The sequence below is a fragment of the Cnephaeus nilssonii genome (assembly GCF_951640355.1).
Source record: "Cnephaeus nilssonii genome assembly, chromosome: 6".
In the NCBI taxonomy this organism is placed as follows: Eukaryota; Metazoa; Chordata; class Mammalia; order Chiroptera; family Vespertilionidae; genus Cnephaeus; species Cnephaeus nilssonii.
In genome coordinates, this window is record NC_137077.1 from 12,199,013 (window position 1) to 12,343,191 (window position 144,179).

At 43.2% G+C, this 144,179-nt stretch overlaps 3 protein-coding genes and 1 pseudogene across 7 annotated transcripts in view; 1 reads left to right on the top strand and 3 right to left on the bottom strand.

The window, feature by feature from the left end:
* Positions 1 to 2,113: 2,113 nt before the first annotated feature.
* NOPCHAP1 (NOP protein chaperone 1) lies at positions 2,114 to 11,720 on the bottom strand. The gene is made up of 4 exons (XM_079775997.1): positions 11,572 to 11,720; positions 10,076 to 10,162; positions 7,536 to 7,672; positions 2,114 to 5,124 (listed from the first exon to the last, which is right to left on the bottom strand). The coding sequence occupies exons 1-4, from the start codon at positions 11,684 to 11,686 to the stop codon at positions 4,915 to 4,917; spliced, it is 549 nt and encodes a 182-aa protein (XP_079632123.1). The 5' UTR covers positions 11,687 to 11,720; the 3' UTR covers positions 2,114 to 4,914.
* Positions 11,721 to 25,519: 13,799 nt separating this feature from the next.
* SLC41A2 (solute carrier family 41 member 2) lies at positions 25,520 to 100,821 on the top strand. Of its 3 annotated transcripts, none has more exons than XM_079775098.1 (11): positions 25,520 to 25,641; positions 50,015 to 50,740; positions 53,329 to 53,436; positions 59,405 to 59,476; positions 60,626 to 60,770; positions 64,526 to 64,672; positions 77,697 to 77,844; positions 81,952 to 82,031; positions 83,320 to 83,451; positions 84,406 to 84,554; positions 97,406 to 100,821. In XM_079775098.1, the coding sequence occupies exons 2-11, from the start codon at positions 50,186 to 50,188 to the stop codon at positions 97,589 to 97,591; spliced, it is 1,722 nt and encodes a 573-aa protein (XP_079631224.1). In that variant the 5' UTR covers positions 25,520 to 25,641; positions 50,015 to 50,185; the 3' UTR covers positions 97,592 to 100,821. The 3 variants fall into 3 exon arrangements, with proteins under 3 accessions (XP_079631224.1, XP_079631223.1, XP_079631225.1); XM_079775097.1 differs by having other exon boundaries at positions 25,538 to 25,793; XM_079775099.1 differs by lacking the exon at positions 25,520 to 25,641 and adding an exon at positions 48,347 to 48,442.
* On the bottom strand, positions 33,812 to 36,344 carry LOC307101816 (small ribosomal subunit protein uS19-like; annotated as a pseudogene). The gene has a single exon. The product of its transcript is annotated as a small ribosomal subunit protein uS19-like (transcript).
* Positions 100,822 to 134,822: 34,001 nt separating the features above from the next.
* Positions 134,823 to 144,179, bottom strand: part of CHST11 (carbohydrate sulfotransferase 11) — a gene marked incomplete at its 3' end in the record, with an annotated part of 221,259 nt that continues 211,902 nt past the window's right edge. For both annotated transcript variants that reach the window (XM_079774133.1, XM_079774134.1), the window contains exon 3: positions 134,823 to 135,677. In XM_079774133.1, the coding sequence (XP_079630259.1) occupies positions 134,823 to 135,677 (855 nt within the window). The remainder of the gene's footprint in view (positions 135,678 to 144,179) is intronic.

Below are 144,179 nucleotides of genomic sequence, written 5' to 3' on the forward strand. Positions count from 1 at the left end.
GGTAGTGAACAGTAGGCACATTCAAATGTCAAACCAAAAAACTAACCCAGCTGGCATGGCTCAGTGGTTGAGCATCAATCGACCAATGAACCAGAAGGTCACGGTTCAATTCCCGGTCAGGGCATGTGCCCAGGTTGTTGGCTCAATCCCCAGTAGGAGACAGCCAATCAATGATTCTCTCTCATCATTGATGTTTCTATCTCCCTCTCCCTTCCTTTCTGAAATCAATAAAAATATATTTAAAAGAAAAAACTAAACTAAAAAACTAAGCATATTGGACATTATCTGCAAGAGCTTTTGTGGAAGTAGGTAGAGACAGGGTGAGGAACCAAATTTGGTTCCCCCATACCACCCTCCAAGAAAATAATAGCTATTGAGGGGAAACCTGGACCAGAATATCATCAGCCATGAGACATTATGGATAGGGTGGCTTATTATTACTACTTTGCAAATAATACCCAAGTGGATTTTTAAATAATTAAATAATACCAAACTATGTAAAAATATGTAAAACAGGAAGGTAAGACTCACCAGAAACTCTCCACACAGAAATAACCAGATATCATTTGAAATTTCCAGACTTTTTCTAGGCATATACTGTTTTACAGAATCAATATAAGTGTACATGACTTTGTTGCCTGCTTTTTCAATTAACCATCTATAAGCATCTTTCTATGCCAATAAATGTTCCTCTGTATGTTTAGTGGCTTTATCTTACTAATTTGTAAGAGCCTTGTTTAAACTAATGCTCTCTATTGTTGGAATATTTACTAGTAGGTCTGCTTTTTTGCTATTTTAAACATCACAATAAATCTTATATAGAAATTTGTGAACAAAGCCATACTTATTTAATTGGATAAATTCCTAGGAGTGGAATTCCTGTGTCAAAGGATGTAGGAATCTTTAATCTTACCAAGTTTCCCCAAAGTTTTTGCTCCCATTATGTATTACTAGAGGCCCGTTGCACAAAGATTCATGCAAAAATAGGCCTTCCTTCCCCTGGCTTCACTCCCAGCTGCCCGGGAGCCGGCAAGTCCCCGCTCCCGGGCCCCTGGGAGCCTGCAGTCTTTGCTCCCGGCCAAAACACCGCTCCTATAGCTCCCTCCGCCCCCCACTCCCCTCCTCATAGCAGGCATCCCGCCCCTCCCGGCTGCTCCATGCCTGCATATGCAAATTAACCCACCATCTTTGTTGGGTTAATTTGCATACTCACTCCTGGTTGACTGGTGGGTGTCGTGGAGGTATGGTCAATTTGCATATTTCTTTTATTAGTATAGATTTCTATACCATACATTTACTGTTCTCAACATATGATATCTATTAATTCATTAATTTCTTATTAAGACCCCTCGAGGGACACTGTTATTCCCATTGACAGATGGAGAAACTGAGATGTGGCTGGGCTGGGATCTGATCCAGGCGGCTTCAGAGCCTGTGCTCACAGCACAGTGACTAGGCCAATGATGATGGCTAGGTATGTGACTGAACTTAAATGTACCCATTGTGAAGCCTTAGGAAATCTGCTTAGTATCTCCATGCCAGTTTTCTCATCTGTGGAATGGGTATTAGCAGAGTATCTCGTATGGTGGTGACCTTTTTTCAACAATAAGAAAATTTGTCTTGAAACAAGAAATGCAGCAACAGTTCAATCTCGAGTTATGTGATGCAGTGACTCAATGTCCTTGCTTCTTATCTCTGCTGTCCTTGGTGTGCTGACTGTACCTCAAGAGTTGACTCCATTTATGGTTACTAGATGGGAATCCCAGGAATCATACACAGTAATAAGTATCCAGTCCTTTCTCCAGAAAGGACCCAGCTCCTCATGTGCCTCCTTTTTAGGAGTGATAAATACTTGCCCTTCCCAAAGTCTACTAACAAGACTTGGCTCATGCCTTATTGGGAAGGTTCACGTCCCAAACCCATACCCAAACCAATCACTGCCAAGATTTTTCCATGAATGGATGGTGGGGAGTCAACCACCAAGATTCCAACATTAAACTTTTGGGAAAAGTCTACCAATCATATTTATCCTTTCCCCTCCCCCCCAAGCTTGTGAATCACTGATATTTAAGATGAATTACTTTATTAACATAAAGAGAGAAAAATAGTTTAATGAACATTTATTGTACATTCCAACCAAATGAAAGGCACTATATATACTAGGCACTGAGGGAAACACAGATGAAAGTAAGACTTATCATTTGTCCTTGTCTTTCCTACCATAGTAGTGGATACAAGCACAAGAATACAAACCACAAACTACTTTGCAAGGCATTTTTTATAATATTTGATGCATGATTAAAGTGTTATGAGAACAGATGGCAGATTCATTCAGAATGAAATTTTTGTTGCAGAGACCATTACACCAAATTTTGCGATTTCTAACTGTCACAGAGCCATAGACGATACACTACCCCACAAGTCTGAAGAGAACATTTCATCAACCTCAGCAGGAACAGAGCTATTTTCCCAGTGGCTGCCATCATCTCTCACCTCAGCATCCGGCAGAGAGCACAGGGTCAGACCAACCAAAGCACAATAGTGGTTTCCTTTCCAATAGACTGTAAGGCAAACTGTTTACAAACAAAACAGCTTATTAATGAAGGTATAACATACATAAAGTGCATGAATGTTAAATGTACAACTCAAGAAATTCTTATATACATATGAATGATGGTAACTCTTAAAAGTAAAAAAAGAAAAACAGTAGCTGACACACAGAAAGGGCTCAGTAAGTACTGTTGTTTCATCTGCTATCTCATAGGTAAGAATACAATCTTGGTTTCATTGGCATTTCTTTGATAAATGTGGTTGAACACTTTTGTTACTTGTTTACGTCCTGTGGTCTTCTCACTATTGATATATATATCAATATATATATATATATATATATATATTTTTTAATATAAATATATATATATTTTTATACATATAAAAATATACATATTTTTTTTTACTAATTTGTAAGAGCCTTGTTTATACTAATGGCACTCACTCTGTCTTATGTTGCAAATATTTTTCCCAATTGGTCCTTTGCCCTTTAAATGTCTTTGCTAACTAGGTTTTTATATTTATGTGGATAAACTTTCTATTTCTTTTAACTTTGGGCTTTACTGTTCTGCTTTTTAAAAAAGATTTTGCCCAATTACATTATTAAATATTCTCCATTTTAGTATGGAACCCCTATAATTTTATTTCTTTATATTTAAATCTTTAATCCATATAGAATTTTATCTTAGTACGTTGTATGAGGCTAGAATCTAACCTTGTTTAAAATTAGCCAGTCCTAACATTGTACATTAAATAACTATTACATTTTACACTTGCTTAAAACGACATCCATTTCATATAGTAATTAATTTTTTTCTTTTTTCTTCTGTGTCATAAAAATGTACAGAGGACCTGAATTTAGTTAAGTTCCTCAACTGTATAGGAAGCCTAGTTCTATTATATGCAATAGCCATGGCAGGAGAAAAATATTTAAATTATACATACTACTATGTATTTCTAGACTGACCAGTCTTTTACTGATCATTCAGTCTTTTTCTGCTTGGATATGTATTTCCTGTAAAGTTACACCTTTATATCCCCCTGCCTGGAGAAGCCTACCATGGCTTAAAATGTCCTCATACACCTGTTAATTGATTTATTCAGTGCCTACTGTGTACCGTGTACCATGCTAAGTAGTGAACCAGGCAAATGCAACTCTTCCCATAATGTACTAGTAGCATAATAAGTTATCTGGTAGAAGACAATCTTTAAATATTTACACTAATAATTCATCACAGTGTGTTTGGTGCTATGAAGAATAGCACATTACCCTTCCCAGCTTAGAAGTTTTATTTCCAGATCTGTTCGTTTCTTCCTGCATCCATGAGGCACAGTCTGGGAGATCTGGTTCCAGTTTCCAATGGGAAATACCAGAAAGAACTTTGGGGATTATCTTTAGAGTATTTACAAGGCTAGTATGAGGAATAAGAAAAAAAATATTTAAAAGAAAGCTCTACATTAGAGGACAAAATATCCATATCCTCAGCAAAGCCAGCCCCATGGCAGATGAGATCTGAAACAGTTCAACAAGGTCAAGAATGGAGCAGAAAGTCAACTTCAGTGGACCGTTTTTGTCTTTGAATGAGAAAACAGCTGTTATCTTTTTTTAAATTCTGTGCCCTGTTTTTTCCTGTGGTGTCCCTATAGTTTCTACATTTGATAGGTTTCAAACCATGAGCAACTGTGTAGCTGAGAAAAAAAATTTGCTTTATGAAAAAAAGAAAAAAAACAACAAAACATGAATTTTTCCAACCAGTAAGCTTTATAGCCATTGAGTGACTCCAGAGGTACCAACAGTGATTAAACCCACAGAGAACCAGCTTTCCAGCTCAAACTGGAAACAAATATATTTTTTAAATAAGAGGATATATGCCTGAGGGCAGCTAAATCTAGGTAATTCTTTTTATTATAAAAGGATTTCTCGTTGCCAGTTCAATCATGGGTCAGGGCACATATAAGAATCAACCAATGAGTGCATAAATAAGTGGAACAACGAATTAATTTTTCTCTCTCCCTTCTTCTTTCTAAAAATAAAAATCAATAAGAAAATAAAAAATAAGTTTGATAGGTCTGAAGTCTATGCTGAAGAAAAAAGATGCCAAAAAATTCACTCATCACCCAAAATAGTTAAGCTTTCTAAACTGAATCTCTTCAGCATGAGATCAAAGACGGACTTCTCTTAGAAGATCCCCAAATGCTACCAATTCCAACTACTTAAAAGTCGGCTTCTGTTTCTCCAAGAAACAAAACACATCCAATGTGACATAAAAGCACCATCTACCTGAAATGCAAAATAACCAGCAAGCCACATTCTTTTTCACAGAATTAGCAGGCATAGATCACCTGCTTCTTGGATAATTTATTTCACTGTTTCTTTTTTTTACTGGCAGGACTGTCCAAGACTTCTATCTTGCCTTTCCCATCTTCTGAATGAGGAAGCTTGATGTTATCTATGGTGACTTCAGCAGAGTTGCTGTCATCTTCGTCCTCTGATTCGGAACTGTCCTGTGAATTCTCTTCAGAGCTGTCCTCTTCTTTTGAATCGGACTGATTCATCTCAAACAAGGCCACATCCTGCAAAAACACCACATGAGAAATTTATTTCCCTAAAATAAAACATTGGGAACAACCAACATTTAGCACAATATTGAAGCACAAAGGACATGTTGTTTTGTCAATTCTCACCTGAAGATACGTTCTTATTGATTTTTTAAAGAAATAGGAAGTGACAGGGAGAGAGAGGGAGGGAGGAAAAGAGGGGGAGAAGGGGAAGGGGAAAGGGGGGAAGGGAGAGGGAGAGGGAGAGGGAGAGGGAGAGGGAGAGGGAGGGAGGGAGGGAGAGAGAGAGAGAGAGAGAGAGAGAGAGAGAGAGAGAGAGAGAGAGAGAGAGAGAGAGAGATGAGAGAATGAGAATGAATAAATGTGAGAAAGAAACATCTGGTGGTTGCCTCCTCTAAGCACCCTGACGGGGATCAAACCTGCAACCCACGTATGTTCCCTGACCGGAATCGAACCCTCAATTGTTCAGTGCATGGGATGATGCTCCAACCAACTGAGGCACACTGGCCAGGGCATAAAGGACATGTTTTTAATACAATATGGCGCTTTTATTCTTTTAATTGACAGAGTCCACCACAATGATCTACATTTACTCTAAGTCTAAAAAAAGGCGCCCATAACCCAATTCTATATGCCCTGAATACACTCTTTCATTCAACAACTATTCACCTGAGTCAGGCACCACACCAGGTACTGGAGACTCAACAATAACAATAAAATCTTTGCCTTTGTGGAGCTTATGTTTTTGAGCAGGGATTGGCGGCCTACAGGCCAGAGCAGCCTGCCACCTGTCTTGGATTAACTCATGAGCTAAGAATGGTTTTTATATTTTTAAGTGGTAGAGTAAAAAAAATCAAAAGAACAATATTTCATGAAACATGAAAATTATATGCAATTCAACCTTCAGTGTCCATAAGTAAAGTTAGTAGAACTTGCCTATTAAGTCTCACCTACAGCTGCTTCCAGGCTACAACGGCAGAGATGAGTGGTCAGGACAGAGACAGCGTGGCCCACAGAGCCTAGAGTACTCACTATCTGGCCCCTTACAGGAAATGTTTGCTGACCTCTGTTCAAGTAGGGAAAGACAGACAATCAACACTTACATATATAGCATGGTGCAGGATAGAGAAAAGAAAGAAAAGTAAAGCAGAATAAGGTAACAATAGGGTCACTGGAAGAGGTGACGATTGATAAGAGACAGAGAGAGTCAAGATGCAGAAATCTAGGGAAGAGCATTCTACAAAGAGGGAAAAGGCCTGGAGTAAGAGGAATAAATGCAAGTGCCGACAATGAGGGGACTGGGCAGGAGACAGGATCGCACAGGCCTGGAAGGACTTTGAATTGATCAGAAATGAGACAGGATGCCCCTTGGTTCCCAAATGGTGAGCCACACACACTGTGAAGAACTGACTCTAGGGAAGAAAGGGTGAGAGCAAGGAGACCTGTTGGGAAATTATTCCCAGAGTCCAAAGGGGAGACCGTGATTATTAGGACCAGGGGTAGCAGGACTTGGGATATATTCTGGAGGTAGAGCTGACCAGATGTGCTGACTAATTACATATTACCAACAATGGTGTCAGCTCTGTCCAGACACAACTATTATAACAGAATTCCAGGGCAGAAATAAGACCTGAGTCTACACTGAGTGGCCAGATTATTACGATCTCTGAACGCATAATAATCTGGCCACTCAGAGAGAGAGAGAGAGAGAGAGAGAGAGAGAGAGAGAGAGAGAGAGAGAGTGTTTGTGTGTCTGTGTGTGTGTGAGAGAGAGAGACCGGGTGCATGAATTTGTGCATGGGTGAGGTCCGGCCAGCCTGGCCAGGGGAAGGGGACATGGGCAGTTGGCCAGCCTGCCTGCTGGTCAAACTCCTGGTCGAGGGGACAATTTGCATATTAGCCTTTTATTATATAGGATATACACTGAGTGGCCAGATTATTATGTGTTCAGAGATCATAATAATCTGGCCACTCAGTGTAAATTGAGACCCTTTTCACACGTGGCTTATGTAATGTGTTCTGTGAGATAATGTATTCTGTTAAACATATCATTAACTTTTGCATTTTCAATGGATCAGACTATGATTACCTCTTTGGGCCTGGGATGGAAAAAAAAAAAGAAAAACCCAGTTAGGACATTTACTAAATGAATGCTTCAAGATAGCAAATATAATATTTGACTTGGAAAAGCCCTCCTCTCACTCCGTATTATTTAATCCCTAAACTTCACCCAGGGAAGCTTACTAACCCATATATAAGATCCTTAATCATTAAATGACCAAGTACCTAAACAGTACTAGAAACATGAGCCGACTTACCAGGAAGAAAAGTAACTGTGAAATGAAAATGGAGAAGTTCTCGCTCTTTTTACGTGATGAGGCACACTGGTAATTTTACTGTATGAAATGAAAACTAAGTATAGTTACCATTTGTATAATGTTTCCAAGAGTCTCATCAATATTTTCAATATTGAAATGACCAGGTGGTGCAGCTGCCATTTCTTTTCTTAGCTTTTCATTCGCCTGAGCCATCTGTGGGAGAAAGGTCTGTACCTGGTCCAATACTAAAGAGAGAAAACATAGTTTATCAATACTTACATTAGTATTTGCCCAAAGTTCAAATTGTAAAATCCAGAATTTTCTCTAAAACATTTGTGAATTTAATAGTAATAATAAAAATAATTATAATTTAAAAAATGTTCATATTCCTTTCATTTAAAAAATCTCCATCCTCTTCTGAATTCCTTTTTAAAAAAATATATTTTTATTGATTTCAGAGAGGAAAGGTAGAGGGAGAGAGAGGTAGAAACATCAATGCACACCCCCTACTGGGGATCTAGCCCACAATACGGGCATATGCCCTGACCGAAATTGAACTGTGACCTCCTGGTTCATAGGTCAACACTCAATTACGGAACCATACCAGCCAGTCCTGTGAAGAACACAATTCAGTAATTATTTACCAATAATTTGGGTTTTTCATATATCCCCAGCGCTGTAACCTCCTAGAACAGCGGTCACCAACCTTTCGGACCACTGGTTGGCGACCGCTGGCATTCAACAAATAATAAGTAAATAAGGAGGCCCTATGACTTAATAGTTAAGTGCACCAGGTGTGGTGGCAGACCAACAAGGTTATTAATAGAATCCCAGTTCCACCCCTGACTATCTGAATTGCCTTGGGCATGTCAATTAAGTAGCGTTTGTTTTTACCTGTCCAACATCTATTCCCCTTTCTTCTAATAACATGACCCTGACTTTCCCTTTTAGCTGTCACTCTTAGTCACTCCTGGCCCTCACCCTGGATGTGCCTCCATGCTCTGCAACCTTGGCCACCAGGAGTTGGTTCAGTGGCATACACAGTGACACCATGAATTAGTCAGGCCAGTAAGAGATCACCCTGAAACATGGTTTGAACTGTTGAGGGGGGAAAATCCTCCTTCTGAGTGAGTGACTGAGCGAGCTGCTGGATTTAAGCCTGGAGCTGCTGATAAACTGGCCAGCTTGCCAGAGGTGGGAGAAGAGCCTGTTCTAGATTAAGCCAACACCTAGGAGAGAAGAGCTAAGAGATGCAGAGCAGAAGACCCCTGATGACACCGGGCACCTGGATGCAGATGTATCTGAAATGACTGGGTTTTACCCAATAAAATGAGCCAACATCATTTCCTTCCTTCCTCTCCATTTTCCTTCCCTTTCCTCCTCATCCCTTCCCCTCCCCCTTCCTCCCTACTCTTTTCTTTTCCTTTCCCTCCTTCCCTCCCTCGCTATCTATTTCTCTCTCTGCCTCCCTCCTCTTTCTTTTCTCCTTTTCTTCCCTCCCTCCCTCCCTCCCTCCCTCCCTCCCTTCCTTCCTTCCTTCCTTCCTTCCTTCCTTCCTTCCTTCTTTCCTACTTAAGGAAATCTGAGTTGGGTTTTAGTCATTTACAATAACAGGAGTCCTAACTATTATATTTAATTTAATCACTGGAAACCTCCGTTTACTCATCTATACAACAGGGGTGATAACTGCCAGGCATTGTGCTATGAACAGGTGAGTCAACAAACACGGGATAATAGTTTCTTTCTCTTATGAGGCCCAGCATATCACTAGCTCTCAAAACATAGTCACTGACACAGCTACACAACAGGTGACAAAATGTCCAGAGTACGGGAGAAAAGAAAATGGTGGTAAAGGTCAAGAAAGGACAAGCCCGCTGATGTGGCTCAGGAGGTCACGGTTCAATTTCTGGTCAGGGCACATACCCAGGGCTTCGGGCTCCATCCCCAGGAGAGGGTGTACAGGAGGCAGCCGATCAATGGATCTTTCTCATCACTGATGTTTCATCTCTCCCCTCTCCCTTCCTCTCTGAAATCAATAAAAAAAAACACCAACAAACTTTTTAAAGTGAATTATTGATGTTATATGAATAAAGTCTGAGTGTGGTACATACTTATGAATGTGCGGTACAGCAATATTATGGAGCAATTAATGACCATAATTGGCTCTTATGTCATGTTACGAGTAACATTTACCATTTAAATAATTGTGTCCAATTTAATAGAACATGGTGGTGTTTTCTCATACATGTGTATTAAATTTGGGCTCAGTAACCTCTAAAAAAATTTTCCATTAACAATAACTTTTTAAATATATTTTTTCCATCCCACTATACCTCCTCCACCTCACCCATACCCCTCCCTCCTGCAATCACCACACATTAATTTTGATTTCCAAAAATTCATCCCACAAAGCATTTTTCTGGGAAAAGTTATTACTGTCTTAGAGCAGGAGACTATGTAAGGAATTCTATCCTTGTGCACAGACTTCACAATGTAAATCCCCAAGTAAGACTCTTCACTGGACTCTGGCTTAATATCTGACCAGTAGAAAGAGACTGTCCCATCAAATAACTGCTTAATTAGGCAGAATTTAACATCAGAGCGGGTTCTTAAGAGAGAGGACGAGAGGGAGGGGAAAGGATACTTACAGGGACTCCTCTCTATCCGAACTGTTTGAAGACTGGAATTCTTTCTGGAATTAGGCTTGGGGTTGATGAGCAATCTGTCCCATATACCTGAAAACACACAGACACACAACTTATTATGGCATTAAGAAACAGGAGCCAATCAGCAAACTTTCTGTGACCATACTCAAGTCTTGACCATCCCACATTTCCCAAAAACACTTTTAAAAAGAGAAGCACCCCAAGTTCCGTTACAACATGTTAGTTCTTCACATGGATTCAAATCTGTGCAATCTATCTTCCCTTTCGTAAGCCTGTCTCGTACATCTCTGTGTCACGGGTGCTGAGTAATAAGTGCACCCTAAACCGCACCTCTCTGGATCAGAAATCCACCCGTGACAAAAGCTGCTCTGCAATGACAGCATGGAGGAAGCCGTGCAGGGTACAATAATGGTTACGTGAGGCCACTGGCTGTGTTACATCCGGCAAATTCCCAACCTCTTTGAGCATTGGTTTCTTCATTTGTAAAACATGCCGGCCTGGTTAGTTCCCCTTCGTTAAAGATGCCCAACCTAAACAAAACTGCCCTCTGGAGAAGTGTGTACCTCCACTCCATCTATTCCGTCTCATTATTCACCACTCCTCCAGTCGGCCCCGTTTCCAATTCCTGCAAAATCTCCTCACTCTGGTACCCAAATCCTGTCTGCCCACAAAGCAGAGCTCCACCATCATTCCCTGCTTCCTACTTTAGGCCTAGCGATTGGATTATCGCCTAGAGCTTGGATGCTGGAGGCAGACCGATTGGATTCAAATCTGTTTTGTTCTTTTCCAGCCACAGGATCTCTGGCAAGTTATCTGTAAGATATACACCATGACTCTGTTTCCTGGTCTACAAGTGGAGATAACAGAACAGCTTCTGCACGAGGTCTTGTGAGGATTAAATTCTCTCTCAATAATTCTATAGGTACTGCTACAAAATGGGGGGTTGAAAACATAAGCAACTCCCCTAAAGTCCCGCAGCTAATGACTCGTGGGGCTGAGATTCGAGTTCGTGATTTTTAATTCTCTATTATGGTGTCTAAAATCCCGTGTGGATTCCCTGGACCTGACCCTCTCCCTCTACAAGAAAGCGGCACTAAGGCCTGGTTCTCTGAATATGGAGGGGTTGGGGGTGGGGATGGTGGGGTGATCCATAACAATTATCTGCTCCCGACCTGCCAACTGCCTCGGCCCAGAGAGCCGACCCTAAGGCCCTCCCCTTAGGGGAGGTGCATGCTCAGGCGCTCGACAGAATGGGCGCTCAAAACCACGCGGAAAAGAAAAACCACACACCTCCCACCCCACCCCCACCCCCGGCCCCGGAGCCCGGCGCACGCCCTCCACCCGCTATCCCTGCTGTCACCCCGGGCCCCCCTCCGGGACGCCGGGCCTGGACACTGCCCCGCGGTCCTCCCCGCCGCTCCAACAGCGCGCCCCCCGCCGCACGTGCGCGCCCCACGCCGCAGCCACCCGCCCGTCACCTCCGCGGCCGCCGCTCCCCGCCGTCAGCAGCTCCTGGGACACCGAGACCCCGGAGCCATCCTCGGGGGACGAGGAAGAGCTCGGGCTGCACTGGGGTTCGCCGTGGACCTCCATGCCGCTCGCGAAGCTTCAGAGCCAGCCCACCCACGCCCGGATGCAGGAAAGAGGCTCGGGCAGGGGGCGGGGCCAAGGTCGCGATTGGAGGAAACTAGCTGGTGGGCGGGGCGAGGGGCGGGGCCTGGGCCGGTGGCGAGGGCGACACCTGGCGGAACCTGGAGGTCTTTGCTAGTGTGGGAAAAGGAAGGTTGCAATGCAACTCTTGAAGCCCTGTCCTTCCTTGGAGAACTGAGGACAAGGCTTTTTTTATTTTATTTTATTTTATTTATTTATTTTTTTAAGCTAAACAAATTCGGATGTGAAGAGAGCACCACGGGCTGCTCTCCTCTTTGTTCTTAAAACAATTTTGTTAAATTGTGGTAATAAAAACCCATAAATTTTACCATCTTCACCTTTTCTAAGTGTGCAGGTAAAAAGTGTTATATCCACAGTGCTATACAACAGATGTCAAGAATGTTTTCATCTTGAAAAACTGAAACTGTATCTATTGAGCAATGCCTTCATTGTCTCCTGCCTCCAGCCCCTGGCAGCCACCTTTAAATTTCTGTTTCTATTAGTTTAACTACTTCAGATACTTCATATAACTAGAATCATACAGTAATTCTTTTTGTGATTTACGTATTTCGCTTACTATAATGCCCTCAACATTTATCCATGCTGTAGCATGTGACAGGATTCCCTTCATTTTAAGGCTAAATAATATTTCATTCTATGCATGTACTAAATTTTCTTTCTTTTTGAAATATTTTTTTTTCTTGATTTCAGAGAGGAAGGGAGAGGGAGAGAGAGATAGAAACACCAATGATGAGAATCATCACACCCTGCACGCCCCAACCAGGGACTGAGCCCGCAACCCATGGCCTCCTGGCTCATAGGTCAATGCTCAACCACTGAGCCACGCCAGCCAGGCTACTACATTTTCTTTATCCATTCATCCCTTGGTGGACTTTTGGGTTGCTTTCACCTCTGGGCTTTGTAAATAATGCCACCTTAATCTGGAGCTACCCTAATTTTTCTGCCTCATCTGCTAGAATTATTAAAATTGTTTTTACATTTTTTAATTTTTCAATTCTAGTTGACATTATTTTATACTAGAGGCCTGGTGCACAAAATTTGTGCATGGGGAGGGGGCATTCCTCAGTCTGGCCTGCACCCTCTCACGATCCAGGACTGCTGACTCTTAATCTGCCTGCCTGCCTGATCGCCCCTAACCACTCTGCCTGCCTGCCTGATCGCCCCTAACCGCCTCTGCCTCAGCCCCACCGCAGCAGCTTTGTCTGGAAGGACGTCTGGAAGGTCGTTCAGCTGTCCAGTCTAATTAGCATATTATACTTTTATTATTACGGATAAGTTTCAGGTTTATAGCATAGTGGTTAGACATTTATATAATTTATGAAGTGATCTCCCTGATAAGTCTAGTACCCACCTGGCACCGTACATGGTTATTCCAATATTATTGACTATATTCCCCATGCTGTACTATTTTGTAACTACCAATTTGTACTTTAACACCTCATCTTTCTTACCCAACTCCCAACCACCTTCCCATATGGCAATCATCAGTTTGTTCTCTGTATCTATGATTTGTTTCTGTTTTGTTTTTTCATTTATTTTGTTTTTTAGATTCCACATATAAGTGAAATCATATAGTATTTGTTTTTCTCTGTCTGACTTACTTCACTTAGCATAATATCCTCTAGGTCCATCTATGTTGTTGCAAATGGTAAGATTTAATTCTTTTTTATGGTCAAATAATATTCCATGGATAGTCTGTAACCACATCTCTTTGTTCATCCTCACCTGAGGATATTTTTCCATTGCTTTTCAGAGAGAGTGGAAGGAAGAGAGGGAGAAGGGGGTGGAAAGAGAGAGAAAGAGAAATATTAATGTGAGAGAGACACACCGATTGGTTGTCTCCTGCACATGCCCTGATCAGGGCTGGAGATTGAACCTGTAATCCATGTGCTCACCTTTGACTGGGAATCAAACCTGCAACCCTTCAATGTGCAGGCTGATGCTCTAACCACTGAGAATACCAGCCAGGGATGACCACATCTTCTTGATCCAATTGTCTATTAATGGCACTTGTCTTGCTTCCATAGGTTGGCTATCCTATATAATAAAAGGCTAATATGCAAATAGACCAAACGGCAGAACAACCCAACAACCAGTTGCTATGACGTGCACTGACCACCAGGGGACGCATGCAGAACATGATGGGCATCAGCAGCAGGCAGCAGAGCACAGAACATGATGGGCATCGGCTGTGGCGGGATGGTAGAGCAGGTGAGCGGGGGCGCCAAACCAAGGCAAGGTGCCGGTTGCTGTCATCAAGGCGAGCCTCTGGTGGTTACTGAAAATTCTTTGCTCCCATGCTCCATGGTCCTGCCCGGTGCTCACACCTGCTGCCGGCACCAGAGCTGCCGCTTGCACCTGCTGCCGGCGCCCAGCACTGGTCCCAATCACTCGGCGCCATCAGCGGGTGCAAGCGGCAGCTGCTGGCCCCAATCGCCCCTAAGGGCTTCTCCACCTCCCCCTGCTCCTGAGGGGTGATCAAGGCAGTATCAAGGCAGCAGCCACAGCTTGCACCCGCTGCCGGCGTGGGCCCCAATTACTCCGTGCAGTCAGCCCATGGGAGCGGCACGGCGGGAGCGGCACGGGAGAGGACCAGGGGCTGCGATGGGAGGGACTGGGCAGGGGCACAGAGGATGGACCAAGACCTGCCCCTGTGCCCACCGCAGCCTCGTGGCCCACAGTTCCTTTCAAGATGCACGAATTCGTGCACTGGGCCCCTAATTGTAAATAATGCTGCAGTGAACATAGCGGTGCATATATATTTTTTTAAATTAGTGTTTTGGATTTCTACAGATAAACATCCATAAGAAAAATTGCTGGGTCTTACTTTACCACTGTGGTCAGCAAACTCATTAGTCAACAGAGCCAAATATCAACAGTATAACGACTGAAATTTCTTCTGAGAGCCAAATTTTTTAAACTTAAACTATATAGGTAGGTACATTGTTATTAACTTAATTAGGGTACTCCTAAGCTGGCCTTTGCTAAAAATGTCCTCAATCTGATTGAGGTACACTCAAGGGGCCAAAGAGCCACATGTGGCTCCCGAGCCGCAGTTTGCCGACACGGCCCTAGGCGCATCACCTTTACCTTCCTCACTTACAAGCACCACGGGCTCTTCCTTTCCCTTTATAACTTATTTCCTAAGCCCATTTCTTCTATGAGCTACTACTTCTACCTCTGTGATTTTATAAATAAACTAGGGGCCTGGTGCACGAAATTCGTGCACTGGGGGTCGGGGGTCCCTCAGCCCAACCTGCCCCCTCTCACATACTGGGAGCCCTCAGGGGATGTCCTACTGACGCCTTAGGCCTGCGCCCCACAGGGAGCGTACCTAAGCCACAGTCTGGCCTCCCTTTGTGGGAGGCAACCGGGCTGGTCAGGGGAAGGCACCAGCCCCATCACCCCACTGCTGCAGCCACTGTCAGTCACCGCAGCCACCAAGGTGTTTTCATCAACACGGACTCCAGTCCCTTCACCAAGAAAAAATGACAACTTTCTCTAGGCATTTTCAAGATGTGTCTTTCATAGGATATGGGTTTCTTTATTTATTTTTTATCCTCACCTGAGGGTATGTTTCCATTGACTTTTAGAGAATGTGGAAGAGAAAGGGAAAGACAGAGAGAAACACTTTGATTGGTTGCCTCCTGCATGATCCCTGATCTGGGCCCCGGCCAGGGAGAAGCCTGCAACCTAGGCACATGCCTTTGATCAGAATCAAACCCAGACCCTGCTGTCTGCAGGCTGAGGCTCTATCCACTGATCCAAACCAGCTAGGGCAGGATATGACATTTCTTAGCCTTCCAGCAGCGGACCTTCATTTTTTTCTCCAGGAGTGTGGTGGAAAAACCCTAGATCACCTTTTTGATTCTTATTACCCAAGTTACTGAGAATATTACCAGTGGCATACAGGAAGCTTAGCCAATGTGCAGTCAGAAAAGGTGTTTCTTCTATAGTTCACACCAATGGAGGGCTGGGCCCTGCCCAGGCCTAAAGCCTCTGGCCGAAGCTTTAGGCCTGGGCAGGCCTCTCCAGCTCCCTCTGATCACCGGCTCAGCCCCTGCCCAGGCCTGCCCAGACCGAAAGCCTCTTGGGTAGGAGCGGACCCCTAGCTCCCTACAATCAATCGCAGGGGGTCCACTCCTGCCCAGGCCGAAAGCAGACCCCCAGCTCCCTGCCCAGGTGATCAATCGCAGGGGGTCCGCTGGTGTACCAGGCCGAAGCAACGCCCAGCTCCCTGGGATCGATTGCAGGGGGTCCGCTCGTGCACCAGGCCAAAGAAACCCCCAGCTCCCTGGGATCGATTGCAGGGCGTCCGCTCGTGCACCAGGCCAAAAACCCCCGCCGGCAGCTTTTGGCCTGGAGCCGGAGTGGACACCCAGCTCCCGCCTCCGATGGCAGGGTTCAGCTCTGGGCACCTATGTATGCAAATTACCTGCCATCTTGGTCAGGTTTATTTGCATACTCGCTCTGATTGGATGGTGGGTGTGGCTGGGCTGGTGGGCGGGGCTTGGACGTGGCGGAGGTGCAGTCAATTTGCATATTACTGTTTTATTAGGTAGGACTAGAGGCCCAGTGCATGAAATTTGTGCACTCAGGGGAGGGGGTGCACAAATTAGCCCAGCCTGCACCCTCTTGCAGTCCGGGAGCCCTCGGGAGGACATCCTTAGTGCTGCCGCAGAGGCGGGAGAGGCTCCCACCACTGCCACTGCTCTCGCCAGCCGTGAGCCTGGCTGAGGGCTTCTGGCTGGGCGGCGTTCCCCCTGTGGGAGTGCACTGACCACCAGGGGTCAGGTCCTGTGTTGAGCGTTTGCCCCCAGGTGGTCAGTGACGGGTCATTCCACCATTCAGTTGATTTGCATATTAGCCTTTTTTTTTTAAATATATTTTTTATTGATTTTTCACAGAGAGGAAGGGAGAGGGATAGAGAGCTAGAAACATCGATGAGAGAGAAACACCGACCAGCTGCCTCCTGCACACACCCCCCACTGGGGATGTGCCCGCAACCAAGGTACATGCCCTTGACTGGAATCAAACCTGGGACCCTTCAGTCCGCAGGCCGACGCTCTATCCACCAAGCTAAACTGGTTTCGGCAGCATATTAGCCTTTTATTATATAGGATGTTCTCTTATAATTTGAGCTTGGCTCCGAGTTCTTTCCTAGCCAGATCTCAAGTACCCAGGTCACTGAACCCAGATCAGGTTCTACCCCACCAGTCTAACACCTGGTGCCATTCCTGCTGCCACCAACAGTTACAAATAATTGGGTTTACCAGGTCCTTAAACCAAATAATATCAGCAAGGGCACACCCTCGTGTCCCTGAAAAATATTTCAGCCATCAGCATCCCAATGCTGCAGAAAGCTTGTCTCCTAGCAAAAACCCAACAAATGTCAGATTAAAGAAGCCAGAACAATGCAATATGCAATTAAATTTCACCCCAAATAACTTTATAATTCTACTGGGAGTGGAACTAGAACAGAAAATCAAAATGCCAGTGGCAGCACCATTAAAATAAAGGTCAATTAAAATGTGTCTGTTCATTCATTTCAGAGATAAAATTATAGAGTATCCACACAGGGCTAATAACATTAGCTAGCCCGAGATATAAAGACTCTGCTAACAGCCTCATAAGGAGATGGACTGATAAGTAAATATTTTAAGATATGGTATTTTTAAAGAAAAATTATTATAGTATAGTTGGCATACAATATTATATTAGCTTCATGTGTACAACCTAGTGATTTGACATTTTGTACGCTTTACGATGTGATTAGCACACTAAGTCTAGTAACCATCTGTCACCATGCAAAGTTATTACAATACTAGAGGCCCGGTGCATGAAAAATCATACACTCGGGGTGTCCCTCAGCCTGGCCTGAGCCCTCTCACAGTCTGGGACCCCTTGGGGGATGTCCACCTGCTGGCTTCGTACAGCTCCCCGGGGGATTGGGCCTAAGCTGGCAGTCAGACATCCCTCTGGCAGCCCGGGAGCCCTTGGGGGATGTCCAACTGACAGCTTAGACCTGCTCCCTGCAGGGAGCAGGCCTACGCTGCAGTCGGACATCCTTAGCGCTGCCGAGGAGGTGGGAGAGGCTTCCGCCGCCGTCAGCCCAGCTTGTAGCTGAGCAAAGCTCCCCCTGTGGGAGCACATTGACCACCATGGGCAGCTCTTGCATTGAGCATCTGCCCCCTGGTGGTCAGTGCGTGTGATAGTGACCGGTCATTCCGGGTCTTTCCGTTAGGGTCAATTTGCATATTACCCTTTTATTATATAGGATTATTGACTATGTTCCCTGAGCTGTACACTACAACTCATGGCTTATTTATTTTATTTATTAATCTTCATCCAAGGATATTTTCTCATTGATTTTTAGAGAGAGTGGTGGAAGAGAGAGGGAAAGACAGCGAGAAACATTGATTGGTTGCCTCCTGCACTCGCCCTGACCAGGGACTGGGCCCGGGGAGGAGCCTGCAATTGAGGTACAAGTCCTTGACGGGAATCGAACCCGGGGCCCTTTGGTCTGTAGGTGGACGCTCTATCGACTGAGCCAAACCAGCTAGGGCGTGGCTTATTTACTTTGTAACTGGAAGTTTATACCTCTTACTTCACCGTTACCTTTTTACCCATCCCTCCCTCCCTCAATGTGTTATTCTTAAGTGCTGTGATCAAGCCTTTCACTGACTCTTGTGGAAAAAAGAGGAAAGACCACCTGGAGTGGAGGGTGCAGGCCTGGGAAGGTTTATGGGAGAATGGAGTGTCTTAATTAATGAGAACAGCAAGTCCAAAGTCCAGAGGCAGGAACTCATGGTCATGGTTGAGGACCGACAAAAACCTGATGAATAATCAAGAATAGCAAACCTCGGCTTTCTCAAAGACACAGCCTGAAGACTCTAGAAACAGGGAAACCTTGAAACATTGCCAGGTGTTTGTGGAGGAAACCTCTCAATAGGAACCAATCAACATACAAACATACTGAAATTCTTTCAATTCCTCCAAACCCACCGCCCCTTTTTGCACTAGTAGTTCCCTCTACCTGAAACGCTCTTTCCTTCCTTTTCTACATCCCCTCCTAAAATTTCTCTTCGCTTGGCCACTGATCCTTTAGATTTCAGCCTAACATCATTTCCTTTTGGAAGTCTTCCTGAGCCCTGCCTGTCTCCTCTACCCCCAAACTTTAGGAGATGTTTCTACTTTGCATAACTATAGGCCATCAGACTTTCCCCACTAGACTCTAGATATTGTTGTAATTGTTTATTGAGCTGACTGACTTCCCTGAGAGACAATGTAGTAGCAAGCTCAATAGGATTATTACCTCCACATTGCAGTTGGGCTCTGAGGAACATTGTAGAGTCATGCCTCAATTCCTCTTCTGTCAGATAGGAGTAACAACAGTCCTTATCTTAGTGCAGTGGTCGGCAAACTCATTAGTCAACAGAGCCAAATATCAACAGTACGATGGAAATTTCTTTGGAGAGCCAAATTTTTTAAACTTAAACTTCTTCTAACGCCATTTCTTCAAAATAGACTCATCCAGGCTGTGGTATTTTGTGGAAGAGCCACACTCAAGGGGCCAAAGACCCGCATGTGGCTCGCGAGCCGCAGTTTGCTGACCACGACCTTAGTGGGTTGTTGTGAAGACTGAATGAGTTAGTACAGACAGGTGCTTGGAACGGTGAACTCTCACTGGGTGATCTCATACCTGTCTTCTGACTTTCTCATCATAGTGTTTCTCATTTCAGCGAATGGCAATGCCATCCTTCCAATTTCTCTTTTTTTAAAAATATATTTTATTGATTATTTTACAGAAAGGAAGGGAGAGAGAGAGAGTTAGAAATATCAATGAGAGAGAAACATCGATCAACGGCCTCCTGCACAACCCCTACTGGGGATGTGCCCGCAACCAAGGTACATGCCCTTCACCGGAATCGAACCTGGGACCCTTCAGTCTGCAGGTCGACGCTCTATCCACTGAGCCAAACCGGTCAGGGCCCTTCCAATTTCTCGAGGCAAAGCTTTGGAGGCATCCTTAACGCCTCTCTTTCTCTCACATCCCTCTTTCAGTCCGTTAGCACATCCAGCCTATCAGCTCTGCTTTCAAACATAAACATTCAGAGTCCAGCCTCTTCTCACACTTCCTCTGCAAACACCCTGGTCTGGATCACCTTCCCTCTCATCTGGGTTATTGTGAAAGCCTCCTCTCCAGCCTTGCCCATTAAACCCTAAGTCAGAGTGGGCCATTCCTCTGCTCCTCAAATCCTTTCAGTGACTCCTGTCTCACTCAGAGTGAAAGCAAAAGGCCCTCCAGTGGCCTGCAAGTCTCAGGACCTGCGTCCAGCTGCTTCTCTGACTGCACCTGCTACCACCCCCTCTTTGGTCATTTCACTCCAGCCACACCGGACTCTTTGTTGGCTCTTGAACACAATACACACACTTCTGCCTCAGGACCTTTGTGCCTGCTGTGCTCTCCCCAGATAGCAGAGCAGCCCCCTCACTCCTGTTAACAGAAGAAATGTTCAAACCTGTAAAGAATTTTTATAAAAATGTATTTGAGCCAAACAGAGTATACACCTGGAAGCCAGCTCTCAATAGACTGAGATAAATGCTTCAAAGAGTAACAGTTGGCAGTTTCTTTTCTTTTAAATATATTTTTTATTGATTTCAGAGAGGAAGGAAGAGAGAGAGAGAGAGAGAGAGAGAGAGAGAGAGAGAGAGAGAGAGAGAGAGAGAGAAATATCAATGATGAGAAAGAATCATCGATTGGCTGCCTCCTGCATGCCCCACACTGGGGATCGAGCCCACAACCTGGGCATATGCCTGAGCAGGAATGGAACTGTGACCTTCTGGTTCATAGGTCAATGCTCAACCACTGAGTCACACCGGCCGGGCTGGCAGTTTTTTTTGCGCATTTGAGATTAAGGAGGGCATTTAAGGAAGATTACATGAAGGTGGGAGGAAGGTAGGATGGGATTTTAGGATAGTTAAGAGTATGGGCTCTCTTGGGGGTGGTTATATAAAAGGTGTGTTAACTCTTAGATGCACAGAAACAATGGGCAGGGCATGCTTAAGTGGTACGGTAGACAGTCAGTCAAAGAGGCACAGAAAGGCTCTTACACTGAGCATGCCAAAGGCTAGAAAGATGAGTGGATAGGGCGTAAACACACCAAAAGCTAGCAAGATAATTGGGTAGAAAAAAGGCCCTAAAAGCCCTCCCCTCTCTGACCCTATAAGAACCTTGGGCCTGAGCAGGAAGATGAGATGGTCTTTGAGACGGAAGTCCACCATTCTCCCAGGTAGCAGCACCTGAATAAGTCCCTTTCCTTTTCCACTAGCACCTGTTTACAAGTTGGTCATGGTAGCGGCAGGCAGCCCAACCTACTTGTTTGGTTACATAAGGAAAAGATAAAACCTTTGCTAGAAAGTTATATGCCTGGGGCATGATTACTCACCATGACCTGCCCCATTAAAAAATTTATGATCAGATTACCATGTGAGGTTACTTTTAATAGCATCCCTTTTTCAATACACACTTTTTTTTTTTTTTATCTGCTCAAATCAGCAAGACCTCCCTGGATCAATCTATATACATTCGTCTCTCCTCCTCTTTATACCCCCCCCCCTACCCAGTACTGCCCCCAAATTCTCCAACCCTGTTTCATTTTCATAAGTAGTTATCACCATATAGGATATATCACCATATAGGATATATCACCATATAGGATATATCACCATATAGGATATATATTCATTAGAGGCCTGGTGCAAGAAATTCGTGCACGCGGGGGGGGGGGGGGGCTTCTCTCAGCCCGGCCTGCACCCTCTCGCAGTCCAGAACCTCTCGGAGGATGTCCGACCTTGCTCCTTACCACCTGCCTGCTCGCTGCTCCTTACCATTCAGCTCGCTGCTCCTTAGCGCTGCCATGGAGGCAGGAGTGGCTCCCACCACTGCAGCTGCACTCGCCAGCCGTAAGCCCGGCTTCTGGCTGAGCAGCACTCCCTGTGGGAGCACACTGACCACCAGGGGGCAGCTCCTACGTTGAGCGTCTGCCCCCTGGTGGTCAGTGCGCATCATAGTGACCGGTTGTTCTGCCGTTTGGTCAATTTGCATATTAGCCTTTTATTATATAGGGTATTTTTAACCTAAAAATAAAAGGCCAACGTGAGAGGCAACAACATTTATTTCAAATCCAAAGCATAACTATTCCAAAAGTATGGATTCATGCAGAAATCCAAACAGTAGTCCTATTAGGTGGTAACGGCAAGGGGTATTTATGAGAAAGGGAAGGGGAAGGGAGGAATTTCTATAGGTGCAGATAAGCTAACAGTGATATGAATTTCAAAGAATGTATTTAATTTTCAGTCCCAGTCACAATAAACGGTTGTTTGGAATACAACGCTGTTTTAGGCCAACTTCAAAGGTTTATTTGCCCAGTTTTAACATTCCAAAGGTTTGAGGAATAAAACCTGCAAAGTGGTTTCCCTGGGATGGCAGTGACTCCATTTTAAAGTGGCCCCGTTTATATTATTTTGTACAAGCTCGAGCTAAAAAGCTGGGAGTCCTTTTTTTTTTTTTTTTTTTGGCACGTTTTCTCACTCATATGTAGTCAGAGATCAAGTCCTTACAGTTCTAACTCTGATCTATTTCTTCAATCCACCATCTTCTCCTAATCTCCATTGCCCTCAAACTGGTCTGTACACATCCTCTGTTGCTTCCTTCTTATTCATTGCCCACACTGCAGCCAGAAATGTCTTTTGCAAATACAAATCTGATCATGTCCAGATGGACCCTCTCCAGCTCTTTAGCGGCTTCCTTCTGTCTTTAGGTTTAAGTCAAAGTCCTCAGCATGGCCCTCCAGGCTCCTGCCCACCTCTCCTGCAGAACTGGTCATCTCAGTCCAGGCAGTAGGGCTTCCCCACCCGTCCTCCAAGACCTGAAGAGGTAGAACAGCTTCCTAACAAAGAGCCTTCAAACCTGAAATTTCAACGTTGAGTGCCCTCCCCACCCTCACCCCCCTCCCTCTGTGGCCTGGCCTACTCCTTTTCAGTTTTCAGGGCTCAGATTAAATGTCACTTCCTCTTTCTTAGCCTGTAGAGCAGACAGGTCCCTTTGTTACCCACTCTCATAACTCCCAGGCTTTTGTCTAGCCATCATCACCACAGTGACTGATACATACCCTCAATTCTAAGCCACTTGCTTCACATTTTAAATTGCCAGTGGTCAGGCAGAAGATGAAATAATAATGTGGTCATTGCCTGCACACAGTAGGACCTACTTTTTCAGAAGGGGGTATCTCTTCCACCTTGAGCTATTTTCCGGGTAGAAATGTCATTTTTTGTTTGTTTCGTTAATCCTCACTTGAGGATCTTCTTTCCATTGATTTTTAGAGAGAGTGGAAGGGAGAGGGAGGGACACAGAGAGAGCAACATTGATGTGAGAAAGACACATGGATTGATTGCCTCCTGCGCACTCCAGCTGGGGCCTGGGGTGGAGCCTGCAATGGGACTCGAACCTGAGACCCTTCAGTCTGCAGACTGATGCTCTATCCACTGAGCCAAACTGGCTAGGGCTAGAAATGTAATTTAAATTCCAACTTGAAGCTTAAAATACCTAAAAAAATACACACTATGCTGTAGCATTCAGAATGAAGAGCACTGCTTAAGTAGGTTGCCCACCACAAGTCAACTAATGACATTTAGGGCAGTTGAAACCCATCAGCTCTCTCAGAAAAAAATGGTGGTAGGATTTTCTTCCTTTCTTTTTATAAAATTTATTGACTTCAGAGAGGAAGGGAGAGAGAGAGAGAGAGAGAGGGAGAGAGAGAGAGAAAGAGAGAGAGAGAGAGAGAGAGAGAGAGAGAGAGACACATCAATCGTGAGAGAGAATCATTGATCGGCTACTTCTTGCACTCTCCCACACTGGCGATCTAGCCTGCAACCCAGGTATGTGCCCTGACCCGGAATCAAACGGAGACCTCCTGGTTCACAGGTCGATGCTCAGCCACCAACCCACACTGGCCGGGCTTCTCTTTTTTTTTTTTTAATTTTAAGAGAAGGTTTATTTAGAGTTACAAGAAATGAGCCAGCTGGCTGCATAAGCTCAGGAAACAAGTTAGAAGCAAAAGAAAGGCCCGTGGAGCTTAAGAGAGGAAGAGGCAAAGGTAAGGTGCCTGGGAGAAGGTGAGGGGTTGGGAGAGGTGCTGGCATACTCCCAAGAGGAAGAATTTTCAGAACCTGGAAAGGGTGGCCTCTCCTAGATGTACTTAGTGCAGAAACCTTGAAAGACTGCATGACCCAGCGGAGGAACACTTATTTGATTGGAACTTCATTTCCGGCAAAATTTCAAGAGCAGCTGATTACCTTCGAGGGATGTGTAATTAAAAACCAGAAGAACGAAACCACTGGATATACCGTCAAAACAGTGTTTTCCTATTCCTTGCAATTACACTTTCATTCCTCGTTGTGTTTAGGGGTGAGGAACCAGACCTGCATGGCCATTTTACTTTACTTATTTTGCATGGGCCATTAAAAAAAGCAAGACTACAGATGGCCAGGACACACAGAAGCACCGTTTACCCTGAAAGTGAAGGTAAAAACTCAGTTTGAAGCCCAAACCGGTTTGGCTCAGTGGATAGAGCGTCGGCCTGCGGACTGAAAGGTCCCAGGTTTGATTCCAGTCAAGGGCATGTACCTTGGTTGTGGGCACATCCCCAGTGGGGGCTGTGCAGGAGGCAGCTGATCGATGTTTCTCTCTCATCCATGTTTCTAGCTCTCTATCTCTCTCTCTCTTCCTCTCTGTAAAAAATCAATAAAATATATTAAGAAAAAAACTCAGTTTGAAAAGCAGAAGAAAAAAACCAAAAAATCTGGATAAATATATGCTCTGGTGTTCTTTGGCACCTGAAAAACTGCTACTAAATCACTGGTGTGCCTTTGAGTTGATGGGAGCTTTAATTTGAGGAAAAGAGTGTCATTAACTGTGTAATCTTTAAAGTGACAGTCTCTCCGTTAGAATAAGTACCTGAGGACCAACACCTGTTTTGTTCACTGGAATATCCCACGGGGGTGTAGCCCCATTACCTGAACCATATACAAAAGGCGCCCATAAATAGCTGTTAAAAGAGTTCTTGGTTTTACATTGCAAACTTTGGCTCTCTTTTACCTAGAGTTAGAAACAAGTGTGGGCCAACTCAAAAAGTCTGGCATCCACACGCCTGTGCACTTTGCTTGCACACCCCTCTCCCGCTGGGAGGGTGCTAGGAGCTGCCCTGAATCTCGTCCTCCTAGAGGTCCATTCCCTTCTCTCCGACTGGCGCTGCGGAAAGGCATCCAGACTCACGTGTGCCTTGGCTTTTATCTCAGCCTGCGAGAGAGAAAAACGAACCCGCTAACCCTGGGTCTGAGAACGTAGAACATGAGTCATAGATCTGGGGGCTCGGACCCAGGAGCCCTCAGGGATGTGGCTGTGCGTGGGAAGGGGGGGTGCGGGGGGATGGAGCGGCTGCCAAAAGAGGCCACAGCCCTGCCCTCCTGGAAAAGTCCCTCTTTCCTTTGGCGACCCGGACCCCCATCGGCGACTTCCAGGGCGCGGCCGAGGGTCCGGGAGGGGGCGGCGGGAGGGGGCGGCGCTTGGGCTCCAGGTGCCGCCCCCGCGGCCACATCACCAGGCTCGGGCTGGGTCCCCCCCCGCCCCCCCAACCCCGGGCAGAGGTGCGCGTGCGCGTGCGCTGGGCGGCCGCGGCGGCGGGGCGGGGCGGGGCGCGAGCGGCCTCGGGCGCCGGCTCCGGGGCTGTCAGCGCGGGGCCGCGGGTGCGAGGAGGCGCGCGAGCAGGAAGGACCGCGGGCCGGGGCAGCTGCCGCCGTCGCCGCGGGGGGACTAGGTGAATGCCCCTCCACCCCCCGCCCCCGGTGCCTCCCGCGGGTCTGAGAGGCGGGGTCCCCTCCGCTCCGGCCGGCGCCGCGCGCCGTGGCAGGTGGTAATGGAGGGGAAGTCTCGGCTTTGGCCGCGGCGCCGGGTTCGGGCGCATCCCAGGTACCGGAGGGAGGGAGGTGGGGCGGGTCCCGGGCTCGGGACCTGGGGCGGGGGGCGCGGGGAGCCGCCACACGGCGGGGCAGTCCGAGCCGCCGTGCCCCCTCCCGGCCCGCGGGCAGCGCCAGCGCCGGAGCCCGGCCCGCTGTGCCAGCCCAACCCCGGGCGGGAGGGCCGGCTGGCAGCGGACCCGGCCCCCGCGGCGGGTCGTCCGGGCCGGGACCCCGGGGCGGACCGCGGGCGGTGGCTGAGTGATGGGTCGAAGGTGAGCGCGGATGGAGAGGCTGCGAGGCCGGCGCGGGCACACCCCGCACCCACTGCTCCAGGGCTCGGCATTGGCTCTGAGTCACCGCGTTCTTTCCTTCTTTTCTTTGTATGTGGGAAGCATATCTCAGTTTAAAAAACACAATACAAACCCCAGAGTTCACTTAGAGAAAGATTACATATCCGTATGTATGAGCTATATCACATGTACATGTATATTACATATAGATGTCATCTCTTTCCGTAATTGAACGGTTTTTTTTTAAATTGAGATATATTTTACATGCTATAAAATCACATCCTTTTAAAAATGTGGCTTTTAGTATAGTCACCAAGTTCTGCAGTTATTTCCACGATCCAGAACATTGCCATCGTCCCAAAATGAAACCCCATTTCCAGTTGTAGTCGCTCCTCATTTCCCCGTCACCTCCACTCAGTTACTTTCTGTCTCTGTAGATTTCCCAATTCTAGAATTTTCATAGAAATGGAATCATCTGTGTGGTTTTGTGGCAGTGGCTCCTTGGACAAAGCATAATGTTTTCCAGGTTCATCCATGTTGTGTCATGTATCAGTACTTCAGTCTTTTTATGGCCGGGTAATATTCCATCGTAATGGTGTACCACAGTATCACAGTTTGCTTATCCATTCCCCAGTTGGTGGACATTAAAGACGTTCCCACTTTTTGGCCATTGTGAATAATGCTACTCTGAATGTCTGTGGATGTTTTATTGCAGGCGTAGGCTTTCATTTCTCTTGGGTACGTACACATGTGTTTAACTTTTGAGGAACTGCCAACTTTCGCAAAGTAGGGGCAACATTTTACTTTCCCACCAATCAGTGTATGCGGGGTTCCAGTTTCCACACATCCTCACCAACACTTGCTATTGTTTGTTGGCTGATTTTCATTATAGCCATCCTAGTGGGTGTGAAGTGGTATTGATGTGCATTTCCCTGCTGATGAATCGTGTTGAGCATATTTTCCTGTGTTTATTGTCCATTTGTATATCTTCTTTGGAGAAATGGCTATTCATATACAGTATTGGCCCATGTTTTACTTGGGTAATTTGTGTATTGTTGAATTATAATCTTCATTTGTAGAAAAAAATTTGGTTAAGGGGCTAGCACTGACTAATAAAGACATCAACCTGAAATTAAGCAAAGTGGAAGATCCTATTTTCCTAAGTTTATATAGTCTTTATTATAATTACTAGTGGCCTGGTGCACGAAATTCGTGCATGGGGGAGGAGGGTGTCCCTCAGCCCAACCTGCACCCTCTCCAATCTGGGACATCCCTCTCACAATCCGGGACTGCTGGCTCCTAATTGCTCACCTGCCTGCCTGCCTGATCACCCCTAACCACTCTGCCTGCCAGCCTGCTTGCCCCCAACTGCCCCCCCCCCCACTGGCCTTCTCACCCCCAACTGCCTCACCTGCCGGCCTGTTCGCCCCCAACTGGCCCCCCCTGCTGGCCTGCTCACTCCCAACTACCCCCCTACCCCCTCCTGGCCTGATCGCCCCTAACCGCCTTTGCCTCAGCCCCACCACCATGGCTTTGTCTGGAAGGACGTCCGGAAGGTCTCCCAATTTGATTAGCATATTACCCTTTTATTAGTATAGATATTTATATGTGGGTGGCAAATACAATTTTATTTTTTATTTTTAATTCTCACCTAAGGATATTTTTTCCAATGATTTTTAGAGAGAGTGAAAGGGTGGGGGGAGAGAGAAACATCAATGTACACATCGACTGGTTGCCTCCTGCTTGTGCCCCCAGGCAGGATGAAACCTGCAACTGAGGTACATGCCCTTGACCAGGAATTGAACCCAGGACCTTCAACCCGCCAACGCTCTCTTCACTGAGCGAAACCACCTGGGAGTCTAATATTTTTGATGGTGCTGAAGTTAAGAGCCACTTACAGCTGAATGAATGCTGCTATACTTATTTCGTGGTTAATTTCTGAGTACACACAAATTCAACATTAGCTTCAGGTCTTACATAGCAGAAACCACTGAAAAAGACACGGCACTTGGAATGACCAGGAATTCAAGCCCATTTTTCTATTACTCTAATATGACTGCTCAAAAGTATTCCACAAATTTTCAGAAACGTTATAAAAGAATACAGAAGATTTCCCGGTGGAAATAATGGATACATAACTTATTAAAAGTGTGTGAAGAGCAGTCCAATCCTGTGCTTCAACTACCAAATTGTGAAGCAATGGAAACACTTAATCCATTTATGCTTAATTAATTCTGTTAGTAGAATGAAGCTAGTAATTTCAATATATAACCTGAGCGTGTGTGTTTCTTTTGTTTTAGCTAATGAAATGATTATCAAACATTGAAAATGTAACCTGTCCAACCTAATATTGTTATTGACTTACCCAAGCTACGTATAAACATCCTGTAGCTACAAATCTTTTCTCCAGTCGACCTTCTCTTCCTCCTGGAGAGGGCAGTGGGAACGACTTTTGGGACATGATCCCCGAAAATGCTGGTCCGAGCAGATCTACTTCCTTTATGGGAGACTTCTAGGGACTTCTCATCTTGTCTCTGAAATTACTGTAGTTAGATTTCTATAGCTTTAAAATAAAATTAAAATATCTATATCGATCGATCTAATTTGGTAGGGTTCGGAGGCTAGGACTGTCAGTCAGATAGTCTATCTAATGTGAATGGATTTAATCAGATAGCTTTCCTCCTATCTGAGGAACTGAGAGGTTTTTTGTGTTTTTTTTTTTTTTAATGTTGTTTATTGATTTCAGGGATAGGAAGGAAGAGGGAGAGAGAAACATCAAGGATAAGAGAGGATCATTGATCAGCTGCCTCCTGCACACCCCCTACTGGGGAGTGAGCCCCCAACCTGGGCATGTGCCCTGACTGGGAATGGAACCATGACCTCCTGGTTCATAGGTCAATGCTCAACCACTGAGCCACACTGGCTGGGCAGAAATGAGAGTTTTGACTGGAGGGGGGTTAGGAGAGGTGAGTAGTGTGGGATCTTGAAACGGTTTGGAGGTTTGGGCAAAACTTGCTCTATTTCTAAAAGTGTGGGTGTTGAAAATGGAGATCTCTGGACAGCATAAGGAGTCTGGAAGGTGAGAAATGACCAGGAATTCAAGCCCATTTTTCTTTTACTCTAATATGACTGCTCAAAAGTATACTACCAATAGAATGAAACAATTTGGAAGGGACAGTTGTAGGCTGTAAAGACAGATTCAACTTACGCAGACATTTTTGCCCAAGAAAAATTCTAAGTAAGAAAAGTGGAAGAAACCTTCCTGTCCTTCATTCCATTTCTCTTCCCATTTCATTTGCTCCACCTCGCTCCTCCCTGCCTACTCTTCTAGGACCCAGAACCAGACTGGGATTACTGTTGTTCATGTTGAAGGGGTTCAGTGAGCTATAATTACACCCCTTCTCTCTCTCCAGATTCTGGTCAAATTGAGATAAAATTCCAAAAGCCAGATGAGGATTAAAGTATTAAAATATTAAAATTTAGTTTCATTTTCAGTTCTGATAAAGCTGGATGGGAGAATTTAGCTTAGACTCATGCTTACACTCTTCCTTCTTAATTTGCCCACCCAGATAAAACTACAGCACGTAAAAAACTGCAGGTTTCCTGCGGGAGGGAAAGCCCTGTGTCAGCGAGTTTATCTCCTAGGAGTTGGAATAGAAAAGAAAACTTCCTCACCTTGAAGGCACACAAATCTAAGGGCCAGTGAAAGCTCAGGGGTGGGGCTTACCTGGACTATTGACCTTTATCCCTAGTTTAGCCACTATATACATCACTTTCCCGTCGGAGGCACCACTGGTGGAGAGAAAGAAAGGTGTCCCTCAGTCCGGAGTGCTGTGGTAGAGAGGAAAATACGCAGCCATGTCTCATTAGTTGTGTCCTGGATAATGGTGTTTTGTAGGCTAGCTCAATATTTTTTTATTGATTGATTTTTAGAGGGAGAGACAGAGAGTGAGAGGGAGCGGGGAGTGGGGGAAGAGAAATATTGGTTTGGTGTTGCATTTATTTATGCATTCATTGGTTGATTCTTGTATGTGCCCTGACCAAGGGTGTATGGGACAATGCTCTAACGGAGCTACCTGGCCAGGGCTTTAATCACCATTTATAAAATTGGAACTAAGACTGTGTTTTCCACGGAAATAACAGTTTTTAAGTGGGTGATCATTTCATTGTGTGGTTCAAGATAGATTATTGAAGCCCATTTCCTTGTTTTATTCCTCCAATATATGTTGAGTATCTAATAAGTAACAGGCACTAGGCTAGGCCCTTGGAATTCACCTGTGGACCAACTCCTTGCTCTCATGGAATTACAGTCTGGAAAGACAAGTACAGTTACAATAAAGCATAGTGAATGTGAGAAAGCATGGAGTACTTTGGGATCACGGAGGAGGGGGAACTATATCTAAGAGGGTCAGGGAAGTGATGTGTAAGAACTAAGATCATAAAGTGGAATACAAAGGAGCCAGGTAAAAGGGAAGAGTGAAGATGAGCCCAAGTGTTTCAGGCAAAAGGAACACGTGGAAAAGCAAAGACGTGCAAGAGTGTCGTTTACTGAAGTAGTATTTTTCAAACTAGGCACCTACCAGTAGATTGTAAAATCAATTTAGTGGGTTGTGACCTATGTGTTTTGAAAAAGAAATGAAATAGAAAATAAGAGTGTGTCACACACAAATACTTATTAGATTGTGGTATCTAGTTAGAAAATCCCTGCAAAGAGGAAACAGAAGCTCAGCGTGACCACAGCTGAAGGTCTTGGGTTGATGGTGGTGATTATGCAGGATTTAGTTAACCTTATTACAGACTTTGGCTTTATTGTAGAGTGGATGAGAGGGCATTGAAAAGTTTTAATCAGGGCCTGATTAGGTTTATATTTTCTACAGATGCCATTGAATTGCATCTTTCAAATATAAACTTCAAATTTCTTGGCCCGGTGTTACAGGTATTCCAAAACTGGTTTTAATCTATTTTTCTAAAGAATCATTCCACTATTTTTAGTTCTGGACCCTTCCATTTCATAAAGATTCCTTGTTTGCCTTTCACCTTTCAGCCTTTGCACCAAGACTGAAAGATCTATGAGAGCAGACCTTGCCTTTGTCTTGTCCACTTGAATCTCTGGCATTTAGCCAAGTGCCTGGTACCCAGTAGGGACCACACAAATCTTTGTTGATGGAGGGTAAATACCCTTAATATGAGAACTGTTACATAGTAACAAAAATGACCTTGATGTTGCTTTTGAAAAAAGGAAAAGGTTTTATTAGAAATCTTTTTTTTTTTTTAGTTGAAATCATGTGATAGAACCACATTCAGTTATTTAAAAGGTAACTTAACAAAAAGTGTTTTTATGTTAAAACTAATGGCCCAGTGCACAAAATTCGTGCACGGGGGCGGGGGGGGGGGAAGGGAGGGGAGGGGTGGGCCTCAGCCCAGCCTGCACCCTCTCCAGTTGGCCTGAAATCGCCCCTAACTGCCCTCCCCTGCCAGCCTGATCTCACCCCCAACTGCCCTCCCCTGCAGGCCTGATCTCGCCCCCAACTGCCCTCCCTTGCTGGCCTGGTTGCCCCCAACTGCCCTCCCCTGCCAGCCTGATCTTGCCCCCAACTGCCCTTCCCTGCCTACCTGATCTCACCCCCACCTGCCCTCCCCTGCTGGCCTGATCACCCCTAACTGCCTCTGCCTCAGCCCCCACCACCATGGCTTTGTCCGGAAGGAAGTCAGATGTCCGGAAGATGTCCAGTCGACCTGGTCTAATTAGCATATTACCCTTTTATTAGTATAGATAGATTATATAGGATAGGATTGCTTAAATGTGGCGGGGGGAGCCTTTTTCAGCAGGAGGAGATGCTCTTGACAGACAAAAATACATAATCCCTATATCTGGACTGATAGTCAGCCATATGTACTATACTGCCAAACCAGTCATTAAAAAATTGAACTGCTTTTTTACACCTTACACCAAACAGCTGTTGCCCTTAAAACCCCTCATCAGCCCCCACCTTAGGTTCTGCCTTTGCAGTTCACCCAGATTAGGTTCTGATTGGTTGGTTTCTATGCCAGTCAGCGTCCAAAGCTCCGCCTCCTAGACAGCCATTGGCTCCTCGCAAATCACTCAGATTTGGTTCTGATTGGTCAGTTTCTATGCCAGTCAGCGTCAAAAGCTCTGCCTCCTAGGCAGCCATTGGCTCCTCACAGTTGACTAGATTTGGTTCTGATTGGTCGGTTTCTATGCCAGTCAGCATCTCCGGGCCTATCGCTGGGCCTGATCAGAGAGGCGGGGCTGATCAGCAGCCCCCGTGGAGGCCCAGAGAGGAAGAGAGGTGTGGCTGCTGGCAAGGCCTAGAGAAAAAGAGAGAGGCAAGTGCTGATCAACAGCTGCCATGGAGGCTGCGGATCAGACCCTGCCTCTCTCTCTGGGTCTGATCCGCAGCCCCCTCGGCAGTCAGTGCTGGGTCGCTGCGCCTGCAGTGGCAGCAGTCAGTGCTGGGTCGCCACAGCAACCCAGCACTGACTGAAGGACTGACTTCTGGTGTTCGGTCGAGCCTTTGGTCGTTTTGGATGTTATGGACCCTGGGTTTTTATATATTGGATAGTAGTAGAGATAATAAAAATAATATTAAACCTTTTGATTTTGGTGTTTCTCCTCCCCGGAAGTACAAAGCAATAACAGATTGGTTAAAGGAGAAGGCAATCTAACTGTCATTTATATATATTTTAAAAATATATTTTATTGATTTTTTTACAGAGAGGAAGGGAGAGAGATAGAGAGTCAGAAACATCAATGAGAGAGAAACATCGACCAGCTGCCTCCTGCACACCCCCCACTGGGGATGTACCCGCAACCAAGGTACATGCCCTTGACCAGAATTGAACCTGGGACCCCTCAGTCCGCAAGCCGACGCTCTATCCACTGAGCCAAACCGGCCTCTGCTGTCATTTATATTTTGTTTGAACAGAAAGGCATTCTCTGAGCACTTACCAAAAAGTAGTTTTATAAAGATGTCTGGGGACAGAGGGAATAAGTTAGATTAAAATGTATCATTCATATGAGAATGGAGAGGCAACAGAAAATAGATTTTGATCTTTAGAAGAAGTAAAAATAGAACATCTGCACACCCCAAAGAACTTACAAATCAGAATTTAATGATGTCAGTTTGTTGCCAGAGAAGGATTATACTGTCACAGTACTGTGACTTCACAGAACTCGGTTGTGGAACCCATCTGTGAAGGAAAAACTCTTTCAGGGAATGGTTTTGATAAGTGGCAAGGGAAGCTGCGAAACACTCATAAAAGGTAGAATGATTTCAATTTCTGAATCAAATTTCTTTTTAATGTATTTCTGAGATGTGGAAACTTTGCTAATTAGTTTTGTAAATTAGGTTTTATGTATCGTAAACATGGATGCAAGAATCCAAATTTGCTAATATAGGATGGCTTTTAAAACTCATTACGTTTTATATATTTATGTTCCATTGAGTCCTATTTTGAGCTGTGCATCTTAAGAACTTATATTGGAACTAACTTTTATAAATTTACCCTAAGGAAATAATTCTAGATATGGAAAGTATTATGCACAAAGATGTTCATTTTCATTGCGATGTAATTTAGTGAAGAAAATGCCCTGCTATAGGGACATGATTTATTAAAATATAGTAATCCACTTGAAGAAATATAACCATTAAAATGCTTTTTTAGAGTGATGTTTTTTATTTATTACTTTTTTTTTCTTTTTTTTGACTAGCTAAGTCTGTGCTTTCATTGGCTACTTGAGAGGGATGAAGCGGGAGGAGTGGGTGGCTCTGATGCCTGGCCAGCCAGTGGTGATGGAGAACTCACCCAGGTAGTGGCCAATCATCTCAGGCTTGATTTCCACCTGGTTGAAGGCCTTGCCCTTGTCTAGGCCCACCTTGCTGCCCACCATCTCTGGCAGGATCATCATGTCCTGCAGGTGCCTCTTTACCACCTGGGGCTTCTCCAGGCGCGGTGCCCCCTCCTCGCCTTGTGCAGGCGCTTCAGCAGCCAGTGCTGCTTCCTCCACAGGCCCGGGTTCAGCCGCCGCAGCTCTGGGGCACCGTGCAGGTTAGACAGGTCCACCAGCTGCTCATAGGCATGTCCAGCAGCTGGTCAGGACCCACGCCCAGGTGGCGAACTTGCAGAAGGTCCGCTGCTGCTTCTGCTCCACTTCTGCCATCTTGTCGGTTCTTCAAGAGGCTCTTATTTATTACTTTTTAAATTAAAAAAAAACAAAAAGTGCTCAGCATAAACAAAATTTCAAGTAATCCAAAAATATGCAGGAGTGAAAATGGTATTTCAAGCCCTTCTTTACCCTACCCAGCAAGGCCAGCCGACTCTCCTGAGGTCAGTGCTCTGAGCACCTTGGTATCTGTCCTTCCTGACTTTCCTAACTCCGTGCTCCAAGGAGGGGTTTCAGAGTCTTCTCAAGTTAGGTAAGGTGGGAACTGAGTGGGTGAAAGCCAGGGTGCTTCAACCCTTACTGCTTTTACCCGTTTTATAAATTGGGATTCACATAAGATTGAATTTAAGCAGAGAATTTCTCTGCATTAAAAAAAAAAAAAGTGTTGAAGAACAAGTGGCCAGTGTTGCCCAGTGGGTTGAGTGTTGTCCTGTGCTCCCAAAGGTCACTAGTTCAATTCCCCATCACGGCACGTGCCCAGATTGCGGTTTGGTCCTTGGTCGGTGGGGTGCCTACTGGAGACAACCAATTGATGTTTCTCTCTCACATCAGTGTTTCTCTCCCTCGCCCTCTCTCTCTAAAATCGATCTATAATAATAAAAGTGTAATATGCTAATTAGACCAGACGTCCTTCTGGACTCCTTCCGGACGACCTTCTGGACGCAGCTGGGGCTGTGAGGGAAGCCTGGGTCCCAGGTGCCAGAGGGAAGGTGGTGCTGGCAACCACGGGAAGGAAGGTCTACTCTTGCATGAATTTCATGCATCAGGCCTCTAGTAAAAACATATTAAAAAAGAAAATAAAAACAGGAGGTCTAATTTATAAAATGTCCCAAGTCCCCTACTCAGCAATTCCAGATCTTCCCCAGTTTATCATTTTACTGCTTGGTCACAAGCCTTTTGTAAAAATGTATAATTATAATGATGATAATAATTAGCTAACATTTATTGAAGGCTTGATCCACTCCTCTAAGCACTTTACATGTATCAACTCATTTAATCCTCACAATAACTCCATAAAGGAGATTTTTTTTTTTTCATGAAGAAACTGAGTTGTAGAGGCGTAGATCCCACAGCTAGTGAAAATCAGAATTTAAGCCAAAACAGTTTGACTATCAGTATCATTAGCGTGTTGACACTTCTTGACATTTCATTTTTTGGAAGCAAATAATTTCTCTTAATTGAAGTGTGAAGATTTGATGAATAAGTCACTTAAAATTCCCTCATAAAATCACTCCATGCAAGTGATGTTATTTGTTCATCTAATACTGTGATGGCGAACCTATGACACGCGTGTCAGCACTGACACGCGTAGCCATTTCTGATGACACGCGGCCGCTGAGGTTTATTAAATACAATTATATATAACAATTATACATTTATGTTATTTAAACTATAAATATCGCGAAATAATGTTTTTTCCTCAAAGTGACACACTACCCGAGTTATGCTCAGTTTTTTGGCGAAGTTTGACACACCAAGCTCAAAAGGTTGCCCATCACTGATCTAATAGAAGGGTAGCAAATATCCCAGTAAGCTTTGTGCAATTTCAAACATAGCACAGAGCATTTGCCAGTGTTCCACATGAATAATACAACTTTGAACAGGCAGTTAATATTCTCTTTTTCCAAATGTAATTCATTGAAATCTGTACACTCACTCAGGTATGGGATTTTGATTGTGCATAGATGTCATAATCTGAATTTAGACTCGCACTACTCCTTAGAACAAAACAGTCCTGTCACAGTCCCCGGGGACATTGCTTAATGGGCAGTAAGCATGTGTTTGAACATTAGTAAAGGAGCACCAAAAGAGAGAAAAACATAGAAATCATTTAATGTTTTGTAATTTTTGAAGAAACAATGAGGTCATCTTTCTGGAAAAGTCATACCCCTTGTGACCTGCATTTTGTTTGGAGTTATTCTCATTTTGAATTGTGAGTGGTGGATTGTGGGGGAGACACACCATCTATGAGATGGTAACCTGGCCCTGCCTTGGAGCTTGGTGGGGCAGAGACAGTTATTGAGTCACAATCAGCTAACAAATACATGTGCTATGAATGAAATCACGGCTGTGAAAAACGTACAGCAGCATGGTAGTGGTCTGAAAGCATTTGTGATGTGCTAATTGAAGGAAGGCTGTTGCCTTTTATTTATTTACTAGAGGCCTGGTGCACGACATTAGTGAACTGGGGGGCGGGGGTCCCTCAGCCCAGCCTGTGCCCTTTAGCAGTCGGGGAGCCCTCGGGGGATGTTCAACTGACAGCTTATGCTGCAGTAGGACATCCTTAGTGCTGCCATGGAGGCGGGAGCGGCTAGCCAGCCTTCAACCTGGCTTGTGGCTGAGCAGTGCTCCCCCTGTGGGAGCGCACTGACCACGAGGGGGCAGCTCCTGCATTGAGCGTCTGCCCCCTGGTGGTCAGTGCGCATCATAGCAACCAGTCGTTCTGCCGTTCGGTCGATTTGCATATTACCCTTTTATTATATAGGATTTTATCCTCACCCAAGGATATGTTTTTTTTTTAAAAAAATATATTTTATTGATTTTTTTACAGAGAGGAAAGGAGAGGGACAGAGAGCTAGAAACATCGATGAGAGAGAAACATCGACCACCTGCCTCTTGCACACCCCCCACCGGGGATGTGCCCGCAACCAATGTACATGCCCTTGACCGGAATCGAACCTGGGACCTTTCAGTCCGCAGACCGACGCTCTATCCACTGAGCCAAACCGGTTTCGGCAAGGATATGTTTTTTTTAAATTGATTTGAGAGAGAGAGAGAGAGAGAGAGAGAGAGAGAGAGAAAGAAAGAAAGATCAATGTGAGGGAAACATCAATTGGTTGCCTCCTGTACACACCCTGACTGAGGATCAAACCTGTAACCTAGGTATGCGCCCTAACCAGGAACCAAACCTGCAACCTTTTGGTATATGGGATGACATTCCAACCAACCAAGCCTCTGGCCAGGGCAAGGCTGTTGCCTTTTAGCTGTACAGAGGAACCTTGGTTCTCAAAATTTATTCCAGAAGGCTGTTTGAGAAGCGATTTATTTGAAAACTGAATCATTTTTTCCCATTAGAAATAATGTAAATTGAATTAATTTGCCGCAGGCTCCCAAATGATTTGGTTTTAGCCTTTCTTATATATAGTACGTCTGATCTATAAACAAGTACTTCTTTTCTTAAATGTATCTGACCACTCGCTCTCATCCTTAAATGAATCACTTTCAGCACTTGTTCCAGGGGTATCTTCCCGGAAGTCAGTATGCAGCATCTTTGCTTTTACACATGGTCGCTGCACGCTGTCACCGGTGAACTGTTTTTTGTTTACCCCAATCAACAACAGTTTTTCTACCTTTTCAGTTGCCTGTGATCATTGTTTCTTTCACACCCTTAGCAACATTAGCTCTCCTGATGGCCTCTATATGTCTTAAAAATAGTGCTAAAGCTCCATTTCACCAGCAACGAAAGCAAAAGAAAACAAAACACAAAAATATTCACTGTGCGATTTCCTGAGATGTTAATAACGTGCGGTTTAGTGGTAAACTGACTCACATTCTCTCCTTTGTTTGTGGCCTGAGAGGCACTTTTTGTCATGCTGATGTATCAGCAGGAAAGGGGTGTCAGGTCACGAACCGAATTGTTCAAGATGGGAGATAGAACCGAGGGTTGACTGTATTTTTCTCACTGAGGAATGTGTGGAGAGGGAAAAGTAGAAGAGAAAGAAGAAAAAAAAAAGAAGAAGAAATTCTAGGGCTCCTGGGAGTTTTATAAATAGTAAAATTTTAAGTAGCCATTAAAAATAGCTTTGTAGCCCTGGCCAGTGTTGCTCAGTGGTTAGAGTGTTGGCTGGGTGAACCAAAGGGTCTCGAGTTTGATTCCTGGTCAAGGGCACGTATGTGGGTTGCATGTGTGGGAGGCAACCAGTTGATATGTCTCTCACATCAATGTTTATCTCTTCTTCCCTCCCTTTCACTCTCTCTGAAAAAGCAATGGAAAAAAAATCCTCTGGTGAGGATTAACAACACACACACACACACACACACACACACACACACACACACACAACCCTCACCAAAAAAGTTTGTAGAATAATATTATGAGGAAACATTTTTGATCCATTTTGAAATGCAAAAAGTAGGATGCAAAATAGTATGTGCAATATGAGCCTATTTTTGTTTTAAACATATCTATAATAATAAAAGCGTAACATGCGAATCGGCCAAACGACCGAACAGCAGAACGACCGTCTGGACGACCTTCCGGATGACCACATTATGACATGCACTGGCGCCAGGCCAGCCAAGACGGGTTCGATGCAGTTGGTTCAGGGGGGCCCTGCTATTGCCCCATGATCACCCCGCAGAGGGAGGCCCAGGCCACCCTCTATGGGGCAATCAATGGGGGTGCTCTGCCATCGATCGCCCCAAAGAGGGAAGCCTAGGCCACCGGCCGGCGGGGCAATCGATCAGGAGGCGGGGATTGGGGGGGGGGGTCCACAATCGCCCCAAAAAGGGAGGCCCAGGCTACCTCTGGCGGCGCTGTGGCAGGTGGGCAGGGCCTCCCTCTGCGGGGCGGTCAATCTGGGGGCCCCACAATTGATCGCCCCACAGAGGGAGGCCCAGGCCACTGGCCAGTGATGCTGTGGCGGGTATGGGGCTGGCCAGCAATTGCCCCACAGAGGGAGGCCCAGGCCAGCCAAGCGGTCACACCCCACACCTGTCGCCTACAGAGGGAGACGGCCAGTGGCGGGGGAGGGGGGGCAGTGCTGCACAGACGGCAAGCAGTGGCAGCGGCGGGGGTGGGGCCAGCTGCCTGTAGCTGGGGGAAGAAAAGCCCCAATAGGCCCTGATTGCCAGCCAAGCCTAGGGACCCTACCTGAGGAGTCCCAGATTATGAGATGGTATAGGCCAGGCCGAGGGACACCCCCCTCCATGCACAAATTTTGTGCACCCGGCCTCTACTATATATATATATATATATATATATATATATATATATATATATATATATATAAATAACAATATGGTAACGTCATCATATACACCAATATGTGATCAGTGATTATCTTGGATGGTGGGTTTCTAGAATAAACAATTTTTGTTTATCATTGTTTTTTTTTTGTTTTTTTTTAGTGTTTGCATTGAACACATGTTGCTCCTGTGGAAAAAAAGGAGAAACAATCCTATGTAATAAAAGGCTAATATGCAAATTGACCGAACGGCAGAATGACCGGTCACTATGATGCCCACTGACCACCAGGGGGCAGATGCTCAACACAGGAGCTGCCCCCTGGTGGTCAGTGCATTCCCACAGGGGGAACACTGCTCAGCTACAAGCTGGGCTCATAACTGGCGAGCACTGTGGTGGCGGGAGCCTCTCTCTCACCTCCATGGAGGCCAGACATCCCCCAAGGGCTCCCAGATTGCAAGAGGGCACAGGCAGGGCTGACGGGGACCCCTCCCCACAAGTGCACAAATTTCATGCACCCGGGCCTCTAGTAAATGATAAGCTATGCCAGTGGACATTAGAAGCAAAGTTTCAGATGAAGTATGAAAGGGGTATAGTCAGGACATTTTTATGAGCAAAGACCATTAGTGGCAACTATGTTGCTTTGGGGTGGTTTTGAGAGTAGTTTTAGCTTGAACTGCAGGTTGGATTTAGAGCGGTTCAGAAAATGGCTCCTTGTCTTTCCTTTCCTTTCTTTTTTTTTTTTTTCAAACTGGCATTTGAATAAAAGAAAAGTGTGCAGCCCTGACCAAAGGGTAGAGGAGAGAGTTGATTGCAGGGAGTAAAGGTGGTGAGTTAGGCCACTGTTTCAGTTTGATGCCAAGATAATTGAGTAACATAACACTGTGTGCCCGTAGTTTATCTGATCTGCCTGTAGTCTCTGCTAGTGGGTTTGCGCACTTGAGCCCTCTTTGCAGCCCTGTGTACCAGGGAACACTCTCGAGGGAAAGTGCAGTCTGGGGAAGGTAGACCTGGCTTCCTTTCCCTGGGAGAAGATGTGCCAGCGAGGGAAGGAGGTGGGCGAGCTCCTGAGGCAGACGTCAGTGCGGGAGCTGTCCTAGTCCTCACCCCATGGAAGGTAATGCCATGTAGTGCGGCCTGCTCCTCCGGGTCGCCGGCTCCAGGAGGGGGGACAGGAGAGGGCCCTGGGAAATTAGGAGTGCTCTGAGTGAATGGTTGACGGGGTAGCTGAAGACGGCGAGACACGCTTAATCTTAAAATGTAGAAGAGACATTGTAACCTGACAGGTGGCAAATCGGTGTTTTGTTTTTTTTTTAACCTCTCACTTTTCTTACAAAGAAAGCTTTGTTTTTCTTTTAAACTTTGACACATACACTTCCTTTCTTCCTTTCCCTTTTCTTAAAAAGATTTTAAAACTTTGAGCCCTGGCCAGGGTAGCTCAGTTGGTTAGAGCGTTGTTCTGATTCACAGTTTGCTGTTTCGATCCCTGGTCAGGGCACATATAAGAATCAACCAGTGAACACATAAGTAAGTGGAACAACAAATCGATGTTTCTCTTTTTCTCGCAAATGGAAATTAAAAAAAAACAACAAAAAAAAAAACTTTGACACATTGGCATCTTTTCTGCACCTTACATTTCTGGAGGCTTTTATTTTCAGTTTAATTATACAAAGAGTGAAGTGCATTTTTAATAGGTCCCAGAAGTGTGTTTGCATTTTTAGAATTGAATTCTTTCTAGGAGTAGAAGAATGTGTTGGGGGTAAAAGTGTGAGAATATATTTTTGTATAACTTCTGAGTAATAATTTCTACTTATTTGAAACTCTATCTAGTGTCTAAATTTAGGTATTTCAGATTTTTAAATACCAGAGAAAAACAGTAGGGAAATGTTTTATTTGTCTTATGTACACTATCTTTTATACAGTGTGTTGAGTCAGTTTATAAAAACAACGCCTACAAGAAATATTGGTTTCAAAAAAAGAATTACAAAACCAGTACCAAAGAAAATAAGAGTAGTATAATGTTAAGATTAATAAATTGATTATTAAATTTCCTTGCTGCTAAAGTTAAAAAAATGGGGGGGGGCGCTCAATCTTTATTACAGAAAAATAAAAATACCAGTTTTTAGTAGCATGGCTTTCTGTAGCTATAATTTCTAAGTAAGGATTCAAGCAGAGGTGTTGTGTTCTTAGTGGTTGTTTGCAGGAAATGAATGTCAATTACATGTCAATTATAGGAGCAAGTTATTAAATGTTGGGTAGTTTTGTTTTTTAAACAAGATACAATTAAGCAGTGTTTAAGATAGAGTAAGGGAAATCTACTTTTTTGTTGTTTAAAAGCAGTTTCTCAACTTCAAAACAGAGTTCTCTGATGGGACAACTCCTTTGATATCCAGCCATTCATTGAGTCGTTTCAAACAAACTGATCTTTCCGGCAAGTGTTTGCTTCCTGTATTCTTTTTAAAAAATCTATTTTTGTACTGCTATCAATTTAATCAGAATACCCTAGTTAAATGAACATTTTTTTTCACATGTTACAGTTGATTGGTTTGATAGGGGCTAGATATAAATCTAACAGATGGCACTTGGCAGGATAAACTGTACTTTGTTTATAGAATACTCTTAGTTCTAGGACACACACCATATTTACTCTGTCAACAACTTCTCAATAAGTAGAAATGGCTTAACTGTAGGTTGTAGTTTAGTTGATTGATTGTCTTGTTTTTTTCTGTATCTTTCTTCCAAATAAAGCATTCTTTTAAAAATTATTATTATTTTAAAGTGGAGTTGAGCATTGTGATTCTGAAAACAAAATCATTTGTTCTGGGTCTGGCTTCTTTTGAAAAATTATTTGTGCTAATTGAGGATTTATTATACAGAAGGCTTATTAAACCCACAGATGATTTATCTGGTCTTAAATGAATTCTTTACAAATATTAGGCTGTCTTTTAGGTATATAGAAACTTCAGGATTGCTAAATTTCATGGCATTAGCCTTTTGTGTCAGTGGGCAGTCTTAGAAATGAGTGATTGATTTATGGAATCAGCTAGCTTTTGTATGTCAGTAGCCGAATCATGTCCATAACTTTTCAAGCTTTTGTGTTTGTTAGGAAACATTAAGACCACCAATTTTACAGCAATCCAGAGTGACTGAAATGGCAGTTAATTACTTTTTCACTTTTCTCCCATTTTAACTTGTTAAGAAAGTTTTACATCAATAGTAATAGTTTTACATCAATAGTAATAGTTTTACTATTAGCGAAATGAGACCTATGTGAGTGCTTGAATTCAGTGTAAGTAGACAGCTTCCAGTTTAAGCCAAAGAAGTCAAGGTTGCCCTAACTGGTTTGGCTCAGTGGATAGAGCGTCGGCCTGCAGACTGAAAGGTCCCAGGTTTGATTCCGGTCAAGGGCATGTACCTTGGTTGCAGGCACATCCCCAGTGGGGGGTGTGCAGGAGGCAGCTGATCGATGTTTCTCTCTCATTGATATTTCTAACTCTCTCTCCCTCTCCCTTCCTCTCCATAAAAAATCAATTAAAAAATATTTAAAAAAAAAAGAAGTCAAGGTTTTTTAAATAAGCTAACTCTGTCCTGGCTGGGTTGCTCAGTTTAGAGCATTGTGCCAATATCGCCAAGATTTCAGGTTTGGTATCTGGTTAGCGCACATAGAAAAATCAGCCATTGAATTCATGGATAAGTAGAACAACAAATCGATGTCTTCCCCCTCCCCCCACCATTACTCTCTCTCTCTAAAATTAATAATAATAATAAAAAGTAAACTCTATATTTCAGCCAAAAAAAAAGGAATGAAGATACTTCCATTCCACTCTAGAAGTGAGCCTTTTAATTAGGGAGGACAGTATTTGTGAGGTAGGATTTCTTATATTTCAGTTTCCAAGCACTTTTACATGGCTGAACAATGATAAAGATTATAGGATAAGGTATATAAATGACTCTAACTCAGCTGTGCTTGGAGCCATTTGAGACTTAGACCTTACAAGGTTTGTGGGCCAGTCATTGACTGGGCCTACCTTCATTCTTTAGAATTGCTACCGTGGGATAGATAGTTCCATTTTCTTGGGTAGCTAGAGGAAATGGACAGAAGACATCCACACACACACCCCCTTTTTTTTTTTCCTGGTCACACATTCTCATGAATTATATCTCTGCCCAGCAGCAACAGTATAGTTAGAGTTCAGGAGATTTCTTTTACATCACCATATTGATTTTTCGCTTTTGAGGGTCAAGTGATATATTAAATATCACAGGAAAAAATATCTTACCTGTGCTATGTGGGAATTGGCAGTGGGAGACCAAATGGACACCTTTCTTTTTTTTTTTAATCCTCACCTGAAGATATGTTTTATTGATTTTAGAGAGAGGAAGAGGGAGAGAGAGAGAAACACTGATGTGAGAGAGAAACATCGATCTGTTGCCTCCTGTTTGTGGCCAGACCAGGATTGAACCGTCAACCTAGGTATGTCCCCTGACCGGAAATTGAACCCACAACCTTTTTGGTGTATGGGACAATGCTCCAATGAGCCACTCAGCCAGGGCTAGATGCCTTTCTTTAAAAACAAAACAAAACAAAACAAAACAAGACAAAAATCCCTCTTTTTTAAAACTGTGATAGGAAAATTGCTAGCTGTATTTTGAGCATTTAATTTTGACTGTTCTTTCCTCTCTGTACCCTTAATCCTACATTATTTTTTTTCTTTTTAATCCTATATTAATTTGATAGATTTCTTTGAGGTAGTATACTTTTGTGACCTTTTGAACGGGTCAAAGTTCTTGGGTGTTGGGAACCATTTGGTACAAGGTGTAGAAGTAGGAAAGCTGAATAAAGCAAATTTGAAGCTTGGGAAGAGTAAGAGAATAATTTAGCTGGTTTAGGTAATCTAGTAGAAGGCATTGAGTCAGTATGAAATAATTGATAACCAGAAATAAGCAATGCAGGGAGCTCATTGGATGAGAATGATGAAATCAAAGGGCTAACAATGAGACATGATTTTAATAATAGCTGTAGGGCTAGCTCAAATGGAGAAAGAGAGTTCTTTAATATGATTCGATAGTCAAGGGCCGTGACCTCCAGAAATGGGACTAGGCTGTCCCCCTGGGTTCTGATGACTTCTCAAGGGAGAAGGGTGTGGCAATGAGGTCATGGCAGGACAGCAGAAAGCATTGTCAGAGTGAACACGAGAAAACCAAAGGGATGATTACGTAAGAGCTGTTTGGCTTATGTGCTGAGTGTTGATCTGATGGTCAATTCTTCAGGAAAAGGGATAAGAAATGGAAAAGCTGAGGAGTTCAGATGATGAAACTGGTATCTAAAAAGCTTTTAAAATTAGCTTTTGCTTGAATGGAAGGAGTTAATCATTGAGAGAAATTGGTGAGGATTTGCACAGGTTGGGATCTTTAACATGAAAATAGTTGAAGAAAACTGAGCAGCCATAAAGTCAACCTGCTATTTGAGTACTGCAAAAAGCAAGTTAAACAGACATGATCCTTCTTAATGAACCTGTTATACAATTACACGGTTAAGTACTTACTGGCTAGTATTCAAAAGAATGTACCAATGTTGTTGTTGTTCTTTTTTTTATAAAACAAGGAAATAATTTGCATAATGTAAGTTAAGGTCTAGTTTTGTTTGGCATGGTCTCCCTGAAAGCTATTTTAACTGAGCACATATTACAACCCGTTTGGGAACTAGCTACATTTCAGTAATAAACAGAAACATGGAAGATGTGTTCAAAAAGAAAACGGAAGGAACAGAATGCCCACTTGCAGAGGGGGAAAGGTAAGAATACGTAATAATCATAGTTAGACTTCTAGGTTATTTTGTGTGGGTACACATGTATGTGGCAGTACTGTGGTTTTATGTTTATTTATTTAAATATGAAATATCCACCTGATCAACAACTTTTGTGATTTTTTTTCTAAGTGTGATAATTACTAGTAATACATTACATAAAAACCTTTTTATTGTTGTGGGAAGATAGCAAGTATTAAACGCCCATATGCTGCCTTTAGTAATCCGGCGTGATTTAGGCCTGCTAACTCACAGCTCTGCTGGGTTTTTCAGGTTATTTAACCTTTGCAGTGGAACAGAATGCCCACTCCAGCACAATGGGCAGGTTTCCTCCGAGATACCACTTTCGTAAATCAACACACATACCGTACACTTCCTTTTCTTTTCCTTTAAAAATAAGGAATTTTAGTAGTAATGTTTTTTTTGTTTTTGTAACCAAATTGAATTCATAAGAAGTGAAGTATTAGTATTTTCCTTTAAGTCAATGGTTCCCTGACACATCTCTGTAGCCCAGTGCCGGCCCATGACAAAACTTTCATAGGGAATATGGAGGTTTTTTTTTTTTTATAAGTTTAAATGTATTCAATGGAAAGGCTATCTTTTTGTCTGAGATTTTGTCCTATCTACGTTTTTCGTGTTAAAATGTAAACTTATTTTTTAAAGAAAGGTTTTAAAAAGTAGTTTTTTGATTATGTGTATACATTTAATTTTTTTCTAGTGTATCGACACATAATTGACATATATCACTGTATGAGTTTCAAGTGGTCCATGGTGTGCACCTGTAGGAAGGTAACTTCTACTACCAAAGTGCGTTGTTAAAAAAAAATTAGCTATTTTTATAGAAACACCACTCAGGCTAGCTTAATCAATGAAGGAGTTTTATTGGCTCATGTAATTGGGAAGATCAGGGGTAGGATGGGCTTCAACTAATGAAATAGAGGTTCTAATTACATTGTCAGGACCCTGTCATCCTGGCCTTGCTCTGGTTCTGTGGGTCTTCTCAGGTAGATGGCTTTCCTGCAAGTGGCAGTGACGGTGGTGGTGGTAGGGGGAACCTTTGGGGAGGGAGACTTAGTGACTGCTTCGGAGTTATGTTATTCCAAAGCAAAGTGAGAAAACTCCCTGAGGCCTTCCCCTCTCAGCCCTGTAAGTCATTCATTCTTCCTTAAATGAACTCTTTCCTTCCTAGCGGTTATCACCAAGTGTCTCATTTATCTGCTCACCTGATTGTTTTTCCTCAGGAGCAGGAATGGTGCCTGTGTTGTTAATCATGGGATCTAGCAGGCACTCAGCAGAGAGTAATGCAACAAATAGTATATGAAATTCCAGGGAAGGACTCAGATCCTGCTCAAGCCACCTGTCAGTACGTGGTCTAGCGGGTAGGGAACTGTGATTGATAGACCTACCAGGACCTCATGGAATAGGGGAAGAATGGTTTCACACAGGAAATGGAGATACCACTAGCTAAAAAAACTGGGGAAAAACGCTGAGCAAACAACAACAGAAATACATGTCCCTCATTTGTGCTTTATGTTCTTTAAACATGGTTTAGTCTTTTACCCAACTGCCCAGTCTGCTGGCTAAGATTATGCATGCTGTGCAGTATGTGAGGGTGCTTGGCTGAGGGGATGGAGTGGGCTGAAATGCAGCCCAGGACTCCACTCACAAGCTTCCTTTTTCTGGGAGGCACTCTGGTTTTGACTTTACACAAAGGCTCTGTATGGTCTCTGCACAGTGGCCCTGGTAGATATTTATCTCTCCATCTAACCACAATAGCTTATGCTGAAGTGAGAATAATAGGAGCAAAAGTATGAACTGGATGTGTCTCTGCATCTGGATCCCACTGGCCACCTCAGTGTAGACTCTGCGCTTAGCTGGGTCCTGCACGTCTTCTCAGAGAGATGACTTGTCTTGGGAAATTCCTCATTTCCTTCCCTTCCCTCCCCTCCATTTTTCTGTGGATCAAGTTTCCCAAGAACGCATTTTGAGCTTTCTGAATTTTCGGGTGACTGAATGGTGATACAGGGACTGTCATCCTTCTTTCTGGCTTATCTACATGTCTCTGCATTTCCATGTTGATCAACCTGATGATTCTGCCTCCAGAAGAAGAAGGAACTGCCTATATCCATCACTTGCCCTTCAGTGAAAACGGTTTGTCTGAAAGCTCAATCTCTTTGAGGTTTGTTTTGTGTTTTGTCTGATTAAATATGTCTTGGAGGCCGTGAAATGCTCATTTTTAAAAAGGAGGTGAGTAGGCTGAAGGAAAAGAAACTCAATCTGACTCATTTCAGGCTGCCGGGAATCTCCTACGTTCCAGACATACAGCCTAGCCTCTCATTACGGAAGGTTCTCCGGCAGCAGGCCAGCCTTATTTATCTCGCTTTCTGGGACTGCTTGGCTTCTTCTCTGCTTCCCCCGGACATCGTTTCCATTCATCTGATTTTCTCTAACACTGACTTACTGTGTGTACCCGTCAATCTGCAGGTGGCCCAAACTGGCAACTGGTATTTAATCCACTCATGGGATTCTCAGTGCAAGATCACAGGAAGTGTGCACCAACATCTCGTGGGGAACTTAAAAGATTTATAGGGCTCAGATATAGAATTCTCAGTCAGTAGGTATGGGGTCCTAGAATCTGTATTTTAAGAATGTTTCCCAGTAGGACTATCCAGACCCCTCCAAAATCACAAGAGGGAAAGAAGGAAAAGGAGGGGATGATGACATAGATGAGTACACCTCAGCATCCACTTGTCTCCTATCCAAGGAGAAGAGATGGATATTCTAAGGCAGTGGTCGGCAAACTCATTAGTCAACAGAGCCAAATATCGACAGTACAACGATTGAAATTTCTTTTGAGAGCCAAATTTTTTAAACTTAAACTTCTTCTAACGCCACTTCTTCAAAATAGACTCGCCCAGGCCGTGGTATTTTGTGGAAGAGCCACACTCAAGGGGCCAAAGAGCCGCATGTGGCTCGCGAGCCGCAGTTTGCTGACCACGGTTCTGAGGAATTGCAAACAAATATTGACGAATACAATAATTTTCCTTAAAAGCAGCAGTACTGACAACAACAATTCTTAGTCTGAATTGGTGGGCGGGCAGTCCATTCAGGTAGTGGGGCCATCTGTCCCTCACCAAGTCAGTGCCACTTTCCCGGGAAACACCTGAGGCCTTTAGGTCCATTGTGATAGATAGCTGTGAAAGCATTTGCAGCTGTTCAAACAGGCTCTCTACCCGGGCAAGTGGGCATGATCTTGCAGCTTCAGTGCCCACAGTCTCAAACTAGCAATTAGTAAGTATGTGTTTGTGCCTCTTAGTTCAAAGTCTGTGAGAGAATCTGGTCACTGGCCTGCCAGTCAGGGGCCCACTCTGGAATTGTGCGTCAGAGCAGACTTTGAGAAGGATATGAAGTGGTAAGTGTACTACGAGCTTTCTTTTGGTTGGCTTGCAAAGTAGAGGGTTAAGTGAATATTTGTGACCCCTTTCATTTTGGTTATTCCCTAGATAACAGAGGGATTATATTTATACTAGAGGCCCAGTGCACAAAATTTGTGCACTTGGCGGGGGGGGGGCGGGGGTCCCCTCAGCTCAGCCTGCGCCCTCTCACAGTCTGGGAGCCCTCGGGGGATGTCTGACTGACAGCTTAGGGGAGCGGGCCTAAGTCGTCAGTAGGACATCCTTAGCGCTCAGTAGGGCATCCTTAGCACTCAGTAGGAATCCTTAGCGCTGCTGCGGAGGCGGGAGAGGCTGCTGTCCGCTGCACTTGCCAGCCGTGAGCCCGACTTCTAGCTGAGCAGCGCTCCCCCTATGGGAGCCCACTGACCACCAGGGGGCAGCTCCTGCGTTGAGCGTCTGCCCCCTGGTGGTCAGTGCGTGTCATAGCGACCCGTAGTTCTGCCATTCAGTCAATTTGCATATTAGCCTTTTATTATATAGGATAATTTATTTTTTGTATGTCAGAACTACAAATATGACTCCAATCTAATTTTATATGTGAAATAAATGCCCTGTATAGTATGCAGCACATATAACAAGTGTTTTTATGGCAGACATTATCATGGTTTCTGCATAATTTAATAAACAAAATATATATTAAGATATAAAGTGCCCAGCTGGCATGGCTCAGTGGTTTAGTGTCAACCTATGAACCAGGAGGTCATGGTTTGATTCCCAGTCAGGGCACATGCCCCTTGTGGGTTGTCATGCAGGAGGCAGCCGATCAATGATTCTCTGGCATCATTGATGTTTCTATCTCTCCCTCTCCTTTCCTCTCTGAAATCACTAAAAACATATTTTAAAATATATATAAATAAAGCAACATGATTTATTATTTAATGTGCTTAAAATACATTATCATATGCCTTACCTTTCACTGTGTATTGACATATGTAAAGGGTTGTAGCAGTTTGATTCTGAGATCACCCTATAGTAAGGGAAGCTATCACTTTATTTAATACATTTGTCCACCGTAGAACTTCAGGGACAGTTGAAGACATTCCATAGGTATTAGTTACATAGAATATGCAAAGATAAGAAAAACTTATAATCAAGATTGAGCACAGAAAATAGCTCTGTAGTATATTTCTGCATACAAAGCAGTTATATGACAAAAAGCAGTTATGCGTTAAGCCCAAGAAGTATAATGTATCTTAGGGTTAGTTTAAGAACATATGTGTTTTATTTTTTTAAGGCAAAAGGATTTATTGTGAGGGTTTTAAAGCAAACTCAGCACACAAAGTGGTGAGAAATACAGTGTGGTGGTTAAAATGAAACCTTTAACATCGGAACTCGGTTTAAGACTAAAGCTCTGTGCTTGACAGTTTCATGAGCCAGGGATGAAAGATTAAAACTGATTTATAAAATGGAGCTAATCACACCTATCTGATGGCAGTGTTGTGAGGATAGTGTTTTATATCTTTAATTATGAAAATCTTAAGTATCCACATAGTTCATCTGATTTTTAAAAATTACCCTTTCTTTTCCAGATCCCATCCCTGTGTGGAACGTCTAAACATCTTTTATTAGTGGAAACATTATTTTGCTACAAAATGCATTCAGCATCTTAATTGAAACCAGCATCTGTGTGGTTCTGATTCATCTGCTATGGTTTATGGAGCTTCAGATCTAAGGAGTGCAGGGTCTTTTGCGATGACAATATGACTAATAGTAAAGGAAGATCTGTTACTAATAAAACAAGTGGTGGTCCAAGCCGTGGAGGAGGCTTTGTAGACTGGACTTCAAGCTTACATACAGTTCAATCTGATAAGTTTTTAAACTTATTGTTGAGTATGGTTCCAGTCATTTACCAGAAAAACCCGGAAGACAGGCACAAAAAGGCGAACGGCGTTTGGCCAGATGGATTATCAGCTGCGGGACAGACGTTTGGTACCAGGTCTGAGCCACATGTGGAGTATCACAGAGTCTCGGAGCCGCCTTTCCATGGCAATAATGGGCACACGCCACCAAGCTACAGCCCGAAGTACGACGACTACGCCAACTACAATTACTGTGACGGCGGGGAGACTTCCGAAACCACTGCCATGCTACAAGCTGAAGAACGGCCCAGCGACAGCGAGGAAGATGTCATCGTGGAAGCGAACCAGAAGCTCCCGAAGGAATCCAGCGGCATCATGGCCCTGCAGATCCTGGTGCCGTTTTTGCTGGCTGGCTTCGGAACCGTGTCTGCAGGCATGGTTTTGGATATAGTCCAGGTGGGTTTTCATCTTGAACCTAACTGTCTTTGTTGTTCCAAGTGCTCTATGTGGGCTGCTCAGCTCGGACACTTACTTTAGATTTCAGCTGTCCCCTAGTAGAATGAACTGACGCGGGCTCTGGTAGAGAATTTGCTCTTTGCAGGTGTTTTCTTGTTTGTTTTCCTTTAGAAGTTCTAAGATAATTGTCTCATTCTGACCAGAACGTACGTCTTCAATAAAGTTTTACAATAATAATGTTGGTTGTAAACAATATAGAGTGTTAAACAAAAGATAAAAAGTCTTCCCTATTCCTCATCTCCAGCCCCAGCTCTCTTCCCCTCCAGGGGTGACCTCGTTCTGAGTTTGTTGTATATGCTTGCAGTCTTGTTTCTGTGCATATGTATATACATTTGTGCAGAGGTGGTGGTGGTTTTTTTCCAAACATAAAAATGAAATACTGTATATATTTTTCTGGAACTTATTGTCATTGCTTAATATTACATCGTGAACATCTTTCCAAATTAGTAACAAATATATTCTTCTGCATTTTCAAGTGAGTGCTTGATGTTCCATTGTATGTATACACCAGACTTTACTTATTCATTCCCCCACGCTGGTGCTATCATAAATATCCTTATAAATATATCTTTAGACTCTTTATAATAACATTTTCATCAGATAGCTTTTTGTGTTACATTTAGTAAGTTTTTGTTTTATTTTAACCATTATATCCCTAGCAGTGTAGTTATTACTATCTGTTGTTATTGATCATCATCATCATCATCATTACCAACACTGCCACACCATCATCTTCGAAGGATGCATCTCCCCACTAGCACAGCAGAATCCTTAGCCCATCATGAAACATGGACAAGAACATGTTTGTTACCATCTGACAGGGTAAGGAATCCAGGATGCTACTGGAGTCCCAGTGCTGCTTTAGGCCCATCTTTAGCTGCAAGGGAGAGCTTTCCTTGAAAAGCCTTTGAACCAGGGTTTTACCAGAGACTGATCTCATAAACATTTCCTAAACTCTCTTTTGGTCCTAGTTCTGCACCTGTTTAGAACAACCTCTAGGGAAACTTTGGGGACAAAGTGAATTTTTCTTTAATTTAGCTGATGGATTTAAATTTTTTTCTCATCTGTCTTGGTATTAATGATGGCTGTGTTCTTGATTATTTTTTGGCATAAATTAATATGCTTAGTTTATAAAGTCTGTTACTGGGACAGTCACCTCTTTATAGCATTTGTAAAATAGCACATTGTGTTAAGTCATCTGTATAGTCTTTTCAGTTCATAAAGTACTTTAATGTGTGTTACTTTCATTATCATGGTATTTCCCAAAGGTCTAGACAGAGCAGATAGTATCTGCATTTCATGGATGAAGAAATTGAGATCCGAAAGATACATGCCTCACCCAGGATCACACAGTCAGGTTATGTAAGATCCAGGCCTAGAATCACAAATCTAATTTCCAATTTAGTGCCCTTTTATGATCCTAATAGAGGCCCGAAATTCGTGCAAGGGGCTCGGCCTCTGCCGCTACGGCAGCTGCCTCGGCCCCCGCCTGCTGCGGTAGCTGGGGGACTCTGCCTCGGCCCCTGCCGCCATGGTGGCTGCCTCCTCTGCCCTGGCTCCCCCCTCTCTGCTGCGGCGGCCACCTCCTCTGCCTCGGGCCCTGCCTGCCACGGCGCTGCCTCGGCCCTCACAGCCCCGGCTTCATCCGGAAGGATATCCGGTCTAATTAGCATATTATGTTTTTATTATTATAGATGCTCTGCAAACTTTTGTTTCAAAACCTCAAATTGGGACAGAACATGGATGACTCAGAACTCCTGAGGTCAATTCTGAGTCTCATTTTTTGACCTTGGGAAAATCATTTAACCTCTCTGAATCTTTATTTTTTCACTAGAGGCCCGGTGCACGACATTTGTGCACTTCGGGGAGGGGGCATCCCTCAGCCCGGCCTGTACCCTTTTGCAGTCCAGGAGCCCTTGGGGGATGTCCGACTGATGGCTTAGGCCCGCTCCCCGGGACATCCTTAGTGCTGCCACAGAGGCACTAGGGGGCAGCTCCTGCATTGAGCATCTGCCCCCTGGTGGTCAGTGCGCATCATAGTGACCGGTCGTTCCACCTTTTGGTCAGTTTGCATATTACCTTTTTATTATATAGGATTTGTGAAATTAGATAATATTAATGCAGTTTTCCTGTGGGGTTGTTGTAATTAGTGTTGGAACCAAGATTCAAACCTATGTTACTTGGTTCTTGAGTGTGTGCTCTTAACCATGAGTTACACTAACTTTTGCCATCAAAAAGGGATAAAGTAAACTTTAAGGGTAGAATGTGTAGCAAGCTAGATGCATTTTGGGATGTAGTGACTATCAACTACCACTCCCAACTCTAACTGGAGCTTCAAAAGTAACTCAAGGCTTCAGAGCTATCGAGAATGGGGTTAAGCTAAACGTTCACCGATTAAATGACCCGTGTTGTCATTCAAAATGCAAATGCAACATTGGGGAAAAGGCTGAGATTTTTTAGAAATGTCTTTGTTCTAAAATGTTTTTTTTTTTAAGTGTCAGCAAATTCTATTTTTGTTTTCCTTACAGCACTGGGAGGTGTTCAAAAAAGTAACAGAAGTTTTCATTCTAGTTCCTGCACTACTTGGTCTCAAAGGGAACTTGGAAATGACATTGGCATCTAGATTATCCACTGCAGTAAGTTTTTTCCTACCTCAAAGTATGTATGTTACTTATGCTGTTTCCATCTGTTATGGAGAACCTGTATCAGGAAACATGTTTTTCCCCAGTCTATTGGATACATTTCTAGACCTCAGGGCTATGCTAAGTATTTCTGCTTGATAGGATACCCAGAGTGTCCTCAGGGTTTTCTGATCTGAAAATTACAGGCCCTCCTTATCCCGAGAAACAATAGTATACAGCAATATGCGTGCATTATGTTTTAAGAACTGGTGGGTCACCTCGGTAGAACCAAATCCAAGAGGCTTTCTGGCAGGAGAAGGGAGTAAAGAAGTCTTGAAAAACAAAAGTGGCAACCTTTAAGGGAGAAGAAGGTTATTAGGATGAGAGTTGAAAGGTGGCTTTCGTTTCATTGTGTTGGAAAATGAACTTTGTTCTGATAGATACAGTTAAGCATACAAGCATTATGCAACTTGGTTAACTTCGCAGAAAAGTGGAAATTTTGGCTAGCTTACCTCAAAAGAAAATATGTCTAAAAGCAACATTCTCAACATTATCCAGCATTCGTTTAGATTCAAATAATAAATTAAACATTAGTTTTGAAATAGGCCATAGTGTAGGGACTATGGTTAAAGAAGGAATATGCTGCAAATGAAATGTTGTTTAATTTGATCACGTTACCATTAAAATGGAATAAAGGTGAGTTCACTCTTTTTAAAAAAAAGGTTTTTATTGATTTCAGAGCGAGGAAGGGAGAGGGAGAGGTAGAAACCTCAATGATGAGAGAGGGAGAGATAAAAACATCAATGATTGATCAGCTGCCTCCTGCATGAGCCACACCAGTTGAGCTGAATTTACTATTTGTTAATTTGAACTTTAGTCATTTTGGCATCTGTATTTTATATTAGATATTTTCCTCAAACGTCTGGTCATGTCTGTTTGTGTGTTCATATTTAAGAGAGAACGCCAAAGCTGATTAGAAGCTTAGTGTATCCGTCGTAGCCTTCACTGCAGAGTGAGCTAGTTGAGCCTTTCTTTGGGGAGGCAGGGTGACATTGCTGCCTTCCATAGGTCAAGGATTGTGTCACTGATCATAAGATATCTGAGTCATAAACTGAAGGAATTATTCAGTTCTCTAAGCAACTAAGACACCAGAGACTTGATGCACAACCCGTGTTTTCTTAGCTTGTTGCCATGAGCCACTACTTTTTCCTTGTACTCATTTGTTAACGTTTATTTCTTGAGGCTCTTTGAGATAGAGATGTTCCAGGCAGTGCCAAAGGTCAGAGGCAGGACTGTTGTTGATATGTTAGACCAATGGTTCTCAAAGTGTGGTCTCCTGACCAGCAGTGTCAGCTACTTGTTAGAAATGGAAATTCTTGGCCTCACTCCAGAGCTGCTGTATCAGAAACGATGGGTGTTTGGTTCAGCAGTCTGTATTTTAACAGGCTTTCCAGGCGATTCTGATGCACATCCAAAATCTGAGAACCACTGTGTTGGATGAACAGCACAGAGGCCAGTAGGGCTGGGACCCCGAGTGAGCGAGGGGATAAGTCACAGGGGAGGAGATGACCTTACCAAGGACTTTGGTTCTTGTGTGAAATGGGAAGCCACTGTGGAAGGTTTTGAACAGAGGAATGATGTGATCTGATAGGTATTTTTAACAGAATATTTTGACTGTTGTGTTGAGTCAGGACTACAGGGGGCCAAGGACTGAAGCAGGCAGACAAACGGAGATAACGCTGGCTTGGATCAGGGTGGTAACAGCGGGTGTAGCGAGACCTGTTGGAATCCAGAACTCATTTTCAGAGAGAGAGAGATGACAGAATTGGCTGATGAGTTCGCTAAAAGACCAGGAGTAGCCACTTGAAATTTTTTCTGGATTTGAGAGGAGTAAAGTAAACATATTAGTAAATGGAAAACCAGTCACTTGTGGCATCGAGCTTTGTTAACGTGGTATATTCACCTAGTTTATGGTGTTTGACTTGCTTAGAGAATGGTCTCGTTTGCTAGGCAGAGGGCTACGATTCTTATAGAATGCTGGGGAGTCATTGTCAGCTGGAGTCCAGTTTTGATACTCTGTCCACCGTTAGAGCAGCTCCAGGTCAATGACTCCCTGAGACCTTGTTTGGAGGGTCTAGCAGGGGAGGGCAGCTACTCAAATATGCTTGACTAAAGACAAGTCCTCTCCTCTTGAGGGAAGGTTGTTCTCTTTGACTGAGCGTGTAGCTTCCGGAGGCAGCATATGGATTGGTGACGGAGGAGGGGGACACCCGCTTAGCCAGCCGGATAAGCCAAATCAACCCTGGCAATCAATGGGGTGACAGATGTCTCGGCCAGGTCACCCTCACACCCCAGATTAATGACTTCCTAATAGCAGAATCCCCAAAGTCTCACCTCCTATGGACTCTTCACTGGCAATTCTCTACTTGAAAATTTTATTATCCTCAACTTTGAGACCCCCCAACTCTCCTCATTCTCCCACCTCTTTCATTGCTGCTTCTCAGTCTACTTTTTTGGTCTCTCTTTCTTTGCTCATCCTCTTGATTTGAGATTTTCTGAAGGTTTTAGTACTCTGTTCTACGTGTTCTCTGTCAGTAATTTCATGCAATCCAGCACTGCTTACACATGGCTCAGCCCCGTGTCTCCAGTCTCTTTCCTGCCCTCCAGAGCTGACTTTTCAAGTGTCTGCACCACTCACTCCATTCAAAACCAAACTCATGACTTTCTCTTACTCCAGCCATTCCCTTTTACCGATATTTCTTATCAGTTTGCTAACATTGCCAATCACCTCGTGCTCCCCTCTCCAGCTGGACTGTCAGTTCCTACAATGAAACCCCGCTTTCCTTTCTCTTAAGTCCCACCTGCCACCACCTTAACTTGGTTGCCTGTTGTGTAATTGAGACTGCTGTAGCTGATTCCTAATTGTACTCCCTGAGGGAAGAGTAATTATTTGTTAAACTTAAAACAAGCTCTGTTTGGAAATCAGCCTTTTCAACTATGTGCAAAAAAATCTTTAAAAAATTTTACAGTTTTCCAGAGTAGTTTTAATTTTCACTTGTTAAAGGAGTAAAAGTCATTATAGCTTTAGAAGGCCAACCTATGATTATTTTAATCTTTTTGCCCAATTAAAGGGTCTTTTCTCACTTTTACGATTGTCTGCAGGAGAATCAGGATAAGTGAGCTTATAGGATTATAAGGAAGATCTAAGGAAAGTATAAAGATAGCAATCTTAAAACATAAGATATCAGATATAGTCCATTACCTCAATCTGTTGAAGGTTAATTGTCCTTAAAACTTGTTACTCTATAAAGCATACACCAAAAAGGTTGCAGGTTTCATCCTCGGTTAGGGCAAGTACAGGAGGCAACCAATCAATTGATGTTTCTCTCTCTCTCTCTCTCTCTCTCTCTCTCTCTCTCTCTCTCAAAATCAATAAAAACATATTCTCAGGTGAGGCTTAAAAATATTTAACTTGAGTATTTTTCCTGGATTTTAATCTTTTCAACAGTAGATATTTATTATAGTAGATATTGTTATAGATACATAACAGTAGTATATAATTGGAAAATAAGCCAAGTACAGTGGTTCTACAAATTGTTGGGTGCTATTACCTGAGGTCTGAAATTTCCTGCTTCTGAATGCTAGAAATAAATGAGTAAAAATGGTATCCATTGTCCTAAAGATAGTATTTTTAAAAAAGCCTGTGAAACTATTTCCCAGAGGCAAATTGCCTAACACAATTTGATAAGCACTTTTCCTCTATAGGCAAAATTCACTTCTGTTGCCTTGAATCTCTTCTCAGAGAACTCTTGATTTTCTGAAATTATTTTATAGCATTCTGCCTTTTTAATTAATTTAAAAAGATACATTTTTAAAATATATTTTTATTGATTTCAGAGAGGAAGGGAGAGGGAGAGAAAGAAACATCAATGATGAGAGAGAATCATTGATTGGCTGCCTCCTGCACGCTCCCTGCTAGGGATTAAGCCCACAACCTAGGCATGTGACCCTGGGCGGAATCGAACCTGGGACCCTTCAGTCCACAGGCTGATGCTCTGTCCACTGAGCCAAACCAGCCAGGGCTTAAAAATACTTTTGAATCTTTGCTGTATGCCAAGCACTGCTCTGTGTGCTAGGAAATCAGCAGCAAACAAAACAGAAGATGATCCTGCCCTCATTGAACTTACATTTCAGTGGAGGGATGTGAAGAAGTTGGCAGAACCTCTATCCCTAATAATGTTAAGTTAGACTTTCAGTTCAAATTGTAAAACTTATAAAATAAAGAAAAATTAAAGTTCCAAATAATGATATTAATAATTTAGATTTCCAGGCTTAGAAAAGAAGTATACAAATTAAGACAGGATGAATAATTACTCAAAAACACTGAGAAATACTAATATTTGCATTTGCTGGGTACTTTGAGACTACAGACCAGAGTGAAGTTAGACAACAGGGTCTGTTTTCTTGATACAGGAAAGGTTGGTGTAGCACGTAACCGAATGGTCTGAAGCCAGTTTGACCATAGTTAAAGGCTAATATGCAAATAGACCAAACGGTGGAACAACTGAACAACCGGTCACTATGACGTGCGCTGACCACCAGGGGGCATGTGCGGAACATAGCAGGCATTGGCCAGGGCAGGATGGTGGAGCAGGTGAATGGGGGCTCCAGACCAAGGCAGGGTGCTGGTCGCTGTCATAGGGGCAAGCCTCTGGTGGTTACTGAAAATTCTTTGCTCCCATGCACCATGGTCCCGCCCACTGCTTGCACCCGCTACCGGTGCCAGTCCCGGTCCTGATCACTCGGCTCCATCAGCGGGTGCGAGCAGCAGCTGCAGGCCCTGATCGCCCCTGAGGGCTTCTCCACCTCCCCCTGCTCCTGAGGGGTGATCGGGGCAGCAGCAGCCGCTCACACCTGCTGCTGGCGCCAGCCCCAATAGCTCTGCACCACCAGTGGGCGCGAGCAGGGCCGGTGCCATCAGCGCATGGGAGCGGTGGCAGGAGCGAGGCTGCCGGCAGACAGGGGACCAGGGGTCTGCAGCGGGAGGGAGTTAGGGTTAGGGTTAGGGTTAGTGGGGTCGCGGAGGATGGGCCGAGACCCGCCCTGTGCCCACTGCAGCCTCGCGGCCCACAGTTCCTTTCAAGGTGCATGAATTCGTGCACTGGTCCCCTAGTAAGTATATAATACCCTTAAATATTTTCCACTTTACCCTTTCACCTATCTTCTATGACCAAGCAGATGATGAACAATTGAAACCTGGCTCCGTATAGTACTTTTAATAACGATTGCTCATTGTTTTCCAAAACACTGCATTAAAAAAACTTGTCAGATTTGGGTATACATTTTATGAATCCTAAGTGGTTGATAAGTATGATTTGGCTTATAACATAATAAAATAAGTGAATAATAATATTTTTGGAGTGCATTCTTCCATTTAGCAGAAAGAAGTATAAACTTTAATAGTGAGATACATGATTAAAATTCATATTGAACTGAATGAATTTTTTTATTATTAACAGTGTTAGTCATGGCTCAAATATAAATTATGTTCATATGAATGAGTTGTTTATATCTGGGTTTTTTGGTCAATAATTCTTCTAATTACATTAGTTTCATGATGTGAAATTATATGCTAGCAACTGAAAATTATGTATTTATATTGGGCGTACATACATAAAATTTGGCATGTTAGGATGCTCTTGACGGTGTTAGTTGTAAAAAAGCACCACTGGGAAGGTGGGTAGTATTAGCTAGTCCACGTGTGAGCTAGTAATTAAACTAAAAAAAAATTCTGAAACATTTCAGGCAAGCTGAATGTGAGATGTAAGACTGGTAGTGAACTCAGAATTATATTTAAAGTGCAATGTGAGCTCATCAGATTTACTAAAGAATTATCTTTGGTTTTAAGACTTCATATGCTGTTTAAGTAGAATAGAGAGCATATAGTTTATTCAGTGGTATATGAAAATGTCCACCTTAACAGGTAAATATTGGGAAGATGGATTCACCCATTGAAAAGTGGAACCTAATAATTGGCAACTTGGCTTTAAAACAGGTAAGTGATGCACATATTTATTTATAGATCTTGGGTTTACAGATCTTGGTTATTACCTGTAAGAATGAAATAAATTTTAATTAAGTCTACCATTTAATTGTTTCAGGGGACCCCAAGTGATAATTCAGTACTGCGAAAAAGGGATAGAATAAATGAATATCAATGATTTTGAAAGTTTTCTTTCTCTACGAATTGTGTACTTCTAAATATGAAAAATATATAATATAAATATACAAAATATTTTCTGTCATAAGTGTATGAGAGAGCCAGAGTTTGAGTTAATATTTGTGCAAATATAGGATGTCCCCCCAAAAAATACACATCTAAAAAAACGATATTTTTATTGATTTCAGAGAGGAAGGGAGAGGGAGGGGATATTGAAACATCAATGATGAGAGAGAATCATCGATCGGTTGCCTCCTGCATGCCCCCTACTGGGGATTGAGCCCACAACCCAGGCATGTGCCCTGACCGGGAATCATACTGTGAGCTCCTGGTTCGTAGATTGACGCTCAACCACTGAGCCACACCGACCGGGCAGGAACTAAAGTTTGTATAGCATTCATCATGATTGTGATTATATGTAAGGTTATTGTTTAATGACCACCAACCAAAGCTCTTTAAGAGTAGGAATAAACCTGTTTTGACCACTGTTATAGCCCAACACCAAGCATAGTGCCCGGTACATGATAGACGCTAAATTAATAGTTGTTGAATAAATGAATTTGAATAATTTGCCGCAAGATTAAGTAAGTGGTGTAGCCAGTGGTCAAACTCTTATCTTTGGATTGTAAAGTCCAGTTTCTGGCCAACACTGCCTCTGGCGTCGGACTTCCCTTCTGTGGGCTGTGTGCTGTTCAGCACTAAAGTCAGTATTTTCTTAGGTGATCTGTGGATTCCATCATGAAAGTCACTTGAGATACTTGTTAAAAACAGATCCCTGGACCCTATCCCATACCTGGGCAGCTTGAGAACCCACCGCCTTAGAGAATACTAAAACTAAAATATAGTAGCTTCTCTAAAAGGCAGCTCAGTTACTAGTATCAATACTTTCCTCTGGCTCCTCCTATGCGCATTTATGTAATCAGGCTTATAGGTGTGTTTGCGAAATGAATAATCCCATTGAATTTTATGAAAAAAATTTTTTAGGTTCAAGCAACCGTGGTCGGTTTTCTAGCAGCCGTGGCGGCGGTCATATTGGGCTGGATTCCAGAGGGGAAGTACTACCTTGATCACTCCATACTGCTGTGCTCTAGCAGTGTAGCGACTGCCTTCATCGCCTCTCTTCTGCAGGGTAAGAACACTCACACGCGCCTCCTCGGAGTCTTTTACTTTCATTTCCCAATATCATGCCCACTTTTTATTTAAATGGTATGTGTTCATAATAAAAAAAAAATCAAAGAGTTGTCTACAAACTTTAAAAGTATCTTCTTTCAGATGTATTTATATTTATTATCTGTAAACCCGAGTGCAGAACAGGCTTTTGGAGTTGTCTCCTGGCCTCAGGTACCCTGGTACAGTTCCCAAACAAGGTCAGAATAGCTGAGTTACTCCTTTGTTTCTGTTAACTTAATTGAGAAACTCCTTTCTGGAAAAGCATGCTGAGGATTTTACTGGCTTGTCCGTTGAGTAACAAGGATTCCAAGAATCCTGAGTTCCAAAAGCAGTCTCTCTGTTGAAATTTTTTCAAGTTTCAGATTTCAGAGAAAACTCTGCACTGTCTCTGTGGCAATACAAATATAACCGTAAGCTTAACAAAACAGATTGTTGGCTCTTGAATCTGAGAGTGCCAGAAGTTGTAAAAAACTAACTACATTAGAAATTTTCAGTTGGGATATCATTTTTAAAATATTTATTAATTAACATGAACTTCACACCGGATAACTAAATTATTTATGGACTCATAATCATAAAGACTTGGTTCTTTTTATTTTATAATCATCATCTTTTCACCCTTAAATCACCAGCAAAGTTCAAAAGAAGATTCTCTTGCTAGGTGATCATATAATGAAGCTAACTTTTTGGCTAGGTTCTTTCCCAGAACTTAGAGAATTTATTTATAATTAAGACTTGACTTCTTGCCCAGCCGGTGTGGCTCAGTACGTTGAGCATTGTGTCCCATACACCAGGAGGTCACTGATTTGATTCCCAGTCAACGCATGTGCCTGGGTTGTGGGCTCGATGCCTAGTAGGGGGCGTGCAAGAGGCAGTTGTTCAATGTTTCTCTCATTGATGTTTCTATCTCTCTTTCCCCCTCTCTGCCCTCCTCTCTCTGGAATCAATAAAAATATATTTTAAAAAAGACTTCTAAAATATTTTCAAACATTTTGTTTTAGTACTTAATTGTATCAGGAGTAGTTTCTGGTCTATACAGTTATGCACTGCTTACTGATGTTTCAGTCAGTGATGGACCACATATACAGCGGTGGTCCCGTAAAATTATCATAGAGCTGAAAAATTCCTATTGCCAAGTGATGTCATGGTCATTGTAATGTTTTAGCACAACGCATGTCTGTGGTGATGCTGAAGTAAACAAACCTACTGTGCTGCCGATCATATGCAAGTATAGCACAGCCTGGCTGGTGTGGCTCAGTGGTTGAGTGTCAACCTATGAACCAGGAGGTCATGGTTTGATTCCCAGTCAGGGCACATGCCCAGGTTGCAAGTCAATCCCCAGTAGGGGGCATAAAGGAGGCAGCTGATCAATGATTCTCTCTCATTGTTGTTGCTTCTATCTCTCTTTCCCTCTCCCTCTCTGAAATCAATAAAAATATACTTAAAAAAATAAAAGTATAGCATATACAATTATGTCCAGTACATAATACTTGATAATGATAATAGATTATTATGTTACTGGTTTATGTATTTACTGTATTATTTATCATTAGTTTAGAGTCTACTCTTTCTACTTATAAAAAATTACTGTAAAACAGTATGATGTGTTTCTTGGGCAGCAATCTCATACATCTAATGTTTACCATGTTTAAACTGCATCCTTTTCTCTTGTGATTAATTTAATCTCATGTTGTGTTGAACAGTAACATGATATACAGGCTTGTAGCCTAGGAGCAATAGGCTATACCATATAGCCTCGGTGTGCAGTAGGCTATACCATCTAGGTTTGTACACGTACATTCTGTATGATGTTCGCACAATGACGAAATTGCCTAACATTGCATTTCTCAGAATGTATCCCTGTCGTTAAGCGGTGTATGACTATGTATAGAAATACTAGAATTGAGTAGCATCAACACTGACCAAAGGAGAGTGAAGTTAAGCTATTAGAAAATTTATTTCTGGTTAAAGAAATGTTAAAGCATTAGCATTCTATTTAGGCTCATTTGCTTCTGTTTTCTTTCTAATTTTGTTTCATATAGAGAGAATTATTTGAAAAATTCAGTCTAGCACATGTATGTATTGCCTAGAATTTTCAAAGCCATAAAAATTCCAATTTTAAAAATACGTGTTCAATGCTTCTTACTTTAAACAATATATGTTCCAATTTTTTGATAACTTGACCTTATAACCCAATTAATATATGCAGAACAGATACTACTAACCACCGTTTGTAGGTGAGAAAATTGACTCAAGTAAGTTGACTTGTCTAATTTCATCAGCCTGTTCACAGAAAAAGCAGAATTAAAACCTGTTTGATGACTCCCAGCACTTTCCGTTGGTCCAAATGGCAAAAATTTTTTTTTCAGCTGAAATTATATAGATGGCATTCTGTTATAAAACTTTCCATATAGATCTTTAAATGTGCTGATTTTGAAAAAAGAATTCTGCATTATCACATCTTGATTGATTATTGATTGCATAATACATTTAAACATTTTTTCTGCTGTTGCTTTTTTTGTTCTTCATTGGTATTATGGGAAAGGTAGTAAGTCCATAGATTGAAAAAGCCTCCAGAATATAAGATATGAGACATTATTTTGAAGCAAGACAGCAATTCTACTTTTTAAAAATTTTTCTTTATTGATTAAGGTATTACGTATGTGTCCGTATCCCCCCGTTGCCCGCCCCCCACCCTCCCGCCAAGCAATTCTACTTTTAAGAATTTTGGCTTTATGGAATAGTAGAGAAAACAGTGGACTGGAGTTACTTACAACCTCTGTGACCTTAGGCAAGAACGTAAACCCTCTCAGTTGTATTGCCTATAACATGAGTTTGCTAGAAGAAAATAATTTAGAGTCATTTCCAATCTTAAAATGCCATGAGATCCTGTTGTTTTTTTATAGCCATATCAAGGCTTCCATATTGATTTTTATTAGCACGTAAGTAAACTAATCTTAAATTGTCTCCACTGCATCCTTTGAATGAGTGTGTTGGCATGAGAAAATCTATACAATTAGGTGTGGATATAAACGTTATCATTTTTCTCCCATTTCTATGATTCAGGAAGATAAGGACTTAAAAGTGTAAGTACACAGCCACATTTTCAGCTTCTGTTCTCTAGCTATAGGCTCCTAGACACAAACGTTGGATTGCGAGAGCATTCTATACAATGACAGCTTCGTGCCTCATGTTCAGAATTCAATTACTTCCTTCCTCTTAACATTTCAGTACCTTGAAATAATAAAAGGAAGCAAGTATTCCTGGCTACCACTGTGTAAACAAATCTGTTTTTATTGGTTTTCTGCCCCAGTTGCTATGCATACAAATATGACTTAGCTTTCTTTGATATTTTCATGCATTATTTGAGGGTTAAAATAAAATGTGTGCATTTGATACACACAAATACATTACATCTAAGACATACAAGTTACTACATTTGAAACTTTAGCTTTAACTTTATTTGACAGGAGGTTTTCAGGTGTCTAAACGCAACACTGACCTTCTTGAATCTTCCATGATTCCCCACTTGGAATTCCTTGAAAGGCATTTTGCCAGAGCACTGGTGTCAAATGTTTTGTTTGTGTTAGTCACTTGTTTAAGCAGTCTAACTGAAATTCATAGGCTGTTTGTCTAGCCTGTGTATTTCGTATGTAGGGCAATTGATTGTTTTCAAAATCTTAGCAGAAAAGTAATGAATGTTCTTTCTTCTAGGAATAATCATGGTTGGGGTTATCGTTGGTTCAAAGAAGACTGGTATAAATCCTGATAATGTTGCCACACCCATCGCTGCTAGTTTTGGTGACCTTATAACGCTTGCCATATTGGCTTGGATAAGCCAGGGTTTGTACTCCTGTCTTGGTAAGTTGAAACTAAATATAATGTGTTAATCAGAATCTCTTTAAATAAATATTGTTATAGCAATGCCATGAATCTGTGATGGCCTTCATCCATGTTAGAAGTGTGGTTGAGACTGATTAGGACAATAACTGCTATTTGTTGTACACGTACTATGTGTTGTGGGTCTCATATATTTTTTCTTACATACTTGTTTTCTTATAGAATAGTTTAAAACTCTATATTATCATCTCTAATTTCAGATGAGAAAACTGAGGCTCTCATACAGGTTATGTATGTTACCCACTACTGGTAGGAAGATTGAACACAGGTCTGTCATGTTCTATGACCTCTGCCCTTTCCTCTAAATGGGTAGCCAGCGAGGAGTCAACCTACAGTGTTCTGATACGTGCATTGTACTACTGTCCCAGAACATAAGTTTATGGTGGTGCTTGAAACCGAATGATTTTCCCCCCAATCAGAAACCAGCTTGGCAATTAACTAAAAGAAAAAAATCACCATGAAAATTAACCTGAATACTGTGTGAAGTTGGAGTCATCTTATATATGTGATTTCTGATAACAGTGATAGAGTATTTATAGAATCTAAGGACTTGTTTACTGCGATCTATACTCTGGGACTACTACCAATATGAATGAATATGATTGCGAGAATCGATAGTGCTGAAAATTGGTTGTGGTTCATTTTTTTTTTTTTAGATGCCAAATTAAAAAAAATTAAAAGAGAAACCCACAGTAATACAAGAGGGGAAAAAGATAGTTTATAAGCCAAACCAGGAGCATTAATTCACATATGCTCATATATTTTCATGGATACTTCACAGATTTATGCTTTACTTTAGATAAGTCTAAAGTACATTTGGTTTGAAGAAGAGTCTCAGATACATGTTTTTGAACTAAAGGAAGAGCTTGAGCCTAACAAAGGTAGGAGTTACCTACCACTTTCAGAGACATCAAGGGAGGCTTCATTTAGTACATAAAATTACCCAAATTCTGTAGTGAGCAGCATAAAAATAATGCTCAGTAAGAGCTGATGCGTATGTTCAAGGAATAGTCTTCTTATTTAGAAGGGTATATGTTTCTGCCTAGAATAAGGACACCAAACAGTTAATGGCCTAAATGTCAGATCTCGCTCCCATAGGTCTTGGTTGTTTTGTTGTTGTGAAATGCACAAGGAATGATATAAATTCAAGTATACTCAGGGTAATCCTCAATTCCTTTCTCTCCCAGTCAATTAAAAACATAGAAAATGAGGGTTATGTTTTTAAAGGGATAATCTGCTCTAATTTATATTCTTGGGTGACAATTGGTCATACTTTTGTCCTCTAAACTATTTTTTTAAAATATATTTTTAATGATTTCAGAGAAGAAGGGAGAGGAAGAAAGAGATAGAAACATCAATGATGAGAGAGAATCATTGATTGGCTGCCTCCTGCCTGTTGGACCGAGCCTGCAACCCAGGCATGTGCCCTTGACCGGAATCAAACCTTGGACCCTTTGGTCCGCAGGCCAATGCTCTATCCACTGAGCCAAACCGGCTAGGGCTGTCCTCTAAACTATTATACAGTTTAGAAATTGATGCTGAAGTCAGGGATTGAAATATTAGCTTATGGTTAGTATTAGAGAATGTGACTTAATGTTGTCCTCCTACCGTGTTAAAGTTATTCACCCACTCACAGCCAGGCAGCTCGACGGCTTGTAGTCCTCACCTCTACAGGAACAGGTGGTTAATGATCGGTGAAGGGAGACAGTTATCACTGGGCTGGATCCCAAAAGGGAAAGGGATGAGTTAGGCATGCTTGGTTCCCACTTCCCGAGCCTTATTAAATAGATAAGACTCCCCAGTCTGAGGAAGAGGGAAGGGGGAAGAAGGGAGAGGTAGAAAAGGGTGAAGGGTTTCTTTCTAATATTATTAAGAGGACAGAAATTCTATGGGTCTGGCCAGGAACATTGAGGATGGAGTTGGGGATGCAATGGAGGGATGGTAATGGTTTGGGGATGCGTTCCCTTACATACATAAAAAATAAAGGTACATTATTTGCAGACTTGGGTACTTAATTACCATGCAGTCATTTTAACACATTTCTGAGCTGCTTCATTAAAGCCACAGTGGTAAAAAAAAAAAAAAAGAATAAAGAATACCATTGAAAGATGTTATCATAATAAATGATACAGACCTAAGTATGAGATTCCAGAAGATAGATCAACTTTAGAGGAGAAAAATATGTACTGACTTTTCAAATTTTACTTTCTAAAATTACACAAACTCTCCTTATGAACGACTTAATCATAATGTATTGTCATCTGAAGCTTCAGTTTTCGAGTGTTATATATGATACATTAGTAGTTGAACTGGATCAAGAAATAAAGCAAAAAAAAAAGAGATAAAGCAAAGTAGAATGTTATCAGAGACCATAATTTTGAAAAATAATTTTATTATTAAATATTGCTTAGACTTTTTAGGCCTTGTCTTCTGCAAGTTGGCTCAAAACAATTCAAGCTAAACTAATTAAAATCAGATCTTTTACATTTCACCTGTGTCATTTATTTCCCTAAATATATATATATATATTATTATTTTTTAAAATATATTTTATTGATTTTTTACAGAGAGGAAGGGAGAGGGACAGAGAGTTAGAAAAATCGATGAGAGAGAAACATCGATCAGCTGCCTCCTACACACCCCCTACTGGGGACGTGCCCGCAACCAAGGTACATGCCCTTGACCGGAATTGAACCTGGGACCTTTCAGTCCGCAGGCCGACGCTCTATCCACTGAGCCAAACCGGTTTCGGCGAAAAATATATATTATTTTTAATGGGTTACTGCAGTGATGTGATTTATAAGAAATAGATGTTTGGTCATTCAGGTGCTCGGCATATATTTCTTATATATATTTAGCCTTTGTCCAAGGTTCCTTACTCACAGCCTCCCCAAACCCTTGGGATTTTCTGAGTGATAAGAGCTAGTATTTTGTCATAATATCTTGTCCTCAGTGCCTGAAGTTGCTTCAGAGCCAAAAGGTGAAACAGGTGTCTTGTTATTCATAACCAGCCCCTTTTCATCACTACTGGGTTTATGTTAATGAGGTGACTTTTGGAAAGCACCTAAGGATGGGGCCAGTTGGTTGCTGGGGGAACCACCCAGAGTAGAGGGATGGATCTTTCAGTCCCATCGCTGATGTCTGGGGAGGATAGAGAGGCTGGAGGTGGAATCACTCACCAGTCGCCAATGATTTAGTCACTCATGTAATGAGGATATTATGTAATGAGGCCTCCATAAAACCCCAAAAGGATGGGGCTCAGAGAGCTTCGGGGTTGGTGAACACAGAGATTTGGGAAGAGTTTTGTATTCAGAGAGGGCATGGAGCTATGGGCCTTTTCCCCATATGGGGTGGGGCGGGGGGGGGGGGGAGGTTTGTAGGAAGGACTAAACCCTTAACCTGTGGAATCTGATGTTATACTAGTATCTTCCTGTAGATAGTGTCAAAATTGAGTTGAATGGTAGGACACTCAGCTGACTTTTGAGAATTGCTTGGTGGTGTGGGAACCCCCACATCCCAGGGTGGAACTGGTACTAGAATCATAGCTACTGATTGATTCCATAGTTGATTTAATAAAGGTTTTTCTGAAGTGTCAGTGTTTGAACTTCTGAAGTATCTGCATTGTGAGCACTAGGGGGCCTCATAAGATAGCAGTTGTAAGCCTAGAGTGCAATGGTATTCTGAACATTTAAGTTCCAAGACCCCATGCATCCTGCTGAGATGCCCGGTTCTTAGTAACAAAGTTTAATTCCTGAATTCTGTTTAACACTTAGCGGTCTTTAGAGACAAAAAGAGGATTTCATGGCAGCTTTAAGTTTTGGTTATAAATAGAGGCCATATATTATATGGCTCTCAAAGAACCGGGCATTGAGAAAAGTCTCACTTAGAATTTTGGATATTCAGAAATGACTTGGAACAGCTCCCCTCATGTGCTCTTAGCTTTGATACACGGTACTAAGACTCGATGGACATTCATTCAGCGTGCTGCCTTTCTTTTAGTCCTGATACAATTTGCTGATTTCTGATACCTAAAGTGAATATAGGTCCCCCATCCTGCTTCTCACCTTTCCAGTTCTGGAGGGGAGGGGCAGGGGCAAAACAAGCCCAAGAGCTTTGTTTACGTCTATTGACTTTATTCTTTGCAGTCCCCCCCCCCCCCCCCCCCCCCGCGTAAGTCTTCATTGCCCAGTGAACAGATTTCAAGTTGTAGCCTGGCGTTTAGGCCTCCTGGAGCCCGTAGAAACTTAGCTTCTCAAGGTTTGGCTTGCTCCTCCCTTTCTTGTGTCCTTGACTCCAGTCAAACGCAGCCATCTTCTGATTCACATACAAGCTGTGGTTTTTCTCTCTTCTTTCTTATATCATTCCCCTCCCCTCCAGGAAGGCTACACAGAACCTGCATTTTCCAGTCTTTTTCTCCTTTGACTTCCCTTGCACTTTTTTGATACTTCTCTTAAGACATTCTTTACACTTGGGCAGTCATTAGCTTTGTGTGTAAATGTCATTATGAGGGTATAAGCTTGAGGATAAATCTGTTTTTATTTTTGTAGCACCCCATAGTGGTTGTTAAGCAAATTGCACTCCACCAAATGCTTTATTCCTTTTGAAAGCTACCAAATTAATGTGAGGAGAGGTTATTCAGGAAGTGGTAGACGCATGGAAAATAGAAGATAGATATATCCGTCTGATTTTGTCACAGTATATGTTCAGTAACATATTATAACAAAAAATGATCCCTTTGATGAGGACTTAGTATTAGGGGAATATTGGTAGGGTATCTTGCCTTAGCAGGGAGTTTCTAGAGATTAGTATCACTATAGATAAATTAAAATAGCAATATATGGCTAGAAAAGATCTATTTCAAGTGAAAATAGGCACTTATTCATTCACATAGTAATCTTTCAACATGTAGTAATCTGTAGAGAGCACCTGGGAAGGCACATGAGCATTTCTTTAATTATTGTCAGCTGAATCCAGTGGCGTTGGCCGAGCCACATCCTGGAAACACACCTTGCCAGAGGCAGGAGTGTTGTCAGCTTGACCTTCAGCCCAGGCACCAGGGGGTGGGTTTCATTATCTAAATCCAGCCAACCACCAGGAATGAATACGACTTGGGCCCACCCAAGAATGCACATAATCTCCTTTGTCTTGACCTTTAGTAAAACTTCCTGTTTTTTTGCTGTATAAAATAAACACACTGTATTGGCTCTGGGTCTCTGTCTCTCCATCAGAGGACAGTGGTCCCACCCGGTCCCAGCTTTCCCTACGGTATTTGTGTCTGTCTCTTTCATTTTCTCAATCCCCAGCAGCCCCTACTCAGGAACCAGACCGCTCTCTAGACGAGCTGGACTCGGAAAAGAGAGAAATATTTATAGTAATCTTTAAATGCTATTAAAAAGATCTAAAGTTGGGCCAGTAACTTAAATACCTGTACACAATGATTGTTGTCTTTTCTTTCTTCTTGTTTGCATAATTTTAAGATGATTTTAAAAACTCTTTTTCAATTATTTATAACTGCATGGCTATGTCATTCTTTTATGTATGTTATTTTTTTTAAATTTGAAAATTATCCACTTTTTTTGAGCAAGTTCTGAGAAGCAAAATGTTGACTTCTCATTCTTCAAGGTTAACTTTAAAAAGATGGCTTAGTTGAGGCTGTAAGAGCAATAACAACCAGCCTCAGGTTGTTGCTTCAGTCCTATGGACACTAGCAAGGATGCCACCTGGTTAATTACATGACATTTTAGAATGTCACTACCTTGAGGTGGGGTGATGTGAGTAGATTTTAAATTTATTGTGCATGTCACTCTTCTTCAGAGGTTTTTTTAAATATATATTTTTATTGATTTCAGAGAGGAAAGGAGAGTGAGAGAGAGATAGAAACATCAATTACGAGAGAGAATCATTGATCGGCTGCCTCCTGCATGCCCCCTACTGGGGATCGAGCCTGCAACCCGGGCATGTGCCCTTGACTGGAATCGAACCCAGGACCCTTTAGTCCACAGGTTGATGCTCTATCCACTGAGCCAAACCAGGTAGGGCATTCAGAAGTTTTTAGTACTGCACCATCTTAGTTTAGAGTGATTCCTAGAAGGTCAATTTAGTGAGAAAATTCTGATGTTTATTTATAAAGGGCATTTAAAAAATTGTTTGCATCTTACAATGCCCATTGCTTTTTGCTTACACAGAAACAGCTAACATACAAAGGTGTCACTCCTAGCAGTTACATATTTCAAAAGAATTTAGGGTGGGAATAATGAATGCCATTAATGAAATTTTATAACAGTAGTTGCAAAATGCCACCGACAATCTAATAAAAGGTGAAATCAGTGGATCCAAAAGATGGTGGTTATGTTGGGCAGTTAAGTGGAATCAGGAATCTGAACCACGTTAGCTGTATTAATCCTCTTTCATTTACATATATCAGGGAATCAGTACTAAAGTACACATTAAAGTATTAATTAGGCTTAACATTCCACTGAGTTTTACTTTTCCACCTGTATTTGTTTCCTGTTGCTGCTGTAACAAACATCACAAACCTTGTTTCTGGAGGTCAGAGACCAAAATGAGTTCTGCAGGGCTCTAGGCAGAATGTCAGCAGGGCTGGCTCCTCCCGGAGGTTTCAGGGGAAATCTCTCTCTTACTCTTCCGTCTTCCAGGGGCTGCCAGCATTCCTCGGTTTATCATCACATCGCTCAATCCCTGCTTCTGTGGTTACATTGCTTTCTCTTCTGTAGTCAAATCTCCTACTTCTCACCTAGAAGTACACCTGTGATCACATTTATGGTTTACCCAAGTAATTCAGGATAACCTCCCCATTTTAGAAGCCTAGACGTTGGAAGGATTTTGCTGTATAAAGTACATTAAACATTTGGAGTTTATTTTAAGGCGTGGATGTCGTTGAGGGCCCTTATTCAGCCTACCACAGTACCCAGAAATTAGTACCAAATGTTATTTCAGTTAGGGTCATTTAAATAGATATTTTATGTAGGGGGAAGACATTCTTTTAGATTTTTATATTAATGCAGAAGTTCATGGTTAGCTTTTTTAAAAAGTCTTATAGGCATTTATGTGAGCGAAGATTTTTTATTTAATACTAGAGGCCCGGTGCATGAAATTCATGCACGGGGGGGGGTCCCTCAGCCCGACCTGTACCCTCTCCAATCCGAGAGCCCTCAGGGCATGTCCTGCTGATGGCTTAGGCCCGCTCCCTGTGGTTCTCTGCTCTCTGCGGGGCCTGCCTGCTCTACACCATAGCGATGGGCAAGCAGGCCGTGCTGGGTGTTGCTTGCAGCTGGGCTTGTCTGCTCCCGGGTCGCCGCGGCAACAGCCAAGCAGGCCCTGCTGGGTGCTGCCTGCAGGCCCACTTGCCTGTTGTGGGTCGTCGGCAGCTACAGCCAAGCAGGCCCTGCTGCCTGCTGTCAAGCTGCGCCGCTGGACCCACCCCCAGGCCCACCCTGAGGTTGCCTGTCCAGTCCTGCCTGGCTCCCCGGGCCCCACAGCAGCTGCGGCCGCTGGGGTCTGGCCCTGCCTCCCTCTTTGGCCCTTGAAGCAGCCTTGGCGGCTGCTGACCAGGCCCTCCCCCCGTCCAGGTGCATGGAGGCAGGCTTGGGCACCGCCGCCACCCCCCCCCCCCCCCCCCGACCTGCGAAAGCTGATGGGGACGGGTCCGGGCGCCGCTGCCCTGACCCGTGAACACTGAGGGGTCTCCCCTCAGCGGCGACCGATTCGGCCATTGAGAGGCCACCCCGAGTCCCACCCCCCAGCCTCCCGCTGCCCAATCGTGGGCGTAGCGGAGTGATGGTTATTTGCATATTACTCTATTATTAGATAGGATATTTTATTGATTTTTTACAGAGAGGAAGGGAGGGGGATAGAGAGTTAGAAACATCGATCAGCTGCCTCCTGCACACTTCCTACTGGGGATGTGCCTGCAACCAAGGTATATGCCCTTGACTGGAATCGAACTCGGGACCCTTCAGTCTGCAGGCCGACGCTCTATCCACTGAGCTAAACTGGTTAGGGCTAAGCCAAATTTTTGAGGACATGCCCAGAAGCAAGATCTTAAATGATTGAGAAGATGCTCTGGAGGGTGGCATTTTGAGTTCCTTTTATGCATTTAGAATCAAAGGACAGAAATATAAGGAAGGTACATGAAATCCCTTGGTGGTAGATTAAGGAGGCAGGAGAAGGCAAAGTGGAGAAATCTCTAGAATTGGATAATGTTTGGCTTTTTTTTTTTTTTTAAATCCTTACCCGAGGAGTGAGGTTATTTTTTCCCACTGATTTATTTTTAGAGAGAGCAGAAGGGAGGGGTCAGGAGAAGACAGGGAAAGAGAGAAGCATCAATGTGCAGGCTGACACTCTAACCACAGAGCAGCGCTGGCCAGGACAATTGTTGGCTTTTAATTGACCATTTTCTCTTGCTGATTGTGCCATTAGTCATTTTCTAAAAGTAATTCTTCAATTTTGTGAAACCTATAAAACACCAGTATATCCTAAAAAGAGGAATATTTTAGCACTTCCCGTTTTCTATATTTGTAATTTTTCCCTAGCTATCAGAATTGGATTAGAAGTTACCCAAGGAAAAGGAAGGAGAATCCTATACAATTATACATATGATCTAATTTGATGGGCATGGGTGTGTTAGATTTGTTAGGAAATTGAAGTAGAACACATTTACAGTAAATCATTTTAGTTACTTTTATTTTATCAGGTTTTCCCACTCTTTTTTTTAAGGGTTTAAAAATTTTTTATTTGGAGATAATTTCAAATGTATAAAATAGTTGCAAAAATAAAAAGAGTTTAAAAAAAGCACCTGTATATTCTATATCCTGATTCAACTAATGTTAAGATTTTACCCCATTTGCTTTCTCTCTTTTTTCTTTCTTTTTCTCAATATTATGTATGTACAAATGTTAAGGTTTTACCCCATTTGCTTTCTCTTTTTTTCTTTCTTTTTCTCAATATTACATATGTACATTTGTCTTTTATGACATTGACAATTTTGAAGAATATAGTCTCCCCTCCTTTTTTTTTTAACAATTGTTGGAATTAAAAAAAATAGGTGGCAATTTATTTTTTATTGTAAATTGATTTTTAGAGAGAGGGGAAGAGAGAATGAGAGAGAAACACTGATGTGAGAGCAAAACATTGATCCACTGCCTCCTGCATGCCTACTACCTGGGGTCCAGCCCACAACCCAGGCTGTGCCCCTGCTGGGAATTGAACCAGCAACCTTTTGGTGCATGAGACAATGCTCAACCAACTGAGTCACACTGGCCAGGGCTATTGCTGGAGGTTTTTTTTTAAATGAGATAATAATTCAGATACCATACAGTTCACCTTTTAAAAGTGTGCAGTTTGGTGGGGTTTTGTACATTCATCAGATTGTGCAGCCTAACGTCTAATTCCAGGACATTTTTATCACTGCAAAAAGACACCTTTAGCAGTCACTCCCCATTGTTCTATTCCCCCATTCCCTGGCAACCATTAGCAACCTACTTTCTGTCTCTATGGATTTGCCTATTTTCGACATTTCAATAAATGGAATCATACAATATGTGACCTTCAATGTCTGGCTGTTTTTTCAAAGTAGAATGTTTTTAAGGTTCATCTGTGTTGTAGCATGAATCAGTATGAGTAATATCCCATTGTATGGATTAACATCATTCCATTGTATGAATATAGCACATTTTGCTTATCATTCATCATTTGATGGCCATTTGGATTGCTTCTACTTTTTGGCTATTATGAATAATGCTGCTATGAACATTCTTGTACACTTTTGCATGACCATATATTTTCAGTTCTCTTGACACATACTTAGGAGTGGAATTGCTGGGTCATATGATAACTCTGGTTAAGTGTTTGAGGAACTGCACTCATTATTTTTAGTTTCATTCCGAGAAATCTTTTCTTCTCTTTGAAAATTCAGGGCAGTGATTCAGGGATTGGGATGGGTGTTTTTGTGGTTTTTTTCAACTTCAGATGACCTTCCAGAGACTTAATATTGAGAATAACTTAAAAGCCTGGCATGGTGCTCTTCTATTGACCTGAAAATGAAATACTAAGATGATCTGACCTAGCAAAATAGTTCTTTTCAATTGTGTTTAATGGATTTTAATGCTTTTAGTTTCTGTTTAACCCTATAAAGAGATTGTTGGCAACCTTACTAGTTTTAGGAGGTAAGAATGCTTCCTAATTAGGATTTTTAAAATTATCCTTATTCAGTGGTTTAAAAAGGAGAACTGGGAATCCATTCAATACAGGTTTTTTAATTTTTTAAAAATCATTTTAGAAAAATATGAAACTATTTAGTATTAGTCAAAGTCCTTTAAATGGAAGAAAATATTTAAATGAATTTTGTGGGTATAATTATTTTGAAGATGTGATGGAAGATCAGATAAAACCACAAGAATAAAGTTTGTTTGGATATTATTTTAATATCTATAGTAAATTGTTCCTACCCGATAGGAAAGAGTTTGTGTTTTTATCTACTTTAAAATAACTTTAGCCATAGGTGAGAAGTTCTGTAAATATGTTAGGAAGATGAAGAAATTCCAAATTCAATTAACGATAAGAATATGAATAGGGTTGAAGAATTTTGTGAGATGTCAGGAAAATTTAGTAACATTTAACTTAAATCTAAGGCTACTAGGACTATGAGATCAATTGTCTTTAAGTTATGAAGTCTCTCCTATACAAAATAAGTATTAGAGTCACTGAGAAGAATTCAGAATGCCCTGGCTGAAATCTCTGATAATAATAAAACCTCCATCAGTTAAAATGATATAACCAAAATGTCCTGGAATGATGTAACTGCTTCAAGAAGAGACAGGCAATTTTTAACCTTAGGAAGATTTAAATATAAAATATTTGATAATTTGACTCATGGCTTTAATGGTTTTGTGCCAGTGAGGCAGTACATTTTTGTGTGTGTGTGTGTGTGTGTGCACTTGTTACTTAGCCCATTGGAGAACATGTCAGTCTTCTAGTTCCGTTTTTAAATTCATAATTAAGTAATTGACCTATGCTTGTGGTTTTTAAATCAAAATCTTACCAAATTTGTATATGTATGTATGTGAATATTTATGAAAATTTAAGACTCACTGTATTTGTACATTTAATTTATTAGCTTTATAAAGATTAGTATAAGTACTTGGGTACTTTTATGAGACTGGTGAAATGTCTAACGTAAGTAGGATTTCTCAGTGTAGTTAATGAAGCTTGTAAATGCTACTGAATATTATCCTAAACTCTTAACCTTTTGCACTCGGATGTCGAGGGTGACTCGACACGGTTAGCATCGGTAGCAGGAATCGAGAAAAAAGCAAGCAAGTGCAAAGGGTTAAAAGTAATATTTGGTTGGATGCTTGACATTGTGAATGTAATACTGTTACGTGCTAGATTTATTTTTCTTTGCCAAGTATTGGACTTTGTTCTTGTGGGCTGTTATTTGTGGATTAACTTGAGCCTCACAGGGCTTGGTTCTTTAAAAAAAATTTTTTTTTAAAATTTATTGATTTCAGAGAGGAAGAGAGAGGGAGAAACAGATAGAAACATCAATGATGAGAGAGAATCATTGATCGGCTGCCTCCTGCACGCCCCACACTGGGGATTGAGCCCACAACCTGGGCATGTGTCCTTGGCCGGAATCAAACCTGGGTCCCTTTAGTCCGCAGGCCGACGCTCTATCCACTGAGCCAATCCAGCTAGGGCAAGGCTTGGTTCTGTGTTTGACTGGGGAGAATCTACAGCAGACCTGACACTAAGGCTGGCTTTGCTATGAAAACACAACCCTTCTTGGGTCCACTGAATGTTCTCGGTGTTCAAAGAGGCCTCTCCTCTACAGGGCAGTAGGTCTTGAGTGACACATTCCCAATTATTCTTGGCCTAGTCTGGTGGAGTTCACACTAAGGCTTGATAGTCAGTTCTCAAGCTCATTCTCTGATAGTTCCTCTTCTCCAGTTTCCTATCCTATGAACTCTAAAGCCTCAGTTTGTTATTAAATAGAAATGACATACATATCTTATAACATAGAAACCCACACTGAAACCTGTATGTTTATGTTGACCAATGTCACCCCAATACATTTAATAGAAAATAAAAGAATGACAGTGTTCTCATACTTGTGAGGGCAATTAAACGAGTCGATGAATATAAAGCATTTCCCACAATGCTTGGTTAATAGTAGGAGCCAAATAAATGTTGGTTTTTTAATCTTGTTGTTTTGTTATTATTTTATTATTATTATTGCTGTTCCCATCCTATTATTATTATTGCTATTCCCATCCTACTATTGCTAGGTCACAAAGGTATTTCAATAAATGTTTGCCGAATTAATGTATTAGTTTTCAGTTACATTAATATTTTTATCTTATCTACAGTTTTATTTATTTTAAACACTAGAGGCCCGATGCACGAATTCATGCATGGGTAGGGGCCGGCCTGGGGAAGGGGAGGCAGAAGGTAGGCCGGCCCCCCCCCCCAATCGGGGTTAGAGGGGCCAATCGGGGCCGGGGCCTGCTGGGGGGAGGACCCATGGGCAGTAGGCTGGCTGGCCCCACCCCCTGGTAAAACTCCCGGTTGGACTCCCAGGCAAGGGGCCAATTTGCATATTAGCCTTTTAGTATATAGGATATTTTTTTATTGATTTCAGAGAGAAGAAGGTAGAGGGGGAGAGAGAGAGAGAAATATCAACGAAGAGAGAGAACCATTGATCGGCTGCCTCCTGCACGCCCCACACTGGGGATTGAGTCTGCAACCCAGGCATGTGCCCTGACCAGGAATCAAACCATGACCTCCTGGTTCATAGGTGGATGCTCGATCACTGAGCCACTCGGATTGGGCACCTTATCTACAGTTTGAAATTTGTAGAAAATAAATAGCCTGTGAATATGTTCGATAGCATATCTTCTGGTAAATTTTTAATATTCGCTACATGGTTAGAACAGATACTGAAATGCTGTCTCTTTTTCAATTTTAGAGAATTATTACTACATTTCTCCATTAGTTGGTGTCTTTTTCTTGGCTCTCACTCCAATCTGGATTATAGTAGCAGCCAAACATCCAGCCACCAGGACAGTGCTCCACTCGGGCTGGGAGCCTGTCATAACAGCTATGGTTATAAGTAGGTTAGTATTAAATGTGTGTGTGTGTGTGTGTGTGTGTGTGCACGCAATCCATATGCCTGTATCTATGTGTACATGAAAACAAATAATTTGCCTGTTTTTATTTCTTGGGTCAATTATATTATGTATATTGGGTCAATTCTTTATTATCCAAAGTAATAGTGGACATTTGTGATAGGAATTACAGAAATCAATAGACGTAGAGAACCTCATTTGGCTACCAATTTTAAACTTCTCTCCCACCAAATCTTTACCAGATTGCTGAGTGAAATTTAGTGGTGTTTGTCTTTGTATGTGTGGGTGTGTTTTTGTGTGGGTATGTGCTGTAACCTGACAAGAACATCACTTGTTTTTCATAGTAAATTGCTCAGCTAGGTATCAGAAACCCTTAGAAATGTGTATACCATTCAACTATTTCCACTTCTAGGCCTCTGACAGGACTTGAGGATATCATTAAGGATATATGCAACAGATTTAGTTCCAAAGATCCTAATCACCGTGAAATTTTTAATGAAAGAAAGAGAGAATGCCTTAGAGGCCTAGCATTCAGATATTGATCAAATAAAGTGTGATGCAGTCACAAAAAGGAATCTCAGTCAGCCGTTAAAAATAGCATTGTTATAATTCTTTGACAGGGAAAGGTGTTCATTATACCCCTGGTGAAAAGAGTAAGCTAGAAATGAGTATCAATTTCCTGTTAAACATGGTAGATTGACGTGTTTATCTTCCTTCCTGAAACTACCAATATGACAATAAAGAGATAAAAAGCTATAAAACTACAAAGAGAAGGAGAACAGAGAGGACAGCAAGTGAGAAATTCTGTAAGATAGGCATCAAGTGGATAGTTGTGAACAGAACGACAAAAGCTAAAAATCCAACCGCCAGCAGGGGGAGCACTAGTAGAAGTGCACGGATTTGAGCCTCAAGAACCCAGAAAGGTGGAGAATAAGGGCCTTGAGTACTTCTGAAAACTGAAATGAAGATTGGTTGACAGTGTATGTAAGAAGCAATTGGGTCTTAAAAGCCCTTCTCTAGTTTGACCACCCAGGTAACTGCCCCTCCCACCTCAGCAGAAGACAGGAATTCACTTTGGAGAGACTACATGGGAGAGGCTCTAGATTCCGAAGCACCTCCAGGCAAGAAGTTAGATAATGTCTTTCTGGGGGAACATCTTCAGCTCAACAGAAAAACCTGCCGGTATCGACCCTGGCAGGTCTTTTAGTGAAGGAGCTGCATGCCCACGTGGCCATTGTTCAGTGAGGCCTACCTGCTGACCAGCTCTGCCCAGGCACACAGCTCCAAGTGTGCTTTCCCGTGCCCTGTAAGGAGGGGGAGGCTGTAGCCCTTCACCAGACATTTGATGAAGGCTTCTAACAGGAAAGACGGAGACAAAAAAATGGTACTCAAAGAAAGTCCATCTAGAGAGAGTTGAAAAACCTCAAAAAAACTATCTCCAATGTCCTCAGAGAAATAAGCGAAGTGGTGGCATCCACAATTCTGTAAGAACAGAATGATTTCAGAAGAGGATTGAAAAACAAACAAACAGGAAGAGCTCTTGGAATTCAGAAACACACAAATAACAGAAACAAAATCAGTAGGATAGATAGAAGGTAGAACCATCCTGGAAAGTAGAACAGAGGACAAAGAGGTAGACAATTGGAGGCGAACAGTAAGGAGAGGAAATTATCAAAGAAATAACATAAGGAAATGCCCCAGAACTGAAGACCATGGGCTTCCAGAGTGAAAGGGTCCACTGCGGGTCCAGCACAATGAGTTGGAGTAGGAGGGACCCAAACCAAAGCACGTCGTCACAAATCCCCAAAGCTTCCAGAATAAAAACGAGTTGATGTAAAGGACTGGGAATCAGAACGATGCCCACTAGCAACACCAGAAGTGAGTCCTTCAAAATTCCGAGGGATAATTTTGTGAACATAAAATATGGCCTCAGTATCAACCAAACATAAGGACAGACTCAGAAAGTTTTCAGACACACAGGATTTCAATATAGTTGTTTCCCATATGCCCTCTCATATAAAAGTTGACAAAAGACAATTTTATCAAAGTAAGGAAATAAGACAACATAGAAATGAGGATAGGTTCGTTTTTCTGTAATGTAGGTGTTTTTTTCCGGGAGGATTCAGGAAACAGGATCCTGTGCAATGCTGGGAGCTGGTCACAGCCATAGACTAAGCCTCCTCGTGGGGAGCCTGAAGGGTAGGTAGGGATGACAGCCGTGCACCAGCCTGCAGAGCATCTGTCCAGGCTCTCGGGAGAACAGTGGGCTTCAGGAGCAATGCCTCTAAGAAGAAAGAAAGTGGAATCGATTGATCACCTGTCGGATGAGCTTGACTGTAATCAGGGACATGTCATTAACTTTGCTACAAGTTTGAGGCTGAATTAGTAATAAGCAGCTAAAAATTTTAAGAAAAATATGAGACAAAGCAAACAGTACAAGTGAGGAATCTAACAAGATGCTGTGTATTTCAGTTGTGAGTTATGATCCCATTGTTATAATAAAATAAACCCTAAATGTTTCACCAAAAATGATAACCAGACTGTCAGGATAGAGAGAGGAAGAGAATTGTGAAGGGACTGAAGTGAGGAGGGAGGAGTGAGATTAAATCCTCCATCTGCCACAGTGGATGCCGTTAGGGAAATGTTTAAAATTGTAAGTCAAGAAATAGTAGGGAAAATGTGTTATTTAGAAATACAGAATTAAATGCCAGAAAAAACAACTAACGAAGTTGAAAAGAATTGCTAGTGGAAGGCAGGATCTGGGGGGTGGGACCAGGGACTATTTTATAAGCTTTGTGGTGCTTTCACTCTTTAAGTAATGCTCATGTGTTTGTTTGCTAGAAATAATTTTGTTTTATCTTCACCCGAGGATATTTTTCCATTGATTTTTAGGGAGACTGGAAGAGAGAGGGAAAGACAGAGAAACATCGATGTGAGAAAGACTCGTCAATTGGTTGCCTCCTGCATGCGCCCGACCAGGGCCCGGGCCAGAGAGGAACCTGCAACCTGGGCATGTGCCCTTGACCGGAATTGAACCCAGGACCCTTCAGTCCACAGGCCAACACTCTATCCACTGAGTCAAACCGGCTAGGGCATGCTGGAAATAAAATTTAATAAAAGTGAAGGAAAATACTTTTACAATTTTAAGTTTTTATTTTTAAACATATACACGTTTTAAAATGTCTGGGAGGGTATTTACTAACATGCTAACAGTATAACTCTGAATGATTTAACTATGATTGATTTTTTATTTTCTTCTTTTTATTTATATTTTCTATAACAAGTTTTATTACCTGGGCAGCAGAAATATTTTTAAATGTTTTTCTGCAAGTGTTCGTTGTATGTGCACTTAAAGTATATACTTTCCTTTTTACAAGTAACTTACCTTGGAGATAGAGAGCCCTGCAATGTGGGGCTACAGCTTAGATCATGTTTTATTTTCAGCATTTGTGATTGACATTGACTTTCACCTTGAATATATTTTATCTATTTTTTAATGTCTAATTATTTTATTTTTTAAAACAATCTCTTGCCCTAACTGGTTTGGTTCAGTGGATAGAGCGTCAGCCTGAGAACTCAAGGGTCCCAGGTTCAATTCCGGTCAAGGGCATGTACCTCGGTTGCGGGCACATCCCCAGCAGGGAGTGTGCAGGAGGCAGCTGATCCATGTTTCTCTCTCATCGATGTTTCTGACTCTCTATCCCTCTCCCTTCCTCTCTGTAAAAAAATCAATAAAATATATTTAAAAAAAACAAACACAATCTCTTTTTAAAAATATGTTCTTATTGATATTTAGAGAGAAAGAGAGAGCAATAGAGAGATAGAAACATCGATGAGAGAGAAACTGCATCATCGGCTGCCTCCTGCATGTCCCCTACTGGGGATAAAGCCCGAAACCTGGGCATGTGCCCTGACCGGGAATCAAACCAGTGACCTCTTGCTTCCTGGGTTGATACTCAACCACTGAGCGACACCAGGCAGGCTCAGGCTAATCATCTTATTTTTAAAAGTAGAGGTGTTTGTATATAAAGAACAGCTTCAAATTAGTACATTTCCTTTCCTCTTCCCTAAATTATATGATTTCGTATCTTTCAGCATTGGAGGCCTTATTCTGGACACAACTGTATCTGATCCAAACTTGGTTGGAATTGTTGTTTACACACCAGTTATTAATGGTAAGAATTAGATATACCATTTCATAATGATATCAAGTCTTTCTGTGCACTTAAATGCTAATAGGAACCTTAGGGCTCAGATTTAAAGAGGGCGCTCTGTCCCATCCCATTCATTCTCTCTCCAACCCCAGGTTGCTGCTCAGAGTGAAAATGACATTGGCCTTTTTCAACATGCAGAACACATTTGAACTGTTTCTTAATCTTATCACTGACATAAGTGTGAGAGTCAGGCACACCTGATTTTTAAGGGTAGTGAGGCAAAATATGATATTTCAGGTCTGGATATTTGGGTTGTATCTGCTATCTTGTGTTGTTTTACAGCTGCTCCTATCAATTTTCATGGATAAATTAGAGTTAGCTCAGTTTGACTCAGTTGCTTGAGTCACTTGAGTCCATGAAAATCTGTCATCCCCCTCATTAAATTCAATAAAAATTAAAAAGAAAAAGAAAAGAAAGCTATCAGTCCTCTGTTGATCCCTTTAAAATCTGCCTTATGTTTTTTTCTTATCTATAAAATGGGAATTACAGTACTGAAGTTCACAGGGATTTTTCTATGGATTCTGTTTATTTAATAAGATAATTTTAATCCAGTCCTACGGGGTTTTGGTCTGGCTCTCATTAAATTGGATTTGAGTATAGCCCAAGTGATTATACTAGTAATTTAAAAAGTAATTCTGCCTGGGGAAAACATGTCACAGGATATACTACACATCTAGTATAAATTATTTTTATTTATTTATGTATAAGAAAACATTTTATATGAAGGTAAGTTCTCCAAGATCCAATTTTATATCTAAAATTTCACTCTACATTGAAATTTTTATATAGCTTTAGAATGTGCAGAGCATATAAGAAGATAATCTAGATTAAAAGATGACTTTCTTGAGGTTTTTTTTTTTAGTGCCATATACAAGTTTCTTTAGTAACCTGAGAAGAAAAGTATCTAGCCTTGTCTTTTGAATAAATCTAGCATACATTCTCTCTCATTAAGATGATAAACATAATCCTAGTTTTATATCTTGGGATTGATAGTAACTTTTAAAAAGTACTTATTTTGGTCTGCTTTCAGACCAGACAGTAAGTCAGATTTGAAAAATTATGTCTTTCAATAGCAATGTTTTTCATGCCTTTGGAATTTCTACCTCCACTTAAATAAATCCGCATCTCTGAAGAACGTTTTATTTTGTTTCATTGGCCCAGGATGTGACATAAAGAGGCGTGCAGTTGGCTGAATTTATGCAAGTTGTTTACAATATGGGGCTACCTACTCTGTTTTCCTATGTTCCAGGGATTGGTGGTAATTTGGTGGCCATTCAGGCGAGCAGGATTTCTACGTATCTTCACTTGCATAGCATTCCAGGGGAACTGCCTGATGAACGCAAAGGCTGTTACTACCCATTTAGAACTTTTTTTGGTTCAGGTATGTGCTTGTGGATTTTTACATATTTTATTTCAGGAACTTTTCCTCTCTGTGAGGCAAGGCGGGCAACATTTGTTGGATACATATTTTGTGAGTGTTGCACAACTTGGTTATTTCTGAGTGCTAAATAGCTCTTAAATAGGATAGGTTTTGTTCATTAAAATCTCAGTGAGCAAAAATCATTTGTATCAATTCTGCAGTTGTTGAGGAGCTTTATATGATTTTTCTCTTTTGTCCCTTCCTCTGGGATATCTTGTTAATGAGTCGGAAAGAGGAACCTCATGGATACAAGCAAACATTGCTAGGTGATTTAGGGAGACAGGTGGACTGTCTTTCCTGTAGTGATCTTTTTGGCCTTCTCAGTGGAGGCTTTTGATCCCAGATAAACGGGATGAGGGGTGGTAACCTCAGTTACAAGAAACGTGCGTTATTTATGCCAACCAGGCATGTGAGTACCAAAACACTAAAACAACAATTTAAGCCTCACAATTCTTGTCATTTTGTTTTCTGATGAAAATAAGTGTAATTGTGACTTTTGAATGAGGATCGGAGATGCCCAGTCTGTGATGTCAGTGGAAGAACTCTAAAGGAAAAGTAAAATGAAAACATTTCAGTACTGTAGGAGCTTTATGCTTTTTTCTTTTGTCTTTCTTCTGTTTTTACATAAAGTCTGACCAGTGTTCTTCATAGCAAATTTTTATCAACCACCTTTTCTTTAATTAACGTATAACATAGTGAGAATTTCAAAGAAATTTATTTTTAGCCATTGAATTTTATGTGATGCAGTAACTAAAAGGTAATCCCCAAATTTCAACCCATTTATTTTTAGCAGTTGAATTTTATGTGATGCTATGTGGTATCGTAACTAAAAAGTATTCCTCAAATTTCAATAACTGACCTATTATTAACCAAAATATGATTTTGTTTTAACAACGTTTGCATTTTACATTACAGGAGTAAATCACAAGTCTGCTCAAGTTCTACTGCTTTTAGTGATTCCCGGACACTTAATTTTCCTCTACACGATTCATCTGATGAAAAGTGGCCATACTTCTCTAACTGTAATCTTTGTAGTAGTATACTTATTTGCTGCTGTGTTACAGGTAAGAGGTAAAACCTCTTGTAATCTCTTTTATGCTCAAATTGATGTAAAAGTATAACTACTTGTAAACCTAAAGGCATGGCATATTTTAACATTTAAAAAAATCAACTTACTGCCTTCATAATGATTTGATCATCTTAAAACTAATGACTCAAGACCTGTCCCATGCAAAAATTTCATGCACTGGGCCTCTAGTATAATGTACCAAACTCTGGGAACAGTCACATATAATTTGCTGTCAGAGCTTGGAAGAAAAAGCAACTAACTACCAGGGGAGTAATATTTTTCCACTGTTCAGTAAGAACAAAGTTATTTCAAATGCCTTTTTACTGCTGGCTACCTTTATTGCTTTATATGATATGGTCATTTATTATAATTTATGTTCTCCTCAATCCCCTGGGACATATTCAGAGGCTATTCATTGGTCTGTTGATAAACATGCCATTTTTAGAACGTGTTCCTATTTATAACTCTACCTCTGCACCTCATGGATTGATTTGACATTTGTTTCTTGTTCTTATGTGTCTGTCTCACCCATTCTAGAGAAAGGCTCTTTGTTTTACTCATTTTTTACATCTCCAGCATCTAGCCCCATCCCTATTGCTCAGTGAATGTTTGTTAAACTGAATGACTGTATCTTGTCAGCTCTGTCTCTTCCTTTAGTAGAAGGAGGAAAAAAAAATTTACATCTACATTTAGGTCCCAGATATTCCACAAAACAAAGCAAAACAAAACAAAACAAAACAAAAAAAACACCACACACACACACACACACACACACACACACACACACACAGAAAAATCTAAATTTTCTCCTCCTTGCTTTCAGTAAACGCTAGTTTCTTCTCTTACACTGATATAGGTATCCTATCTAATAATAGAGTAACATGTAAATTACCATCACTCTGCTACGCCCACGATTGGGTGGCAGGAGGCTGGGGGGCGGGACTCGGGGTGGCCTATCCGGCCATTGAGAGGCACGGATCCGCTGCCACTGAGGGGGGGCTACCCTGCCGTTGAGAGGTGCAGGGGGCGGGACTCCCGCCCCCTGTGCCTCTCAATGGCCAGATCCGCGGCCGCTGAGGGGGCCTGCCGCGGACACCCAGCTGCGCCTCTCAACAGCAGGGTAGCCAGGTGTCCGCAGCAGCCCCCCTCAGCGGCCATTGAGAGGCGCAAGGGGCGGGACTCCCGCCCCTTGCGCCTCTCAACAGCAGGGTAGCCCCCCTCAGCGGCCGCGGACCATCAAAAGTGGGGGAGCTGGGTGCCTGTCTGCTCCGGCACCAGTGGACAGGCACCTAGCTCCACCGCGAAAAGCGAAAGCGTGTAGGGGACCCTACACGTGCATGATTCATTCATGCACTGGGCCTCTAGTCCTATCTAATAAAGAGGAATATGCTAATTGACCCTCACGCCATTGCAAAGATGGTGGCGCCCACAGCCAATACGGAGGGAATATACTAATTGACTGCCACCCCCTCAAAGATGGCGGAGCCCAATCCCCAGGCGGGCCCGGCTGCTCTGGCGCTCCTGCCTCTGGAGTCCCCCAGTCCCCTTAGCCCCCCAGCCACCCAGAGCTGGCCTGAGGTGCAGGCAAGCCTCAGATGGCAGCTGCCCAGCCACCCAGGGCTGCCCGAGGCTCAGGTAACCAGGGCCAGCTGAGGCTTGCGCTGCCGGCAGTGGCAGCAGCAGAGGTATGATGGGGCGTCACCTTCCCCTGATCGCTGGGTTGCCTCCCGTCCCTGAGGTCTCCCAGACTGTGAGAGGGGGCAGGCCAGGCTGAGGGACCCCCCCATCTAGTGCATGAATTTTCATGCACCTGGCCTCTAGTTTAAAATAAAAGGCAATGAACCTAAAACACAAAACCTCACTGAACTGTTATCAATGTTCAGTGGAAATTTTAAGGATTTATTGAAATGTTTAAGGAAGAAATGACTTGATATCTAGGGGTATAGATAAAGCAGAATTGGTCATGAGTTGATAATTGATGAAACTGAGTGGTAGTACATGAGCTTGGTATTGGATTTGTACTATTCTGTCCACTTTTGTGTATGTTTGAATTTTTCTATAAAAGGAACTTTAGTATAGGAGCTTTTCAGAGTATATGAGTTTTCTAATTTCGGTCCTAAGGCCAGTTCTTCTGTCAAGTGAAAAGTAGAAAGTCCATTTGAGTTTGAAATTGTTTGGGGCTTGGAATGGTTTAGTTTGTGTCTTATTTACACACTGACTCCATTATGTTGCAAATTATGTTGTTCAGGTATTTATTATGGGTTTTGCAATTAAAAGGAACCTAACAAATGTGCCTTTGTTTTGTGATGTTAAGGCCATTGAACCACGGATAGTAGATGTGATGGATTGTTCTCTCATTCATGTTCTTGCCCAGTGCCCAAGAGCAATCAGAGTAGTTGAAATATGTCAAGCCCAGAGTAATGTGTGAATGGCATTCATATTTAGTACCTGTTATTTTTTTTCAATAATAGGGATGGGTTGGCACCAAACCCACCATCTTGTATTGCCCATTATACCTTTTGTGTAATCAGTGAGCATTCATGAGGTTGCTAGCTATGGTTAAGGGTATAATTGTTGACCTTAGAACACAATTTTTCATCTATATCAAATTAGCCCATTGAACCTACAGCTTTGATGTGCCAGAACCAGAGGGTACTTCCTTCTACAAACTTAGGAGCACCTAGATTCTTTCTCTCTGAGCAGCGATTTCCTCTGCCTTCATATCTTACTCATTCAGGTGCTCCACTCACTGCTTAAAACCTGCTAGTTTGTGAAATCAAAAGCATAATGTGGAATTGCAGGCTGTGATGGACCTTGCTGGGTTTCCTTCTAAGATGCACAGAAGGGAGTATCTTCTTCAGCGTTTTCTGTCCCTAATGCATTCTTGCCTTATCCCCTGCTGTCTTTTTCAAGGATGTAGTACCTTGACTGCATAATAAACCTGAGAAGGGTCAAAGATAACTATCAACCAAATACACAGACTGGCAATCTCTCTACCCAAGAAGGAACAGCGGTACATTGTGATTCATTTCCCTATTTTATTTAAAGCCCGTACTTGTTCCCCTTTGTATTAGAAAGCCTTCCTTTGTGAAAAGACAAAACCATAGAGTGCTAGGGGTTTGGGGCCAGTGACAGGCTGTGAAAGAATTCACAACTAAAAGAACAGATAGATGCAGAAAGAAAGTTTATTTTTACTTTCCCCGAAGGGAAAGGGCCAGTGCATTGCTAATCAATACAAAAGGCAAAGAACAAAAAAGCTGCTCTTTCTTTTTAAGCCCTGGACAAGGAAAGGAGGGTGATTTTGGGGCTACTGCTGTTGCTAGGTGAAATTGAGCAGACATCTGGGGGATTGTCTTTGTTAGTTCTTTAGGAGACAGTTTGGGCAGATATCCTAGGGAGGTGTCTTATCAGTACTTTTCCAAAGTCTGTAAAACATTCTTAGAGCAAAAGTTATGAAGAGTTCAAAAGAGGCTTGTATGAAGAGGAGTGGCGGCGGGGGGGGGGGGGGGGGGGGGAGTGAAGAGATGGGAACTTTCTACTAATTATCCCTGGGTTGTAAACCAGCAGGGAGGAGGGGTATGTATGTAAAAACGCAGCCTTGAGAGTAGCTTATCTTATCCCTCAGTCTGAACAGAGGGGCTCTTTGAACCAGAGGAGCTAACAATCTTGGTATTTAATTAGCAGGTGCTTCTCATAAATTGTGGAAGGTTACAGCAAAGAAAAAGTAAGGCCTTTTTTACATCCTAGCATAGAGTTTGGGGCACATACCCTACAAGAGGCCAAAAGATGGAGTATATTGACATCTTTTTTCTGCTAAAAAGTCTAAATAGGAAAAGAACAATGAGACTTTTCTAGCCCTAGATGCCTATTGTATTCCAACAAAGTGTTTAATAAAATTGGTAAACAATACAAACCATCTCTAAATGAAATTTTTAGTTGCCTATTTTAGCTACAGAAAATTAGATTATGGCAAACTCTACAGAATTCTAGTAGCACCAAGTTCTATGAGAGACTCACTGTGAAAGTTTGGTTGTAGAAAACCATTGCTCCTGGCATATCTGTGTGTGTTTTTTTTCATGTGGGAGAGACAAAATGTTTCTTTTAAAAGGTGGAATGATAACATTTTCAATTGAACTATCAAGATTTGTAACTATCAAGATTTCATCAACTATAGAGTACATATAGTCTTCCAAGTACTGTGCTCATCACTGTACAAAAGAAATGGGAGACATTGTCCCTGCCACTTAGGAACCTCTCTTAGTTGTGGGGGATTAGAATTAAATGCATGAAACAGCTAGAAAGAGCCTAAGACTTACCTCCTTAGAGTCTTCTTCCCCTGTCACTTCAGAATCAAACTTAGTGCTTGTGCCTGGCTTTCATTCTTTAAAAGATTTTTTGGGTAAGATTGGAGTATAGATTATGGCTGATGAGAAACTTGAATTAATAACAATATATGTGAAACTTTTTAAAAACATAATTCTTGAATTTATTGTTACCATAGCAAAGAAAAATTCATTTATCATCATAATAAAACAAACATCCAAGTGTTTTTATATATATAATGCAAAATAATGGATATCTTAATCAATGCTCTTTGGAATTCAAGTCACAGAAACCTGCTGGTACTTGCTTACACAAAAATGGGACCTTATCAAGAAATATAAACTAGATGTGGAAGTGGAGGGGGAGGAAGACACTCCCACCTTTCATGGGGACAGAGATGGACATCTCGAAAGCATTTGGCCTCCCCATCATGACTCTCAGACTCCTTTAAGATGCATAATCTTCCGACTTCACTGGATCCTTTCTCTGTTGTCTGCATTGCACTTCTGGGGCAAAAGTCCCCATCGTTGCATGCCTTTCATTCATGGGGACAGTAGCCTTCTTCTCCACGTCCAGTTTCACCTGTGAAAGATCAGATATGAATGGTCCAATCTGGGCCCCATAGCCATTCCTAGTCCGGGGGGGCATTGCCAGGGAGCAGGGTCATGTAGTAAAAATGTGGTTACTGGAAACTATTCTTAATAAAATAATAATACTTATACTTTTTATTAATATAATTTTAAAAACAGATGCCTCCTCAAATTTTATCACTAAGCAATACTTGTTGAATTTTATGCTTACGTGTAAATTGCACCATCTCATATTTCCCAACAGGTTTGTACTCTCAAGAAAAATTGTTCTCAGCAAATCCCAAGCCCACTTTAAACGAGAAAATGAATGCCCTGCGTAATAAAATAGGGTATTGGTTAATACGGATTAATGGATTTCTAAGAAGTGTTTCTGTTTTCCAAATAACAGTTCATGGTCGTTTTAGAACATGTGGCTTGTAATATGAACATGGCCACAATACAAACAGTGCAAATTAAGAGCAAACATCTTCCATTTCTCCTCGAGTAGAACATGCTTGGGGCAGAAATATGGTTTACATACTTGCTAAAAGAAGCATTGACAAAAGTGTAATTGAAAAATAAATTAAATAACAGGCATTGACAACATCTTCTGAAGTCACAGTCACATGGTTCCGTGGAATTATTTCAATTATGGAAACATAAAAATTAATGTTTCCACAGAAGACAAATATCTATAAGCCAGACTATCTGTCATCACATACAGAGGAAAGAAGAGGGAAAATAAGGCCCCGGTGCGCAGAACGTCAGAGAAAGATCCGAGCTCTCTGGAGTGAGGCCGGAGTTTGCATTTCTGCTCTGTTACTTATTTTGTGTCCTTAGTTAAGTTTCATAACCTCTCTGGCCTCAGAGGATAAGCTAATGTGTATAAAGTACTTGGTAGAGTTCCTGGAACATAATAAGTTTCCAGTAATGGCGGGCGCTGCAGTTAATCCTCATGATTGTCCTCGGCATTATTATTTTCTTCCTCATTATTGTGGCAGGTTATTCAGTGCCCGGAGGCTGTTCGTCTCCACACCGCTCACCCTCCCTTGGCCCTGTCTGTGTTCTCCGACTGTGCAGCACTCTTCTGGCTCTTGTGATGAGTGTCTCCGGAGCTTCAGACACCACCCTTTCACTGCTGTCTCCCAAATTGATATCTCCAGTTAAACGTTGAAAAGGCATCCCAAACCTAACACGGCCAAAACAGAATTCCTTATTTCCCCCATCGTCTGTCCCGTATTGGTGTAGGGGTGGTGGACAAGAAGCCACAAGTGGGCACAGTGAAAACGGAAAGGGGGTACGTAAGCAGGATCCCCTGAATTTCTCAGCTTTCAGTTCCTGACCCCATCAAGTCCCGCTGGGAGGGCCAGAGACTTCCTCCTATAGACTTCGCACATGCTGTGTACTGCTGGCTCCCCGTGGCAGGCGTCACGCTTGCCTTGCTCCTGGAGAGTCTGTGCAGGATGATAGGGAGACTCCTGGACTAGGAACAACTGTTTCTGGGTTCTAATTCTGGTCACTTAGCTCTAGGACTTTGGCTAAGTCACAGCACTGTCCTGTGGCTTACTTGCCTCATTTGTATTTTAAGGGTATCACTAAGGTAACCATGTAATTTTCATCCAAACCAGGACACTTGAGAATGAAAGGGAGCTGTTAATAAGTAAAACAACAGCCTGGCCAGTGTGGCTCAGTGGTTGAGCATCAACCTATGAACCAGGAGGTTGAGGTTCGATTCCCTATCAGAGCACATGCACGAGTTGCAATCTCCATCCCCAGGAGGAGGCGACCAGGGGGCAGCTGATCAATGATTCTCTCATCATCGATGTTTCTGTCTCTCTCTCCCTCTCCCTTCCTCTCTGAAATTAATAAAAAATACATTTAAAATATATTTATATTAAAAAATATTAGAGCAACAAGTATAAACTGTTACTATCCTGGGCTCACCAGGAAGTATAGTGACCCTCACTGTCATGCAAATCCCCTCCTGCATTCATAACGTATGATTTTGTGAATTCCCACTCCCATAATAAATATGATTTGTTGCAAAGCATTGTTGTACGTATTAGTAATATTTGTTAAAATTAAAATAATCTGGTAACTAAAACAGTATGTTAATGTTAAAATCCGTAATTACTACTAAAGTAATATTAAGTTAAGTTGCCTTTGATGGTTAGCCAGAGAACCCAGGCAATACATAAAACATTGTTTTCCTGAAAAATTATGTTCCAAGTCTAAACAGATCATTCTGAATTGGCCTGTTTTTAAGTTTAGAAGCTATCTATTTTTAAATTTGTTTGGCCTAAAACAGACTCCCTCGGGTTCCCAGGTATACTCTGTGATCCCGGTACCTCTGTAATCTACCTGGAAGTCTATAATCAACTTGTTTTGCCTTGATTCGACTGGTTGCTTTATTGGGATCAGTTGTATCTCCTTTTGATCTGTGACTTTTGAGAGGAAAAGAATACTGGTTCTCTTATACATAAGCCAGTTCTTCTCCTTATCACCTAAGTTCTTTCTGAAAGATTTTCATCTCTGACAGTTCTTTTCTTAAGGTTTGGTGATCTGCGCCACTTTTCATCTACATACATACAGATTTCAAAAATTATAATAGCAACTGTTTATGGAGCATTTATTGTGAACCGTGCATTGTTCTAGTCACTTTGCAGGTAGGAACTGAATGAGTCTCACAACAACCCAGGAGGTAAGTTATACTATGAGTTCCCAACACAGACCCGGCATTTTGGCGTGGAGAGAAGTTAAGTGACTTACCCAGATCCAGATGTGTGATGGAGTCTGGCTCCAGTCTATACTCCTGTGTTTACAAGAATAACTTGGACACTTTGTTTAGCCCTTAGTGAGGGTCATAGTTTTCAGGATGGCAACTTCTGTAGGCTTGAAGCTGTGTCTTTGGTTTCATTAGATCTTTTCACAGAGTTTGCACAGAAACGATGTCTACTGGAGTCAAGTAGGAACCCGATCAAATACATAAATATGTCCTGAGAGGAGGAAGACAGAGTGTTGTAGAAGCTCAGTCCTGGGAGAGCTGCTTTCTTTGGGGACAGGGACATTTTGTAGTGCATAAGAGTTTGTGGCATCCATAGAAAATGCCATTTCAACAGAAGGGAGTAGCCTTAAGTAAATGAGAACATGCAGGGTATTTATAGAAAACTAGAGGCCCAGTGCATGAAATTTGTGCATGGGTAGGGTCCCTGGGCCTGGCCAGCAATCAGGGCTGATTGGGGCCTACCAGCTGCCAGCCAGGGCCTTCCTTCACTCTGCGCCGCCCCTTGGTGGTCAGTGCACATCATAGCGAGCAATCGAATTTCTGGTCTCCTGGTTGAACTCCCAAGAGGATATTTTGCATATTAGGCTTTTATATATAGAGATAGTTAGAATTTCTGGAGCACAGGGCTTATGAAAGGAAGTGATGGAAAATAAAATTGAAAATTACAGGCAAGATCATGAAAGGTCTTGAAGACCAGAATAAAGAGTGTAGCTTATTCTGTAGAATGATAATTTTCAACACTTTCCCCACTCCGAGCCATCCTGAGAGATCTGATACATTTCCTCTGACTCAATGGGGATAGTACATAAGGGCTTGGGCTCTGCTTGCCGCCACTCACTACCTGTGGCAGTTTGGGCAAGGTAACCTCTCAGGGACTGTGTTTTCTCATCTATAAAAGGAGACTAAGACTAGACCTACCTCAGGGATTTTTATAAGGAAAAAAAGAGATAATGCATCTGAAGTGCTATTATCATCATCATCATAGCTGTGGATTACTGGGCATTGAGTCTCTTACGGTGTCAGTGAGAAGATTAGACCCTGTGGATTCTAGTATTAAGAATCCCTACCATGCCTCTGATACCCCATTCCTTGGAGTCATTCTTCTAAATAAGGAAGGATGTAGTTATGTGGTGGCAACATGACCATAAGTGGAATCCCAGAATAAGCACCCAGTAGCTGAGCAAGGCAGCTTAGCCTTGTTGGGCAAGTTACTTCATTCTTTGGGGTCGTCTTGCTCTTGCCTGTAAAATGAGGACAATGATTTCTCTTTGCACAGTAGTTATAAATACCTGGCACATAGTAGGTCCTCATTAAATGGTGTGGTTATATCTTTTATATTTCGATGCTTAACCCAAGTCCAATTCCCAGATGGCATCTGAAAGGAAAGAGCTGACCAACTAGGGGACTTGAACAGTTTGCCTGACCTCACTCACATTCTTTTTTTGCTCCTCAGGATTTAAATCTGCCAGATTCCAACTAGAAAGCAGGGATCTCTTTATTCTTTCTGTGTGACTGCTCTGCCTCTGTCTCCTAATTGGTTTCTGTCCGATAGCCTGGGTTGAGAGAAAAGTGTGAAGAGAATGATAAAGGAAAAGTGAGGGGAGGGTCTACAGTTCTAATACTTTTTTACTGTTTGTAAAAATACCTACTTTAACTTTGGGAGTTGGTTAATATGGTTACCTTAAGGTAGGAAATTGAAATACTAGGTGAATTTTTGAGATTCCTTTTTAGCTATGTGATTGCATTTATGTGATATAATAGTGTGATTACGCTATTATAGCTTAGATTGTAGGGTCTTAGAATTGAGACAGTTTCCTATTATTAATTCGCTAGAGAGGTATGCTTGGGCTCCAGGCAGTTCTGTACAGAAGATGCAATGACTGCCCTGCCTCATTAGAGGCACAGCATCCTGCATCCCGTGGAGCAAGTCATTGAGGAGTGGAGCTCTTTTCAGCCTGTCAAGTTGGAATAAGGAGAAGATAGAACCAGGGGAGCTGAGCCATCTATTTCTAGTGTGCTGGGTAGGATGTTCCTGAGCCCTGCTGAGATGGCAGACATGACTTAGAGGAATTTTCACAGCACCTACAAAATAATCTTACGGCGTAGCTGTGTGCAAGTGCTAATGGAAAAAAAAACCATTCCTCAAATTTTTCAGAATAAAATCTTGGTTGATTGTGACCCAGAATCTTCACTCCCAAAGTACTGGCCTGAATGATTCTATAACTTAAAATTTTTAGTTATTTTAAAAAGTAAATATTTAGCACCATACGACTTTTTAATTTGAAAACTAAATAGCCATGTTAGTTCTGACTAACAAAACTAATCTAAATTGTTTTTGTGCCATCTAGGGAAATGAATTAAAACGAGACATGTTTGCATTCATTAAAAGGGATGCTTAAAGATGTCAAAGGATGATGAAACCATCACTCAGTGTCAGAAATAAAAAGACACAGTTGAATTCATTGCTATTGTAAAGGAGTTATGCTGGGATCAGGCAAAATGTCTCCAAGCAGAGCAGATCTTAGAGAGGGTTGCAGGGAAGTGTGCAATATAATATTCTATTGTATGAATATTCCATAATTTACCCGTTCTTCTTCTATTGGACTTGTAGGTTATTTGTAGTGTTTCGCTATTAAAAATCAAGGCTATGAATATGTGTCTCCTCGAACGCATTCTGAGAGTTTCTTTTGGACAGAAGGTCTTAACTCTTTTTGTGCCATGGGCTCCTTGTGCAGTTTGGTGAATATTATGGGCTCCTTCTCCAAATAAGGTCCCTTCTTGTCTCACCTTCCCCCACCTGCCACCTCGCAAACACAGTTCAGACCAAAGCAAGGATGCTTTTGTCTGAATATCAGGAGATTGACTTCCTGTTGACTGGTAATCCTACATGCCTCTTAACAGACATTTAAATATTAGATTTTAGTGCATAAAGTTTCCAGTCTGGAAACTGGATTAGGGAAGCATATTTTTATAGGGGAAATGAATTCAGCCTTTGTAAGTTAGGGGTTGGGAAGAACTGTGCTAATGAGCTCTTTCTGGTGTTTATTTGTTTCATATTTCTAAGCATTCCTCTCCCAAAGAAATCATCTTCCTTCACACAGTACACAAGGCTGTTTGTTACTGGCGGTTAGTTGGAGCATGGAGGGGAGGCTAGCACCTGGGAATGCTGGTTCTAGCTCAGAGAAGGTGCTGGCTGAGAGAACCACTATTGTCCAGAGCAAATATATATTCTTGTACTTTACATATTTATTTAAATCCCAAGTAACACAGCTAGAGAGTGCATAGTTAGCTGGGGCTACAAAATTGCCTTTCCAGAAGGTATATTTACCTCTAAAAGGTTATGCATATTCATAAAAACAAACAGATGATGTGAAAGAAAACACAGCTTACTCTTAGTTTGATTTTCGAGGTGTTTTCACTGTGAAAAGCATGCATTTCTGAAGTAATCATTTAGTTTTAAAATAAGACATGTTGCGTTAAGTACTTGATACTTAATGCCATTTTAAATAATTCCTTATTCACAATATTCCAGGGAAACACTGGGCCAAACCGCTAGGGCTAGAAGAGTGCTCTTAAGTAATGCACTGTACTTGCTGGCTTGTCCCTAACCAGTGAATGTTAACCTCTCTAATCCTAAGTCCCTTTAACCCTTCAGGAGTTTGAAAATCACAGAATCCTTCCACTCTAAATGGATAAAAAAAAACAACCCATTTATCTCATCCCCAAACTCAAAGCATCACAGAGGTCTTTTTCCAGGGATGTGCAAAAGTAGGTTTATAGTTGTAATACAAATAAATACTACAAAATAAATGAATCATAATACAAGAATAAGCTGTGTTTATCTGTGTACTCACAACTGTAAACCTACTTTTGCCCTCCCCTGTATTCTTGATATCCTAGAAAACACACTCATTACCTTAGTATTTGAATAGTCCTTTAAGATAGCTTGAGTCTATGTCTAAATCTGTATTTACACTGAGTGGCCAGATTATTATGATCTCTGAATGCATAATAATCTGGCCACTCAGTGTGTGTGTGTGTGTGTGTGTGTGTGTGTGTGTGTGTGTGTGTATATATATATATATATATATATTAGAGGCCCAGTGCATGAATTTGTGCATGGGTGGGGTCCGGCCAGCCTGGCCAGGGGGAGGGGACATGGGCAGTTGGCCAGCCTGCCTGCTGGTCGAACTCCTGGTCGAGGGGACAATTTGCATATTAGCTTTTTATTATATAGGAGATACACTGAGTGGCCAGATTATTATGCATTCAGAGATCATAATAATCTGGCCACTCAGTGTATATAGACAGGTCATTCCTCAATGCTCTTACCTTCTGTTTATTGTTCTCATCATCACACTGAAATTTTCCTCTGCAAGACACCTTATCCTATATAATAAAGAGGTAATATGCAAATTGACCCTCATGCCATAACGCCATCACAAGATGGCGGCATGCACAGTGGGGGCGGGGCCGGTGTCTGCTTCGTGTGGCTTCTGCCAGGGTACCCATGGCCCTGCGTGCACACCATGGGGGCAGGGCCCTGCGGCCGCTGCGTGCAGCCTGAAGGCAGGGCATCGGGGTGGCACTCCAGGACTTGGGGTCATCCTGTGGCGTGCTGGCCACACGGGGCAGGACTCCGGGACTCAGGGCGGTCCCATGGCATTGGGGAGGGGTGGTCCCAGGTCTCGCACAATTTTGCGTGACGGGTCACTAGTGATTAATAAATGAATGGTCAGTTCTCCATCTTTATTTCAATCAATATACCTGCATATTAAATGTTAAATGATTCCTAATTGTAATTTTTATATTCTTCATGTATCTTCTTTCTTCGTCACAGGATTATCATATAGAAAAAAGTTGAAACAAACCAGTGATTTGGCAGTTGCACAGTTCTATTAACTATAAGGATGGTTGTGGTAATTGGGAGGCTAGAAAAAAATGAGAAGATACATGTGAAACGTTGAAGAAGAATTTTATCACAGATATACATGAAATGTATTCTTGTGGAAGGAAAATCTTCCTGTCAATGAGCTATTTCTTCTTTTCAAGCATGATGCTTAGATGCATGCTGTTAACTTTCAGAAAGCAGTAGTTTAGACTCATGGTCATGTTCGCCAGGCCAGGAATGTCCGGGCGACAGGAGTAATGGCTGGTGTTCTCTTGTAGGTGTTCACCTTGCTGTGGATCGCTGACTGGATGGTCCGTCACTTCTGGAGGAAGGGAAAGGACCCCGATAGTTTCTCCATCCCCTACCTAACGGCTCTGGGGGATCTGCTTGGGACAGCGCTGTTAGCCTTAAGTTTTCATTTTCTTTGGCTTATTGGAGATCGAGATGGAGATGTTGGAGACTAATAAATCCTACAAACTGCTCTCAAGTTACCGAGAAGGAAAACGCAAGATTACTGCCAATGGCTTTTTCAGAAATCTTCAATCAGTCGTTTGACTTTAGTCAGGGCACTCTGCAGTTGGCCCTGATTCCATTAAATGGCCTTAACATTTTTTAAAGGAAGTTGTGTCGAACCAGAATGAACAGTATTTATGCTAATTTCACACAGACATAGAATCAAGCTCAATCTCCGAAGTTAATTAAGTAGGAAAGCCTATAGGATGTTTACAATGAATCATTTTAAAACCACAGACACAGCAGAAATGTACTTGATTATTGTTTAACTTATAATGCCAGTTTAGAGGAGAGTTCTAGTTTAACCTTTCTTGTCTCGCGGATGTGTGGTACCTACCGCATAGCAAACCATAAAATGAGAGGGGCCCAACCACGCTTTCAGTAGTTTTTAACTATACCCACCTCTCTGCTAGATGAGGAACAGTTTGCCAATTACTTACTCCTCACCTGACCTAAATAGGTCCTGCTGAGCATAAGATAAATGGACTTTGACCTGCTGCTATGAATTTCCCTGTGCCAATGCTAATTCAATTTCATCTCTGCAAGTCCTTGGCAGGCTGCCCTTGAAACACAGAATGACCTTGAGAGATCTTTCATGAAAGCAATGGGTCATTTTTGATCATTGATTTGTTAAAAGAATGTTGATCTTTTTCAGAAGACTTAATAGTCAAGAACAGGAGATAATCGGAGCTGCATTTGTAGAGACTAGAAAGTGTGTGTGTGTGTGTGTGTGAGAGAGAGAGAGAGAGAGAGAGAGAGAGAGAGAGAGAGAGAGAGAGAAAGAGAGAGAGAGATTTTTGATCGAGAACTGAATCTTGGCTTGTTGATAGCAAAGATCCTAGTGCTGTTAGAATGTTAGCATTATATGGTAGTTATTCTTAAATACACTTTATTGACATACTTTTGTTATTTGGTCCAAAAATTTTGTTACTGTCCAGAATTTAGTATTTCTTATCTACATTGTAATTGTTTCTTATTAAAACCACTGTGCCATTTAATATATGAGATTTAGAATGGGCAGGTGATTAATTTGTTCTTCTAAAGAAGTCTATTGGTATTTTTAGGTGCACCATTTTAAAAGAGAAGTTGGTGGGTTACTTCAGTGGTTGCTCATGCCTGTACATTTCATCTGTTTGTACAGGCTCATTTCTACAAGGGGACCCTGTCATATACACTGCTATGTCTCAAGCAGTTTCTAACCTCTGATCTATATTCCAAACACTTAACCAATATGTAGTTATTCAATAGGTAAACATTTTTATATCACATATAGTTCATTTTTAAGAACATCAGATATCTAATAATTTAGTTGATAAGGGAAGAAAAATGCACATTAGCTTTGATCTTCATGGTTTAGTTGTGAGTTAGTGTTAATATTATAGAAACAGTAGGTTGTTTATACATATATTGGGGAAAGTGTTCCTATTAAACTCTTTAAAATAAGGGGACTGTGGTTTAGAGTTATATATTTTTGCTTATTTTAAAACTTTAATTATTCCATTCCTCTGCCTTCTAATGAAGCTTCTAAGGCAGGGAACTGAACGAATTATAGAATTTCTCCTTTGGAGAGTTATAATGTCTCATAGTGATCATTCTTATGAAAGAAAGAATGATTAAGTTAAGCTGATGAATATTTATCTGCAAAGACTTTTTTATTTAAAAAGAATCCATAAATAATTTATTTGATTTTATTGTAAAGTACTGGTAAATTACTTGTTTACATTTGCACCGTGTGATTCCTAAGCATTTATGTATTTCCCAATGATTTATATTTTGATTTTTTAATATAAAATAGTGCACAGCAAGCCACATTTTTGTAAAGATTGATTTTTAGAGAGAGGAAGGAAGAGAGAGAGAGAAAGAAACATCGATGTGAGAGAGAAACATCAGTCGGTTGCTTGAACCCGCAACTAAGTATGTGCCCTGATTTGGAATCAAACCCGCCACCTTTTGGTGTACGTCCAACCAACTGAGCCACCTCGGCCAGGGCCAGGAAACCACATTTTTAAAGCATTTATCAACAACTTTAGTCTAGTACATTGACAGTACCTGTGACATAGGTCAGGTAGGTCTTTCTTTCTCTGTATGATAGCAAAAGAAACGGAAACTCAGAGAAGTTACATTTTACAGGTTGCACGGCTGCAAAATGACCAAATTGTGACTAAAGACCAGGTGTCCAATCTCCTGAGCCAGTACTCTTCCTGTAACCCCCCTCCAAAAAAAAAAAAAAAATGCACCAGGAGTACCTTCCTAATTCCCCGGGAGGAGAGCAATGGAGAAGCAGGGCTGTCTATAGCACAGAGCATTGCTGCTGCTTTTAGATTTCAGGCAGGGAGACCTCCATGTAATGTGTCTTGCTGGTCAGTGTAGCCAACTGTGAATTATTCATGTTCCTAAGCCCCAGGAAAACACAGATAAATAAAAACGGTAGAATAAAGAGAACAATGCCTTATTCCATAGAATATTTCATTGCTACCACCCTTCCCAGGTCCAGTCATTCTAGGTAGACAATGAGAAAGAACTAGGATGACTGATTTATAGCTCCTTTCTCAACCTTGGTTACAGCAACAAAACGTCTAAAAGGCATGTGATAAAAAAATAAAAAAACATGGAAAAATCAGTCATCAATTAACTGGGTTAATTTATAAGAGGGATGTAGATTCCTCTGAAACATTTTACTGTTTTTTTGAAAGCCTTTAGATAAGTATGCAAATGCTAAGATGACCTATTTACCCACAAAAATAATTTGTTATCAGTCTTGAATAATGTGAATTCACAGTATTTTTATACAATATAAAAACTCCTGCTTTCCAAACTTCTTCCTTTCACTAATCTACCAGACACTTTATTTACACACAGATAATTTTTTAAAGACATTTTTTATTCTTGGTTACCAACCATTTTTTTTTTCTTTAAAAACTCGTTTCTCAGAACATGATAAAATGGGAACTTAGGGTAATGTATCTTTTGGAAGACATCAAAATTCCGCATTGAGACTATCAGTGATGTAGCCAAATGAAGTACATTTTAAAAAGTCTTTCAGTATTTGGGCTTCCTTGCCATATAATATATCTGTGGTATGGTAGTCTACCCATTTATTATGGGCATCTTCCTTCCTTGAATTGTTGTAAACTCAAATAAGAATAAAATTGAAGAAGTACTTACCCATCCTGTTGTATGTATTTTTTTATAAACTACATGGACATTGAGCCTGTGTGGAACTCACCCAGAAGAGACGGGGGTGATCTATGTATATATCTTGTATTTATGAGTATAATATATTGGCTTTGACCATACCTAGATCTCCAATCTATTGCTTTATCACTTTTTTCTCTGTTTTATGCACTCTTCTCACTTTGCAGCTTAGATTCCTGGGTTCGTCAACCCATACATCCTCCACTACCACCTTCATCATGACTGGACAGCTCTGGTTAGACATAGCTCTCAACGATGCTTTACCTGCCCTTGAGCAGCTGAATGTGGCTGGTGAAAAACAGACCTTTCAGTTTATAACCTCAGACATCAAGTTAACCCTCAACTATCTAGCAGCCGACTATTTCTCTAATCCAGCGGTCACCAACCTTTCGGACCTCACGGACCACCAGTGGTCCGCAGGCCACTGGTTGGCTACTGGTGCTCTAATCACTTTGCTCTCTGAGATGTCAGGCTTTTGTCCCCATCTCTCAACTGAAAGTATTCCTGTCAAGGTCATCTATAGTCTCCATGTTGGCGAATCCAGTGATCAGTTCTCAATAAGAATTCTCATGGGCCTTTTGCTTTATTTTCTACACCCCTGGAGGCCCCGTCTCTGTCTTGTGGTTGTTCCTCCTCAATCTCTAAATGTTGGAATGTTTTTATTACTACTTCTCTACTTTTTTCTCCCCACGTGACCTAACCCATCTCATTGTTTCAAATATTCTCAAGTTTATTTCTCCACTCCAGGCCTCTCACCCGAGTTCCAGATGTGTATTTCCAAATGCTTGCTGGACAGCTCCACTTGAGTGACTACTAGGTATCTCCAACATTTGAACAATGCTGTCAACCACTTTGACCTAATTGATACATAGACTACCATATCCAACAACTGCAGAATACACATTAAGGGCTAATCTTAATATGTAAAGAACTAATATAAATCAGGGAGAAAAAGGCCAGTAACAAAATAATAAAATAGCCGAAGACAGATGTTTCATTAAAAAGAGAGAGAGATGCTCAGAACTACTCAGATGGAAAGAAATGCTAATTAAAATCACACTGAGATACCATTTCTCACTATCAAATTGGCAAAAATTCAAAATCGGTTAAAACATTCTCTTGGCAAGGCTGTAGGGAATCAAGATGCGGTTGCTGGTGGTAAATGATAAATTTACCACGATAAGAGCTCTGTAGAGGGGAGTCTGCGCATATCTACCACAATTACAGGTGCATTTATCATTCGGTCCTGTAGTCCCACTATTAGCACCATTCGATCCAGGCAAGTGAAGCCTCTGCCCCCGGCCCTCTACCACATGCAGTGGTTGGGATCCAGCCAGCGGGCCAAATCCAGTTCACTGCCTGTTTCTGTGAATAACGTTTTATTAGAATGCAGCTGTGCCCCTTTGGTTACATTTGTCGTTGGCTGCTTTCTTCTACAACGGCAGAACTGAGAAAGAGACCATACAGCCTGCAAAGCCTAAAGTATCCACAGTCTGGCCCGTTGCACACAAAAAAGTTCACACACCTGTGAATTCTTCCAATTTTATTTCTGAGTCTTCCTCGGGTACCTGGGACTAGAACCTGGATCAGCAGCGGCATGCAGGCAGGGTGCCCCAACCCGAAACGGATCCTGCATGGACTCCGTTTGCAGAAAGCAACTACCGTACCGGGTAGTTTTGTCCAATGCCTGGGACCAGCCGAGCAGATGGTGAGCCCAGTTCCTGTTTCTCTCCTCTAAATTAGGGGTCAGTCTTGTGTGGGGTCAACCAGATGCCCCCAGGAAGCCAGACTCCTGCCCGTGGGGTCGTCCCTGGACTTATGTCTGGCCCCAGTTCCAAAAAGGCAACATGGAAAGCCGATCATTCTCCCTGGTGAGAATACTCATAGGTTTCCTGAATGGTGCTGACATGTTGATTTGGAGTGACACGTCAGACAGAGGACGAGCGCGGAGCTCCGGGCCACCGAATCCACAGCTAACCCCTGCTCTCCAGCCCCAGACTCTGTTGTCAGCGTTCTGACTGCGGCGTTGTCTCTGGTCTAGCATCCAACTGTGGCAAGCATCCTTTCCCCTGTGCACCCTGTCAGTTTCACCCAAGAAGGTCTCCCTACCCTCTTGCAGGCTCCGTGCCACGTGCCAGGCAGCCCTCGGGGCGGGCGGCCACTTCCTCCTCAGAAGGCTTAGACCACTCTTCTGTGATTGGCCCTCCCAGTTGGTATCCTCTCTTCCCTCCAGTTGGTATGGTGATGTCGTGCTCTCCCAGGTCAGTCTTAAATTGCATTGGATAAGGAACAGCCATTCATTTGTATGGACAGGACCATTCTTCTCACTATGCTTCTGGGCCCTCGCCCAGCCTCCACACTGGCGACAGTGTGTGTGGTAGGCAGAGGTTGTTAAAGAAAAAAATTCAAGGACACTTGTTAAGATGGTAAGGTGGACTTTATTCTGGACCAGCAAGATAGGCATAGGGACCACTGCAATGGGATTTTGCAGTGGGGAGAGACATGGGGCTCAACTCCAAATACAGAGTGGACAAGTGGGAATTATAGCCAAATATCGGGGTGGGGTGAGTGCATGGACAATTACTATGAGGAAACTCAGAGGTAAAGGCCATTCTGGCTAAGTTGACCTAACAGGATTCTTAGCTAAAGTCAGGCCAGGGTGCTCAGACATGGCTTGGGGTGGAGGATGAAGAAAACGATCAGATATTGAGGGTGTTCAGGTTCAAGGGTGGGGGTGCTGGTTAACCTGACTTAGGAGCGTTCTTGCTAGGAGTGCGTTTTACAAGGAAGTTTAAGGGACCCGACTAGCGTTGGAATCTGTCAGCAAGCAGTCAACACTGAAAGAAATCACATCCGGAAATGCAGGAACCACAGCCTGGAAGTTCAAGAGGGGACATGGATGCAATGTGTTAGTCTATATTTACACTATAGAATTATTAGCATTTTTGGCTCCCATAACAAAGCACAATAACAACCTTTGAGAAAGTCATTGGAAGTCAGTATTCACAGGGGTCGGGGGAAGGGGCGAAGAGGGAGTTGGGTGGGGGAGGTTTGAGAGATGGATGATGTAACATGAGCAACAATATATACAGTATTAATTAAGTGGTGGTAGGGAACTGCAGAGGCCAGAAAATCTATAGTTTCAATACAAATAGGTTCTGGAGAGCCAGGGCGTTGCAAGTCATCACAGTTCCACTATCCTTATCCTAACCGTGGGAGAGATTCGCCGGGAATGGCGCGTTTGACAATAACATAGCCGATTGTGCTTGGGCACAAGGAAGAATCTTTGTTTTCATTTACTGGACAATCAACAAATATATAAGCTCCTCTTTTCTACTCGTCTTATTAAATCTTCCTTGGATATTAAAGGAAGGCATTAAATCTATTTGGGGAACACAAGAAAGAGAGACCCATACAGCTAGGTCCCTCAGTCAGCCACCAATTCCAGCTCCTCCCGGCAGAAAATCTAATTGACTTATGTCAGGCCTGACATCCAATCAGCTGAGGCCAAGTAAGGGCAGGGACACATGGTAATTGGATCGCGTCTTCCTCTCACCAAGGGAAGTAGGCAGAGGGGATGATTGTCACCTCTGAGGTGACCACAAGCCACTCTGCACATCAGAGGGAAGGTGGCCCGAAAGGCCATTTTATCAGCTGCTAAGAATGGGCCAGAAAACCACCTTTGTCTTAGACCTTATGCAATACCATAAGCAGGCACTTTCAGAAGTGAAAAAGACTTGGGTGATTTTTTCAATGGTAACTCTCCAGTGGCCTCTAGGTTGTTTAGGAAGCAGGATATGCTTAGATTGAGCTTGGCCAAACCTCTTTTCCCATCATATCAAAACGAGAGTTTTATTCAGTAAAACAGATCGGAAACAGCTTCAGAAACTCCTGCTGGGATTCAATCTAACTCGGTTGAGTTGTATTCCTGCAGTAACTCTGGGACCAGGGCTGGGCAGATAGTAAAGTCCCACGTGGGTAAAACTATAGCCTTTAATGGTGATTTCTGGAAGTTTTTCCACCCCAAGGCGGTAGTCAGGTAGCTTCGGGATCTAAGAATCCTTGGTCTTGGCAGTCTACTTCTCTTGATGGCTCAGCAGTTGGTTTTCATATTATTGAGGCATTGCCATCACACATAGAATAAGTGTGTGTGTGTGTGTGTGTGTGTGTGTGTGCGTGTGTGTGTGTATGTGTGTACATGCCTTGTGCACAGGTACATGTATGCTGCTTGTACCTGGCTGTCAAGCCTGCGCTCGATGCTGTGATTTGCATTTGATGGTGTCTATCGGCACCAGGAGTGCAAGGAGGGTAGTTTACGCTGGGTACTGCCTGTGGTTTGTTCAGCAGTTCCTCTTACAAGGACGTTCGTTGAATAGGGGACTTGGTTGCTGGCGCTATGAGTCAACACGCATGATACATTCATTGCAAAGTGTTATTTAAAAAAATCATTACTTGTGTTTTGATTCTCTAGTACCTTAATGGTCTCTGTTAATAGCATTTCAGAAATTGAATATAACAAAACACGAGATGCTTCTTTACAGAGTGAAGAGCTCATGGCGGATGCTAATTGGACTTGGCATGATCTGGTGATTTCATGTCGCTTCGTGTTAGAGAGACAGGTTTGATGGGCCCCAGTGAAAGCTGACCTGGGCCATGAGTGAAGTTCATCTGTGAAAGCCCTTTTCTCAGCTCGGAGGGGAGTTCAAAGGATGGAGCAAGGTCCTTGCAGCTCATGGCAAATTATCCGTGAGCAGGTCAGAGATTTATGTCTGAGAAAATTCATAGCAGTTACTAATATGAGTAAAAACTGTAAAGCAACTAAATGTCCAACAATAGAGGGATGGTTTAAAAAATTAGGATACATAATTTACAAAATATGTATAAAATACGTATCATTACATATAGTCATACTTTCCAAAAATAATGACATGGGAGAAATTTTCACAATAAAGTGAAAAAAATCAGAATATATGCAGTGTGATCTTATTGTGGATTGCCTTCCACCACCCCCATCCAGGGATCAGGGAGAAACAAAGAAGCCACTTTCTCAATTTTCCTGGGAAGTTAATGCAAGGACACAAATGCAACCCAGGCAAGGAGGAGTACACGCCTCAGGAAGGAAAAGAATCCTCCCTGAGAGGTCAGGTCTATAATTTCAGATCTTATTTTAGGAAAATGGCATCAGAACTCCACTTTATCCATACCCCCATGGTCTCCGTCTCAACCCCCACACGCCCCAATCAGTGGTCACTGAGACCTGCGCTCACTGCTGCCCCTGATGGAGTCAACAGAAATTGCAACCCACCTGTAGCCCTCCTCAGGTTGTGAAATTTGCAAGGCAGGAAGGAGCAGGGCTTAGTGAGCTTGTTATTTCTACAGGGATGAGTGGCACTGTGCTCAAGGGGAAAGGAGCAGGTTGGAGAGACCACGGGGAGGAGGGAGAAGTGGGAAGAATTCAGGTGGAAGTGAGGTCCGCGTGGCACTGCCCTGAAGGCCTAGCCGGCATGTCTCACTACCCCACATTCAAGTCCCCCGAGGGCCTATAAAAGCACTGCCTCCGAGACCCTACTAATTGAGTCAGCTGTGGGGCCAGCCACCTCATGGTCCTAATGCAGAGCCAGGGATGCAGCTGATCAGCTCCCCGGGCCCTCCCCACGTCAGTGTGACTTTGCAACAACCACTGAAGCACTCATCACAGGGCTTCCGGTCTCCTTGGTGGAGTGTGCACCTGGTTCAGAGGGAGGGTCATTGGAGACGCTGGCCTCCTGGCTACCTCGGGTGAACCGTGGCAGCCCCCTCACCGTGGACCGCTGAACATTGGGGGGCATCAAATAAAGGCCCCAACTTTGCTCTTCCCTAAGGGTAGCTCAGACATGCTCTGGGGACAGGGAAGGGACTTCCACAGGACTCAGTGGCTTTGAGCTGGAGGAGAGATAAGAAATATAGTGATGTCATAATTTGATGAACAAGAATAGATCCAGAGATAAATGGTAGGAGGGGGGTCAGAGAGCAACCAAAGGACTTGTGTGCATGCATATTAGCATAACCAAAGGACACAGACACTGGGGCGGTGGGGGCTTGCCCGGGGTGGGAGTGGCTGCGGGGGGAGGGGTCAATTGGGGGAAAAGGAGACATATATAAAACTTTAGACAATAAAAAACATAAAAAATTTTTTAAATGAAATATGTTGATGTATAACTGCATTTTCCGAAGATTGGAAGGAAACACAGCAAAATAATAACAATCTTTCATGGTAAGATTTTAGATGATTTTCTTTTCTCTTCATGCTTTGCTATTTTTCTCAAATCTTTTGCAGCGAACATGTATTATTATGATTGTATTTTTTAAAGCTACATAACCTACAAGAAAAAAGCAAGCCTAGCCTTCCAAAAGCATGTGTTCCGAATGGGGTTTTCCAATGAAATTTGCTGCTGAAGCATTCACGCGGCTCGACAGGTTATGACAGGGGGTGTCTCTTTGTCGCCCAGGCTACCACCTGTCACCGCCTTTAGTGCTAACATAAGGTTGATCGACATCATCACAGGATCGTGATTTAAAGATTTCCCGCGTCTTTTTATGCTGAGCAAGTAATCCTTCCTGTATGAAATGTCCAGGAGCACCCAGGACCAGGGCTCTGCATTGCATTTCCTAGGCTTCAAAACCCCTCTCAAATATCTCTATGGCAAAATATATTCTAACTTGTTCTATTGAGTATTACACACCGCAGTATCTACTTAAGCCCTGGTGTGCAACAAAACATATTAAATACAATTTCGGTTATTAATGTTCCATTCCCGATCAAGTAATTGGAGTGCACCATCCTGTGGGTTCAACCATATCAGCCCTGTCCATTAGGATGGCCATCAGAAGTAAGATGGTGCCCTCAAGTCTATTAATCATAGATGCCCACAAAAGCACAGGGTTAAATATAGGAACATTTGGGGCCCATTTAGTGTGGCAATCGGAGATGACTTGCTTAGCTGGAGAAGATCTTGGCTCCTGAAACCACTAGCTCAGATGACAAATGTCCTTCTTCAGAAGGATCTGATGGGGGAAGCAAGCCTGTTCCCTTTTCTCTAGTGTCTATCTTTCAGACACCCTTGTGATGGGGAAAACACGGGTAGGGGTGATTTTGAGGTTTAATTCAAAGGTATCATGAAGCATTTCCCATGAGGAAGAAATTTAGACTTCTTTGCTATTTATCCAGAGGCTGAATAATTTCAGGGCAAAGGCAAATGTGGTTAGTGGCCTCAAAGGAATCAGCGCATTAAGCCATCCTGCAGGAATTCAAAACGGATTCTGTGTGGGTTAATGGATACAATTAACACCAAAGCGAGACACCATATGTAAGTAATTGAGGCTGTTTAACACAAGTTATTGACTATACAAGTCTCTGGACTGTGGATTAGGCAGTCTCACAATTCATTGGAGGGTGTAATTAGCAACACTTGATTGGATTTTATTGTTGGCTCCGGAGCGGATTTGAATGGGAAGCACCTTGGGTAGGTAGTTTTCCGAGAAGCATGCCCGAAGTGTCATCATTTCGATGTTTGCTTTAAACTGGGTCAATATGTACTTTCAGATACATCCAGTTTACCAAACTTATGCTAATTCTCATCACATCCCTCCCACCCCTCTCCTGTCTTCAGTGGTTCTCTTTTCCCCACTTCCTTAAGGGGGCTTTTCTGCCCAGCCACCCAAGCCCTTCATGATTCCCCCCGTCACTCATTTCGCTTTGACACAGGCTTGGCTGGAGTCAGGGCTGGCCTCCTCATCCTCCTTTGATCAGCTGAGCTCACTTCTTACTTTCCTCCGTGGTTGCCTCCTGTCCATCTCCGGACCAAGAGTCCTTTATTGAGAAAAATGGAGCCTGTGGAGAAGGGATGAATATTTGAATCTGCAAGGGAGGCAGTCGTGGTTAAAAGCTTTCCTGAAATCTAATCAGATAAACCCTTTTGTGCAAAGGTTTTCAACGCCAGCTGAGCATTAGAATCACCTGGGAGCTTCCAAAAAGGCCTGGTTCTCCACTGAGAGATTCTGGCTTAACTGCTTGGAGGTGAGGCCCAGCCATCCTAGTGCTTTCCCAGCTCTCCAGGTGATTCTGAAGGGCAGCCAGATTAAGAACCACGCCTTCAGAGCAGGGCTTCGCCAACGCTGACGTGCCTGTAAGTCACGGGCGTGGGGGTGGGCGTTAGGAGGAAGATTCTGCTTGGGCAGGCGTGGCGTGAGGCCTGACATTTTGCATTCCTGAAAAGTCCCTAAGCGATGCATCAGATTCCACCTGCAGTCTCTCTCCAGGCCCAGTCCATCTTCTTCGTCTTGGTAGAAGAGGAAGAATGTAAATTGGCTCCAAACTGGAGAAACTGCCTCCTGAAATTGAGTTTCTCATCAGAAGCCCTTACTGAAGCGAGTTGGCCAGCGCTGACGGATGCGGGGGCCAGTGGTTCCAAATCTCACCAGGGTTGTGAGTGGGAGCATCACCCGTTTTGGATTCTTTCAGGATGCATCTGGAAATGAAAAGTCAAACACTATGGAGATAAAGTCTTGCTCCCCACTCCTTCCCGGCTGCTCACAGGTAAGCCCTTTGACTCATTTCCATCTCTAAGTCTTTCCATGGCTACCGCCATAGCTCTAAACTCCAGGCACACCTCGGAGATATTGCGGGTTCGGTTCCAGGCCATTGCAATAAAGTCAGTCATAATCTTTTTTTCTGGTGGAGGTTCCCTGCCTTCAGTTTGTAAAAACGCCACCCCTGGGAAGCGCAATAAAACCAGGTACGCCTGTATATGCTTATCCCGCTGCCTCAAGAGTTCTTGGTCTTAAGCAGTGTGTACTAATGACCAACATGAAACATGCAAAACTTAATTTACACCGTCTCCTTTTGTGACACCTCCCTCCTCATTTTGTTGGTTATATTTTTTAATAACTGGCTGTTATTTTGGATACTTTTATAACTATAAGTAATTTGTTGAAATGTCTGTTTCTTGATCCTTAATTGTTGGATACCGTTCCTTTACTACCAATAGGCAAGGCAAGAGAATTTGCACCCCTGCCTTTTCCTCCACTTCTCCCTCCTTCCCAAGTCCTGTTCGCTGTGTTGTTACTTTGTCAAGTTTATCTAAATGGAAAACAGAGTTTAGAAAGTTATGTTTCAATAAACCATTTAATGAAGGGCGAGGACAGGTTGACTGGATGCTTAAACAGGAAATCTAGTCCTATGGTGTTGCCGCTCACACTCGTGCCATCAAAGGGGAGACACTCGTGCCATCAAAGGGGAGGGTCAAAGTCAAAGTCAAAATGATCCTCTTCCCTTCAACTCCATCGAATACGCTGAATTGTTTTGTGGTTAGTTTGTGTTGCTTTTGGAATCAGTATTCTTGTACAGCCTCCCTCCCGCCCCCCCACCCCCCCGTCTTTTAAAATTATCTTCTTTCTTATTGATAGGAAACAAATTTATCTATCATTAATATCTTCCAGCTGTTTAATATATTTTGAGCACACTAATATACCCTGACTTCCTAGGCTCATTTACAGAGAAATTATCCTGGGATTACTTTTTGTTACATTCTTTAATTAGTTTCACTGTACTTGGAGCTGATGTTATTGTCTTTCTTGGATTTGTTTTTCTTTTTGACACAGTAGATCCTTAAGTTACTTTTTCAGATAAAGAATATAGGTGTTTGCATGTCTGAAATATAGGTGTTTTTGCATATCTGAGCTTTTGCATGTCTGAAAATGTATTAAATTCCCTGCCCCCCCCCCCACTGGATTAATATTTTGGGTAATTCTACATTCAAAATCATTTTCCTTAAGACATTTGAAGGCATTTCTCTACTACCTTTTAGAATTTGGTATTCATACAAGAAAAAAAAAGCCGTGGGCAAGGGTACAAAGCCAGACTGTAGTTTGAATCCCAGTCCTGCCACCTGCTAGCTGTGTATCCATGGGTATGTTCCTCGGTATTTTCACCTGAATAATTATAGTTGTTACGTCATAGAACTATTGTGAAGATTAAATAAGTTAGTATGTAAAAGGTGAATAAAACATCTACTTGCACATAGTAAGCCCTATAAAATTTTAGCTTTAAAAAATTTAATCATCATTATCATCTTTATATTTATCCTGGGTGTTCTGAAATTTCATAATAGTATATAGCTATGTGGGCCTTTTTGCACTCAACGAACTTGGAATTTGAAAGACCCTTTCAAGTATTTTCCTTGAGTTCTGGGAATTAAAAATTAAAAAAAAATTATGCCTTCTATTTTTCTCCCTCCCCCGGTCCCCCTTGGATGTCTTGGTTAAATGTGGCCCTTTTGGATTGAGATTTTATGTTTCTTAGCTTTTTTATCTCAAATTTTCCACTTCTTTGTCTTTTAGTTTTATATTCTGAGAGTTTTTTCTCATCTACTTCTTCCACCTAACTTATTACATTCTTAATGTCTGTGTTTATATATCACAAACTGTACAGATTTGCTTTTGGATAACAACTTGGAGTTTTGAATGGATATAATCTCCATATCTTTTTGTGGCTCTTAGATTTGTTTTATGACTTCCAATTTCTGCTAAATTATCTCAGTTCTTTCCAGAATGTGATGAACAATAGTATTTATAGATGCCACACATCTTTCAAACACCCTCTCTCTGTTTTTCCATGATATGAATTCCACTCTCCCAACTCCATGTGACTAGGACCATGGTCGGCAAACTGCGGCTCGTGAGCCACATGCGGCTCTTTGGCCCCTTGAGTGTGGCTCTTCCACAAAATACCACGGCCTGGGCGAGTCTATTTTGAAGAAGTGGCGTTAGAAGAAGTTTAAGTTGAAAAAATTTGGCTCTCAAAAGAAATTTCAATCGTTGTGCTGTTGATATTTGGCTCTGTGGACTAATGAGTTTGCCGACCACTGGACTAGGACACAGACTATGCTCCTTTGAGAACTTTGATCCTAAAGTTAGTTACTCGAGGGAACTGCTAGCACACCTGGCATCTCTCTTGCACTGGGGGAGGCAGAGGCAAACTTTCTCTGGGCTCTGTACCACAGGGCCCACGGCTGATCCTTTACCAGAATAGTTCTGCAGGGTAGCTCTGGGCAATGTTCCTGGAGACGTAGCCCAGGATCGATTCCTCCAGTCCTTTCAAAAGTTGTCTCAGATGCCTAACATCCAATAATAAATACTTTCCTGATGATGACTCTCCAGCTGGATTTACCCCCCAAATGCCAGATTTTGTTCAAACTGCCCACATCACCTTACCACATGGACATCCAGTGAATATGCCCACCTCTTGGTATTCATGCCCTTGCGTAATCTTCCTTCCTTGGGTGTGGGCAGGCTGGGCATATTGACTCGCTTCTAATGAATAGAGTATGGCAGACAGAATGGGATGTCACTTCAGTCCTGGTGCTCCCTCTCTCTACCTCTCTCTTGGATCATTCTTCCTGGGGAAAGCCAACCACCATGATGTCATAAGGCAGCCCTGCGGACAGGCCTTGGTGTTGAGAAAGTGAGGCCTGCCAAAAACCATGGGAGCAGATCCCATCAATCTCAGCTGAGCTTTCAAATGAGACCATTGCCCAGCTGACAGCCCCTCTGCTACCTCAAGAGAGACCTTTAGCCAGAGGCACCCAACTAAACTGCCCCCAAGTTCTGAGTCACAGAAACTGTGAGACAGTAAATGCTTGATGTTTTTCAGCCACTAAATTTTGGGATAATTTGTTAAGCAGCAGTAGCTAACTAATACAGGTATCACAAATTTAACTTGTTCAAGTAATGTTCCTCCCTCATAGTCTCCCCATCTTAATAAGTGACTACCCTATCCTTCCACTTGCTGAGGCCAAAAACTTGGAGCCATCCTTAATTTCTCATTTTCTTTTTTACAGGAACAAGAGGGGGTAAATTCAATTGCTCAATGATATGCCCCTTGATGTGGTGTTTTGTTTTTTGTTTTTAATTCATTGTACTTAACACATAGAATCCCTCCTTTACTTCTGGGGAAATGTCCACTATTATTGGATAATTTCCTACTCACTGTTTTATCTCCCTGGAATTCCTATTAGTTGGCAATTGTACCTCCTTGGGAGATTAACCTCCTGTCTCATCTTTCTTGTTTTCTATCTTTGTATTATTTTATTTTATTTTTTTACTTCTCTTGGTGAGGTTTCTTTCTCTCCCTGTCTTCGATTGGATTTATTTTGGCTATCCTGTTTTTAATTTCCAAGAGCTCTTTTCATTTCCTGTTCATCCCTTGTTCTTGGCATTTCTTCTTTGATGAATACAGTACCCTCTCTTACCTCTTGGAAGATACCAGCTCTACCTGGTACTTTTTATATTTGTTTTAATCTTCTATATTTCCTCTGGATTTGTTTTTTCTCTTTCCTTTGTGGGCTTTCTTTTGCTTTGGGTGGGTTTCCCAAATATTTGGAGATTCTTAGGCTGTATGCTTTGTTAAAAGATAAACTGAGGCATATTAAAACTTTTAAGAGTTTATTTGACCAAAAATAAATTCGAATTGGGCAGCACCAAACCAGACATGGTTAGGGGTCCTCTGCCCATAGGAGTCAGGGGGAAGACTTACAGAGAGATGGCGCAGAAGCAAAGAAAGGAAGTTAGTTGACTGGGTGCAGCTTAAAGCCTAGTTGGCTGTTTGCGATTGGTTGGCCTTGGCATTTTGATTTCATAACCTTGAGGCATTTACAGGCTTATATTTGGATTTGCTTGTGTAGGTTGCCAAGGGATTAGAGCCACTTCAGTCTAATGGCCTCCTTGTTTAATTAACTTAACAGCTTCTATTCAAGAGTAAGCCCATGCCTGGGTTTCATTTGTTGACTAATGGGTTTCACTTTAGAATAATTAGGACAATTGAACATTTCTATGGAGATCATTTCTCTGGGATCCTGAGTGATATGTATATTGCAAGAGGCTTATTCTCACATTGGGAGGCAAAGAATAAGAGTCAATCATAGAATGGAAAATGTCAGCAATAACGTATCATTGTCTAAACATGATTTCCATCCAAGATAGTTATGCCCTTACCATATTTTGCTATTAATATCCTATAATCTGTGACCAATGTGAGGACACACACTGTTGTTTATTCACCTGCATATTCCTCAGTGTCTCAATAAATGCATGTGGAATGAATGGATATGCTAAGCCCAGTGGGGATTTACTTAAAGCCTTGCCCAGCACCTCAAATAACACCAACCTAACACTGATAGTTAGCTGACCGCTGGCTGGTCAGTGGTCCCTGCCCAGGCCCTGAGTGATCCGCTCCAAGTGAGGCAGTTCCGACCTCACGTGACCAAGACAAGGGTCTGCATGTGCCCAGGGCCCAGCAGGCAGAGAATGGTCTCCCACTTTGCTGTGTCACTGCTCATTCTTACCCACGAGGCTAAGTTCATGGTTAGATCCATTTTATCAAAACTCAGCATGAAGATAATGGCTTCCAACTATAGAGTGACCCCAAGGCCCCCGGGTGTCTATACGGTTTGGATAGTTTTCCCTTTTGTATTTTCCACATTCAAGTTCTATCCGCGTACGTCAGCCCCGTCACTTGGCCGTCCCACTAACCCGAAGAGCCACTTGTCATCTGAAAACGTGCCTTCCTTGAGACCAACACTGAACCTTATAGATTTTCCATCCAGGAAAAGAAACATTATCCCTCCTTACTTTTCCCTCTTTAAGTCAGGTTGTGTCACATTTTCCCCAACGCCAGATAATTAACATTTTTATAGGCTTTCTTAAAACTTTCTGGAAGTATAAACAGATGATGCCTTTCCCAGTTAAGCACGTGTTATTCATTTGCATCGTACTAGGTGCAATCGTGGATAAAGAGAAAAACGTTCCCTTCAGAGTTGTACAGTCAAATGGGGAGAAGCCTACTAGCAGAACTAATATAAGTTTGGCAGGTATTATATTAGTTCTAACACCTCCGAAACAGAGTTCAGGGAATGGAGAATAAGCCAGCGGTCTCTCTGTGACCCTAGCTGGGTTTCTACATGACTGTCAGATATGTGAGTCACATTTAAAATCAGGAACATTACCTTGTGCTTTGCTTTTGTAACTCCCCACTCAGATTTGCAAATGAGCAAATGGATAAATTTAAAATCAGGACATTACCGTGTGCTTTGCTTTCCTACCGCCCCATCCCGATTTGTAAATGAACAAATGGAAATCTGAAGTGACAGGCAGGTGGGAAAGAGAAACAGCTGCTTTAAGGAATAATATTGAAAATGCATAAAAGCTGTTAATAAATAAAAAGAAGCCCATATGCGTATTTAAAAAAATCCAAAAACAGTTCTTTCCTGGCTTATTCATAATCTCTAAGTCTAAATAACCTTTAAAAAATTTTTTGCCCTGGCTGGCTTGGCTCAGTGGATAGAGTGTCGGCTTGCAGACCGGAGCGTCCCAAGTTCAATTCCAGTCAAGGGCACATGCCTGGGTTGCGGGCTCAGTCTAACGTGCAGAAGGCAGCCAATCAATGATTCCCTCTCATCATTGATGTTTCTGTCTCTCTCTTCTTCTCCCTTCCTCTCTGAAATCAATAAAAATATATTAAAAAATGTTTTTTAACCAAATCTGCCCAGATTTCCAAAGACCCTCAAGGAAGCATAAAGAATAAGATATGAGTTAATGTAAAAGGTTAAGATATGATGGGTGTTAAAAAGGAAGGTGGAGCAAGCATGAGAGACAGAACTACAGCTCACAGTGTAGCTGGGGGGACACTGAGGGGATGAGGGTGGGACCCAGGAGAGCAGCTTGAGTAAAACTCCCTGGAGACCAACTCTGAAGGGATTCTGAGTGCTCCTGGGGATTGAGCCTCCTCCACCACCGAAGACCAGAGCAGCTGTGGGGGTGTCTCTTTTTCAGACTGGACTTCTGCACAGGATTTCATTAGAACCCGTTGTTTGGCAGTTCATGCAAAGTGTAAGGAAGGCTACTGATTCGGCACGAAGAGCCACTTAAGGGTGGGAGGTGCACCTGTATGCAATCTAAGGCAAGACCCAATCACAAAAGCCGGCGGTATAATACAGGCCAAACAGATGGAAGGCACTTGATGAGCTAGAACAAGCAGGCCCCACAGTGTCTAGGGCTCCAGGGGAAAGGCCAGGGGAAATGGAAATCGTTAAAGATCAGTATTCTAAACCGAATGGCAATCTCAATTCAGTCATTGGGAGGCAATGGCATAGAAACCCACCTCGGTGCGATGTTCCGAGAAAGAGCTTCTGAATTAAAGACAGGCTCTTTTAAGGAGTTAAGAAGAAGCATTGAGACATAATTACAAAACAAATTTGGAGTTTACTTATCCCTTAAACTATAAAAAGTAGAAAAAGAAGGCTTTGGGGAAAACTTGCACAAAGCTAAGAGAAATGGGGTTGTCAGTATTCATGGGGTTGTAGGGTTGGCCAGGTTAATCTTTGAAGGTCAAATTGACCTTTAACCTGACCTTTAGCATAGAATAATGTGATTGTTCTTTTAGAAGCCAAAAGGAACTTTGTAATAATTGTAAGAATTGCCCTGGCTGCTGTGGCTCAGTTGGTTGGAGCATCGTCCTGTACACCAAAAGGTTGTGGGTTCAATTCCTAGTCAGGGCACATATCTAGGTTGTGGGTTCAACCCCCAGGGACACATAAGGAAGGCAACCAATTGATGTTTCTTTCTCTCTCTCTCTCTCTCTCTCTCCTCCCCCCTTCCTCTCTCGATCTCTAAAAAATAAAATAAAATAAAACAACAACAAAAACATCTCCTGTGGTGAGGATGAAAAAAATAAAAGAAGAAAATCTAACCATCTGACCCTGGACAGTGTGGCTCAGTTGGTTGGGCATTGTCCTGTGCACCAAAAGGTTGCCAGTTCAATTCCTAATCAGGGCACATGCCCATGTTGCCAGGTCCATCCTGGTAGGGGGCATGCAGAGGCAGCTGATCAATGTTTTGCTCTCACATCGATATTTTTCTCTTTCTCTCCCTCTCCCTTTCTCTCTCTCTAAAAAAAATAAATAAATAAAAAATCAATAGAAATATTTTTTAAAATCTACTTGAAAAATCTATCTGTTACTTAAAGAGATATACTTAAAAATGAAAGTCATATGCAAACTCTTTAAGCTATGTGAAAAACAACAGATAATAGCATACTGTCCTACAAAATGTAATAAGGTTCTACAATCTAAATGCCATTAATTCCTCTTGCTACATCATCAGGGTTGATGAACAGATAGTTTATATACAAGAAAATCCAGACGTTTAATTGTCTTACGGGAAAATGCACAATTTTCCTAGCAATATAAGAAAAAAATAATAAACGAAGCTATCTTCTAGGCACCATTACTCATGGCTTCAACTAATGAAAATAAATTAAAAAGAAAAAGCCCAATGCTGGTAACCAAGAGAAATATGTATTCATATTACAGTGCTATCCAGGGGCAATAAGAAACTATTGCAACAAGAACTATAAAATTGTTCATATCCTTTGTTCTAATAACTCTAATAAGTCTCAAGAAAATATCCTCTAAAGAAAATAAAAGGTTTTTTTTTATAACAACAATGTTCATATTGGCACTGTTTATAATTGCTTTAAAATTAGAGTTCTTAGTGTTAAGGGATTAACTAAATTCTCAGGGTTAAGGGATTAACAAAATAAGCTCTGTTATATTGACTTAGCTATAGCTTTTGAAACAATAAGCAGACTTCTGTATGGGACTGTGAAGGATAAACACAGTCCAGAATCTCCCTCCACCCCCCCCCCCAGCCCCACTCCCAAAAAACGAAGCCCTAGAAAAATGGAAAAAATATAGAAAACAACTATTTCAGACATCAGGCACCAGGCTGAAACAGACTGTGATCCCTGAGAAAAGGGAACCGTTGAGGTGCAGTCTACATGGCCAAGGCTTTCTGTCTGGAGGTAATTCCAAGACTCAGTCCATTCCTTCTGAGTTGAGGAGTAGACTGAAGTTCTGAGAGGCCAAGGTGTCTAGGATTGTCAGAGTAAGGTAACCTGAGTGAGAAGAGCTACAGTAAGAAAGAGCTTCAGAAATTTGGATAGAAGTCCTTTGACTGAATACCAGTGAGTGCCTGTATAGGGTAAAACCCCATCAGATGAGACAAGAACAACTTCTCGGGGAAGGACAATTGCTGGGGAACTCTATAACCAGTAATTCCCAGGGGTCACACAGTGCCAGGTGTTATCTGAGTTGCCTTTAGCCAGAGTGAAAGATTTCATTGAATATTCGGGACACGAAGTAGGAACCTCAGAGAGGCCAGACCTCACCCATGGAGCTTAATTAGCTCTAGGAAAAAAGTCTACTCTAGACCCCTCCTGAATGAGTTTAAAAAAAATTCAAAAGGATCAATCTTATCCACAAGTAATATAACTGCTTGCTATAAAGTCCAACATTTCTCTCTTCTTTAAAATATATTTTTAATGATTTCAGAGAGGAAGGGAGAGGAAAAGAGAGATAGAAACATCAATAATGAGAGAGAATCATTGATTGGCTGCCTCCTCCACCCCTACACCCAGGATGGAGCCCGCAACCCAGGCATGTCCCCAGACTGGGAATCGAACCATGACCTACTGGTTCATAGGTCAATGCTCAATCACTGAGTCACACCAGATGGGCCCAACATCTCTTAAAGCAGGGATGAGGAATGTTATTTCTGCGAAGGGCCATTTGGGTATTTATAATATCATTCTCGGGCCATAAAAAAATTATCAACTTAAAAATTAGCCGCTATATTTCGTCAAAGATTTAATTAACTCACCCCTAATGCCTTGGCAGGGCCAGACAAAATGATTTCGTGGGCTTTATATGGCCCATGAGCCAGGCGTTTCCACCCCTGTCTTAAAGGAATGCAAGCACTCAACAATGTAAAAAATACCAGCATCAAATTAAAAGTTGGTAGACATACAAAAAGGCAAGAAAATGTTAAAAATCAGTCAATAAAAACAGACCTCCAAATGGCATATGAGAGAATAGCAGACAAGGACATTAAAGAAATGTATAAATAATTCCCATTTGCAAGGATATAAAGGAAAATGGGATCATTATAAGGAAAAAAGAAATGGAAGATTTATAAAAGACCCAAGTGGAACTTACATATTTAAAAAATACAATGTCTAAAAGGAAAATTCCACTGTGATCGACAGCAGAAAAGACACTGTGGAATTAAGAACCAGTGAACTTGAAGACATAGCAATAAAACAAAGTGAAGCACCTACAGAAAACAAAAACTAAAGAATAAGTAGCATATAGAGGCGAATGGGACAACATCAAGTGGCCTAATATTCAAGTCGAGTCCTAGAAAGAGGGTAGAGGCAGAAAAAAATATTAATCAAGTAGTGGCCACACATATTCAAATTTGATCAAGAGTATTTAGACAAACAAAAGATGAGAGGACTGATTGCCAGTAGGCCCACAGTGCAAGAAATGTGAAGGAATGTTTTCAGGTTGAAGGAAAATGAAACCAGATATTTAGAGTTATGCAAAGAAACAATGAGTGTCAGAAATGAGTTGAATATTACATTTTTTCTCATCTTTGGGGTCTGTAAAGAATAATTGACTGACAAAGCAAAAATAATAACAATATACCACATAGTTTATAACAGGCAGGACAAAATGTATGACAGCAATAGCAAAAAGGAAAAGAAGTAATCTGTTGTGTGGTTCTTATGCTAAATGTGCATATTGTATAATATTATTTTGAAGGTAGACTGTAATTAGTTTAAAAATGCACACTATACATTCTAAAGCAATCACTAAAAACAAACAAGCAAAGGAATAGCTAATAAGCCAAGAGTGAAAAAATGGAATCATTAAAAAAAAAAAAAAATTAAATCCAAGAAAACGAAGGGAAAGAGAAGAAAAAGTAAAAATGAAAGATACAGTAATAGAAAACAAATGACAAAATGGTAGATTCTTTTAGAAATAGAAGGACACTTCCTACGTCATGTTTTTAGGCCTGCATTACCCTGACACCAGATGAAGACATTATAAGAAAACAATGGGACAATATTTTCCATGAACATAGATTCAAAGTCCATACTAAAATAGTGAGTTGGCCACTTCAATTTATTGATAGAGGACATCTACAAAAGACCTACAGCTGCGTTCCTACTGTATTATGAAAAACTAAATGCTTTCCTCCTAACTGCTTCTATTAAACCTGCTATTGCAATGTAAAAAAAAAAAAAAAAAAAAAGCATACTGGAGGAAATTGCACTACATGATTTCAAGGCTTCCTGCAAAACTACAGTAATTAAGACAGATATCATCATGAGAACAGGCATGGAGATCAACGGAACAGAATAGAATCCAGAACAATACCCACACATATGGGGTTGCTTGATTTTGTGTGTGTGTGGTCACTGATTTTTGACAAAGGCACCAACAGGAGAAAAGTACAATTCTTTCAACAAATGACACTTGAAAAACTGGGTATCTGTGTGGTCTTCACTATGACCCTTACTTTATACCATATACAAAATCATCTCTAAATAAAGGTTAGACTTAAATGTAAATTGTAAGAGCTAAACTATGGCACCTCTATGAGAAAACATTGGAGAAATGCTTGGAGACCTTAGATGGGAAAAGATTTCTGAATAAATGGGACACAAACCTGCCATAAAGTAAACATTGGTAAATTGGACTTCATAAAAATTTCAAAATGATTGCTCTTTGAAAGATACTGTTAAGAAAATGAAAAGGCAAGCCACCGACTGGGAGAAAATATTTGCCAAACATTTCTGACAAAGGACTTCTATGCAAAATCTATAAAGAATTCTTATAATTCAACTAGAGGCCCGGTGCATGAAATTCGTGCATGGGGGGCAGGGCAGGAGGGGGTTGTCCCCTCAGTCCAGCCTGCACCCTCTCCAATCCAGGATCCCTCTCACAATCCTGGACTGCTGGCTCCTAATTGCTCACCTGCCTGCCTGTCTGGTTGCCCCAAACTGCCCCCCCCTACCAGCCTGATCGCCCTTAACTGCCCCCCCCACCGGCCTGGTCACTCCTTACTGCCCCCCTGCTGGCCTGGTCGCCCCTAACTGCCCCCCCGCCCCTGCCGGCCTGGTCGCCCCACGCAACCTGCTTGTTCAGTCGTTTGGTCGTCCCTCACTAATTCCCCTGCCAGCCTGGTCGTAGGCAGCCATCTTGTGAGGGCATAAGGGTTAATTTGCATATTACGTCTTTATAGGATAATAAGACAAACAAACCATTTTTTAAAATGGGCAAAAGATTTGAATAAACACTTCTCCAGAGTAGATATCCAAATGTGTACATCTAATAACATAAAGTGATAAATACACTTAAATGTGTAATTCATGTGTACACAATGAGTGGGAAGAATCAGAAATGAATCAGAAGACATCATTGAGTTCAGTATTCACTGAAGTATTTTTTAAAATCTTTATTGTTGAAAGTATCACAGATGTCCCCGTTTTACCCCCATTACCCTCTTCTAGCCTGCCCCCATCCCCCACCCCAGGCCTTCACCACAATATTGTCTGTGTCCATGGGTTATGCATGTCATTTTAGAGTTTGCACAATTTCAGAGATGGCTCACTGACTCTTGTCTGGCTGATAATTTCTAGCTCTGGGTTTATTTCTGCCAGGAGAATAAAATCTGTCCTTTGTTGAAGGAGCAGAGGAATCAGGAGCAAGCCGTGATTCTGAAGAGATGACAAAGCACACGGACGTCGTTGGCTCTCCAAAGCACTCAAACGTCTTTTCAAGAAGGAATTGGCATTGGACCCCGCTGCAGACCCCCATCTGTGGAAGGAGAATAGCGCCCCAGAAGCCATCCCTGATGGTTTGCCCGCGTTTGTTTCATCTTGATCACAGGTACAATGAGCATTCGCTGCTTTCATTCCTTTGCAAGGCTGCTGGGGTTCTGTGTCTGCCCAGGAGGCTGGAGCTGATGGATGCTGCCATCACAGGGGGCCCGGCTTTGGGCGCAGTGCGGTCAGAACACTCAGAGGCGCCTGTCGAAATGGGAAGCTCAAGTGTAGGGACTGGCGTTGTGTTACGGGAGAGCCACACCAGAGGCAGGTCCTCTTGCCTCTGACGCAGGTTTCTGTCCGAAAATATACATTGCCTGCGAGGAAAAGGCCTGGACCGTGGACTCATCAGCGTGTTTCTCAATAAGCTTTTTGAAACTGGTGTGATGCAGAAAGAGGGCAGGGTTTGAACCTTGGCTCCCTCGTGTGCTTAACCTCTCTGTGCCTCAGTTTCCCCATTTGTAAAACTGGGGTAGGACACGTTCATAGCTCTTATCTGAAAGCGTTGGATCAGATGTGTTTTGGAACTCAGAATTTTTCAGGTTTTAGAAGAATAATGCTGTGCAAATAGCTTGTATTACCCAATACTCCGGGAGGGTGTGGGGCTGTCCCCGTCAAGAAAACACATGAGTATTCTCTGCAGGAAAATGTATGAGTTTTCACAGTAAGTGGATAAGTAAAAACTATAATTAGTCGCATGTCAGCGAAGGCCAGCTTTTGCTGCCAAGTGGGCTTGCTGCTAGTCTACGAAAAAGCCTTTGGTTTTCAGGGTTTTCTAGATTTCAAAACTGCAAATGAGGGGACGTGGAACTGGGCTTTTGTGCAACTTAGAACAATACACCTTCTGGGTGGTCGCAGCCGTCCATTACTGACAAGCAGGGTAAGAAAAAAATCCATCCCTTCCTTCGGGGTCAATGTCAAATGGCACCCTCACCCAGGTACCTTTGTGCCGCACACGCCGTCCAACCAGACCCAGCGGCTCTCATCATACTCATGTGTCAGGGTGGCTGGCAGAATAGGCAATGATGGACAATGGCCCCTCTCCCCTTTGGACTGTCTCTTGTGCATTAGACCAATGCTCCTCAGATGTGACCGTGCATATGAATCACCAGCTGCTTAAACTACACCGAGTGGCCAGGTTATTATGATCTCTGAACGCATAATAATCTGGCCACTCAGTGTATGTATGTGTGTGTGTGTGTGTGTGTGTGTGTGTGTGTGTATGTATATGTGTGTGTGTGTGTGTGTGTGTGTGTGTGTGTGTGTGTGTGTATATATATATATATATATATATATATATATATATATATATTAGAGGCTTGGTGCATGAATTCGTGCATGGGTGGGGTCCGGCCAGCCTGGCCAGGGGGAGGGAACATGGGCGGTTGGCCGGCCTGCCTGCTGGTCGAACTCCTGTTCGAGGGGACAATTTGCATATTAGCCTTTTATTATATAAGATATACACTGAGTGGCCAGATTATTATGGGTTGGTGTAGGGACTGAAACACTGCCTTTCTAGCAAGCTCCAAAGTCATATTCATGCCCCCGGTCCATGAACCACACTTTGAGCAGTGAGTTCTAGACCCACTGCTCCGTCTCTCCTTGGACGGCCCACATGAACTTAGTTCAGCATGGCCTCCCCGGAACCCGCTCCTGATGACCTGACCTTCATGATGGCCCCAGTCTCCAGCCATCGTTTCCAAGATGGGAACATGCCAGTCCTCCTCACTGCCTCCTTTTCCTCTCCGTCACCCGCACATCAATTGGTTACTAAGAGCCACAGAGTGCACCCTCTTAATATTTCTCGGTCAGGGTTTCCCAGCCTCCGCATTTTTGAACCAGACAAGTTTTTGTGGTAGACATCTGTCCACCAGGGGGCAAAATCACTCCCTGATGAGAGCCACTACTCTAACCCAGGGACTTTCAACTGCAGGATTTTTTAAAAGCCATGCAATACCTGACTCTTTAGTCAGGGGCACTGGCCTCTCTTCCTTTAGATTGTCAAATAAAAGAATGCCACCAGCCAACACAATAAGAGCCGTCCGGTGTGAATGAATCGAAATTACACCTACCTTTTTCTTTCTTTTTTTTTTTTTTTGTCAGATTGGCAAAAGTATTTTTTGGTGTGGTGCAGAATTTTATTAATTAGTTTATGTGTACTGTGAGATGAAAGAGGTTGAAAATTGCTACTCTAATCCTTCACCTTCTGTTTCTCCAGTTTACTGACTTGGATTGCTTCTTTCCCAGGCAGAGTTTGGTGTTTCTTCCTCATATACACTGAGTGGCCAGATTATTATGATCTCTGAACGCATAATAATCTGGCCACTCAGTGTGTGTGTGTGTGTGTGTGTGTGTGTGTGTGTGTGTGTGTGTGTATTTTAAAGGCCCAGTGCATGAATTCGTGCATGGGTGGGGTCTGGCCAGCCTGGCCAGGGGGAGGGGACATGGGTGGTTGGCCGGCCTGCCTGCTGGTCGAACTCCTGGTCAAGGGGACAATTTGCATATTAGCCTTTTATTATATAGGATATACACTGAGTGGCCAGATTATTATACGTTCAGAGATCATAATAATCTGGCTACTCAGTGTATATTTTGATTATCTGTTAACATTTCTGTGTTCTCCTCTTGATTATGAGTCCTCAGAACCCCCATATTCTTGGCATACTGCATGGGGTCTGAAACAGATGATTAACACATGCTTGAATGAATGAATGAACACATCCCCGGGCAGCTGCAGGTTCCTAGACGGGTGGGGAAGCCCAGCACTCAGCTCACAGGAGGTCTGCCCAGCGCCAGGTAACACCTGGCACATCTGCTGAGAGCCCAACCAAGCAGAGGGAGCTGTGGAGACCAGAGCCTGAGGGACGTCCACAGCTGTCCGGGCCCCAGGATACACCCGTTTGCCCTTCAGCCTTTCCCTCTTCACCTGTTGACCTCTGGCCTCTCCGCCCTGTTGGAAGGTCACGCATCCCTCTGCCGTCACCCCAGGGCGCACTGTGCAGCACTGAGATGGCAGCAGCTGCTGGAACACAGTGTCTTCACCCTGAACAGCCAGCCGCCTTTGAAATTTGGGTTGGGGCTAATGGGTGGCACCAGGTTGGCCTGCTCTGTCCAGACTGTCAGAATACTCAGGGCTTATTCCATTCAGCAGGCTCCGCCTCACCTGAGACCCCCTAATTTAAACTTCACTTCTGCTATCTGGTTTTTATTTGAAGTTCAGCCTTTCTGAATAGTTTTTCCAAATGTATTGATTATTAGTCCCGTTGTTTTGGCAAGATACGTAATAGACAAGTGTGATTGTCTGGTTCCTGGCACAGAGCTCCCCAAACCCTTGTAATTCCTAAGTGATCAGAGCGCCAGCCGCCTCTGCTGTTATAATATTGGAGCTCTGCTGCTGACACCGAGCTCCTAAATCCCCTGGGATTTCCTGGGTGATAGCAGCGTCTTCTGATCTAATAAGGTGATTCTTGGTGGGCTCCTGGAGCGGGCTGATCACTAGAAAGACCAAACCATGACTGGAAGCTTGGATTTCAGCCCTACCCCCATTACTCGGAGGGGGAGAGGGGCCGGAAATGGAGTTAATGCTCGATCATGCCTAAGTGAGGAAAGCTCCATAGAATTCCCCCAAATGTGGGTTCCGGAGAGCTTCCCGCGGGTGAACACGTGAAGGCTCTGGGATAGTGGAAGGCTGGGAAAGAGCATGGGCGGTCGGTGCGCTTCCCACAGACCGCGCCCTGTGCCTCTCCTCCGCCTGGAGGCTCATCTGTATCCTTCATCAGAGCCTTTTATGAGAAATAGTAAGACAACTATTTTCCTGAGTTCTGTGAGCTGCTCTAGCGAATTCATCGAACCCGAGAAGGGGTCGTGGGAACCTCTGATTTATAGCCAATTGGTCAGAAGCACAGGTGACTTGTGATTGGCATCTGAGTGGGCGGGAGGTCATCTTGTGGGACTGAGACCTTAACCTGTGGGATCCGATGCTGTCCCCCTGTAAATGTCAGTGGATGCGAGTCTGGACGAGAACATCCCCAGTTTTAGTTTACTCCCCTTGGAGTAAGACAAATCCTTCCGTCAGTGACCAGCTTGTTGTGGGGTCTTCCCCGCCCCCCCACCTCGCCACTTCGCACATCTGGTGTCAGAGTGCTGAGTGTGACAATGTGATGTGAGAGTAAAGGAGAAACACAGGGAGGGAACTGAGTTTCCCTATTTCAACAGCACAGGCAGAAACTTAATTTATTTAGACAGTCCTTTTGTTTTCTGTGACTATTGTAGTCTGACTCTACCCTTTCATTCTTCCAGCTTTTCTTTTTAATTCTCTTAATATCTTTCAATGGTATTTAATCAGTTTTGGCCACTGTGGCTAAAGTGTTCATCTCTCTCCATGTCTGTCTGTAGCACCATCATCCGCAGATTTAGACGCCTGGCCTCCGGGCTTGGCCTAAGGGACGCTGGTTCCCATGGGCTGGGGAGTCAACCAGACTTGGTGTGAGTCCTGGCTCTCCCATAGGTGACAAAATCAGGGCAAGTTACTTAATGACTCGTCTCTTCTGCTCCCCTTTACCTGTAAAAGGATACAAGTACACCCGGCCGGTGTGGCTCAGTGGTTGAGCATCAACGTATGAACCAGGTCACTGTTCAGTTCCTGGTCATGGCACATTCCCAGGTTGCAGGCTTGATCCCCAGTGTGGGGCATGCAGGAGGCAGGTGATCAATGATTTTCTCCCATTATTGATGTTCCTATCTCTCTCTCCTTTCCCCTCCCTCTCTAAAACCAATAAAAATATATTTCAAAAAAACAAAGGGTACAAGTATTTGGATGTCATGAGGAATAAATGGAAAACATTTTATACATTACAAGGCACATTATAAACTACGTGAGTTAATAAAAGTTAGCCACTTTTATGGCCAACTTTCTTTATGGAACTGTATATTTTTGGAAAAGATCACATTAAAAGCAAACATCTCCCAGCCACCTCCAGTCGAGTTTGTGCTCATTGTGCGGCGACGCTCGCTGTACAGATGTCGTTCCCGTAGTGAGAGGTCCTGCTTTCATTTCCTCTGTAGGCATTTTCCTTCATCCCTTTGCCAGTTTGGGTCCAGCACCAAGTTGTTTCTGGCATGATCTGTCGGGTAAAGGTCCAAGGCTGGACGCAGGCACAAAAGACCTCCCTCCCCAGCTGGCTTGTCCAAACCAGCGTGATATCCAAGGCCCTTGCTATTCTCTCAGAATGAGATGCTCTCTTATTTTTAAAAACAAAAGCAGATGAATACAGAGTCTATTTTTTTTGGTTGTGTCTCTTATATTTCAAATTAGAGAGGTTTTGTAGGAATCTGGAACCGCGTTTCCCTGGTAGACCATTTGGAAAGAGGCGTGTGAACTCTGCTTCCCATCTTGGATCCGGGTGTGAGCTACTTGTTTCCTGCATCTGCCTTTAGCTTCTAATTTTTCTTTTTCCTAATTTCTTCTCTTCCATTGTAATCTCATTCCAATGCTGTTGCCTTAATTCCCTTCTTAAAGCAGTTTTTACCTCCAGGGTACTAGTTGCTAAGGGGCCTTTTTGGCATAAAGCCACAGAGCGAGCCACAGAGGAAGATTTGGGTAGATCATTAGAGCATGTCAAAGCTTGGAAGGACTCAGCGGTCACCTAACTTAGTGGTTCTCAAACTGTGTTCCTTGGAACCCTAGGGGTCCAGGGAATTCCATAGGACCTTTACAGGGAAAAGAGGCTCTGCTGGGCCTCACGCTATTCAATCCCGACATCTCTGCTTCATTTGTTTTAGATATGAGTGTTCAGCACAAAACAATTTAAGGGGCTCATTTAAGAAAAATTAAAAATTCTTTTCATTTTGCCAATGAGGACATTGAGGCCCAAGTGATTGCCTCTAGATTATGAACAACTCCTAGGTGGTTGAACTGAGGCTGGCGATCTCAAAGGCTCTTTTTTTTTTTTCCTTTTCCTTCTTTTGTTGTTAATCCTCACCCAAAGATATTTTTTCCATTGATTTTTAGGGAGAGTGGAAGGGAGGAGGAGAGACAGAAACATTGATGTGAGAGAGACACATCCATTGGTTGCTTCCCACACGTGCCCCATCCGGGGCCAGGGATTGAGCCTGCAACCGAGGTATGTGCCCTTGACCAGGATTGAGCCTGTGACCCTTCAGTCTGAGGGCCAATGCTCTAACCACTGAGCAAATGGGCTAGGGCTCAAGGGTTCTTTCTTTTTTTAAAATATATTTTATTGATTTTTTTACAGAGAGGAAGAGAGAGGGATAGAGAGTTAGAAACATTGATGAGAGAGAAACACTGACCAGCTGCCTCTTGCACACCCCCTACTGGGGATGTGCCCGCAACCAAGGCACATGCCCTTGACTGGAATCGAACCTGGGACCCTTGCGTCCGCAGGCCAACGCTCTATCCACTGAGCCAAACCGGTTTTGGCAAGGGTTCTTATTTATGTCAACTCTGGCATCATTCAGATGTTCCTGTTTTTCCTATGTCAGAGGAAGAGGCTGAGGTAGTATGTCTGTGAACAGTTCTCAGCCAGCTACGTATTCGGAATCAACAGGCAACTTCCATCGACAGCTTGTTGTGATGTGGGACGAGGCTGGCACTAGGAGAGGATTATGGGATGGGGAAAAGGTTGTTTGTTTTAGTCTCATGTCAGGTTTGCTAGAATGTCCCATTTTTGTTTTATATTGGAAATGTCCATCACCCTGGACCCAAGATGTCTGATAAGCTCTCTATGGTGAATGAACACAGACCAGTCTTCAACTTCTTGTAAGTCACCCAGGACCTCAGGGATCCAAATGTGAGAGCAGGCACGTGGGTACCAGCTGTGCAAAGCTTAGAATTGCACCCCCAAAAGGGATTTCCCTGGAATTCTGTTCTCCACCAAGCCCTCAAGTTTCTGCCCCTCACTTCATGACTCAAATGCATTCGTGGCCAATGGTTCCTGGTCTTTCTGGATGTCAGGACTTTTTGAGAAAATGTTTGAAACGACTTTGGGGGCTGAGAATGGAATTGCCAGCATTTTACTTTCTAATATCAATGAACATCTACTGTTATAAAACCTATTTGAACACCAAAAATGTAGGAAAGACGTCACTTGAGAAAGGAAAGCTCTTCCCAAGAAAGGACACCTTTGCACCGTATGCTAATCATTCTGCCAGGTGCAATTTTTGTTCATTTGGTGGTGGATCAATAGTGACCCCACCCTGGCCTGGCCTGGCAATGGTCTAGGCCAGCGGTCACCAACCTTTTGGACCTCATGGACCACCAGTGGTCCGCAGACCACCGGTTGGTGACCGCTGGTCTAGGCCACAGGTTCCGTGGCTTCTGTAGCTTCTACAGCATCAGACAGCAGGCACCTGTGGCACTAATGAAATACCAACTGGTTAGCTGGCCACTGACAAGAGGCCATTTGTCTTACCCCCAGGGGAGTAAACTAAAATTGGGGATGTTCTTAAGACAGGGGCAGGGAATGACACAGTTCTATCCACTTACTACATTAAAAAGGAAGTGCATTTTCCATTAATTTCAGACAACTAAGCTCCATGTCTAGACATTTCCCAACCTTATGGGACCAGAGCAAGGGCAGCGATGACACCAGGCATGGGTGGGAGCCAGGCCACTGGTGATGAGAACCATGTCTGGTAGGGCTCAAATATGAAATATACTTTTTAACCCAATAGTTTCGTGTTAAAATGTTTAGATAACACATTTAAAGAAAGTAGACTACAATACGACAGAGAAACAACTTTGAGGGATTTCTTCTTTAGCAAAATGTAAATAAATCAATCAATCGTTTTTTTATCAATGAAGCTAAGAAATGTCCATCCATGGAGCAGAAAGAAGCTATATGAGAGAGGGGCATCAGAAAAGGAATGGATTTAGAATTGGGCAATTGGAGATTGAAAGACAGGACTTCTGGACGGTGGGACAATCATTTAGAGAGGCATGTCATTTAGGGCCCAAAGCATGGGATTCTGAAGGTGCATCGACCCGGGTTCCTATACTGACTGTCACCAATACCACTTAACCTTTTGGAGCCTCTGTTTCCTTTATTATTTTTAACTAGAGGCACAGTGCACGAATTTATGCACATTGAGAGGAAATTCATTAGAAGGTGGCTGGTGGGGAGGGACTCAGTGAGACAGGCCAGACACACCCTGGAGCCAACCTCCATGGTCCCTCCCTGGCAGGCTGCAACTAGGGTGGTGCCGGGGCTCGAAGGGTATCTGCTGAGTAAGTGGGATCCCTCTGGCAGGTGGGGTCCCTCAGCCCGGCCTACGGGGATCGGGCCAAAACCGGCAGTCCGACATCTCCTGAGGGGTTCCTGAGTGTGAGAGAGCACTCTGCAAAGTCGCTGTTGCTTGGGAGCTCCTGCATTGAATGTCTGCCCCCTGGTGGTCAGTGCATGTCATACCTACCGGCTGGTTGGCTGGTTGCTTAGCCTTTTATATATATATTGTTTATGGAATTTTAGACAGGAAAGGAGAAAGAGAAACATCGATATGAGAGTGCAACATTGATTGGCTACCTCCTGCATGCCCCTTACTGGGGATCAAGCCTGCAACCCAGCCATGTGCCCTGACTGGGAATCAAACTGGTAACCTCCTAGTGCACGGGATGACATCCAACCAACTGAGCCACACCGGCCAGGGCTGTTTCCTTATTCTTCACATGGCTGGTAGGACTACGTGGTCATGGTGGGTCTTCTATCCCATAGTCTACAAAGAGTTTATAGACAAAACAGAATGAAGAAAGCTCGCATTCGTCCACTAAACAGGAAGGGTCTGGATCGATGGTGGCCTTTGCCTTGGCCAAGACGGGGTCTGCATCCTGGACTTTCTCCATTCTCTGCTGCACACCGGCAGGCGCCCTCACATGCTAAGGAACACAGCCCACCCCACCCGACCAGTCGTCTGTCAGGGAGCCATGAACAAACCATACACAGAGAGAAGCTTCTTTTTTTCTTCAATTTAATTGAAGTTACTTAGAAAAATAATCAGGCTTGAATGGCTTTTCCTGGAGGAAGGTTCAGGAACATTTCACGCTTTTGTTGGCAATGTGGAATTCAGCTTTCTTGAACAGTACAGTAAGATACAGGGAGAGTTTTCTACAACAAGCCCTCTACTGCATACAAATTATGTAAAAAAAAATCATACTCCACAGAGCTGTTAAATTATATGTCCATATGCCATACTGAGCATGCTCCTAAGAAAATAGTACGGGCAGCCCCTTCCGTACCTGACAGAGTAGCAGACTGCAATGCGCCTGTTAACGGCCAACAGGCAAGCTGGCTGTAGAAGGTCCTGTTGCCGGTTCAGAGGGTCCAGCTGGTTGTGATGGGAAAAGGCTGGAGGAAATGTAGGAACATGGGGAGCGGTGAGGTCAGTCCTGCTGACATAGGAGTGGGCAAGGGAGGGATTCTGCTCCCCGGGACTGCACAGACTGTGCGTGTGCATGCGTGTGTGTGCGTGGGGAAGGACTGGGCTGAGAGATGTGCTCTGAGCACCCCCCACCGGGACAGAGTCCCTCGGCTAAATGCCAGGTTAGAATAGGGACTTTGGCGATCACCAGACCCCACCAGCTAAGTGGGCTAGGGACTGGCTTTGACCCCAGCACTAGCCCAGACCCCACCAGCTAAGTGTGTTAGGGACTGGCTTAGGGGAACCTTTTATGGGCAGGATTCAGACCCTAGGCTTCCAGGCCTTTGCCACCAGGAGGACTGACTGGTCTGACGGGAATTTCCACTGCCCACTGCTCTCCTGTGGCATCCAGGTCCTGAGCAAGCGGGACGGTGAAGCTCACCGGGTGGACAGGTAGGAAGGAAGTTCCCCTCTGAGACACCGGGGTCAGCAGAATGCCCTTCTTCCCAGACCAGCTGGGGAGGCGAGGAGGGGGGGGGGGGTGTCCAGAGAAGATGCAGGGATTCCAGCGCTGTGGCTAATAGGTCAGCAGGAATGTCCTTGTAAGCACTACCCTGACTGTACCTGGTTTTGAACACACGGCAGCACCCTGGAAAAGAGGCTCGGAGGGGGGACCCCTGCCTGTACTTTTCTCCAGCTAAGCACACCTCAGAAAGCATTTCCAACAGTTTTCTTTAACAAAACCCCACAAAGTTTTGTTTTCCAGGCACATTGTTAACCATGAATTCTTTTTAACCAAGGACACACTATTTTCTACATTCGGCAAAAACAGCTGAATCAACTAAAAAAATTTTCATACCGTTAGAAAATGAAACCTGAAAACAAAACACCAGGAGAAAGAGTCGCTGCAGAACCACACAGACGTGTCATCCCCCGAGGGACAGTCTTTCTCACTGTAGAGAGAGAAAACGGATGGCAGAAGGCGATCTGCACACAGCACCGAGCTCGCGCGCACAGCTGATCAAAGGCAGGCACGGAGATGCGAAACTCAGGAACCCTAAGTGACTTTCCACTTAAAAACCGAAGAACACACAGCGAACAATTCCAACCGACGGAACTGAAGAAGCACTCCTTGAGAGTGGAGCTCGCTCTGCTTGCATTGAGCAGCCTGAGGCTTGAGGCACAGGGGGACCACTGGGGCCTTACACCCCACCCCGCCCGCTTCTGTCCACGCCACCCATAACTTCCCTCCACTGGCTTGGGAGGGATGAAGTGTTGCCTGTGGTAGAATCCAGGATTAGGACCATTGCACATAAGGAAAAGTCGAATTCAGTTGATAAGGTACCTCTGTTGCTTGGACACCGTGGTGCCGTTTGATTTGGTTTTTGGTTTTTGGAGAGGGGTTAAGAGAGGCAGTTTTTACCCTTGAAGAACTAAATCATTTAGGGCTAAATCAGCCTAACCAAAGTATACCCTGCGGAACGCTAGCTCTGTGAGATGATCTGCAAAACAGAGTATTCTGGTCATGGGAGTTCAGGAAATGCTGCTGACGCAACGATCCTCTTGGGATTCACCAGGCGCAGCACACATTCAAGGCTCTGAAAAGTCCCGCAGAAAGGAAACTGACAACAAACTTCGTTTGCCAAGGACGTGTGACCACCAAGCTCTTATTTGGCATCACATGAACTTGACCTCCCCTAGGACCTGTGTTCTGTAGGGCACACATTTTAAAATGCTGGACAACCTGTTTGACCTGCAGAAGCCCTGTTTCTGAGGAGAACAGTTTCCTTAGCCGGAAATAGAGTTCAGAGTCCCAATTCCAGGGACAGCCGGAGACGGCCACTCTGCGGGTAAAACATGTTGCATCAATCTCTGTCCACCCTGGGTAGAGTCGCTGTGCCCTTCACAAGGGGAGAGGAAGGAGGTGCACAGCGTTTATAAATAGCTCCGGCCACCTTCTCCCGGGCACACCTCACTCACATTCAATAAAATAATTTCCTCGGTGAGATGTGGCAGCTGCTGCTCACTGAGCTGGCTCCGAGCTTTATCATACAATTTTAATAGTTTCTGTGAATAAATTATTCATTTTTTTTGTTTGTTTTAGAATAGTCTTCTCACCCCTTGGCTATATACTGCATAAAAAAAAAACACAACAAAAAGCAAAACTTACCCACACCCCATCCCACCCATCCCCTATTATTAGAACTATTATTATTATTATGTACAGTATCTGCTACCAACTCATTCACTAGCTGTAAGAGAGATGTGGCTCAAATTTCAACCAAGACGTGGGAAATGGCTGCAGGTGAGGAGCGTGAGCAGGTGGTCATTAGCAAAGAACAGGAAGTGGATGTTTCCAGCCTTCCAGAGGAAAGGGGCATGAATTACCATCACGGAAGGCTGTCCTTGCTGCTCATGCGTGGCGATCACACAGGTGCTGATGGCCTCTTAGCCTTGGGAGGACTTGAGCGAGGGTGCGTATGTGCACGTGTGTACCAAGGTTCCACCCCTGACCTTCATGAGTTCTTCATGAGGGGTGGAAACGCCAGACCATTGCAAGTCCCCGAGTGTAGGAATCCTGCCACGGTATTGTGTGGCAAGAGCAGAAAACAACATGGAGACGTGGGTGCTGGGCTGGAGATGACAGGAGGCGTCACTGGAAGCAGCTGAAGCTCCCCTCCCCTCACCCAAAGCAGACATCACTAATCGATCACCGCACGCTTCCAAGCAGTGCCTGGCAAATCTGTTCTGGGGTTAAAGGTGGACACTACCAATAAATTAGAGCAGGCACATGATAGGAAATATTTTTGCTGTCTATGGTGTGGGGCCTTGAGCTTGGATGACGCACCACGTTCGGGGGCCTGCTGCAAGCATGTGGCTTTCAAATTTGGGTCACAGAAAACTGCCAATTTATAGGGGTCATGGACCTGCTTATAAACAGCCCAAGATGTCAGAGGTTTGCTAATTGTCAAGCTGGATACTCGGTGTCCATGTAAAGCTTCTTGAGGGCCGAGACTACTGGTTTTGTTCAATGCTCTATCTGCAGGGCCTGGAACGAGGCCCAGCACATAGTAGTTGCTCAATAAATACTTGTTGACTATAAAGCAACAGCCATTTCATCTTCATCACAACTGGCACTGCCAGTTAAAAATTTCTTTAGAAAAGCTTATTCTATCAGACTATTAATTCTGGTGGGGGGAAAAATAAAGCTACAATCAGCTCTCTCCTTGGGTTAAAAAAAAATCACATTTCTTTAGGGCAAAGGGACTTTGGGGTTGATTGAAAATTGGTGTGGAATTAGTCCCTTGCCAAGGTGCCTCTTTCCGTTTACTTCTGGCAGAACGTCAAGCACGGTGGCCTCAACACACATCACAATGGCTCTTATCACACAGGGAGTCTACGAGCGGTGAGTGAGAACATTCACGCCCCCGAAGGAGCGAGAGCAAGCGCAGAATGAAACACAGATTTCTTATGCTGCCACACAAAGAAATCTATACAGACACTATGTTTAAATAACTATAAATAACATTAATTAGAATTTATGGAATGCACAGTTCATGGAATTCACCGGAACACAAGGAAACCTTTGAGACAGTACTCAGGTCTAAAAACCAGGGACACCCAACCCTATTCCCCTGCAAAGACGGCTGTCCTCCCCTACCAAGGATTTTAAATAATTCTCACTATGCTGCTCGCAGCATCATCCCCCAAAGAAATATTACTTTACAAAATAACCCAATATTCATATAATTCTTTTGACAAATAAAAATCTTAAATTAAAAAGCATGATTCTCTCCCACGTCCCCCCCCATCCCCCTCCCCCAGCCCTCCCCCCCCCCAAACCCTCCCCTTTATTCCAATTTCAGGTAGCTTGGCACTGAGTAATTGAACATTAAAAAATCGAGTTTGTAGACTTCGTACAGCTGCGTCTGGTGCTCCGCGCTGATGTTCTGGAAGAACTCGGTGGTCATCTCGTCAGTAGTTCTTGTGGACTTGGCGTAGGTGGGGAACTTCAGGTAGCTGCCCACGCCCGCCAGCTGCAGGACGTAGTTGGAATCCTCCTCCAGCGTCTCGTACTTGCCCACGAGGTCGTAGTGGATGTGGCACGGGTGGCAGAGCGAGTAGACGGTCTGCCAGTGCTCGTTGAAGGGCTCCTCGCGCTGGGTGTGCGGGTCGATGAGATAGGCCACGAACTCCTCGAACTTGACGTCGTCGCCCCTGCGCAGGGCCTCCTGCGTGGCGTTCTTGCGCTGGCGCCTGATGATCTTGGTGCCGTAGCGCTTGTGGAAGGACGTGTTGTACTTCTGCGTGAACTTGTTGCGGTAGGCGGACACCAGCCTCTCGAAGGGCTCGCGGACGAACAGGAACTTCAGGTAGCTTTTCAGGCGGTGGTTGATCTCGGGGATGCTGTACTGGTTGAGGGTCTTCAGGTTGGCCGAGACGTGCGCCTCGTTGGCTGGGATCTCCATGGGGTCGCTGTACTTGCCCCGCCCGGTCAGGACCATCATGAGGCGCTTCCAGTTGGTGCAGGCCACCTTGGGCACGTAGCAGTAGATGAGCTCGTGGTCCTCGTCCACCACCAGGTGCTTCAGGTCGCTGGGCGTCAGCACGCGCCGCTTGCGGCTCACGGCGCTGTTGGCCCGGCAGGTGTCGGTGACCTGGTCCCGCCGCATCTGGTGCAGGACCGCCGTGTTGGACAGCTCGAGCTGCAGAGGGGACACAAGAGGGATGAGAACTCAGTACTCGGGCGGGTTATGTGCACTTGGCCACGTGCATCGCCGTGGTGGCCAGAGCAGGCCACGGAGACGGCCGGCGGACCACTAAGTGGCCGACGTCTCCATCCCCTATTCTTGCTCTTTGTTCCACCATCCTTCCTTTGTGAAATAATGTAATGACCAGCTCTATAATGCATGCATCACCCTCTCCAGGCCTGGCATTTTGCTATGGCTACATAAATACAGTTTTTCTTTTTAAAATATAGTTGTATTGATTTCAGAGAGAGGAAGGGAGTGGGAGAGAGAGAGAGAGAGAGAGAGAGAGTGAAACATCAATGATGAGAGAATCACTGATCTGCTGCCTCCTGCACGCCCCCTACTGGGGATGGAGCCCACAACCCAGGCATGTGCCCTTGACTGGAACCAAACCTGGGACCCTTCAGTCCGCAGGCTAACACTCTATCCACTGAACCAAACTGGCTAGGGCTCTACAGTTTTTCTTTTCACTGTACAACAAATTTGAACTGTTTTTGATTTATTTAATACTAGAGGCCCGGTGCACGAAATTCATGCACTCAGGGGAGGGGGGCCTCAGCCCGGACTGTGAGAGGGCTAAGGCCAGGTCAAGGGACCCCACTGGTGCAGGATCAGGGCCAGGGAGGGATGTGGGAGGTTGGCCAGCCAGGGAGGGATCGCAGGAGGGCTCCAGAGTGTGTCTGGCCCATCTCGCTCAGTCCTGATTGGCTGGACCCCAGCAGCAAGCTAACCTACCGGTTGGAGTGTCTACCCCCTGGTGGTCAGTGCACATCATAGCAACTGGTCAACCGGTCGACTATCTGCCCCCTGGTGGTCAATTGCACATCATAGCGAGCGGTTGATCAGCCTTAGCATATCATTAGCATATTACACTTTGATTGGTTGAATGGCCGACCGGACACTTAGCATATTAGGCTTTTATTATATAGGATTAACCAAGTTCCTGCCATTGTGCCAGGCATCATGCTGCCAGGCACTGCAGGTGCAGTAATAAAACAGTACACCCCAATGTCCAGCACCCCATCTTCTTGAAAGCAAGCAAGCACGCAGGGCTGACATTTGATTGCTCTATTTTGATGCAAGGTGGGGGGGGGGGCACTGTTCCTACAAGCCCGTCACTGTGGACATCTGTTGCTTGTTGCTTCCTCTGGCACCAGGGCCTCCATTTTCCTCTGGGGACCTGTTCTCCATTCTCAGTTCCCTTTTCTCTCAAGCTGCTGAGCTGTGTGGATGGCCCCTGGAGGGTGGGGACAGGGAGGGGCTGGGCTGGGAATGAAGGGCGTGGAGCAGAAAGACACAGGGATGTATGCCGGTGACATCATCTGAATACCTAGGCCTGAGCGTGGCTGAAACCAGACCCCTGACTCCTGGGCTTTTGTTATGCTAGTGAATACATTTGCTTTGCTGTGTAAGGCAGTTGGAGTCTCGATGATATTATTTGCAACAAAAACATCTGGGTATTTGCACGTGTCACCTCTGAGCTTTTAGTTTATGCCATATTCATCTGTCCAGTCAGATGCGCGCAGATCTAACCGTGTACGAGGCCCTCCCTCTATTCTGCTCCCCTGGGAGGTACGCCCTTTTCCTAAAGGGCTCACAGGCTAGGAGGCACCAGGCCAGAGGGCCGGCAGCCTCCATCGGGCCTCAGGGAAGAGGTGTGTGCTCCTCTGCATTCTAGGAGCAAAAGTTCCTCCCCAAAAGGCCGTTCACTTCCAGGCTGAGCCAGTTCTCATGAAGCACCTGACCAGTGGTCGGCAAACACATTAGTCAACAGAGCCAAATATCAACAGCACAATGATTGAAATTTCTTTGGAGAGCCAAATTTTTTAAACTTAAACTTCTTCTAACGCCACTTCTTCAAAATAGAGTCGCCGAGGCCGTGGTATTTTGTGGAAGAGCCACACTCAACGGGCCAAAGAGCCACATGTGGCTCGCGAGCCGCAGTTTGCCGACCACTGACCTAGACTAGAGTAAGAGACAGGAGACCAGACCACCTTGGCGCGCCTGCAGCTTGGCCTCCAACACCCTATTGTTCAGCCCTGGGTCGTGGGATTCACTGTTTATTTTGAACAGGAAAACGATGACCTTTGCATACCCTGACTTCTTAGCAGATCTACCCCTCACCTGAAGAAGAACATTCATGCCACTAAAAACAAAACAACCGATCTTCCTAAAGGAAAGAGGGGGGCCAGGGAGGAGAAAGGGCCCATCAGTTTTGCCCATTTGAATGGCGATGGACAGTTTTGAAGGCAATGAATTATTAAAAGAGCAGAGAAACGGGGGATTCGGCACCCCTCCCACCCCGCCGCCTTTCCCCCCAGCTCTTTTCAGATGGAGACAATTCTCTGTGCCTTCTGCGTCCCCGGGGAGGTAGCATGTCAGTTAATACTGCATTCAGGACCACAAAGCCATGCAAAATAGAAAGGATAGCAGCCTATCACTTTACGCCCAATTGTAGAGACAGAAAATAACTCAGTGGGGCTTCGCAATGCGGTATCTGAGGTTTCTTTCTCTTCCATTTCCTCCTCCTCCGCGCCAGCTGGGGTGGCGGATGGCACACCTGTGGCAGCGAGGCACGCACGATTTCCCTGAGGACTCGGAGGCCCTGCGCGTTCTCAATCGCGAGACACAGCCAGGCCCCCTCGAGGGGGAGGAAGGCCACCTGGGCCTCCAGGGTTGAATTTTTGGACAAACTATTTTTGGGGGAGGAAGGCCACCTGGGCCTCCAGGGTTGAATTTTTGGACAAACTATTTTTTAAAGCTTTGTATTTTAAAATAAATACGGACGGGTGTTGATTTAACATATTAAAAACACAATGTTACTTAAAATATGCACAAATATAACAGTAGGTATACGTGACCCCCACAAATGTGAACATGGACATGGACGTATTAACTGATGGACGATGTTGTTTTACTGGAACCGAAGTCCTGTTGAAAACGTGTCGGGCGCTCGCTGTCTGCTCGGGGCAGGTTCCCGGCCATCTGATATTCATTCCTCTGTGCGCACGAGGACTCAATTTTCCCACTCAATTTTCTCATTTCTAGTTACTGTAAAACCCAGCCCCCTGTAACACCGCATGATCTTTACTCGCTGCAGACTCATCATTTATCTACTTTCTGTTTCTGCCCATTTCTCATGACCCCAACAGCGATTTTTCAACCTTTATTTTCATTCATGGCACACATAAACTAATTACTATAATTCCGCGGCACACCAAGACATAGATTATTTGCTGACCCGACCAAAAAATAGGTATAATTTTGACTCATCCACACTGGATGGCTATTGTTGTGTTGGCTATCATTTTTTAAAATTTTTTTTTACACTTGACAATCTAGAGGTCAGTGCCCTGACTAAATAGTCAGGTGTTGAGTGTTGTAAAAATTCTTTTGGCACACGGGTTGAAAACCACAGGCAAACAGCGATTTCTTACCTTAAAAACATGCAAATCTGGCCCTGTCACTTCCACACTGGTCCCCAAGCAGGGCTCACAAGAGCTCCAGTAACAGTAATAACTCCAGCAACGGACAAGTTCCCTGAGTATCACCCACAGGGATGGGACAACAAGAAGACAAGGGCATGAAGAGGTCTCGCTGATGAACAGTTTGCTCCCTTGTCACTGAAAGAGAACACCTGTCTTTCCCAGCCATGTTTTATCAATTCACTCAGCAGAGGACTGTTGATCTGGTAACTATCTGAGCTGTGAGAGGAATCTCTTTCTTCTTTCACTCCCTTTCCCTCTCCTTTTTTTCTTCCTAAAGGTATTGGAAGCCACCACGAAGGACATAGATGCAGTATAAAACTGAAATAGGAAAAAAACAAATATACTAACTACACAGGCTGTGATTAAAGATCTCGCTCGGTTGTGGGCTTCCTAGTAGCAAGGGCAAAAAGGGAAATGTGATTAAATCTTGTTTTTTTGTGCTCAGAAAGGAGCAGCATTCCAAATGCTTGGGGCAGAAAATGGACAAGATTTTAAGCGACTCAGAAATTCCAGTCAGCGAGGGAGGTTCTTGGATTCCATTTTCTCACTTTGGAGTGTTCAGAGGGTTGCATGCCCCAGCTGACTGAATACCAATGTTACTATTCACCACCACCTAAAGTCCACAGAATGTTCCAGCATTTACAGAACACTTTCGCATACGCCATCTCATTAAAGAACCCACTGGAACTTCTCCAGCGCCTACTAAAAGAAGGTTTATATGTTTAACACACCAGACCATGTTTCCAACCACATGTCATTTTTGGGGGGCTGGCTACCGCCAAGTATTAATACTTCATGTCAGTGGTTCTCAACCGCCGGCCCACGTGGACATCACCTGGAGGGCGTGTGAAGATGCAGTTGCCAATTTGGTAGGTCAGGGCTAGGCCTGAGAACTGACATTTCTAGCAAGTTCCCGAGTGTGCTAGTTTGCTCGGGCTCCCATAACAGAGTACCACACACACTGGGTGGGCGGCACAGCAGAAACTTTATTTCTCACAGTCATGGAGGTGCGGGCAGGGGTGGCCTCTCTCCTTGCCTTGCATACATTGAGTGGCCAGATTATTATGATCTCTGAATGCATAATAATCTGGCCACTCAGTGTATATCCTATATAATAAAAGGCTAATATGCAAATTGTCCCCTCGACCAGGAGTTCAACCAGCAGGCAGGCCAGCCAACCGCCCATGTCCCCTCCCCCTGGCCAGGCTGGCTGGACCCCACACATGCATGAATTCATGCACCGGGCCTCATACACACACACACACACACACACACACACACACACACACACACACACACACTGAGTGGCCAGATTATTATGCGTTCAGAGATCATAATAATCTGGCCACTCAGTGTATGTCTGCCTTCTTGTTGCTGGTCACCTGGCTGTCCCTTCCTCTTCTTACAAGGACACCCGTCCTACTGGATTAGGGTCCGCCCTAAATGGACTTAATTTAATCACCCCTGTGAAGGCCCTGTCTCCAAATCCAGTTACTTTAGAAGAGGCTGGGGGATGGGACTTCACCATGTGAATTTGGAGTTGTGGGGAGCTCATCCCACCAGGGGAGGCGGATGCTGCTGGCCCGGGACCCCGCGTTGAGAATCACGGCATTGCATTATGAGGGAAGGACTGTGATGTGACATCCCTCGCCCATTTGTAGCTACTCCTAATTACAGAACACGGAACCCAGGTTCACCATCCACTGCCAAGGGCGTCCCAGATCTGCCTCCAGTTCCAGCCCCGGTTCCCCCCACCTCCCTTTCATCTCCCGAAAGTATAAATTAGGCCAGAGCGAGGGCTGGGTCTAGGAAACCGTGGCCACGGCTGCAGGCTCTGGGCTGGGTCCTGCCTTCTCGTTTGGATGCCTATTTTTAATTTGGACATTTTAAAAAAAGGCATCTATAATCAGTTCAGGTACCACATTTAGGGACGGTTTGAAAAAGTCTTTCAAACTTTCTTGCGTTTCATCTTAAAAGGAAGAGAAGCTGGCTGCTCTTAAATTAAAACATCTTCTGTGGTGTTTACATTTCTCTCACGCAGGAGGACCCAACCGAAGGTGCAGCAGCCTCCCGGAGAACAGTGGAATCCCAGAGAAAAAGGTAAATGCGGAGGCGTCAGGTGAGGGGGGCTGGGCGAAATCTGCCATTAACAACCGTTAGCTTGGGCCCAGCCTCCGTTTCTCCTCTTGAAAATCCTAATACAAACCCCCCACCCCCCACCCCCTCATTGCTCGACCATCAATCATCCTGTGGGGTTTAGGATGGGGGAGGGGCAGAGGAGACGCCGACCGCCTGCCTTGCTGTGATTCTGTATTTCTTTCAGGTACAGAAATTCCTAAACTCTCACGAAAAGGGCAACTCATGAGGAATCACTGGTGAAACCACACCCACAGCAAAAAAGAGGCACACAGTATAACTAAGCATACTAGCTTACTGAGCACTTACTATGTTCCAGCCCCTGTTAATCGTTAGCGTTCTAAATAAGATTAGTGCTCCCAATTTATGGATGGGAAAACTGAGGGGCAGGGAGAACAAGTAACTGGCTGACCATCAGGCAGCTAGACACTGGGGCCGGGGCTCAAATGCAGGCAGCCTGTGCTTTGAAACCACGCCCTGTGCAGCCTCCCACGGCCCGAAGACCCACCTGGGGGTCACCAGCTCCAGGGCAGCCCTGAAATCGTGGGTCTCGACCCTGGCTGCTCCCTGGGACCACAGGGGAGCTTTAAACTCCAGTGAGGCCTGCGGCCCACCTCGGAGATCTGGTGTACCTGCTCTGGGTGTGCTCAGCTCTGGGGATGCTGAAGTTGCCCAGGCGGGACCCCTGCCTGAGTGGCTTCTATGCCAGAAGCTGCAACCTCAAGCACAGACTGGACTCGAACAGGGACCTGCATGTGACCTTGGGCAAGTTGCACCTTCCTGGTCCTCAGATCTAATGGAATTGGGCTTTCCACTCAATAGGGCCAGAGGTCAAAGGTCTAGAGGGTCACGGGTCTCGGATGTCTTTGGGTGTGTCCATAGAGAACCACTGGGAATTCTAGAATGCTTAAACGTCCATGTTTAGAAAAGAAAGGAGAAAGATACTGGGCCTTTAAAGAACCAATCTGGTCTGATCCTGCTGCAAAACGTAAAGGGTTCAGGAAAGAGGTGATTCCAGGTGAATTGACAGGAACATTGCCAGGGGAATTGGTTTCTTAGGATTTGAACCCATCACAAAGGGAAACGCCTGTTTGATGGCAAGGACGGAATCTCTTTCCAAAACGGAAGTAAAGGGTGCAATGGGTGGGAAGCCCTAGGAAATGAGGCGGGGGTGCAGGAGACGTCTTGTGGGGTGACCCAGGGCTGGGCACTGACCAGGCTCAGCTGACAAGGTGAGCCACGGCTCTGAGCTCCAGGGGCAGAACCAAGCGAGTCCAGTAAAACCTCGCTCTAAGGGACTAATTCAGGCGAGGGCGTGTCTGGGAAAGCCAAAAGTATGTTATATAATAAGTAGGTTTTCCGAATGTGTTTGTGAAAAAATTGACAAATTAACTTGTTTTTACTAATGCAGACAAATTTGTGTAATTAAAGTTAAGTATGTATGAAAGGTTTAATTCCACAGAAAAGTTTTCTATACGTATTACAGTAATTGTAAACTTATACTGAATAGGCCTAGTAAATGCGTGCATTCACCAGTCGCCATGAGTAAACAAAAGCACATGGCGGGGCGGGGCTTAGGGGGCGTGGCCTAAGCGCCCCGTGGGAACCTCTGCTGCTGCAGAAAGGTCAGGAGACAAGAGAACTGATTAGGGCTCACAGTGCGGTGTGGTCATGGGCTAATCATTCCCAAACACTGTTTACGGGCGACGCCTCTTGGGTTTAAATACGTAGACTTGAGTTGTAGATATGTAACATTTATTTATGTCGGCGAAATTACTACAGTGTGTTTTCCAACACATGGCCTATTCGCTAAAATTTATTAAAAATAACACTGAATTAATAACGACAACAAAAAACAATCTGTTAATTTAAGCAAATCTTGGTTAAAAGCATTTTAAAATTAACAGGGTGTTGATTTCCATGTATGACATACGGACTGGAAATTTTGTCAGTTAAATCTGAAGTCCGTGAAATCGAGGCCCACACCATGGAGGGTACCCTGTAGAGCAGTGGTTCTCAACCTTTCTAATGCCGTGACCCTTTAATACAGTTCCTCATGTTGTGGTGACCCCCAACCGTAAAATTATTTTCGTTGCTACTTCATAACTGTAATTTTGCTCCTGTTAATGAATCGTAATGTAAATATCTGTGTTTTCCGATGGTCTTAGGCGAACCTGCTAGTGGTTCTCAACCTGTGGGTCAGAACCGCCACTGTAGAGCCTAAGACCATCGGAAAACACAGATATTTACATTACGATTCCTAACAGTAGCAAAATTACAGTTATGAAGTAGCAACGAAAATAATTTTACGGTTGGGGGTCACCACAACAGGAGGAACTGTATTAAAGGGTCGTGGCATTAGAAAGGTTGAGAACCACTGCTACAGAGGGTCCTTTTAGGCTTGTGGGTAAGGTACTTCTTTTGTGTGCAGGGTTTGAATCCGGTGACCTCGGTTAGGGTCACAAACTCAACTGCCCTCCAGAGTCGGCAGGGTGTCCCTGGGTCACTGGGAGGCGGGGGGGCGGGGGGGGGGATGCCACTTCAGCCTTACCCACGTGGTCATGAGGGAATGGGAACCCCATCTTTGAAGACCTTTCAGTTTCTAGAGAGAAGCCAGAAAACCAGACTGTATGTGTCATTCCTGCAGTCTTTAATGCTAGCTACAATTGAAATAATTTTTTTTTTCTTAAATGCTGTGAGCCAAACCGTACTTGTTGGGGCTGGGTTTGCCTGCGGGCCACCAGCTGGCGCCCTCACCCGGGCATTTGAGGTTGGGGCCAGTGAGGAGGGCCCTCATGGAGCCTCTGGCCCACCTGCCTCGCTCAGGGGGCCA

Excerpts from the sequence above, each read along its gene's own strand:
- NOPCHAP1 (XM_079775997.1), bottom strand. The coding sequence starts at position 11,686 with ATGGAGGTCCACGGCGAACCCCAGTGCAGCCCGAGCTCTTCCTCGTCC. Across the intron at positions 7,673-10,075 it reads TCGGATAGAGAGGAGTCCCT|TATTGGACCAGGTACAGACC; the intron begins GTAAGTATCCTT and ends TTCTCTCTTTAG. Across the intron at positions 5,125-7,535 it reads TTGGAAACATTATACAAATG|GATGTGGCCTTGTTTGAGAT; the intron begins GTAACTATACTT and ends GTGTTTTTGCAG.
- SLC41A2 (XM_079775098.1), top strand. The coding sequence starts at position 50,186 with ATGACTAATAGTAAAGGAAGATCTGTTACTAATAAAACAAGTGGTGGT. Across the intron at positions 82,032-83,319 it reads TTACACACCAGTTATTAATG|GGATTGGTGGTAATTTGGTG; the intron begins GTAAGAATTAGA and ends CCTATGTTCCAG. Across the intron at positions 84,555-97,405 it reads TATTTGCTGCTGTGTTACAG|GTGTTCACCTTGCTGTGGAT; the intron begins GTAAGAGGTAAA and ends GTTCTCTTGTAG.